The 132,925-nt window shown below is 52.6% G+C and overlaps 3 protein-coding genes across 3 annotated transcripts; 1 reads left to right on the forward strand and 2 right to left on the reverse strand.

Moving 5' to 3' along the window:
- Positions 1-3,843: 3,843 nt before the first annotated feature.
- CCDC197 (coiled-coil domain containing 197) lies at positions 3,844-29,201 on the reverse strand. The gene is given in 11 exon segments (XM_065871634.1): positions 3,844-3,996; positions 4,151-4,365; positions 19,853-20,048; positions 23,206-23,322; positions 23,608-23,673; positions 24,400-24,510; positions 26,116-26,145; positions 26,147-26,298; positions 27,721-27,774; positions 27,777-27,796; positions 29,095-29,201. Coding segments are annotated over 11 exon segments (1,221 nt in total).
- Positions 29,202-50,143: 20,942 nt separating this feature from the next.
- On the forward strand, positions 50,144-93,267 carry ASB2 (ankyrin repeat and SOCS box containing 2). The gene is made up of 10 exons (XM_065872270.1): positions 50,144-50,255; positions 63,815-64,091; positions 71,041-71,139; positions 74,443-74,609; positions 75,462-75,617; positions 77,648-77,893; positions 80,897-81,068; positions 88,167-88,731; positions 89,677-89,830; positions 92,564-93,267. The coding sequence occupies exons 2-10, from the start codon at positions 63,886-63,888 to the stop codon at positions 92,698-92,700; spliced, it is 1,902 nt and encodes a 633-aa protein (XP_065728342.1). The 5' UTR covers positions 50,144-50,255; positions 63,815-63,885; the 3' UTR covers positions 92,701-93,267.
- Positions 93,268-97,553: 4,286 nt separating this feature from the next.
- Positions 97,554-99,776, reverse strand: FAM181A (family with sequence similarity 181 member A). Its single transcript, XM_065872720.1, has 2 exons — positions 99,671-99,776; positions 97,554-98,957 (listed from the first exon to the last, which is right to left on the reverse strand). Exon 2 carries the CDS (start codon positions 98,869-98,871, stop codon positions 97,993-97,995), a length of 879 nt encoding a protein of 292 aa, XP_065728792.1. The 5' UTR covers positions 98,872-98,957; positions 99,671-99,776; the 3' UTR covers positions 97,554-97,992.
- Positions 99,777-132,925: the final 33,149 nt, after the last annotated feature.

Raw genomic sequence — 132,925 nt, forward strand, 5'->3', positions numbered from 1 at the left:
TGCTGCTGTACAAACAGCAACCAGTACAAACTCAGTGATTTAAAACAAGGTTTATTATCTTACATTTCACGGGGAGAAGCCACTCCCTTACCTTTTTCGGTTTCTAGAAGCTGCCTGCATTTCTTCACGACCCCTTCCTCCCACTGTCACGTCTCCTCACTCCCAGCCTCCTGCCTCTTCCTTATAAGGACCCTTGTGATTACATCATTGGGCCCACCTGGGTACCCCAGGGTACTCTGCCCATTTCAGGACCCTTAATTCATCACAACTGCAAAGCCCCTGTTGCCACGTGAGGTACCCTAGTCACAGGTTCTGGGGATGAGGATGTGGGTGTCTTCGGGGCACTGTTGCTCAGCCTACCACCCACATTCCCCCATCTCTGCAGTTCAGGAAACAGAGAAGACCCTGCATCTGGACCCCTACCTGCCTTGGGTCACAGTTATTGGCTGGCCTTGCAGAGACCCCGAATTCAGATGCTGGCCCTCTCTCATTTGACCCTGGACTCATAGCGTCCTCCTAACGGACCCTCAGATCTCCCGCCCTGACTTCTCCCTAGAGCTCCGGCCTCAAACACCACCAGCCACCGGGATGTCTGACCAAGATCCCAGAATTACTGTGCCCCTAACTGCTTTCTCTCTCCACCCCTGCATCCCCTCCAGGTGTCACCAGATCCTCAAAAGCCCCTCCATCCAGACAGAGCTCATGCCAAAGACCGGGGAGGCCTCTTCTACTCCTCCCCCTTCTTCCGTCAGCTCAGCTCCTGTGTCCGGCCAGAGCTGCCACCATCCGCCCCCAGGGAGGCTGCACCACGTGTCTGCCCAACTGACCTCCTGGCTCCCAACCCCAGCCCCCATCCCCACCATCCTCCACAGCAGCCAGCACAGGCTCTACCATGTGAAGCAGATGAGGACATGCCCTTTCCTAGTTCCCTCCAGTGGCTTCCTTCACATGGGAGAAGACTCAACCTCTGGATGACAACCACCCAGGTCCTACCCCATCTGGCCTTGCTCCCCTCCCTCTCGTGAGCTCCAGTCACAGTGACCCTCCTTGTGTTCCCCCAAGACACCTCAGGGCCTTTGCACATGCTGTGCCTCTGCATGGAATGACTCTCTGCCTCTTTACATGACTCAGATGACGCAACCTCCTTCCCTGACCACCCTGTGAAAGTTGCCCCTTCCCCACCCCTACTGCCTTGACTTGTTTTATGTCTTTAGAGCTCTCTGACATGTAGGTTCACTCGTTTACTTGCATGCTGTCTGTCACCCTCCACGAGAATGTCAACTCCATGAGGGCAGGGACTTTGCCTGCCTGTCATGACTAGATTCCCCAGTGCCTGCCACACAATAATGCATAACGAGCAGATGAGTGAACAGATGTACGTGCTGGTCTCCGACTCCAGCCTGGCCACTTCCAACCCTCTGTCCACTCCATTGCCAGAAGGCATCCAAAGCAACCATCTCTTATTTGTCAAAAATATGTTATGGTCCTCGCCCCTCCCCAGACACACCTGCAGAATAAAGTCCAAACCCCACAGTGCAGCATGCAAAGCCCTTCATGGCACATTCTGACCCCACCTGCTTTTCTAAACTCATCTCTCCTCCCTCCCCCAAGCTCCCTGCATCCATACAGACCGCTCACCTTTCCCAGCATATCCCACTCTTAACCATGTTTACAGGCCTGTAAGCACACTGTCCCACCCTGACTGGAATACACTCTTCCCCAAATCCTTCCTGAAAACTCCTATACATCCTTCAATACCCCATTCAAAAGACTCCTTTGTGAAGCCTTCCTCAACACTCCCCACTCCCTCAGAGTGCATGGCTCCCTGCTGTGCTCCCCAAGCCCATGGTCAGGCCTCTTAGGTCATGACCGGTAGCTCAAGAATTGCTTGTGTCCAGCTCTGCCTTGTCCAACAGGCAGTGAGCTCCTAAGAGTGGGCAAGCCCCTTGTCTTTCTCATCAGTGCCCAGCATGGGGCTGGACTAGGGTACCTACTGCGGCTTGTTTGACAAACCAAAGAACAAAGCACAGAAGGGCCCTGTGGTTTTGCTATTCACATCCGACCCTCATTCGTCACTGAATGTTAAATGCCCTTTGAGTGAGCATGAGACCCCTCACTACCTACAACCTCTGCCAGTGGCAGCCCCAGGCTTTGTCCTCACCCTGGCCCCTGCATTCCCAAGGGGTTCTGTGTCTTCTATCTGGGACCCTTCATCAAGCTTAGCCCAGTGACTTTGAAACGAACACAGAAAGAAAACACCGTATTCTCCAAAGACATTCTCCTCTGCCCACCACACACACACTCACCACCATCTACACCACACAGACTCAGAAAACCACCAAAGGGCCCAGCACGGTACCTGCCATACAGTAGGTGCTAATAAGCGCTGGGTGAACAGAAGAGAACACACCCTGCACTGCCTCTGCCGCCCCCACCCTCCCAGGATTCCCCGGCAGACGTCCTATTTTGTGAGTTAACAACTTCATCCCTCTCCAAGGCAGCCACGCCACCCCTCACAGGCTGAGGGCTGATGCTCTGACTCCATCTGCCCTCTGACTTCCGGTCTTGTGAGTCCAGGGCAGACGTGAGGATGGAGTCAGAGGCCTTACTGTGCAGCACGAAGGCCAGAAGTTCAGGTCCCAGCCCTCACCACCCCTGCCATGCTCTCAGCTACCCAGTGGTGGCTGGAAGCCCCGCCAGCCTCGGCTCCAGGGTGGCTAAACCCATTATTACCTCAGCTCCGGCCACTCCCTGGCGGGCGATGCAGAAACACCTGGGTCCCCTTCCAGGAGCAGCAGAGCCAGGTAAACCCTTAGGTACTGGGTAGAAGCAGGAAGCTGGTGCTTCCAGATGCCCCAGAAGCCCTCAGCCACACCCAGCAGCAAGCTGGTTTGTCTAGGACAGGCCAGCGCAGATGACCTGGCTGCCCACACCACAGTCAGAATGTGTCAGACCGTGACCAGTTTCTGACCTGTGCCCCAAGCCAGTGGCAGCCTACAGTGGTGACCCATTCCTCTGCCCAGACATGGGAGGGAGGAGGCCGAGCACGAAAAACCAGGCACCCGTGCATGCGCATTTCCAGGACCCTGTTTTCACAGGGAAAGCCGTGCCCAATTATCTGAGCCAACTGATCCACTCGCATCACCTCACGTGGTGCTCACAGCAGCCCAGTATACAGACGTGAAAAATAGTGCCGGGGATGGGAAGGGACCAACCAAAGCCTCTTGGCCTTCCAAGGGATGGAGGTGAGATTTGAACTCAGGGCTGTGTGACCACAAGCCAGGCCACCAGTCCTTATACTCTACAAGCTCCCTGGAGCAGGGGGGCTCTGAGTTGAAGAGTTTTAGGCACTCATCACACCCAGTCCTCTGCAGAGTGCCTGTCCCCCGCCTCCCCTTGCCCCCAAGATGGACTGATGTAGTAATACAAAGAGCACTGGACTGGGAGTCCAGAGGCTTGGGTTCAGGTCCAAGTCTACCACGATCAGTCCCGGCCCCCTCCCTGTCTGGGCCTCAGTGGCCCCAGCTGACCAAGACCCGGTTGGCCTGGCTCAGGAGGTCTCTAGGGCCCTTTCTGCCTTCTGAATCAGGGGTTCCTCTAGTCTTTGCTTTGCCAGGACCCCTAATTCACGTGTCTCACAACCTGAGACAGCCTCTCCACGTGGGTTCTAACTCCAAAGACCTTCTGTTGACGTGTAGGTCAGAGAGGATGTCCGGACACCCTTGCACTCCCCAGGTCCACTCTTGGGGCTTGGGAGTGGGAGGTCTCTCATGGCTGAGCCCTCGGATGGGTGGGGCCGTGAGCTGCCGACTGGAGGTCTACTTAACAAAACGGAAGCGACCCTTAGCCCTGGAGCCTCCGGGTGCCCACCGTCGAGCGGCACTCGGGGACAGCCGGGACGAACGCGCCGGGGCGGGAGGCCTGGGAGCCGGGCTGGGTCTCCGTCGCTGGCCGTCCACGGGGGCCTTCCAAGGAAGGACTGGGCCCCCCGTATTCCTGGGGTGTCCGAACGCGTCAGGTCTGACAGCGGCGGCCGAGCCTCGCGCCCGACCCCCAGTCCCGCGAGTGCACATGCGCCCGGGCGGCGACCCCGCCTACCGAGCCCCCCTTCCCACTCCTCCTTCCCCGCTTCCCCGTTACGACCACTGACCATAGTGACCGGAGCCGTCGGGCCAGGTCCCGCCCCAGAGAGGAGGGATCGGTGCGGGAGGGCGCCCCTGGAACCACTGGCTGGCTCCGCCGTTGGGTCGGGCGGCGGGGGCCCCGAAGGCGTGGGGGCGAACGGAGAATACACCCGACCGCTCCGCAAACCAGAGGTTAGACCACCACTGTGTCCCAGCAAGACACACGCCCCTCGATTGACGTCTGAGGCGGACAATCAGAAGCCGGGCCACAGGACGTCACAGAAAGCGGGTGGGACTTCACGCGCCTCCAGCCTATCCTTTGGGGCACGCTTGACAGGGTACCGCCTCCTTTTAAAGACACAGAAACCTTTTAACTAGCAAAGGAGTTAGCCCAACCCAGGAAGACAGGTTGTAAAGGCTGAAGGGCTTTTGACCAAAACTGCAAATTGAATTCTGAAAGATTAGCTGGCCCTCATTAATTCATAAACCAGGTCGTATAAGTATAGTTTGCTCAAGACCAGAGGACAGGCGCTAACATGAAGTTACCTGCCTGCGTGTGTAGCTTCAAAATAATATTTTACACCCTTCCAACTCCTGAATCAGCAGGTTGCCACGCACTCAATTAATGTTTGTCGAATGAATGAATTTCCAGGGTCTTTGATTCTGTGCCTGTGGAATTGTACGGCTATATACAAGGCACAGACCGTGAACTACGCTTGGTGACTCACCCTGCATACAAGTTCATTATCGCTGAACATCAAACAGAGGAATATGTATCATTCAGAGATTCATTCATTCACCAGCCCTTGACCGCTGGAAGACGGTGCTCTGGGTGGGGAAAGGGGGCTCCGGTGAATTGTGTGCGGCCCTTTTATAAGTATTAATACTTCCCGGAGCATGTATTAAGTAATTCCACACCACACTTTCACTCCCCTGCCCCAGGCACCAGGCTAGGCTCTTGAATAGACAAACATCTGTATCTTCCAAGTGCATATCATTTACTAGTTGGGGAATTTGGGGTCAATCAAGACTCAAAGAGCCATAATAATAAAAGCTAATTTTTACCGAGTACTTACTGTGTATCCAGCATCATCCAAAACTCTCAAACTGGGCTTCCCTGGTGGCGTAGTGGTTGAGAGTCCGCCTGCCGATGCAGGGGACACGGGTTCGTGCCCCGGTCCGGGAGGATCCCACATGCCGTCCGGAGCCTGTGCTCCGCAACGGGAGAAGCCGCAACAGTGAGAGGCCCGCGTACTGCAAAACAAAACAAAACAAAACTCTCAAACTATATTATCTTAATTTTCTCACAACTAGTTTACGGCGGTAGGTCCTATTATCCTTGTTTTACAGACAAGGAAACTGGGACACAGGGAAATTAAGCTACTTGCCCACATTGACCCAGCACACAGTGGGATTCAATCCCAGGCGGCCTGACTCCAGAGCTGGGTTTGAATTTGCACTGCTGAGGAACAATGCCCGTGTTTGCAGGGGCTGTGTACTCCCGGTGCCTCTTTTTGCACTTGGAGAGTTTCTCCTCTGTGTTTTTACAGCCAAGGAAGCTAGAGAGGTGACAGGCACAGCGAAGTGCTACTCAGCTAGGAAGAGGCTCAGCTGGGGTGGATCCCAGACTTCTGACTCCTCATCCAGTGCTTGGTCCAGACTGTGTTAGGTAGGCTTCACTCGCTGGAGGAATGACTGAGCCAGGTGTGGCCCCTGCAGGTGTGGGCGAGGTGTCTTTGCTGAGGAGAGCCGGGAAGGGCCTGCGAGGGCATTGCCTGGGGCCTGGTCTCAGGCTTAACCCTGGTCAAGCCCACATCTGAGGCATCTGGGGCTTCCAGAAGGAGGGCTTCTAGGAAGCCTCATGCTGGGCCATACTAAGCCCTGGGCCTTTGGCCCATCTCCTTCTCTCCCCAGGCCACAGCAGCTCCAACCCAAGCCAGCACTGGCATGTGCGAGGAGCGCTGAGCTGGAGTTCACAGGCAACCCTGAGTCCCAGGCTGGCGCTAGACTCTGCCGCTCACTGCTGTGTGGCCTCAGGTGACATCCAGGCTCTCTCTAGGCCACTGATTCCTCACTCAATGAAGAGATCGGACAATGTAGGCCATTAAAAGAAGATTTTAAAATATATTTTTACTATTGAAGCTTTTAAACAAAAACACAATCTTACCCAGAATCTCAGTATATGGAAACTTTCCTCAACTGGGGCTCAAATGAGCAGGGAAAATGTAATCTCTTTAGTCTGTAACTAATCAGACATCTTCCTGAGCTCCCTAAAGTCTGGTTAGAAGAGAAAGAAAGCTTCCAAAGAGTTCAGCCAGTTTTCAAGCTGAGATGGAGCTGCAAATGTGAACAGTCTCTGTAGGGGCCGCCCCCTGGCTCGGTGTAAGCGTGTTCTTTCTGGAATGAATCTGCTCTCCTCTACCTGCTCCGCTTCTGCCTGGCCTCCAGGTGTCTGGGTTGGGGGGGTGGGGGGTGGGTCGGGGGATGGCTGTTATGACTTCACAGGTTTGGAGAGGGGTGTCTTGTCCCCCAGGAAAGGACCTGGGCACCTGGGTGCTGGACACCCCCAGACTTTGGGGCTGGGCTCTGTGGCCCCTGTGACTCATGGCCTGGCCTTTCTCAGGCTGGTCAGACCCAGAGAGCTCTCGCAGGTTGACCCCATTTTACTCTCTACAATGTGCCCACCTTTCTCATCCCCTCTCTCCCCCACTTCCCCACTTCCCCAGTACATGAGCATAAGAGGCTGGCTCCAAGAGCCCAGAACCTTCCCCATTTTTCCCACCTCTAAGCCTCTGCTCCTCCTGGAATGTCCTTTTCACGGGCTTCACTTGTCAAAGTCCCCCATCCTTCAAATTCTGGCTCCTCCTCCATGAAGCCACCCAGATTGCCAGGCTGGTCACGAATTCCTCTGAATTTCCACTACATCATCTCTGGCCTTCTGTGGTGCTGACCCTTTGCAGCTGTGATTTGGAGGGGGCAGTAGGACCTGGTAATTACAAGTAGGAGCAATGGCATGAGGTATGTATTTGTGTTGTGCTTGCCATGGCAATGCTCCTTGAGAAAGGCATACCTCTGTTTCCTCATCTGTAAAGTGAAGGTATTCATACCCATCTCAAAGGGCATTCGGGAGGACTCAATGAGATGATCATGAAAAGCACCTGACACTGTACTTGGTATCCAGTAAGTGCCCAATACATGTGGGCTTTGCCTGGTACTTACTGGGGCCTGAGTCTTGTTCAACTTGTGTGGCGAAGCCTAAAGAGGACAGGCAGGGATTTGCATGTGGCAGGAAGGAGCCCCAAGGAGGTTTGTGTCTTTGCCGGAAAGGAGGGTCATCTGCCCTCTCCCAAATCCATGTCCGGAGACTATGGTGGGAGGATCCCAGGCAGCTGTACCCCTGTTGGCAGGAGCCGTTTCAGTGCAGACCCACCTTCTAGTGTTCTTTACGTTGTGCTGTTTCACGCACCTGACCTTCTCTGCTCTGCGAGCTGCAGGGTGGGGTGCTCTGCAGGACCCCCAGCTTGTAAGTTGGTTCACCTGCTCGCAGGGTGTCAATGCCGTCCTCCTGGCTGCCCCCTGCCCCTACCCTTCGCATCAGAGCCTGCAACTTTGAGCTGAAAACTTGGTTGAGATACAACGTGTGTGCTGTTTCACTGCTGGGAAGGATGAGATAGAATCAGATTCCCCCTCCCCCTCCCTCACTCCGGGTCGCAGAGCTGTGGGCCAGCGCTGGAGTCAGTGGTCTACCCTGGCTCCCACTCCTAGGGGCATTGTTGAGAAAGAGGATTTTATTTTTAAGAAAAGTTCTTTCCGGAAAGAACAATGGAACTTGGGGGATTAGGGAATTGGGAGTTGGGGCTGACTGAATAGGGAGAACTTTCTGGAATTAGGGAAGGGGTGGAAGCAGGTGTCCCGGAACAAGAGGAAAGGCCTGTGTTCCCTGGGGGAACGCTGGACGCTGGCCTGGCTGGCCAAGACCCCTTTTGTCCCTCCATCCAAGGTGCGTGTATGTTTGGGCAAAGACTGTGGCCACAGAACAAAAGATCCCTCACTCAACATTCAGCAAAGACTTATTGCACATCTACTGTGTGCTGGGCACCGACTATGCAGATCTGTGCACAAAACTGACAGAAGTCGCTGGCCTCGCTCAGCTCCTGCTCTGGTGGGGTGGTGACCTCCGGCTCTCTGCACTGAATCTGTTGTCCAGACCACACAACCCGTATAGGGTGCGGGCAGGACAGGAGGGAGCCCCTTGGATGACTGAGATTTAATTTTCCACCAGGAGACACAGTGAGAGTTAATTTGTGGGGGGCGGAGGGGGGGTGGGAACAAAAGGAATGTACCTGCCAGGCTGCTGTGGCTTTTCAAATGAGGCAAGAAAATCTGGAAGAGAAATAACCTTACAAGGCTCAGTTATACCACATCACAGCTCACTTTTCAGTTTAAACATAACCCACAGCCCTAGGAGGCTAATAGGTAGGCCAGTTTTCCAGCCAACTGCCCATTTGTGGGTTCCTCCCAGGCCTGGGTTTTGAAAGCTAACGTTTCTCCAGTCTGGGTAGCAAATGCTCATAGCCCACACAGCCTCCTGGGCTGGGCAGGGAATACTCCCAGCTTCCATGGGAGGAGAAAGCGTTGGGTACGGTTGACAGAAAGCCAAGACCACTGGGGGGTCCTGGGCTTGGCAAAAGGCTCCTGTCCCCGCCCCATCCTCACCTCCTTGAGGCGGGACAGAGAGCCTTGCCCCTGAAGGAGGCTGGAACATGTCCTAGCTAAAAGATCTGGGGCAGGTACATGACCTCTGTGATGGGCAGCCTCTAATGGCCCCCAACAACCCCACCTCCTGTGTTCATGCCCTTGTGTGATTCCCTCCCCTGGAGCATGGGCTGGACCTAATGACTTACTTGTGACAAACAGAGTACAAGAGTGATGGAGTGTCATTTCTGAGACTAGGTTACCCAAAGACAGTGGCTTCTGTCTGGCTCACTGTCTCTTCTCTCTTACTTGCCATGCTGTAAACTGCCCTATGGGGAGGTCTGCAGGACAAGGAGCTGAGGGAGGCCTTCGGCCAACAGCCAATGAAAAGTTGAGGGCCTTAGTCCAACAGGCTATGGGAACTTCATCTGCCATCAGCCATATGAGTGAGCTTGGAAACCAATTCTCCTCCGGCTGAGCCTTCAGATGAAACCACAGCCCTGGCTGACAGCTTGATTGAAGCCTTGTGGAGAGATGCTGAGCCAGAGGACCCAGCTAAGCCATGCCCAGATTCCTGACCCACAAGAATAATGAGGTAGTTAATGTTCATTGTTTTAAGCTAAGTTTTGGGGTGATTTGTTATGCAGCATTAGATGACTGATACAGCCTCTCTTGCTCTCAGCCTCAGTCTGCTCCTCTAGGAAGTGGTGTTAATGATACTCACATCTCCGGGTCATGGTGTGGGTGAAGCCAGCTCTGGGATTACTTCCTCAAGCCCCCACTGGATGCAGAGTGGATGCTCCACAGCACCATCCCTTACTACTGCTTTAGTCACAGAAATCGATGTCTAACTGCAAACTCTGCAAGTGCTGGGAAGGAAGAGAACAGGGTGCTGTGGGACCAGTAACCCAGGGCTCTGGCCTTGTTCACGGGGAGAGAGAAGTCTTCTCAGAGGAGGTGAATTTTGACTGAGGTCTGAAGGCTGAGTTGGAGGAGGGTTCATTTGTCCTTCTTTTCCCTGTCTCCAGCCTGTTAGTCTCTTTTTTAGCACTTTGTGATTTCCTGTCCTAGTATTTATCACAGTTCATCACCATTAATGTGTGTCTGCCTTGGGGAAGCTCCAAGCAGGTGGGGACCAGGTCACCACAGCACACCAAGTACGTGAGAGAGTGCCTGGCACGTCGTAGGTGCTCCAGAAAACTGAACTGAATGAATGAGTAGGCACAAGCAAAGACCAAGGGAAAAAGCACTAGAGACAGAGGGAATGGCATAGGTGATGATCCAGGGAGAGGAGCTGGTGAATTCTAGGAACTGGGAGAGGCCCGTCAGGCTGGTGCAAGTCAAGAAGGGGAAAGTGGTTCACATCAGCCTGGAGAGGGGGTCAGGACCAGGTCATGCAGGCCTTGAGGCCTCAGGTAGGGGTTTGTCTTGAGGATAATAGGGAGCCTTGGAAGGGGCAGGAGGGAGGGTGGACACAATCAGATGTGCTTTTTTGAGAGATCCCTGTGGCTGCTATGAGGAGAATGGGTTTCGAGAGGGTGGGGGTGGAAGCAGAAGACCTGAAGGCCAGAGATGAGAGGGCTAGGGCCTAGGGTGGGGCACAGACATGGGGGAAGCGGACAGTACCCAGGGGCAGACGGTAACATGACAGGACCTGCAGTGGCTGGATGTGGGGCAGCAGGAGAGAGAGGGTCTGGGGTGGTGCCACAACAGCACAGCCTCCGTTAGATTCAGCAGATCTCAGAGCTGAGTGAATCCCCAAACTACCATCCCCCAGGACGTGAAAAATGGAGAAGTTCAGGGCTGTGATCCCTGGAAACTCTAGACCCCTGGAGAGCAAAGCTCAGAAAAGCTTCGCCTTGGAGGTGTTGGTAAAAGCTTCTTGAAACTTGAACTTTTGTTTACAGATGATGGAGGTTGTGTGGGGTAAGTGCTGGCTCCCCAGTCCAGGTCCCGGGGGGCCCCCAGCTCTGCCAGGCAGAGCTTGAAGTGCTGCATAAACACTGAGCAGCTTCCTGGATCATCTGTTTTCCTCAAAGATTTTGACAGGGAAGAAAACATGATTTTTCTGTATAAGAACAAAGTATTATGAAATAGAAGGCAAATTGACTAACATGAAATTTTCAGATGAGAATGCAAAAGTGCAAAAATATTTGGTCTCCCTCAGGTCTGAGTACCAGGCCCCTGAAAGTCTGAGTAAACTCTTCTCTGCCACTGGACATATTTGGTGGGAGGGGGGTGGGGGGAGTTCTAGGCTTTGATCAGGACAGGTGCTCTAACTTTGAGGTCAGCCAGACTTGGGCTCTGCCACCTGATTGCTGTGTGACCTTGAGTGAGTTACTGCACCTCTCTGAGCCCAGGTATCAGTTTCAGTTGCCCACGAAAGACCCTGCCACTCCCATACTTCAAGCAGTTGTTCCTCGCAGACTAGCTTTCCAACTCTCACAATTCTCACCTTTTTGCCAGTTGCTGAAGGAGAATTAAAATTTGTTCATCTTCTAAGTGGCAGCATTTTGCCTAGAATAATTTCTTATATGAGATCACAGGAAATAGACAAATGAAATCAATCATTGCAGGAATAAACAACTGTAGGTATTCCCACTCCCCCCACTATATCTTATGCAAGACTTTATAGTAAAATCCAAACTGTATAAAGGTCTTAGATGAACTTTTTGAAATCTTTTAAAATGATGTGCTACACTATTCGGTATGAAAGAAAAAAAAGAGAAAATTTGAAAGTTCCCAACCTTTGGATCAGCCATCTTTATAGATATCATGTGATCTTATTTTTAGTCAGAGCTTCCCAAGTCCATCCTCCAGAGCTAGTGATAATCTATCCAGCCATTGTGTATAAACTAGTAATCGACAGAAATACACACACACACACACACACACACACACACACACATACACACACACAGGGGTCAATCATGTTTTTCTATTCCCTTCCATTTCATCCATCCCAACTCCACATGTTAAAGGCCAGTGAGGACTGAAAAAGCCCTGTGGGCCTGTGTGGCTTCACTCACCCCAGATCAAGTCTCTGCTGGCTCCAAAGAGGTGGACACTGTCTGTCACAGGCTCCAATGTGGGCACTGGCTGTCCTGAGGCCCCTTCCTTCCTCCTTCCTTGGAACAGCCCAGGTGACTGGCTACAGCATTCCTATGATTTATGATGTTATGGAGAGGGGAGAGAGGGAGCTCTTCCCCTAATAATTCCCTTGGAGGACTCAGTAAACCCTTGCCTGGCTTAGCAAGGCTCACCTTACATGACTGCTGGGGAGACAGCTCATCCTGGAAAGTGGCATGGCCCCAGGTATCCATCGGCATCGATTCATGGGACATGGATGACCCTGAGGGCCAAGTGGTAGCCAAGATTCCTCTGTCCCCCCAAATATCCGTCACTTTGGGCTCCTACATGGTCCTTATAATTTTTCACTTAGAGATTCACTCCTTTGCTTAAGACTTTCGTTCGTTCGTTCCTTCCTTCCTTCATTCTTCATTTACTCAGAGGATATAAGGATGCAATCATTCAACACATATTTCTTGAGGGCCTATTCCACAATGGGTACTGGAATATGTGGCTAAGACATAGCTTTTCTTCCTGAGAACTTCTCCTTCCAGTGGGGGAGATACAAATGTAAACAATTAAGTGACACCTATAAGGAGGTAATTACTCTTGAGAGCCTTTTACAAGGGGGTGGCAGCCAGAGGCGGGCTCTACTCGTTCTGCGTGGGGCAGAGGCAGCTGGGGAGGCTTCATGAAGGAGGTGAGGCTGGAAGTGGATAGGGAAGGGACGGGGGCAGGGAAAGAAAGTCAGGGCAGAAGGAACCTCCCTCGAAGCACACATGGACCGTGTGCAGCTCTCAGTGGGAGCCCAGGTGGCTGATTGGCGGGCTAGAGACATCGCCCCTCCCAGTTCACAGACAGACACCCCTCCCAGACCCCAGCAGAACCCTGATGATGAGAGCTGGTGCTGTCCTCGGGAGTTCCACCTTCACCTGAGGGTGATGCCAGGCTTGCCTCAGAGCAAATCAGACCAGTGCTTTACTGTGCACATGGATCCCCAGAGGATCTTGTTAAAATGCAGGTTCTGCCTTTCTCACAAACTCCCAGGTGATGCCCATGACGCAGGTCCCCGGACCACACTTTGAGTAGCAGGGATCTATAGTAGCACACTCTCCCTTGATTCCACCTGAGAACTTGATTCCACCTGGATTTGAACTTAAGCCATTGACTCCTGACTCTAGTTCATGATTCATACCCATGTCCCCTTCAGCCCGCAACATCAGCTCTGAAAGGAGACAGATGTGGGGCCCGCCCCCTGGGCTGTGCGACCTCAGGCAAGCCTTCAACCTCTCTGAGCCGCCATTTCCTCATCTGCAAAATGGGACAGTCATTCTCACAGGGTGGGCATGAAGGCTGCAGGAACAATGACGAGCTTAGCCGAGGACACGGCACACAGCAAGCGTCCAGTGCATGTCAGTGCTTGCCAAACTGTTTCCAGTTATATCGTTCCATCTGGAGCCCGATGGACTTGAGTTAAATGTCCCGGCTCAACCACTGAGCGGCTGTGTGACCCCAAGGTCACAGAACTGCACTGAGCTGCAGCTGCCCCTTCTGTAGAATGGAACTGGGAAACTGCCACTTTCTAGATCATGCGTTGTGGGGAGGACCCAGTGAGGTACAGTGGCCCAAAAGCAGCATCCTAGTACCACATCAGGAAGTTCTCACTATGGGGAGGGTCATCGGGAGCCTAGCTCTCTTGACTCACACATCCCCCCCTTGTCCAACACTGAACACCTGCTCTGTGCCAGGTCCTGACTAGGCATGGAGATTTAGGGGTGAGGGAGATGCAGCTCTGGGCCTCACATCTCCCCTTGCACAGTGCTGGAGAGCAGCCTGGAGGCCCAGGGCTGGACATCCTGGTAGCTGGTAGCCAGGATGAACGAGCTCCAGCATCAAAGGGCAGGGAAACGGTGCAGCACCTTCTGAAGGTGCCTAGTAAGAAACAGGGACATACTGGTGCCAGGTGGGCTCGGATTTGAAGACGTTTGAGATGTTCCCATGGGCTGGCCAGCACTTACAGTCTCGGACACAAGCCTCGAAGTAGCCAGGCCATTCCTGGGCCAAGAAGAGGGATGGGTAGAGCCTGATGCCCCAGGGTGTTGGGCTGGGATGTGAAGGCAGGAACGCCCAGGGCCTTTTCAGGTGGAGCCATGGCAAGGAAGCCTCTTCCCGATGTATCCTGTTATCCCTGGCAACTTCCTTACCTGGAGAATGGAACTCAGATTGGGACACCACATTTTAAGCCTAGAAACCAGTGGGATCCGTTCAGAGAGTGGAGACACATTCAAGAAATCAGAATTGCTGAACTTGGAGAAAAGACAGCGTGCAGGGGCCAAGAACCCTGTCTTCAGAGACTTGAAGAGAGTCCTGTGGGTGAAGGACTTGACAGCTTTGTTCTTGGAGACGCCAAAGGTTAGGATCAGTGAGATGCAAAGAAGAGTTGGTTTCCAACTAATTTTTCCAATTTTTGAATAAAGTTGTTTTTGCCCTCTGGTTATAAAAGTTAACCACGCTTATTGCAGAAACTTTGGAAAATATGCAAAAGTAAGAAGAAGAAAATTAAAAATTAGAATCCTCCAATCCAGAGGATGGGTTGATGAACATGGCAGAACAGACTTCCTAATCCTTTTTCGACAGCTCAGCGTTCCTCAGGAACCCAGTTCCCACCCAGCAGGTGGATTGGCTCCCCACACGCTGGTGATTCTTGGGTTGGAGAGAGCATGGAATCTGAAGAGGTGTGAGGGTGTATCTGACAGCTCTTGCTGTAATACTGTGTAACAAACAACCTCCAACTTCACTGGCTTACAATTATAAGCATTTATTTTGCACTCCGTGGTCCGTGGATTTAGTGAGGATTGAATGGTGTCGGTGGATCCGAGCTGCAGGTTGGTCTGTCAGCTCCCTGTGGCTCTCATCCCCCTGCAACCAGGAGGCTCCCAGAGACACACAAGCCCCACTGCACAATAAGTCTTAAGCCTCTGCTTGTGTCATAATCCACTGACATCCCATTGGCCAAAGCAAGTCACAGGGCCAACCCAAAGCCAAGAAGTGAATACTGAGCCTGTGGCAGGAGCGCAGATGTAGACGCCGCCACAGTGGGTGGAGACTAGGGACCATTTACTCAATCTACTGTACCCAGTGGGTATAATACTTCCCACTCCACCCCAGCGTCAGGATCCTCCCACTTAGAAGAACTGCTTTAGTCTATTTCCTTCTTTTACATATATAATTTTTACTAAATTGAGTTTATATTCAACTTAAAAAAAATGCTTGCTTTTTTCACTTAACTTTACACCCTATAGATAATTTTCCTTACATTATTTTTGAAAACATGGAATTTAATGGCTGCAGAATTATAAAATCATAAAGTTTTGCATCATTGACTGAACTCTTCCTCTGAGATATTGAGTTTGTATCCAGTTTGGCTACTGTAAGTAACGACGTGGTGGACATTTTGGTACAGACACCGTTTCTGTATTGTAATGGGCATTTCTGGCTCGTGCCTGCCCAGCGCCAGGCCTCACCTCCCTGTGATAACAGCTGCCTGATTTCCCTTTGGGGAACCCTTCTTTCAGTTCATATGGTTGGTCTCCAGCCATGAAAGATACTCCATCTCACAAAAACTCAAACAAAAATTTGATCAAGTCCTGGAAATCAGAGCATGGAATCTCCCCTAGTTACAGAGATTCATTCAGGATACACAGGGAGCCTAGGCCTAGCCAATCAGAGATTTGTTTAGAGCGACATCTGACCCGAGGTGATCCAATTAGAGTAAATCCTGGGACTTGCCAGGATTTACTGGGAAGAGACATTCTGTCTTTTCCTCTGACTTCCACTTTAAAGGATGCGGGGCCGAGGTTGTTGCCAGTCGTCTTGTTTATGCTGAGCCTGAAAATGAAGCCAAGCTGTGGCAGAGCAGAGCCCACAGACAGACTGGATTCTGTTGCCACTGAGTTCCTGATCAAGCTGTTCCTGAAGCTCTATAATCCCTGGTCTTCTCGTTTCATAAAGCCAATACATTCTCTTTTGTGGCTTAAGCCAAGTTGAGTTGGGCTTTCTGTCATTTTGAACCAAATAGCTCTGGTTTTATTAACTTAAATTTCGTGACCTAGAATTGCTGAGCCAAAGGACATAAACATTTTATAAGCCTCTTAAGATCTCTTCTCAAATTGCTTTCCAGAGAGTTTATGCAAACAGCCTTGCAGTGTTGGAGAGCCTATCTTATATGCATTAGTGTATTAACTAAGCATTTTTTGATGGGCAGAAGTTATGAGGTGTAATTTTATTTTTAGTGAAGCAAAATACCTTTCATGTTTATAGGCCATTTTTATTTATTTTGTGATTTGCTGAAATGAACAATTGACGTCTTTTTTTTTTTTTTTTAACTGTGTAAGTGTTCTTTAAATATCAAAAACATTGATCCTTTTTCAAATTTCTCACCATTTCCCCCCAGTTTATTGTCTTTGGGTATTTGGCTGTGTTCTGAGGTGGATGCATTTTTCATTTTTACGTGGTCAAATTATTTTCAGGTGTCACTGCTGTTGCTTTCATGCTTCCAAAGTTCTTCCTCACTAAAGACCAGGTAAATGTGGAGCAGATTTTCTTCTTTTTGACATTGAGATACTCAGTGTTTCTCACCCTGTGACTGGAGACCAGTCTGCCCTGGAACCATCTGGGATGCTTGTTCAAAATCCAGATTTTGGGGGCCTCATGCCAGGATCAGAATTTCTGAGAATGAGCCCTGTTTAGCAAGCGTCACAGGTGGGTTTTTTGTTTGTTTGTTTTTTGTTTTTTGCGGTACGCAGGCCTCTCACTGTTGTGGCCTCTCCCGTTGTGGAGCACAGGCTCCGGATGCGCAGGCTCAGCGGCCATGGCTCACGGGCCCAGCCGCTCCGTGGCACGTGGGATCCTCCCGGATTGGGGCCACAAACCTGTGTCCCCAGCATCGGCAGGCGGACTCTCAACCACTGCGCCACCGGGGAAGCCCCACAGGTGGTTTTAATGAACATTAAAGTTGGAAAACCATCATTCAAAGGAACTGGAATATACTACAGTATGTGGTGTGGAAAAAGGACATAATTTGATTTTCCTGCCAACTAGCCAATTTTCTCAGCACCAGCCATTAGCTAATAGTCCAACTCTTCCTGGATGGTCTGTAGAAAGAATGTCCTCACACTTGAAGAAAATTAAAGCTGGAATTCGACGTCAGGTAATGAGCTCTCAGTCTCAGAAAATGTCCAAGCCCTGGGCCTCCTAGTGTCTTGGGGTCTCAGGATCTAGACGGGCAGTCAGATGAAATGACATTTCATAAGGTACCTGAACCACTGTGGTTTTCTCCAAATGCCCTCGAAGGCCTTTCTCCAGCTAATATGGAACCCAGGAGGAAAGTGCTTTAAAGGTACAGGGTCAGGGCTGAGAGAGCTTTCTGTCTGACAAGAAAGCCCAGCAAGGAAAAACCCCAGCGTTCTAGTACATGCCAGCAGCCTAAGAGAGCAGGGCCCCTAAGCGCAGTGCCCAGTTGTCAATTTCATGACCCAAGCTCTGCCCAGAGGAGGCTGGGAGCTCCTAAAAGACTCAGGTGCCCACTGCAAACTTAGACTAATGGCCAGGTCACTGTCACCCCAGGTATCTGTTCTGATGGCCCTCCTCCCCAAGGAGTGTGCCAAACATCTGAACTAGACCTGCAAACATACACACAACATGTGCACAGCAGGCAGATGGCAGAGGACAGAAAGACAACAGCTCTTCACAGGGCCTCTGTGGGCAAAGTGAGAGGACTGTTCCCTGGGCCCCTAACAGGGTGTCATGTTCAGCACCTCCCAGGAGGTCAGACGGGGTGGGGATGGCCCTCCCAGGATGCCAGGTCCCCATGACGCTTGCCCCATTGTGCAGATGGGGACTGCAGGCCAGGCAGGGGGAGTTGGTACTCCAGGTGAAGCAGAGCCCAGCTTAGGCGTTTGGGATTTGCCATTACTCCCAAGCAGCAGTTCTCAAAGTGTGGGCCTGAGACCAGCAGCATCAGCATCACCTGGGAACTTGCCAGAAATGCAGATTCTAAGGCCTGGCCACCCTAGGCCTGCTGGATCAGAAGCTCTGGGGGTAGACCCACACTCTGTTGTGACAAGCCCTCCTGAGGAATGTTCAAATCTAAGAATTGTTGGCCTAACATGTGCCCACATTACAGGGAGACTAATGAGATACTTCAGATCTCTTTGGAAAGTGGATGTTGGGTGGAGAGAAAGTAAGCAGTGAGGTATGGATGCGAGATGCTCCCTGCAATGGACTGCATGTACCTGCTCCCTAAATTCCTATGTTGAAATCCTAACCCCCGTGTGATGGTGTTAGGAGGTGGGGCCTTTGGGAGGCAATTAGGTCATGAGGGTGGGGCCCTCATGAATGGGATTTGTGTCCTTATGAAAGGGACCCCAGGAGCTCCATCACCCCTTCTACCACCTGAACCAGGAAGTGGGCTGTCACCAGACACCAAACCTGCCAATGCCGTCATCTTCAACTTCCAGTCTCCAGAACTGTGAGAAATAAACGTCTGTTGTTTAAGCCACCTGGTGTATGTTATTTTGCTATGGCAGCCAGACTGGTCTAAGACACCCCCAAGTATGGCCTCCAAACCTCGTAGCCTGGGCTTTGGGACCCCACGGTGGCTCCCCAGCCCACCATCTCAGACTGCCCGTCGGGTTCTTTGTGCTCCAGCCAAACTGGAAGCCCTACCCTGCGTTCCCTTCAGTTTCTTCAGCCCTCCCCCAACCTCTCCCTTCTGAAATCTGACTCAAGCCCTACCTGGGATGCTCCCTTTGCCTCAAAGGCCTGAGAGTCAGAAACTCAAAATGATGCTTTCTCTGCAACTCCCCTCGGCCTTTTAAAAAAAACTGCTCTTAAGACCTGACCCTACATAACCTTCTTTCTTATACTTAGCTCCCCTAAATATTTCAGTGCCCAAGTCCTACCCAGCCTCCCACCCCCTCCCTCTGAGCCTCCCGTCCCCTCTCCCAACAGCACCTGGAAAACAGCAGACCCTCGGTGCTTGCTGAAGGAATAGCAGCATCTTTTCTGAAACTCCCCTTTGAAAGGTAATTTGCTGATGCCCCACCATTTGCTGCAAATCAGTTGCTCCGAACTTTCAAAGTTAACCTAAATCAGTTAACATCAGTAGACCTGCAGAAGTGAATCCTTTTCGGGGCTGCAGTGGCTGCCAGGGTGATTTCACCTCCGTGGCTCAATAACACCAAGCCAGTGCCATCCACGCAGAGGCCTTTCCAACCTTGACCTAAGAACGTCAGACTGGAGAGAGGATTCCCTTAGACATCCTCGCACCCAATTTCACATGTGGGAAAACCAGCCCAGAGAGGGGCTGTGCCCTGCCCCCAGTCCCCCTGAGAGTAGCACTCATTCCAGGCAGCTCAGGGACCCTCAGGTGGGCAGAAGGCACCAAACTGGTATCCAGCTTCTGGGAACCAGTGATGAGATGTTCTCCTACAAACTGAGTACCCCCGGTCTGCTGTGGGCCAGGCCAGCTCCCACGCATCCTATGGCTCGGGGTGGCTCTCTGTGAGAGTTCCTATGACTGCAGCGTTCCCAGTAGACGGGCATCCATTCAAGCTCCTTGGCCCCAGACAGACCCACCAATGACAGCGAGAAACGCATCCCCGGCTTCTGGGTGCAGGTCTCCAACCTGGGACTTCCCACTTGGCTGCTGCCTCTGACTCGGGAACCCCCTCTGTCTCGCCCACAGTCCCAGGCAGGCCTCACCTCGATCCCTGCCAATCCCCCAAAGCAGGGAACAATGCCCCCTCAACCCCACCTGGCCCTAGCTGCCCCACCTCTCACTGACCTCCGCCTCCCCTGGCTCCCACCCACTCAGGAGCACTGGTGGTGAAAAAAGGAGGCCAAGCAGGTAAAGAGATGGTCGTGATGCTGGCAGGGCTGGTGGCCCTGGGTTGTGTCAGTACAGGCTGGGGACTCTGAAGTCTGGGTGCTAGGAAAGGGGGTCCTGGGGATCGAATCTTGACTCTTTGAATGTTTCCTGAATGGTCTGGGGTACCTTCTGAGGCCCCGGTCCTTGGGGTTGTCTGCTGTCCAGCATACTCTGGGTCCCCTGAGCAGTGAGATGAAGCTCACAGTCTCCATTGTGTCCAATGTAAATTCCTAGGAGAAAAAAGAAATCTCTCTCACTTGACTGTACTCTGGCCCCTGGACACCACTTCCCAGGGACCAAAGCAACATCAAGGCTGACCTGCGTCTCCTTTAGTCTTCACAAGGGCGCTGCCAAAGATGTGGTATCAATGCCAATTGGCAAATGAGCAAACTGCGGCTCAGAGAGGTTAAGTGACTTGTCTGAAGCGACACAGCCCAGCAGTGGCAGAGCTGGATGGCTCCAAGCCCAGGTCCTTGTGCAGCTTCCTGAATGTGGTTGCCTGCCTCTTCTCACTGCTTCCTCCGAGAATCCCACCCTGACTGCCCCCAGCCTCCCTCTCTGAGCGGCATTCATCTCTTAAGGACCAGGTGACCTTTATCTCCCTCCACCTCTCTTTCCCTAGTACCATGCCGAACGCATGTGGGTGACTCTGAGACTTGACTGAGTGATTGCTGAGGGAGATCTTTGGGACACCCTGACATCACCGGGTAATTTCTTCCTTTTTGCGGGGGAAGAAGATGAAATTAATACACTGTGACTGTAGGGCAAATGTGCCCTTACTTAAATGCTCATTCATATATCATGATGTGAAGGATCTATGCCTCAGGGGATGCCAGTTATGCAGCCTTCACTGTGAATGGTGCCCCAAGAGCTGTGCCATGGAGCAGAGAGGCCCTGATAACTGCCTGTGAAATTCTCCTGAGCTCTTCTCAGCTAAGACGCAGGCTCGCTCACTGTGGACTCTTGCTGCTAGAAAACACTGGCCATGGGACTCGCCCCCAGTGTCCCAGAGGCGCTAAGAATCCCGAGTTCAAACAACTCCGCTGAACTCGCCTCGAAAGAGAAAAGCAAGTTATGACTTAGGATGAAAGCAATGCTGAAGCTGGCAGACAAAGGAGGGTGGAAAGGACAGGTCCTCGTGGTGCCACTGAGCCTTGGGTCACACCAGACCTGAAACCCACCCAGACACGGAACTTCCACGCACGATGCAAGACATGCAGTTACAAGAGTAAAACAACCTCAAAAAGGAAAAGTGAGGCTGGAGGACTCACTTCCCAATTACAAAACTTACTACAAAGCTGCAGTGATCCAGACAGTGCTAAGGACAGACATGAGGACCAATGGAATAGGATTCAGAGTCCAGAAATAAACCTTCACATTTACAGCCATTTGATTTTTGACAAGAATGAGGAGACAATTCAATGAGGAAAGAGCAGTTTTTTCAGCAAATGATATCGGGACAACTGAATATCCTTATGCAAAATAATGAAAGCGAACCCCTATCTCATACCATATACAAAAATTAACTAAAAACGCATCATAAACCTAAATATTGGAGCTAAAACTATAAACTTCTTACAAGAAAACTTAGGTGTAAATCTTCATGACCCTGGATTAGGCAATAGTTACTTAGATATGATGCCTAAAGCACAACTAAAAAGAAAATATATAAATTGGGTTTCATCAAAATTGAAATATTTGCGCTTTAAAGGACACCATCAAAGTGAAAAGACAACCCATAGGACAAGAGAAAATATTTTCAAATCGTATATTTGATAAGGAACTTTTATCCAGAATATACAAAGTATATTTACAACTCAGCAATAAAAAGACAAAGAATTCAGTTAAAAAGTGGTCAAAGGATCTGAATAGATATTTCTCCGAAGAAAATATACAAACGGCCAATAAACACGTGAAAGAATGTTCAACATTATTAACCATCAGGGAAATACAAATCAAAACCACAATGAGATACCACTTCACACCCATTAGGATGGCTAACTTATAAAAGACAGACCACCAAGTGTTAACAAGGATATGGAGAAACTGGAATCCTCATATTTTGATCATAGGATTGTAAAATTACACAGCCGCTTTGGAAAACAATTCAGCAGCTCCTCGCTGAGTTACCGCGTGAGTTACCACAAGACTCAGAAATTCCACTCCTAAGTATATACCCAAGATAACTGAAAAGACATGTCTACGCAAGAACATGGGCATGAATGTTCATAGCAGCGTTATTCATAATAGCTCCCAAATGAAAACAACCCAAATGTCCATCAACTAATGGATAAACAAAGTGTGGTCTATCCATGCAGCAAAATATTATTCAGCCATAAAAAGGAATGATTTGGGCTTCCCTGGTGGCGCAGTGGTTGATAGTCCGCCTGCCGATGCAGGGGACACGGGTTCGTGCCCCGGTCCGGGAAGATCCCACATGCCGCGGAGCGGCTGTGCCCGTGAGCCATGGCCACTGAGCCTGCGCGTCCGGAGCCTGTGCTCTGCAACGGGAGAGGCCACAGTGGTGAGAGGCCCGCGTACCGCAAAAAAAAAAAAAAAAAAAAAGGAATGATTTGTGCTGCCATGTGGATGAAACTTGAAGACATCATGCAAAGTGAAAGAAGCCAGATACAAAATGTATTTTGGGGAGGTGATGACAAGATTCAGGAATTAGATACTAATGATAGTTGCGCAATTCTGCAACTGTACTGAAAACACGGAAGTGTGCGCTTTAGAAGGGTAAATCTTAGGGTACTAGAATTATATCTCAATAAAGCTATTATTAAAAAGAATACAAGATATGTTGCTGTGGGTGGAAGCCAACCTGATCACATGACCTCCATTACTGCAGCATCAGCATCATGACTGGTGGGAGTTTGGTCCTGGTGGGGACCCTCCGACTGAGAAGGGAAATCTCGGTGGACTTGACGAGAGTCTGAAGTTTAAAATGAGGACCTGCACAGAGGCTCCGTCGGTCACTGAAATGTGCCTCCCCGTGTAAACGTGACTACATCTGTGTGCACCTTGGTGTGTTTGTTTGCAGGTGTGTCAGCGTATGTTTTGTGTATATTGCAGGGTGTGTGGAGAGCCCATAGGAGTGTCTGTATGAGTGTGTACCCCGTGTGTGTGTATGTGTGTGATGTGCCGGGGCGGGGTTACACATTAAGACCAGGCAGGGCAGTAGTTCCTTGACAACCCTCTGACCCTGCACCAATGAGCGTTCATTACAAGTTTGTTGAGAGCCTAAAAGAGACCCTGAGACCCTACCGCACCCGTGCAGGAGCCATGCAGCCGTGGAGGAATAGGGCAGCTCACCACCCATGCCCCACGAGCTGAGGCCGAGGACAGGCTCAGGCTGGAGGCCAGCCCGGGCATGAGAGTCCTCACCTGGACGAGGTCGAGCTTGGAGAAGAGACCCGTGCCCTTGGGCATGCCGTGGGCAGAGGCGCAGCACTGCTGGGCCATGCTGTTGATGACCATTTGCATGCAGTTTAGCAGCCGGCTCTTCAGGCTCGGGCCCCTCCCAGAATTCCCTGCCCCCTGCCCCCAGCTCACTCAGGCCAGAGACGTGTCCTGAAGCCAGGAGCCGCCTCCTCCTGCTGGTCTGGGCTCTACAACCAAAGGGGCTTGGACGAGTCCCTCCCCACCTCGGGGCCAGAGCATCCGCCTCTGCAAAGAGGGACACCGGACCGACTAACTTCCAAGAGGGTCCTCCCGGCTGGGCACATCTGTGGTCCACACCCGGGGGAGGGGCCAGGAGGGGACATGGGGGAACCCAGGGCTCCTCACTCTGGGAAGCTCCAGAGGTGTGGACTTCAGGCCTTCAGGGTTGTGATCAGCAACCTCACTTCTCACCTTCAAGAGGCAGACCCATAACAGACTCTATAAACGGTGGCCAATCCAGTTCCCCGTCAAAGCTCCTTGGTTGGAAGTCAGCAGCCCACAGACCCCAACCCTCATGTCTTCCAAACTAGGATCCCACAAGAGCCTGAGAAGGTCCCACATTTGCTGACTGCGCCCTGCCCAGGTGGAGTGTGCCTGGCACAGCCCTGTGCCCCAGCCTTTGCTCCCCCGTGTCCTCCAGGCAGCCCCCAAGGCCAGAAGGGCACAGGCTCTGCCATGGGGAGGACCCAGGGGTCCGGAGAATAACTAGTCCACATTCTCCAGGCCAGGAAGGAGTAGCTCAAGGGATTAAACCCAGAAATCCTGGTGCTGGACTTTAGCCCTGACTTACTCTTTCCAAGCTTCATTCTTTTCATCTGTGAATAGATATAAGTAAGAATCAACCAATATTTAGGAGTGCAGATGCTAGGCCCTGGGACTGCACGGGGGCATCCCAGCTGGTCCTTAACTATCTGTGGCTTCAGTTCTCCCACCTGTCACATGACATCCGGCTCGTCTTAGAGAAGCCCTTTGAAAGCTAACAGTCACCAAGGAGAGGTAAGTGGGCAAGTGGTGTGCGTGTGCGTGCGCATGTGTGTGCGTGTGTGTGTGTGTTGGGGGCCGATCATTATCCAGGAGACAGCAGCCCCCGGCCCCTGCACTGCCCGCCCCCCACCCCAGCCAGTGGACTGGACTCACATCACAGCTGCCTGTGTCTTTCTGGTAGGTGACACCGTGTTCCAGCTGCCGTCACTGCTCCTGCTTGCGGTGACACTTCTTCTGCAGCTGGCACAGCCGGATCTTGAGGCTCTGTGGTAGGGTGGCTGGTCAATTCGGTGCAGCTGACGTCCCAGGGCACCTGCCCTGGGCCTGGTCCCGAGGAGCTCACGGCTCGGGGATCTGAGCGATGATGGGGGTGGAGGAGGGGAAAGTTCTGGGTGGTCAGCGCCCTTTAAGGCCCCAGGAGATGCAGGAAAATGGACGTGTAGGATGACTAGGGTTCGAATCCCAGCTCAGCTCCTGGAGCCCGTTTTTCTCACCCTAAGCAGAACCACCTGTCTGGGCCCTTCCGGCTGCAGGAACGGCTGGGAGGACACCAGGGGGCAAGGCTGTGACAGCCTCTGCGGCCCAGGCCTGCGGGACACAGGATGTGCTGGGTGCACTCCCACGCCAGGCCCCGCGGAGATGTGTTTGGAGGACACAGGATATACATGTGTCCACACTTTTCTAAGGCCTAGTTTTCTTACTTTGAAAATGAGAAGAATGGCATGCCTGGGACTAGGGTGCAACATTTAACTCAGAATTAATATAAATAATATTTGAATGCAATTTTTTGGTTTGGTTTTGGCCGTACTGCACAGCTTTCGGGATCTTAGTTCCCCAACCAGGGATCGAACCTGTGCCCCTGCAGTAGAAGCGCGGAGTCCTAACCACTGGACCACCAGGGAGTTCCCAAATGCAGTGTTTTTTAAAAATCAAAGTTAATGCAAAAACAAAAATCCATGATGAATAAAGTATTAAAATTCTCAATAAAGTTGGGATCCAACCTTCTACTTGCATGCTCACCTCACTCCTCTCCTCTAGTCTCAGCTCTAGGAATAGAAGCACCTGTGTCCGGGTGCTGGGGTGAGGTTTAAATGAGATAAAGCTTGTTAAGTGCTTCTCACAGTGCCCCGCCCACGAAGGAAAAAAACCGTACAAAATGGTGTAGGTTTTCAGTGCTACCACTAGGGGGCAGAGACTGGCTGCAAATGCCATGCCACTGTCCTTTGCAAGAATCAGCCCACTCACCAGCTTCCCTTTCCCTGTTCCCTTCCTCTCCATGTCCCCGTCCTCTGTCTTCTCCGTGTCCCCAGGCCCCAGCTGTAGCACAAAAATTCATCATGCCATGCCTTTGCCAGGGTAGTTTCTTCCGGATGGAATGCCCATCCCTTGGGGTGAAAGTTCAATTTATTAGAAGATGAACCAACTATGAGGGAGATGGCCTCTTAGGGCACTTAACTCTGAGACAGTTTGTGTCCAGTGTCTCACAACACCCTACCAACTAGGTTGAATTGCCCCCACGTCACAGATGAGGAAACTGAGGCTCAGAGAGGGTCTAAACGTGCCCAGGGTCATGCAGCCAGTCAGAGGCTGAGTTGGAATTTGAACCCCAGTCTGTCTGAATCTAGAACTCCTGAGTTTTCTACCACGAAGAACACCTTTTAAGTATGAGCTGAGTCTTCCTCAGGAGAAACCCAGCAGGAAGGGAGGGAAAGGGGTACAGAACAAGGCTCTGGAGTGAGCACCCCACTCAGACCCTCTCAGGAGCCCGCCCCTGCCTCAGGCCTTCTCTGGGGGTGCAGAGGGAAGGGGGTCCCTATATCCCAGTTCTCTGGGCCAAGGGGGATGGGCTGGGCTTCAGGCAGCTATTACCGGGATAAGAGCCCTATGGCCTCCCTCTAGAGGCTCCCTCTAGGCTTTGGTGGACGACCTGGCTCATCTTGAAGAAGGCCTCCAGAAGCTTCTGGATATCCTGGCTGACTGCGAAGAGCTTCCCATAGTGCCCCACCATGGCCTCCACCGGGACCTCCTCTGGCTCCTCCCCTTGGTTGTAGCCTATAGAGACAGTGCATGGCAGGATGGGTGGGCATAGAATGCCCAGCCCTCACCTGCCCCCTGCAGTGATACTAATAATGTAGGTGGGACTTCTGCTGTCCACTGGAGCCCCGAAGTTGAGAGCGCCCCATCACTGACCTCCCACCTCTTCAAGAGAAGAATCTGCATTTGAACCACCGCGGGCTGAGAGCAAGCATCCTGGATCAAGGCTGCCCAGTGAGGCAGGAGAACCCCCCACCGCCACCCGGGAGGAGCTGCTGACTGGGGGAGCCTGCAGGAAGAGGACAGGGATTGTCGCTGTCCCGCGTGATGGGGTCCCCAGCTATGCTCATTCTGGATGGGTTGAACAGGGTTGAACTGCTGAATGAGGAAGGTCCCCAACTGGGAGGCTTCTAGAAGCAGTGCTGGGTGCTGGGTCTGCTTCACACCCCGTGCCTGACCTGGAGGCCTGCGCCCCTCCTTGGCTTGGGGCTCAAGGCTCTTTCGTGCTGCTCAACCTTCCAATCACATCTCCCAGCGACCCCTGGCGGATAATGGCGCTCCAGCACACTGGAACTCAACCCCAAACCCACTGCACAGGGCCTGGCTCCAGCCTGCATCTGTGCTGTTCTTCTGCCTGCAGTGCTGTTCCCCTTTGCTAAACGCATGTGAGCCCCATGAATGGCCCCCTCCTCCACGAAGCCTTCCCTGACCTCCAGGGCAGAGTCCTTGGGGCTCCTGCAGCTCCAGAGCACTTAGCACAGTGACTCTGAAATCAGATAGACCAGAGTCTGAGACCCGGCCCCACCACTTCCTGTCTGGGCAACCTTGGTCAAGTCCCTTAACCTCACTGAGCCTGGGTAACACAGTTCTCAGCAGCTCCTAAAGAGGGGTAAAAAAGATTTACTAAAGAGCTTAGCGCAGAGTAAATATTTCATAAACAGTAATAGTTATTTTTATTATTGGTGATGTAAAGACAATGACGATAATAAAATTATGTATGTTTGTCTCCCCTTCTCTTTCCTATCAAGTTTTCAGCACTGATAACAGTGGATTCTGGTGCAAATCATGGTAAAACAGAACACAAAACTCATTTCAGATGCCTGTGTAATTTTAGTTCCTAAGAGCAAAATCAAAGACAAATGAGGTAATAATAATAGCTGACACTTACTGGGTGCTATAGCTAAACATCGGGCTCCAGGCTACGTGCTCATAAAGGATCCAGCCCACGGAACCGTTGCTGTTCCCACTGAAGAGAGACGTTGAGAACTTGCTGCAGGCCACATGGCTGGTGCCCTGGCTGGCTCGACCACGGTGGCACCAGCCTGTGGATCCCCACTCTGCAGGAGGGCTCAGTGCTCGGCGAGCTCACACGCGCCCAGGTTCCCAGGCTGGGAGGTGCCTGCAGAGAGGACAGGCCTGCTGAGGAAGCTACATACGTACCCTTGGGGACTTTCTCAAGGACCTTGATCAGATAGTCTTCAAAAACCTTATGACCTCTCTCTTCAGCTTCCTCTGTCTGTAGAGACATTTCAGTGCCGGCGAGAGAGCCAGACGTGAGAACACGGTTTGGGGACTTCCAGGTTGTGACCCCTGGCAAGGGCCAGCCTCTGTGGATCTGCACGGATCCGGGCTGGGCTGGTCACTGACCCCATCAATGGGCCGCTGACTTGAGTCTCTCCACCCCCATTTCACTGCTGAGTAAACTGAGCCACAAAGAGGTCAAAGAGATGCCTGTGGTCAGGCCATGAGGAAGGGGCCTGGGGACCAGCGAGGCCGGGCCATTGTGGCATGGGGTCTACGGAGCCCCTCCTGCAGGCTGAGCTGGTGGCAGATGGTCTGAGCCCCCAGTAGCCGGTGATCCGGCCACAGGCTTTGCCTCTCTGTGCCTGGCTGGCCCGTCCGTAACACGGGTAACCAGACCCTCCCTCATAGGCCGGTGGGGACCGGGTCTGGGGCTCCCAGCACATCATAAGCACTCAGTCTGTGGTTGGGGCCCCGGCAGCCCCCAGAGGGGCGCCAGCCACGTGCTGCCGCCCAGCCATCAGGGGGCATCACCGAGCGAGATGAGTCTCCAATAGCTTGCCCACCCTGGTCGCCTTCAAGGTCAGTGGTCAAGGGCAGAGGGCAGAGCAGGAAAGGCTGTGGTGGGTATCTCTGAGTGACTGCTGACTTCCCCAGGGCAAGCCACTCTGCCTCCCAGGCCCCATTTTCTCATCCATACAGTCCTGAAAAATGCAGGAAAAAATTGTCTTCCCCTGGCAAATACCACGTGGGGCCCTGTGAGCTACAGTGTTAAACCTTTCAGTGGGGAGGTTGGGAAGCTCTATGAGGATCCGATGGACCGGTTGGGACTTTTCTCCATAAAATCACCCACAGATATCAATCCATCCTTTTGCATATAACTCAGGCTTTCGTGGGCAGCCTGAAATTGAAGAGTCACCAAGGGGCAAGGATTCAGGGTGTCTGCTTGGAGACACAGCGGCAAACTTGCAGGCTGATTTTAGAGGGGCCGAGCTGACAGATGCATAGGGATGGTCACCCACAGCCCTGCCTTCGTGGAGGGAGACTAAGCTTGCACAGGGCCTGGGACTGGCCCAAGGTCTGAGTTCAAAGGGCGGGAGCCAAGCCCCCCCCCTCCCCACCACTCGCCAATCAGCTGCCCCTGCTGACTTACTCCCGGGCCTCAGTCCCCTCCCCGTTCATTTCCTGGCCTGGCCTCCTCAGGCATTTTTGGTCAGTCCCAGCTGTTTAGCCCACCGCAGGTGGCCCTGGGGCTGAGGCAGGGGGCACGGCGGGGCTTGGGACAGCTCGTACTTTGCCTGGAGTTGGCAGAGTTCCTGGAACGGCACCTGCAGGTCCCTGTCCTTGTCACCGGTATTGCTCAGGCCAGCCTCCTGGCCTGTGTCCACGGTCGCCGACATTGCCCCTCACCACCTCAGGCTACACTGGAGGATGAGGGCCACGTGGGCCAGGCAGGAAGAAGATGGCCACAGCAACAGTCAAGGCAGCAGCTTTCTCTTCTGATTCTCCTGACGGTCCTCAGAAGCCAGTTCACATTCCCACTTCATAGAAAAGGAAACAGAGGTTCAGAGAGGCCCCTGTGACTAGCTTGAGGATGTACAACAGGGCTGGATTTGGACTCGGCTTTCATTAAGTTCAAGGTCTGAGGTCTTTGAGCTGTGCCCCCCAGCTCTGGAGGGACCAAATGTGCCATTCTGCAGTGGCATTATTGCTTTTGTCACCCCATAACTGGGACAGCTCCATCACCGTCAAGTCCCATGGGTACCAAAATGCCTGGGACTTCCAACAGGTGCTAGCTTCCAAGAGCATTCAGGAAAGACTCCGAGGGTCAGAGCTAGGGACGGGTGAGAGAGTAGCCCACATAGGAAGGAGATACCTTTGTCATCTATCTCTACCCACCCGTCCCTCCAGCCATTTATGCATTTAACTAACATCATATACTCTGAGCTTCTATAGAGCTAGACCCTTTGAATGAGCTCACTGTCAAGCTGGGAAGGTGGCCTAGTTGACAGGTGGTTTCATCACAGCCTTGCAAAGAGTTCCTGGGCCGCTCACCTAAGACTGGTTGCTAGTTATGGCCAAAAGAAGACAGTCTCCCTAAGCGTGCTTTTCATTGGCCATCTGCTGGGCCTGCCCCAGCACGTGGGATGAGCAGGGAGAGAAGAGGTGGGGCTACACAGTCAACCTGTCCAGCCCTGAGCATCGGACACAGGTACATGAGCACGGGAAGGAGGAAGGGGCCCAGCTGACTCACTCGACGGCTCCAGGAGCACAAAGCCGCAGCTGAGCTGTGACACCACTGTGCTGGCTTCTGTCCTCATGATGTGTCCATTGTAGGATCCACCTGTGGGTGGAGTGGACGGCCTGATTCCCCGAGGTCCTGTGGCCCTCCCCACCCCTGCTGCCCTGGTTCAGTTCCCAAGGAGAAGGGGTGGAGAGGAGTTGGTGACCTCAGGGGAGACTTGGGTTGTTTTTGCCTTTCTTTCAAGGATGGTCATCTGTGGTGGTCTTTACTGATACCCCAACCTTGCAAGCTTCCCCAATCCTACTGGCTTGTCCTGGGACTCCCCCTTTTGCCTCCTTTTACCTGATTTTGGGTAGCTATAGCTCAGGCACTTCCCCAGCTGGGGCACTCAGCAACCATGGAGGGTTCAGCCCTGTCCATGGCTCAGGACAAAGTCTGGCCCAGGGCAGAGGAGGTGAGGAACAGAAGGAACCTTCAGGACCTAAACTTGGTCCTGCCCCTGCCCCTGCCTAAGGCTCGGCTCTGTCACCTACTGTTGGAGCTGCAGGTCTTGTGCCACTGAGGGGAGTTGGGCGCGGCACCTACCTCTGATATACCTGCTCTATTCACCGCCCGATTAACTGGCCAGTCCTTCCCCACCAAAAGCCCCATTCGATCAGAGGCAGGGCCTCTACAGAGGGCAGCCTGGGTGGGTCTCACTGGGAAGGATGCTGGGGGTCTGCAGTGAGGGCAGAGGTGGGGGGAAGGGCCTATGCAGGGGCAGAGACAGGGCTGGGGCCGAGGGTGGGGTGTGAGGTCAGTTCTGTGGCTTGAGCTGGGGCAGGGGCTGGGGCTATGACAAAGGCTGGCACAGGCTCTGGATCAAAGGCTAGGGCTGGAGCAATGGCCAACCCGGAGGAGTTAGGCTCATTGTTATTCTGGGACGAGTCCCAATCTCGCAGTCCTCAGCAATTCCCCTCATGACCCCTCATCAGCAGGCAATGGATTTGGTCCTAGTTGGCTGAGGAATCCCTGAGCAGGTCCCAGGGGAGCTGCCTGTATGACCCTCCATGGTTCTGGAGCCCAAAAAACATTTGTTGTGGCCAACTGAGAAATGGAGGTGGGTGGGCCTGGATCTGGTCTTGGGTTCAGACGAGGAAATGCTGCTGCTGAGGGAGAGGAGCCCAGGGCCTAGGGCTGCCCAGAGGGTCAGAGCCAGCCTGGAGGCGGGGGTGTGGTATAGAGGAGGATTGGAGGAAGTCCCCCCAGAGTTGACAGTGTCTGAGGTGGTTCTTGGGGTAAGAATGAATGAGGAGAATAAGGTGGGAAAGACATTCCCGGCAGAAGGAACAGCAGGGACAAAGGTTCAGAGGCACAAAGTAGCATGCATGGACTGAGAAATGCAGGCAGATACTTAAAAGCAGAAGGTGAAGGTCAAAGTTGGGATGTGTCTGGAGCCAGAGTGTATCCACCAGGATCTCTGAATGCCTGCAACAGAAACTGACAGGGCTACTCTGGACAAAGAGAGCGTCAATGGAAGGTTGTGAGAGATTGCACAGAATCGGGAGAAAGGCTAAAAACCCAGGCTCAGAGAGGACCGGCGCTCAGGGCAGCCCTGGAGATCCAGGCAGCAGGAACTCAGGGGGATAACCTCCCAAATGAACCCTCCCAACCCCTTTCCATAAGCTTCTCCATCCTTAAGAATCAGAGTCCTGGGACTTCCCTGGTGGTGCAGTGGTTAAGAATCCTCCTGCCAATGCAGGGGACACAAGTTCGAACCCTGGCCCAGGAAAATCCCACATGCCAGGGAGCAAGTAACCCCGTGCACCACAACTACTGAAGCCTGCACACCTAGAGCCCGTGCTCCGAAACAAGAGAAGCCACCGCGATGAGAAGCCCGCGCACCTCAACGAAGACCCAATGCAGCCAAAAATCAATTTATTTAAAAAAAAAATAATAATCAAAGTCCTTACAGAAGGTGCCCAGCTGGCTGAGCCTGGGTCATGTGCCTGGCCCTTGGCTTGACTGACAGTCACATCATAGGCTCTGCCTTGGGGGCCGGAGGTTTCCCTGAGCAAATCCTGAGGCTGTGGACTCTAAAAGGGGAAATGGCCCCTGAACTGGGCCTCACCACATGGAGGCTCAGAGGAGCCGGAACAAGGAGTCTGGTCTTCATCCTGAAGGCAACGAGCGGCTGAGGGAGAGGCGTGGTCAGACTGGCATTTCGGAGCCCGCTGTCGGGCTCAGCGCAGAGTGGAAGCAGGCAGGCCAGCCGTTGCAGCGGCTGACGTTGTCTGCATGCTTGTAAGCACTTTTCATGCGGGCGTTGATTTAATACGACAGGTCCACAAGGTCAAACCTGTTAGTGTTTCGCAGATGGGAAAACTGAGGCCTAGAGAGGTTGAGTAACTTGCTCCAGGTCTCGCCGTTGGGAAATTGCTGAGCTATGAATCCAGGAAGTCGGGACTCTGGAAACATCTGGGAGGTTGAGGTGCTGGGACAACACCTTGGGGGTCCTACAAGCCAAGACATAGAGTGAAGGAGGCGGCCCTTGGGGAGATTCCATCTAGGCAACAGGCCTTCATTTATGAAGGTCACGTGACTGACCCTCTCCCGTCTGAAAGCAGGTGCTGGAGCAGCCTCACCAGACTCTCATCTCTCCCCAGGCTCAAACCCCACAGCACCTGATCTCCCAGGAACGTAGGGCCCTAAACCACTTGACCCAGTACAGCCACAGGCAGGGGTTGCTGTGGGTATGGTGGCACCATTCGCTTCCCAGTGAGGATTTTATTTTATTTTATTTTTTGTTGTTGTTTTTGTGCTTTTTTACGGTACGCAGGCCTCTCACTGTTGTGGCCTCTCCCGTTGCGGAGCACAGGCTCCGGACGCGCAGGCTCAGCGGCCATGGCTCACGGGCCCAGCCCCTCCGTGGCATGTGGGATCTTCCCGGACCGGGGGCTCTCAACCACTGCACCACCAGGGAAGCCCCGGGAATCTTTTGAGCCTGGGCCTTGTACAACTGCATAGGTCCTGCCCTGGGACTTGGACCCAGGTCTAGGGATTCCAGAACCTGTTCTTAAACTCCCACTCCTTTCCAAACTGAGCCTGGGCCTTGTACAACTGCATAGGTCCTGCCCTGGGACTTGGACCCAGGTCTAGGGATTCCAGAACCTGTTCTTAAACTCCCACTCCCTTCCAAACCCACTAAGCTGCCCCCGAGCCCTCCTCTCTGCTCTGGTTCGTCCTCTTCCTCCCCCTCCTCTCTCCAGCAAGCTGCAGTGACTAGGGGTGGGGTCATGGGCTTACCTTGGGGCTGAAGGGAACTTTGAAAAGAGGACATCAAGGCGAGAGAGGCAGGAACAGCCAAGGTTCCACAGCTGGTGAGTGGCCCAGGTCGCAGACCTCCCAGTGCAGCCTCTATCCCCTGGGCTTTGGGAGAGCGAAATCCAAGGCCAAGCTGTCTGTTACAGACAGCTGGGAGTCTGCTTCAAGGGCAGAGCCACAATTAAATGGCAATAGAATCCCCTTTTAAAAAGCATTAACAAGGACTCAGTGGGGCTGGAATTTGACCCCAGGGCTTGAGTCTCACAGCACAGCAGAAGGGAAGGCCGGATCAGGCCTCTGCCCAGAATTCCAGCCCCACCTGCTCTGCAGCCCCAAATGCCCCCCAACAGGAACAAGGCTGGCCTTCTGCACCCATAGGTGATGTCCAAGATGCAGAGAGTGAGGCTGTGGGGCCAGGCAGTTCTACCAGCTGTGTGACCTTAGAAAAAGTACATAACCTCTCTGAGCGTCAGTTTCCTGAAATGCAAAGTAGAGATAATAACAACCTAGGATTAAATGAAATAATTCACATAGAACACGTAACATTATCTCAGTTTTTAAAAAAAATAGCCTGTGTGTGTGTGTACAAAGAAGAAAGTCTAGAAGGATAAGAGTAAACTTTTTAGAGCCTTATTTTAGGGGCTGAGTATGAGGGGAAACCTTTCTGTAATTTTAACTCTTTGAGGAAAGCAAGCAGCTCTGCCTGACACCTGGTAGGTATTTGATTAGTTTTGTTTTCTGTTCCTCCCTTCTCGCTTCTTGCAGAAGGTCACAGCGACAGTGATCCCCCCGTACAGGACCCTTGTCTGAGAGTGAGTTTTGACACAGGGAGGGGCTGGAGCAGATGAGCGCCGTTGCTGGGATTGGTGCCAAAGGCGGCTTTAGGGAAGGGACTGGGAGTGTGTGAAGCCTGTGGGGGGCGAGGGGGCGGGGGGGGGGGGCAGGTGCAGGCAGACAAGCGGGGCCTAGTGATTCTACCGGCATCTCGCTAAGACCTGGCGCTGCTTAGATCCCCCGCTCCCACTGAGCTAGACTCTCAGATATATCCCTATCCCCTCCCTCCCACCCCAGCAAAAACCAGAGCAGCCCCAGCCCCCGGGAAGCTGTGCTGTGGCAGCTCCTCCTCTGAGGTCCTAGACTGGTTCCAGCCCTGGTCCTTGCCCTGCCCCAGGGGAGGTCCCGCATCCCAGAGCTGGGAGTCTCCCAAGCAGGTCGTAGGACCCTCCAAGACCATCTCTGGGGCAGCCCTCCTGGGGCCCTCCTGGGAGGGAGGACAGACGCCACGGCCCCAGTGTCCACCAGTGGGAGCTGGGCCTCCCAGTGTCTATGACGGTGACATCTTGGCTCCTTCCACGCCCCACCCCCAACCGCAGCTCAGAGGACCCACCCTCCTGGGAAGAGGTGTGGGAAAGGGGTGCTCTGACCACAGGCAGCCAGGAACATCATTAATTATTTCCTCTTCATCCTAGACCATAAGCTTCCCAGGAAGAATCTTCATGGCAACTTAGGGAAACACTGAAGTATAGGGAACAGAAAGGGTTTAGGGGCCTGGTAGGCCTGGGCTCAATCATACCTCTTCCATATTCCAGACGTGTAGCGTTGGGCAGGTCACCTCCCTGCTCTGAGCTTCAGTAATGGGGTCATCTCAGCAAGGCCCACTGGTTCTGCCTTCAAAATCACTCAGATCCATCCACTGGCCCATCCTGGTCCAAACGCCCATCTCTCCAACATGGACCAAGGCAATGGCCTTCCCTGCGGGGCATCCCTGCAACGACATTCCCTGCAGGGCATCCCTGCTTCTCTGTCCCCTGCAGGCCATTCTCCCCCCTGCAGCCAGAGGGCGCTCCTTCAGGCACAGATCCACTCTCCCCACTTCCCTGTCTAGAACCAGTGTGAGGCAGATAAATGTTTACCCACCTGCTGCCCATTTCCATGGTGTAAATACTCCCACCATGGCTGATTTCAAGCTACTAATAGTTTAACAACAGCAAAAATCCTGAAGATTTAACAGGTGGTTCTCATGTGTGGGCATGAGTGGGCTGCAGCACACCAGTGCTTAAAAACCCTCTAATAACTACAAATGAAGCTTAAACCCTGGATGACCAGCCCAGTGATCTGGCCCCCAGCTTGGCCATGCTTCCCACATTGTTCTTCTCCTGCCCCACTCAGAGCCTTTGCACCCGTGGTTGCCTCTGCCCAGAGCACCGTTCTCCCAGTTCTTCATAATACTTTTTCTTCTTTCCTTTCCGATCTCAGCTCAGATGCACCACTCAGAGTGGCCTCCCCTGACCATCTTGAACCCCCCTGACTCCTGCTTACCTTTGGTCTCGCCTCATTCTCGTTGAGGTCTATTTTGGTCTCATTACTCTGGGCTGTCTCTCTCGCTACTGGAATCTGATCTCCATCAGGGTAAGGACTGGGACTAAATTGTCCCTGCTGGGTCTTAGCGTCTAGAAGAATAGTACCAGACACACAGTAGGCGTTCGATAGTTGTATGGGTACAAGCACAGCTTTGGAGATACACAGCTTTGGGTTTGAGTCACGGCTCCCCCACCAACCACCTACATAACCATCACTGAGTCACTTAATCTCATTGGGCTTCAGTTTCCTCATCTGTAAATCGGGGACAGCAGCGCCTATGTGATGGAGCAGTGAGAACCTAAAGATGACATGTGTAGGGTGTTCAGTACAGTATCTGTTGTTACCAGGGCGCCAGAAAATGGAAACAGCCTCTTCACTTGCATATATCCAGCAACAGGGACCTCATTCCCTCCCAAAGTAGCCGTGTCCACCTCTGGGCCACTCTGACCGCCAGAACATCTGCCCTTCCTTACACTGAAGCCAAATATGTTTCCTCATCGTGTCCCCCGTTAAGTCCCAGTTCAACTGCTTCCCCGCAGAAAGTCTTGTGCCGTTATAACCACGTTGTGAATATTGAGCACAGATTTATGTCACATTTCGGCATGGCAGTGACAGCAGATGTGACAACCCTCAGCAGCTCTCCTCTAGTCATGAGCTGTCCGGTCTTGGCAAGTCTCCTGACCTTGCTGAGCCTCAGTTTCTTTCTCTGGGAAATGGGGGTTAACATAGTACCTACCTCATACGTAGCCGTGGGGATTAAATTAGCTGATATACACATACACTTAGCAGCTGGAACATAGTAGGTGCCCCCCGACACAAAAAAGCTGATATTATCGCTATCACTCTGCCTGATGTTAGTCCAGCATTTGTGCCATTTTCAGGTCCACAGCCATTTCTGGTTAAGGCCAGACCCTCTCTTGAAGCTCTGTAGCCAAGCTGGAAAAAGAGCCAGTTCTGTCTGGGTCACCCACCCCACATGCACCCCCAGCTGCCAGCGCTGCCCCCCTCACCGTGGACCCCTCACCGTGGAGTCTCAGCACTTCCCAAACTCTCTTGGGGTATTACCCGACCCTGGGACGTCACTCCACCACTGAGCTTGGAGGCAAGGCCCCCAAAACCCAGGCCACGAGCTTCCGCGAGTGGGGGCTGAATCCCCAGCTGGGGTGGCTTCTGCCAGCTCCCTAGATGCTCTGGGCATCCCGGTGTTCCTAAAAATGCTGGTGCTGGTGGGTGAACGGGGCGAAGGAGACCAAGCAGGAGCCGCAGTGAGGAAGGAGGACCAGGGCGGTGTGGAGTTCGGAAGGCCAGGAGGAAGGGGACAGAGGTGAACCAAGTTCTCACCTGGCTCCAGGGTTCCCCAGGCCCCGGGACTGTGAATACGACGAGTCATCACACTCGTGATTACATCACCTGTGCAGGTGTAATTAAGGTTCTGCATCAGTGGACTGAGAAGTGGGAGATCGCCAGGTGGGTCTGATGTAATCACAGGAGCCCTGAAAAGGCAGCGCGTCTTTTCCCCCTGGTGGCAGAGGAGCGAGTCTAAGACTCCAAGTCCATCTGACACCCTGCCCTCTCTCTCCAAACGTCCTTGTCCTGGATGCCACCCCCCTCGGGGTTCTGCTGTGAGCTCAAAGCTGAGGCTGAGAATTCGGCCACGTCTCTGCTGATGGCCAGGACCTGCTTATGGGAACAGGGGCTGGGGCCGTTTCTGCCCGTGGCCCTGGCGGCATTTTAGGGGATGATGCCACGCAACTGCGGAGATGTCTGGGCCAGTCTCCTCATCTTTACACTATGTTCCTGCCCCCAGGGAAGCCTCCCACTGCCCCAGTAGGAGAAAGAAGCAGCCTGTATGTAGCTCCGTCTCAGCAGGGCAGAGTATAAGAGCTTGAAACCCACCTATTCCTCTAGTCAGGGGTGGCTGGAAACGCCCATGACCTGAGGGATGTGTTAGTGTATCAGTCAGGGACGCTGCAGGTGGGATCGCCAGGTTTAGAAAGAAAAATACAGGACACCCAGTCAAATTTGAATTTCAGATAAACAGCAAGGAATTGTTTAGCATGAGTATATCCCACACAATTTTGGGGACGTACTTAGACTGAAGGACGATTTATTATGTGTCTGAAAGTCAAGTTTAACTGGATATCTTATATTTTATCTAATACAAGACACAGCAGGCACATGCAAAAGGTTAAATGAAGAGTTGATGAAGTTGATGAGGGGACAGAGGGGTGGGCAGGGTCAAGGGCATTAAGGCAGACTGAGGCACCCGGAGTCCAGGAGCCATGGGAAGCTGTTACCATCCCAGGGAGGAAATGATGCTCTGGAGCCTGGTGAGAAGCCGCCTGAAGAGCTGCAGCCATGGAGGATGGAGTCCCTGGGAACCTAGGCCCAAAGCAGAGGGGGAGCTGGAGCAATGAACACCCCCGACGTCTCTCTTGTCCCGCCCACCTGGCTTCCCATTGGCTGGACCCAGTCAAAAGCCAGAGGGCAGGGACCTTGGTGATGCTCTGGTCAGCCTGCCGGGCACAGAAGGGCAGAGCAGGGATCTGACAGCAATGGGGCAGCCAGCACCATGTGGAGAAGGAAACCAGGGCTTCTTAATCCCCCTTAGGCTCTGTCCCCTTGACGAGACTTACAGAGGACTTTCCCAGAAGGCTGGGCGGGGATGGCGCAGAGTCACAGATGCTACACATAAGCCCCCAGTCCTCCAGGAAGAGGCTCCGAGTGCAGGCCAAGCAGATGTGGCCAGATGTCCGCAGGGGCCTTTCACCCCTCAAAGCGTGGCTCCAACTGGCTCCAAGCTCATTAGGGTCTCTGGCCCTTTGAGTCCAAAACCTCTCCCAAGACTTCTACCAGTTCCAGGGCTTCTGTTCTCCTGCCCCGCAAGGCCCCTGCTCCACCCAGACTGGACCCCTCTCCCTGTAGGCTCACTGTCTACAGCACCCACCCTTCAGAGGCCTGACTGACCTTCCTGGGAAATTCAGTCAGGTGGGAGGGTGCTACTCCTCCCCCCTCCACCACTGCCCCTGGGTGCAGGGCTGGTCCTCCACATCGCCCTCCCCCGCTGCCTCCTTCCTGGGGCCGCAATCTTCTCTCTCTGTTGTGCGGAGCTTCACCCCTTCCTCTGAAGGCCCAGAATGAGGTGGGAGTCACATCCACCCCAAACTTATATCCGAGTATCTCCCAGAAAAGACCCTCTCTCTCTCTGTCTCTCTCCCTCCCTCCCTCCCTCCATCCCTCCCCCCACCCGTGTACCTTGCACCAGGCTGTAGAAATGAAAGGACCCTCCCCAGGCTGCTCTTTGCCATGTGAGCCAGGGTCTGTCAGCACATTGATCTCGGTCTTCCCAGCCTCCAGAATTCTGGAGCCGGAGGCAACCCTGCCTCAAACATACAGATGATGCCAGGACTTAAGGGATGTCAGTGCAATGTGAGAATTCGGGTCACCAACTGAGAAGCCAGCTACCCACCCACCTGGAACGCTGACCTTGGACTGATCCGCGAGAGGAGTAAAGGGCTGTCTTTGGTAGCCCCAAAGGAAACCAGAGCACCTCTCCATCATCTCCCCCACAGGCCAGGCCCTCAGTATGGCCCGCAGAGCTCTCCTGGTCCAGCGTCTGCCGACTCCTCCAGCCCACAGCTGCCCTTCCCCACACGCTGCACTCTGGCCAGGCCCACCTCCTATGGTTGCCCAGCTGGCCGCGGGCTCCAAGGCCACGGACCCTGGCTTATGCTGTGCTCTCTGCCTGCGATGCCCCGCACCCACCTGTGCACCGAGACAACCTTCACCTGTTGAGACCCAGGGCGGCCTGTCCCTCCTTTGTTGGAAGGTCTCCCGGCCCCACACCCCCTGCCCCACGCACTAACCCCTCCCCCTCCCCCTTTCCTCCCCCTCCCCCTCTTCCCGGCCCCTGCTCCCTGCCCCACAGGCTGTGCCTCCCTGGGGCCGGGATGTAGGGTTTCGACAGCCCAGCAGCCGACACTGCTTCTGGCTCTTAGTAGGGCTCGTGGCATTTCATTTGTGCCTCGAGGATCAAAATAGTGGTACTTACAGTTATTGAGCCTCAAGCAGCCACTGCCCTAGACCTTCTCACTGAAACCCTGTATCGGCCCCGTGAGGGAGGTGCTAGTTATGGCTCCTGACTTACAGGGGAGAACCTGGGGCCCCGAGAAGGCTGAGTAAGCCGTCCAGCAGAGGGAGAGGGGACAGTCAGCAGACCACCCAAGCCGCATCTACTCTAATCCTGCACCAGCCTCTGTGCAGAACCTGCCCAAAGCGTGGAGGGAAAGGGCATTGCCGAGCCAAGAGGGTCCAGTGCAGCCACGTGCAGACGGACGGAGCAAGGTTGGGGGCGCTGAGGGAATGAGGCTGCAGAAGGCGGGGATGATCTCTGGGGGGATGACCGCAGAGGCCTCGGAGATCCCACCAAGACCGCCTGGGCAGCACGTGTCAGACGCAGCCTGTGTTGATTCTCTCAGCATCCACGTGCCCCCTGGGGATGCAGCAGCCCTCACCCCGACGGGCACCAGACTGTGTGGGTCAGAAACCAGGCCACTGGGCACCGCAGCCTGGAGATTATCTTCAGGCCCCAATGGTCCTTATCCCAGGACATGTGGCACAGCAGACACCTGATCCCATTTGGTCAGGCTAAATAGAGACCTAGAGGTCTGGAGAGAAGGATAAGACTGAGGGGCCAGCTGGCCATCTGGGGCCACCCATAGGCCCTGCATCAACAAGAAGAGGAGCCCAGGGGCTGGCAGTCATCCCCCACAGCACAGCCCTGACTGCTGGCAGCACCGGTGTGCACCCAGGTCACACGCTTCTCGGCGGCCAGGCCAGGGGCGATGACAGTGCAGTTTGGAGGCGACGCTGGCTGGCTTCAGTGGCACCAGGAAAATTGGGAAGAGAGGAAGGGAAAGAACAGAGAGAGAGAGAGAGAATTTTAAATCCAGCCCCTGTATTGACCGAGTGAACTTGGAAATGTATCTTAAAGCCTCCATCTCCTTATCTGTGAAATGGTGACTGCCACATCCGCCCCTCAGGACAGCGTGAGGCTGACCACAAGTGCCCATGCTTTTCAAGCTCTCGGCCACCGCATTCCAGTGTCCGCTCACCCCAGGGCCTCCTGGAGGGTCAGCCTCACTGGGGCGTGTACAAGCCCGTGTGTGCTTGGGTGTGGGAGAGAGTGACCTGTGCAAACACATGTATTGACTGAATTCTGCCCAACAGCTAGTTACTTTGCAGTTATGTGTAATGGGAGGTTGAATCCCAGGATTCAGGGACTTGTCCAAAGCCATCGTTGTCCCATTTTTAATTTCTGATTTTGAAATAATTACATAGGCTTCATTTGAATTCAGCTGACTTACAATTAGAATTTTTATTCTCAGAGAGCAAAGAGATGTGGGTACCCCAACTTACAGCTGCTCACTCTGGTTTCAGAGGCGCTCAGAGTCTGGAGGAGCCGATGTTCTTAACAGCTCTCAGGGCCGTGCTTTCCTTCTTTTCTCAGGGCTCCAGAGAGGGGGAAGACTTGCATAGGGTCACACAGAACTTTCCAGAAGGGCCAAGACCAGCACCCTAGAGGCCAGGCCTGAGCTCTTCCCAAGGTGCCAGGTGCCTCTCACCACACACATGCACCAAGAAAGAGAGACAGATCTATATCTATATCTATATCTATATATATTATTTTTGCGGTACGCGGGTCTCTCACTGTTGTGGCCTCTCCCGTTGCGTAGCACAGGCTCCGGATGCACAGACTCAGGGGCCATGGCTCACGGGCCCAGCCGCTCCGTGGCATGTGGGATCTTCCCGGACCGGGGCACGAACCCGTGTCCCCTGCGTCGGCAGGCGGACTCTCATCCACTGCGCCACCAGGGAAGCCCCAGATCTATATTTTTAGGAAACAAGAGACATCAACAGTTACTTAATATATTTATAAGACTAGTTCATTTGCTAACTGCCCTGCCAACTTGTAGATTAAATTCACCTCTTTTCTTCACTGAAAGAAGGTAAGTTGTGTGTGTAGTGTGTGTGTGATCTAAGCATCAACAGCACGTGTGTGTGTGTGTGTGTGTGCGCCTGTGTCTGTTCTGTGTGTCTGTCTGTCTGAATGCACCAGCTACCAGCGGGGACGCCCGGCACTAGCAGGGCTGAGTCCCCCCCTTTCCTGCTTAATGGAGAACCCCAAGCTTTATGGTGATCCCTGAAGCTCTTGGTTCTGCTTTGCTTGAACTATGGCTGCATTTCCCTCTGCTGGTGACCTTCAGGGCTGTTTATGAGCCCCTTTCAGTGAGCCATCCCAATACTAATCACAAGGTATTTGAAATCCAAACACCTGGCCGTCCTGACGGCAGCTCTTCCTGAAATCCAAAGCCATCCTTGGGGAGCCTCTCTCCCTCCTAGAAGACCTCTTCCTCCCTTCGCACGCCCTCTTCTCACTGCACCACCTCACCGTGCACATTTTGACCATTAATTCTATGTTGGGGAAACTGTCCTGTGAACTGTAGGATGTTTAGCAGCGTCCCTGACCTCTACCCACTAGATGCAGTAGCATCTAGTAGGAAACCCACCTCCCTCTATTGTGGCTACCAAAAACGTTTCCAGGAATTGTCAAATGTCCCCTGGGGGGAAACTGTCCCCAGCTAAGAACCACTGTTTTCAACCAACCACCATCCCCTCTGTCTCTATCAGGAAGTTTAAACTAATAACAACACCTAACATTTATTGACGTAAGTTTTTATTCTAAAGAATGTATATACACAGTAGTTCTCCCTTATCCATGGACGATACGTTCCAAGGTCCTCAGTGGATGCCTGAAATGATGGATAGCACCAAACCTTATATATACTGTTTTTTCCTATACATACATACCTATGATAAAGTTTAATTTATAAATTAGGAACAGTAAGAGATTACCAACAATAAATAACAATAAAACTGAACAATTATAAAAGATATGAGTGTGATCCCTCTCTCTTTCTCTCTCAAAATACCTATTGTACAAGTTCAATGCCTTTTCCATCTTAACTGTAACTTTTGCAGTTTAAAGTTCAACAGCAAAACTGGCACAAATTTCTTTCCTTCTTCACAATTTCACAGATAGAAGATTTATTCTCACCCTAGATCTTATCAACCTGAGCATACGATTTTTTCCTTTTCTTATTAATTTGTGAGCTCCCACCTTTTCACTTAAAAGAAGCACTTCACGGCTTCCCTTTGGCACATCCGAATTGTCAGCATCAGTGCTCTTGCGCTTTAGACCCATTATTAAGTGAAATGGTTACTTGAGCACAAACACCGTGGTACCGCAACGGTCGATCTGATAACTGAGAGGGCCACTAAGTGACTAATGCCGGGATACGCTGGACAAATGGATGATTCATGTCCCAGGCAGGATGGAGCAGGATGGTGTGAGATTTTGTCATGCTACTCAGAACCGCTTGCAATTTAAAACGTATGAATTGTTTATTTCTGGAATTTTCCATTTAATATTTTCAGACTGCGGTTGACCGAGGGTAACTGAAACCATGGAAAGTGAAACCGAGGGTAAGGTGGGGGCGACTACTATATATAAAATTTAATCCTTGCAACCTTCCTATGAGGCATAGGTACTATCATTTTTTCCCCACTTTATAGATCAGAAAGCCAAAGCTCAGAGAGGTTAAGTAAGTTGTCCAAGGTCACACAGCTAGCAAGTAGTGGAGCCGGTAGATGACTCGAGTCTTGGTTCTTAGCCACTTGGCTCTGCAAGGGAGATCTGGGGCAGTCAACTTACAAGCAATTCTGTGCTGGGAGTGGCCCCTGCCTGACCCCCTGGAGTGGGAACAAGGAAGCACAATGACATTGACACCCAAATTGCCTGTGCTTAAGCCTCCAGCTGGTCACTGGGGCTTGTGGTCTATTGCAAACCACAACCTCCCTGCCTCGAAGCATCTCTGGGAGTGTCCAGGGGGTAACAGGCATCGTAAATGTGCCCATGAGGATGTCTGGCCTACTTTCTGGGCCCATACCCCTCTGACGTGGTGGGATTCCCGCCAATTTGCCCAGCAACTGGGGTTTTAGGGTCCAGGGCATGATGTGATTATCAACCACTATGATCACACCGTAAGCTTGGGAGGGAGCTGCGGAAAGCAGAATGGATTTCTGGAAACTGTGGCTTCTGCCTTGGTGAGCCCCTCTCACCCTCCAGCCTCAAATTCCCTTTTCTCAGAAAAAGGACAATGGAGCAGGACCCAGGACCTTCTGGTTCTGACATTTCTTCATCTTCTGATCTTTCAGTTCTCTGGGACCGAGGCTATGTGGGCAGAGGTGTCACCATCACCAAGTGCAGGTGAGTCCCAGGAGGGCCTTGGTTCCTCCATCAGGATGATAACACCTCCCTCCCGGGATGGCCATGCAGGTGCCTGGACCCCAGCAGGGGCTGCTAAACGGGGGCATCTGCATCCCTTCCCACCCCCAGGATGTCAGGGCGCCTGGTCCACTGCCTGCCTCTTCCTCAGCCCTGCCTCCCACCCAGAATACAGGCCCTCCTTGTTGCAGCAAGCCCAGGAGTGCCAGATCTGGCTGACGTCTCTGCAGTGTCACGTGGCCACTTTGGATTCCCCGAGGAGTAAGGCCAAGGTGAAGCAGTCAGCCGCCTTTCAGCTGGCTGCCCTGCAGAGATGCCAGACGGGTGAGAGCTGCATTTCTGGAGCTGTCACTTTTCTCCCCGCAAGCTCTGCCTCCAGAGTGGCTGGCCAGGGCTGAAGACGAAAGGCTCCTGCCCTCACTCCTCCACTGCAGTTATGGAGGGATGGCGCTGGGCCAGCAAGGAGCTGCTGGATCCAGCAGGAAATGCAGCGTCTGACACAGCCTGGCTCATCCCCGGGCAGGAGGGAGGGCCTGCTCCATGCTAGTCTTGGTTGGGAGATGAGATGCCTTTCCCTCTTGCCGAAGGGCAATAGAGAGTTCCCAGACCTGCTTGAAACGTTTATGTTCGTGGATAATCTGTTCCCAGCAGCTAACAGAGCTAACTCGAGTTCCCAACGGTGACTTGGGCATGGTGACTCAGGTTGGCCCACAGGGTCAGCAGCCTCCAGGATGGCTCAGTCCAAGGCCCACTCGCTGGTCACCTGAGCCTGCCTGACCCATGGGAGATGCCCTCCCCTCCTGCACACACCTTCCCGCTGCAGGTGGCAGGCGGGAAGGAAGAAGTACCATGGATGAGCGTCTCCTGAGTGCTGGGCCCGGGGTGGGCTGTTTGAGCCCTGGGACCTCATTTAACCCCTTAACAGCCATGGGAGAGAAGACACATCAGTCTCCTATTCTCAGACGATGAAACTGAGATTCAGAGGGGTGCAGGGCTGTAGCCAGGTCCCACAGCAAGCGAGGCTTGGGCTGGGATTGGCCGGCACCAATGCCCGTGCTGGGAACAGGACAGGGCGGTGCTAACTGGGATTGCATGTGGGTGGTGTCTCCGCAAAAGGAAGACGTCGTCTGCGCAGGGCTGACCGCGCGTGTCCCCACCAGGCCCAGGACCACCCCCTACTGGGACCTCCTCCAAGGGCAAGACACTCCTCGGAGAAAGAGCCTACAGACAGCTGGTGCTGGGGCTGCAGTGCTCCCGCTGCAGATGCTCCGCATCCGAGGGCTGAAGCCCAGGAGGCGGGGTAGACGGCCTTACTCTGCGTCTCTGGGCAGGGATATCGCGGCGCTGCCAGCCGAGGATGGCTGGTGATCTGCGTGACGGGGGATGAGGTGTAGAGCAGGGAACCGTGAGGCTGGCTGAGGCCGTGGCTCTGCCATTTCTTTCTGTCCTGCTGCTCTGTCCTGGCCGCTGTCGTCTGAAGGGTCAGTCGTGGATGGTCATGGCTCAGGAAGGCCCCAGCCGGCTGCAAAGAGCTCGTGTCGCACAATGGATCTGTGCCTCAAATCCGCTAACTGTGATGCAAACCCTTACAAGACGCCATCGTTCCTCCCTTGACATGCATGGGGGCTGCTGGAGGGAGCAGGGCCGGGGCCAGGCTGCCCCTTCGCCAGTCTCCAGGGGCTCCCTCATCCTTGGGGTGTCACCTGCACATCTAGGGTGTTGATGGGGTGTGAGGCTGACCTGCCCTTCTCTCCCATCTGAGGGGCGGGGTTACACCCTCCCTCTGCTTTCTATGAATGGGCAGACTGTCTTCTCTCCCAGGAGTTCCCCTTGGCCCCCAGAGCTGGGATGTTGCTGGGGGTCCAGACTGCTCCAGAGGAAATATACCATCAGTTGGCCGCACCCCAGAGGGCACAGCGTTCATTGTAAAGAAAGGAAGAGGGGTGGGGGACTTCTCTCTGCCTTCTCCTCGCCCCCTCCTTCCTTTCCACGATGCACCTCCCTCCCTCCCAGGACTTGGGGCCTTCGTCTGCCCTCCCCACCCCTGCAGGCTGCCCTCTGTGCTCTCCCTCCCAGAACTCTGCCCAGGGTGTGGATCTGACTCTTTCCTGTCCCTCTTCATCTCTTGAAACCAAAATAAACTGATATTAAGAGGCAGCCAGAGCTGGGGGCCAGGACGCCAAGGCTGCAGGGGTGCTTATTTTAGCAGATGATGTTCCATCACTGGGTCAGAACTGTCCCAGGACTCAGCACTGAACCACATCCCAGCTCCCACTCCGTTTTTCTCCTTCTCTGGCTCTTCCTCTCCCCTCTCTCTCTTTCTCTCCTTCCTGAAAGAGGTATCGCTGTCATATGGAAAACATGCTGGGCTTGGCTCCCTCTCTGGTGCCTACTAGGTTTGGGGCTCTATGAACTGCCTCCCTCCCCAAAACTTTACTCATTGAATTCAGATTAAAATAAACATGGAGGGAAGCCTGAAAGGGAGAGGTCTGGTGTGTGTGTGTGTGTGTCTGTCTGTCTGTCTGTCTGTGTGTCTGTGTGTCTATGTGTGTCTATGTGTGAGAATATGTACCGCCAAGAACCAGGAAGAGTCTGGTGGACGTGCCACAGCCCTTCCCAGTTTAGATCCAGGAGCTGTGTGGCTTGCATGTAAGCATATATAGCAACAGCCATTTAATGAGCACCTACTATGTGCCAGGAACTGTTGTAGGTACTGATACTCAGCAGTGAACAGAAAGACTATTCCAGATGGCACAGACAGGCAATAAACAAGTGACAAATAAATATATAATAGTTAAGGGGGGGTGATAAGCGCTATGGAGAAAAATGAAGCAGGGTAAGGAGATAGAGAGGGAGGGAGGGGAGGCTCCATGTAGGATCGGGAGAGTAGAACCCTCCTGGCGCCATGCGTGAGCCCTGGGGGCTTTCTCTTGGCGGCCCAGCCTTCTTTCTGCTGCCCTGCCGGTTGACCAGTTGTTTGGTTTCTGCCTCTGCATCTCTGCCCCATTTAGCCCTTTCTGTCCCCATAAAAACATTCCCTGGAGGACTGTTCCACAGGACCACCTCTGGGGCCTTGCACAAAGGCTCCAAAGATCACTGGGGCCAGGACTTCTCAGACGCTTGTGTGATTTGTTATCAGGGACACATAAATTAAAACTGCAGTGAGCTACCACTATTGCCCGTCAGAATGGATAATGTGAGAAAAGGTGGAAACTGTCAAGTGCTGGTGAGGCTGTGGAGGAACTGGAATTCTCACACACGGCAGATGGGACGGTAAGTTGGTACAACGACTTTGGAAAACCGGTGGTGTTCCTGAAACTGAGCCTATGCTGATTTTCTGATCCAGCGATCCTGTTTTAGGTGTTGACCCGACGGAAAAGGGTATGGATATTCACCAAAAGATAGTCTAGAAAGTTCACAGCTATGCCGTTCATGATAGCCGAAAACTAGGTACCACCCAAAGGTCCATCAGCAGTAGAGTGAATTAACTGTGATACATTCATAGCATGGCAAGCTACCCAGCAACAGGGAAGAACAATCCATAACTACATGAAACAATAGAGACGGACTTCACACTCTACAGTTCAGTGGAGGAAGACACAGGCGTGACTCCATTCATATGAAGTTCAAACAACTTGAACCACTAGCTGTTAGGAGAGTGGTCACCCTTGGCAGGAGGTGGTGGGTGGTGGTACTGAGATGGGTGCAGGGAGCAAAAGGGGTCTTCTGGGGTGCTGGTAATATTCTCTCTTTGACGTAGATGCTGGGGTGTCTGGGAGTTGATTGACCTGTACACTTATGATAGGTGTGTTTTCTGTGGGCATATTATTATTTAATGAAAAGTTTTTAAAGATTGGTGCTGTTCAGGCCTTGCCTCGGATGAATGAAATCAGAATCTCTGGGGTAGAGGCAGGCATGGCTAAGTTTAATAGGATTCTAACGTACAGCTAAGGTGGGGAATCACCAGGTTAGCCCAACCTGTTCATTTTGGAGTTGAGTGACCTGTGATGTCAACAGACAGGCCAACCGGTGTTTATCTCAGGGTCTGTGGGCCTTTATCTGCAGCATCGAGTCTCCCAAGTGGGATGAGTGAAGGACCAGGGGAACAGCAAGTATTCACCAATTTATAGTCGTAGCCTTGCAGGGCTCCTTGTTCTGCCCCAACGTTTGGATTCCCATTACCTGGGGGATAGAGCTGCACTGACTAAAAGCACTGGCTTTTGCATTGGCAGATGTGGTTCAAACTGCTAAACCGTCACTTATAGATTCTGGGATTATGGACAAACTCCCCAGCCTCTCCGAGCCTCAGTTTTCTCATCAGTGAAACGGGGTGACAGTAGCACTTGCTGGAAAGGTTGTGTGAGTACAGCCAAAAGACGTTATCATATACAAGTCAAAGTGTATCTGGCCAGTCCCCTCCCCCTGCTGTCCACCCCCAAGGCGCTTTCTGTTCCCCGTGATGCTTCACCTACCGTTTGGGCTCTTAATTTTCAAAAGATGAGTGCGGGCACAGGCAACAGGATTTGGAGACTGAGTTTCTCCAGGTTTCTTGACTATAAGCGGTTTGTCTGGACTGGCAGGGAGAGGCAAGGCAGAGGGTCACCTGAGAAGGGGCCCTGTGTCTGCCCATGGCCCAGCCCTCCCAGGCCAAATCTGAGGTCTGTGACACATCAACAGGAGAGGAATCTCTGCCCCGTGTCTGGCAGGGATGCCAAGGAAGCAGCAGAACCCTAGGGATGCATTCCATGGAGTCCACTAGAACTCCTTCCTACTGAGAAAAATTCCCAGACATTAAAGAGCCCTAGACAGCCGCCACCTTCTCTTGCACCCCGCCACCATGGCACACAGTCTGGGAGGGGCTGAGTGTGAGCTGTCCTTGTGTGTGACCCGCCAGCCACAGCGGTCTGGGGGGACTGTCCCAGCGGGAGTGATGTAAGTAGATGGGAGACAGCCGGAGACTAATCATGTCCCCCCGTCCTCAGCCCCGGGTCAGCCCTCCAGAACACTGACCCGACTACAGGGCACCCTGAACTCACTGAGATTTATTTCCAGATGAACTACGCAAAGTGAGCCACGCCAGGGGGGTCATAAATCCAATATCCGGAAAGGGGGAAGGGGTCTTTGAAATTGAAATTATTTTCCACTTAGAGGAATAGACCAAGTGACACTTCCAGCCCCCTGACTCTGACACCTGAGATCTGAACACAGATGCAGGCATATGGGTGCCTGGCATCCCGTGTGCCCAGTGCGTCTGCCTCTATGTGTGTTGTTCTTTAACACCCGAGGCTGACATTTTGTGGCACTCCGTCGATTCCAGAAACGGGGTATTCTTCCCTGGCCCTGGAGGAAGGGCTCCCTTCTGCTGTGTGCCTCCGCTCAAGGCTTGCTCACATGCTTATTTGCCCTTTGTAGCTCCAGCCCCACCCCATGGCCTCCAGCAGCTAGATCCTGGTACCTCCAAATATCGGGCTGTGCCACCTGCTATGCACGCAGTGATTTCTGCAAAGGCCCTTCCACTGAACGCTCTCATCTTCCCTTCCCTCTCATTCAGCCCATCCTCCTCCCTGCCTTCCTGCCTGCTCTCCATCTCCCTCCTTCCTCTCCTCTTTCCCAGCCTCCCTGTCTCCTCTCCTTCCTTTCACTTCTCTTCTCTCCATCCTCTGTTCCCACTTTTCTTCTTTTCTCCCCATTCTCTTCCCTTCTCATCGCTCCTACACTTCCTTCCTTGCTCTTGTGTCTTTATCTCCCAGCTCCGTGTCTCTTACCCTCTGCATCTCTCTCCTCTCTCGCTCCCTCCTGGGGAGTTCCAGAAACATATCCATATATGGCCTCCATGTCAGGGATCACAAGTGATGACATCACGGGAGGGCCAAAGCTCCGAGATGCTCTCCGAAGTGAAGTCCGTAATTGATGCGCCCTGGAGGAACCAGGATCGCGGCTTCCCCAGTGCAATCTTTAAACAGGAAATCTGAGATTCATAACAACTTATAGCTTGGCTTGCCATCATTGGTCATGCGGTGGGCCCAAAATAAACTCCCTGCTTCAAAGGAGAGTGTTTCAGAACTGCCTGGCACAGCAGCCAGGAGCCCAGGGCCAGGGCAGAAGGCAAACTCAGGGAGCATGTTCTGAATTAAGGCACTCTCAAGAAAAATCTTTTTTATTACCCCTGAATTGTACCCTTGTTTCAGAGCCTAACAGGTAATGCATGCTTTCAACTTTCTTATACAGCAAGATTGCTTGTCTGGCTGGGGCTTACCGCTGCGGTGCCTATCTGTAACCTCTTAAAGTCCAAGTATGTTCTTGCGTCAACCTCTTTCTCTTATTCTCTTGAGTTATAAAGCAAGCTGGTGATTTTCATTTTGGATTTGGGGGACAAGAATCGGCTGTTTGCACGTACTTGTCCGATCTTCTGGAGGTTTCTGGCTCAGAATATCACTCTGCTGTGTGCTTCTAAAAATGGAAATGCAAAAGGAGTTATCAATGATGCTATTGTTGGTTCCGTAGGCCTTGGTCAAGGTCTATGTCAGACAAATGAATTTCAGAAATGCTTTTAGGTTGAATGAAAGATATTTTCATGCGTGGGGATGTCAGTTTCATGTGCCATTTATGGAGCATCTATGTGTGTGCAGTATTGTGGGGGGGGGCAGGTGATAGCAACATTGGATGCCAAGGGCTGTACCTGCAATGACGTGGGGTTTAGGAGCGGGAATAGGATCTGCAAACAAAAACTATGACACCACGTAAAGAATGAGAAGCGTGTGTGTGTAAACGTGAGGACATATTCAAGGAGGTGATGGCCTTTGAAAGGATGGGTGGATGTCCTCAGGTGGGTGGAGGGTGTGTGGGAGAGGGACCTCCAGGTGGAGGGGCGGCTCACGCAAAGACGGACAAGCCGGGGTGGGTCTGGGCTGATGGTGGGAAGTGCAGTGTGGCTATAGCAAAGGGTCAGGAGGTGAGAAGTGGGGGTGATGCTGGGAGGGGAAGCGGGGGAGTGGGGATGGGGGATGCAGGTCCCACCAGGTGAGGCAGGAAGATGGAACATTTTCTGATCATTTTTGAGCAGAGGAGCCGTGGGTGGAATCTGACTTCAGGCAGCTCCCCAGGAAGCCAGGGGGATGGCCCAGAATGAAGAGGCAGGGAGGCAGTGACCCTTAGGTAAGTGATGAAGACCTGAGTCGGGGCAGAGGCCAAGCCCCCTGCCCAGGATGGAAGAGCTTATGTGTGAGATAGGGACTGAGGGAGTTCACAGGGGCCCAGACAGATCCTGAGGGGCCAGCCCACCAGCCATAGGCCCTGATCTCTGCTGTCGGAGCCTGGAGCAGAGCGCAGTGAGGCAGCCAGGGGCAGATGCTCCAGTCACTTCTGGAACAGTTGGACGGGTCCCGACAGCTGGTGGCAGGTCTGTTTACAACACAACCTCCTCCAGGGGCTGGCAGCCGCCTCCACCTGGCACCCTTCTAGTTTGCATCATCCATTCTTGCACAAACAGGCCAGCCCATGATGCCCTCTTCCTCCTCCTTGGGGTGGGGACCCAGTATGACCCACCCCTGGTGACCTTACAATTAATAAGAGTAATCAGTATCTGTGAGTGTTCACTGAGCATTTACCGTGAGCCAGGCACTGAGTCCAGGGCTTGCGGTGGTTGTTCCCAATGACTCTTCTCATGGGTATAAGTTAAAGGTGATGGTTACTCCCATTTCCCGGATGTGGAACCTGAAGTCCCGAGAGGTTAGGGTCTCGCCTAAAGCCAGACAGCTAGGAGGAGTTGGAGCTGGAACTCAAATCCTGGCCTCTTGGCCGATGGGCCTCCAGTGCCCACAGTCTAAGCCGTGGTCTCTGCAGCCTCCCAGGGGAGTGGCACTGAGGTAAACAGACACGTCCTGGCACCTTCGAAGGATCATAAGGTGCTGTATATTGTGGACAGGCTGGATCCAAGAGAGTCTTCCCAAAGGAGGCACAAAAATACCTCCGGACCCACCCACTGTCCTTCCACTGCTGAGCTGTAGAGGGTCAGGCGGCCCGGAGTGGGCGGCTGTCACAGGACTTGTTTATATCTTTACTTCTCATCCTTAGCACTTTCTTCTGGACTCATTAATGCCTGGGGGTATCAATGAAGTCATTAAGAGCTTTGCGGTTGAGGGAAATGTTTCGGGCAGATGGTGGTAAGGTAAAAGTCAGGTGATTCCTAACCTGCCTGAAGTTTTTAAAGAAAAGCGCACAGAAGAGAGGGGTGGAAAAAGAGAGGAGAAGTAGAGAGAGAGAAGAAAAATATTTAAATCAAGGCAGGAGAGCAAAAAGCAAACAAAACAAACAGAAAGGAGAACAAACCTAGCTGATTTTGGTGTGATCTCGAAGAAAACAATTTCCAGTCAGTCCTGCGTGCGGTTAGGCTGGGTGAGGAGGGGGCTCTGGGAGGACACCCCTGCCCCGCCTGAGACTTCCCCCTCTGAAGCCTGGAGTTAGAGCTTCCAGAACCTTCTGCCACCCAGGGGCCAAGATGAGGGAGAGTCCCTGTGCTCCAGGTACCCAGGATAAGGGCTAGGCAAGGCCATACTTGGGCTGCAGAGGGGCGGAGCAGCAGCTGTCAGAGGCTCAGCCCCACACCGTGTGGGGTGCTGGCACAGATGGCAAAGCAAGGCATTCGCTGAGCCCTGGACAGAGGCTGGGGCAGGGGCCTGGAGTCCTGCGTCCAGACTGTATGTGCCAAGCGAGCCAGGCTGACTGCAACAGGAAAAGACAGGGAGCTGGACAAGGGGGACCTTGGGAAGGCGCCTAGCTGTGCCAGGGTCAGCATAGCTAGGGCTCACCTCCAGCCACTGCAGGGCCAGGGGGTGAGAGACGTGTCCTCCACTTGGGAGGCTGAGCTGAAGGTAACCCACGAGCCCGGGGACTCAACAGCATGGGGCCCAAAGAGATAAAACTTGGCATTCACGGGCTTCCCTGGTGGCGCAGTGGTTGAGAGCCCGCCTGCCGATGCAGGGGACACGGGTTCGTGCCCCGGTCCGGGAAGATCCCACATGCCGCGGAGCGGCTGGGCCCGTGAGCCATGGCCGCTGAGCCTGCGCATCCAGAGCCTGTGCTCCGCAATGGGAGAGGCCACAGCTGTGAGAGGCCCGCGAACCCAAAAAAACAACAACAACAAAAAAAAACACTTGGCATTCACTGATGCTTTTCTTAGCTGGTGCTCATGGCACCACCTCAGATTGTGGGCCTTTGGGCCTGTGTGGAATTTATGCTTCTCCTCGGAAAATGGAATATTTTCCACCAAAAACAGGAAAGAGGTTTTTTCCTCTTGTTCTTTCTTCTTCCCTCTCTCCCTCTCACCCTCTGTTTTGTGGTAGCTTCCTCAATGTACAACAATAAGTAAATAATCTTCTAAAACTTGTCATCAGGGTCCTAGACCACTTGTGAGTGATCCGCCCTGATTCAGGTTAGCAAGGGGCGCTCAGCCCATTTCAGATGGAGTTTTGGTCTCCCAAACATACAGTGGGCACAGAGGGTCTGGCGGTGTGGTGGCGTGGGAGCGGAAGCAGCTTTGGACAGGTTCAAATCCCTGGCCGTCACCCCCTACCTGGGTCATTTGGGCCTGTCATGCCCCGTCCCTGGGGCTCAGCTTTCCCTCCTGGGCTATGGGGTCAGCTGTGATAAGATCCCCTTGGTAACCTCCAGCAACCCTGGCCCAGCTTCAGAAACCTAAAGTCCTAACTCCCGAGAGAAGCCAGGAGTGTGTAACCAGCATCAAAGTTTCTGGGATTAGCAGAGCTGGGAGGGGCTTTTGAGCTTTAGAGTCTGGACAAAAGGCTCCAATCCCATTAGCTGCCAGGCCCTGGATGCCGGCAGCCAAAGGCTTGTCAGCACTGCCTGTTACAAAGGCCCACCCTGGGGCTTTGACCTGGGCCCCTCTGGGGGCCAATGAAGGTGGCCTGGATTCCACTCTCCCTCCCCCGCAAGGCCGGTTCGCCCCTTAGCCAGAGCAGAGACTTCCAGAGTAACTAAAACCCCTGGCCACTGCCCTAAATATTCGGTGTCAGAAGGTCTGATGAAAAGAGGGGCAGGCAGGCTCTCTGCCACTTACAATCTGGGCCTCAGTCTCCTCATCTGGGCAATGGGAAGAATCCTCCCCTGACTCTGGAGGTTTTGAGAAGTCAAATGGTGTAATACATGAAATTGGCCAGGAAACATTGCAGGGACCCACAGCACCAGCCTTTTCATTTTTATTTTCAAAATTTTATTGAAGTATAGTTGATATACCGGAGCCAGCGTTTGGGGCCCCACAAAGGAGGCAAAAGAGGAACTCCTGGAAGCCTCAGGGGTGGCGCCAGTCTCCCCTGTTCCAAGCGGGCCTTGGATCTCGAGCACCGCTCCCTCCACAGACCCCTGGCTTGACTGGTAGGGTACACTACACTCTCGCTTTCCCTGGGAAAGGGCTATTTTTTTCAGGTGTACAGCAAAGTGATTCAGTCATACATATTCTTTTTCAGATTCTTTTCCATTATAGGTTATTACAAGATATTGAATATGGTTCCCTGTTGTTTATCTATTTTATATATAGTAGTGTGAGCACCAGCGTTTTTTACGGTTTAGGTTTTAAAGCCATAGGACCCAGGAAGGGGAGAGAATGCTTTAATGTTTTACACTCACGAGCTCTCCAGCTGGAAGTGTTTCCCCAGATTTCCTAGGACCTCTCTGGATCCTGGAGGAACAGCAGATCAGAAAGATAAGCTTTGACGTAAACATACTGGGCATTGCAAGGAGAGGGGTTTGAGGACCCTGGGGGCCAAGGAACAGCCCAGGTCAATTCCTCACTTCCTCATACGGCCCCAGGCTCGGCCAGCGGCAGGTATTTAGGACTGTCTTGGGCTAAGGTCATGTGATGTGAAGCCCTGGATAGATAGATAGGTAGATAGATAGATAATTAATTTAGTTTAACCCAGGCCTTTACTCAAAACTTAAAAAAGAACTGGAAGCTGTGGGTTACATAGGATGAGGGCGAGGTGTGAAGTCAGAAGATGTGGCCTCTGGTCTCTTCCTCATCAGTTTCTTCTTGCTGTGCCTCAGTTTCCTCATCTGTAGAATGGGAACAGTACCCTCATCACAAATCTATGGGAACCGTACCCTCATCACAAACGTATCACACAGCTCAAGCTAACAACATACGTAAGAGTGTAAATTAACTGCAAACAGAGGCGTTAGGGCTGTGGTTCTCCCAGTGCTTGTTGCAGTGTCTGAACCATAGTGCTTTGTGTAAGAGCTGAATCGCACAGTCCACACTCACACCTAAAACACCCAGGTGGACCCTGCCTGATGTACTTATCCCGCCCTTACTATGTGCGGCCCTGATCCAAGAACTAAGTGCTCACCAGAAACCCACTATTGTCATTTGTAGGTGGTCACCTCATACATGACTTCAAACCCAGGATGAAGAGGAGTGGGTTGGGCTGTGGGTCCTTCTGAAGTTCCTAGGACAGCGGGTCGTGCCGGCAGGAAGGGAGGCGGCAGAGGGAGGGGCCCTGGGGAGCAGTGGATTTGGAAGTGGTGGGGAGAAGCCATCCTGCACCCAGGCTGGGTTTAGGGAAAGCGTGGAGATCTCCCTGCTTCCCAAGCTCTGACCCCGTTACTGACCCCTGGACCCATCCAGCGGGTCTCTGCAGCGTCCCTCGGGGCTACCCGGGACAGCCCGGGGGGCCAAGAGCCACAGCCGACCCTCCTGACCACCGCTGTCAGGGGAAAACAGTTTGCATGGAAACTGCCAACTGGGAACGAGTTCCAGGTGACAGCATCTCAGCAGGAATGGGTCAGAGCAGAGAACCGCAGCATCCTGGGAGCCACGGACTAATGTTAGTGGATTTTCCTGGGCCACTGGCCACATGCCGAGCGTCCTGTCCCCCATTTCTATACGTTACCTCGTTTTGTCTGACAGCACCTCTGTAGGCCGGATGCTATCATTATCTCCATTTTACAGAGGGGCAAAACAAGGCAGAGGGAGTGGAGTAATCTGCTCCCCATCACACGGCCAGCTGGTGGCAGAGCGGGCTTTGAACTCAGGCAGTCAGACACCTGTGGTCACGCCCTCTACCACGCACAGTGTCTTCTCATAATAGCTGTGCTTCCAAGGTTTGACCTAATCATTCATTCGCCTGCCCATCCAACATTTATTAAGTACCTACTGTGTACCTGGCCTTGGGTATGTCCTGGGGTTATGGCACAAATGTGATACAGGCTTGCTCTGTGGAAGTTTCCGGACTCTCTAGGGAGCCAGGCCCACAGTGGGCAGTCAGAGCACTAGAACGTCAGGGGTGCCCTTGGGGGCCGCTCTGGATGCCTCAGCCGTCAGATCAGGGAGGCTTCCTGGTGGAGGAGCTGCATGAACTGCGTCTGGAAGGGTGACTAGCCAGGGAACGAGGCCGGGAGGGGAGGGAAGGGAAGGTAGATGAGCAGAGGACAGGAAGCCTCTTGTCTGGGCTCTCACTGCTGACTCAAGTCCCCGGCTGAGGGGGAACTTGATGCCCTGGAGGATGACTGCCAGTCCCTTTTCTGCCCCCAACCCTTCCAGCCACACCTCGCACCCCCAGTTTCTGATAAAACATCCAGGAAGCCACTCTTCCCGCCGCAGGCCCCCAAACGGCTACAGAGAGCCCACCGCAGCTCCCAGGCAGACCCTGGCTGTCAGAGAGCCTGGACTTGCAGAGAGGGGAAGGAACTGGGGGGAAGAAGGGCCACTTTTCAAACGCTATTATTTAGTCCTCACTCCAGTCCTGCAAGCGTCCATGTTTCTATGCCCATTTCACAGATGTAAAAACTGAGGCCCAACTTAGAAGAGCACTGGCTGTGGATGGACCAGGCACTGTTCTGAGTGCTTTACTGTGTTAACTCAAGGAGCCCCGTCACAGCCACTGTTATCCCCATTTTATAGCTGCCCTGGGAGAGGTGGGGGCTCCCCTGGAGCCAGAATTTGGGGCCCCACAAAGGAGGCAAAGGAGGAGCCCCTGGAAGCTTCAGGGGTGGCTCCAGTCTCTCCTGTTCCAAGCTGGCCTTGGATCAGCTACTCTCGACCACCGCTCCCTCTGCAGGCCCCTGGCTCGACTGGCAGGGCCCACTACACTCTCCCTTTCCCTGGGAAAGGGCTATTTTTTAACCCCAATCAGCCTCCCAGAGGGTCCCTTGAGACCGCTGGCCTCTCTCCAGGACTCAGGCCCAGAAGGTAGCCTAGCCCCCAGGCTGAGGCCTCAGAAATCAAGCTGGACAGCACGAAGGTGATGAGAAACTGAGGGCAAGAGAGGGGCAGGGCATCACCCAGGATCTCACCTCCTCACCCCTGCCCTCACTCTGCCATGACATAGGTACTCTTTTAGGTACATTTTGCAGGTGAAGAAAGTGAGCTTCTAAGAGGTCACAGAGCTACCAACCAGCAAAGCTGTGATTTGAACCCGGCCAAGCTGACCCCATCTGCTGCTTCTTTTCTTTTTTCTTTTTTCATTTTTTGGCCATGCAGCGTGGCCCGCGGGAACTTAGTTCCCCGACCAGGGGTCAAACCTGTGCCCCCTGCAGTAGACACGTGGAGTCTCAACCACTGGACTGCCAGGGAAGTCCCCCATAGGCTGCTTCCTAATTGCCCCCCCATGCTAAGGCTGAGCAGTTCCACCTGCCAGTGTCCCTGGCAGCAGCCCTAGCCTGTAATTGCACAGGCCCAATGATGGGGAAGTAGCCCGGTATCACACACTTCCTTACCAACGGCCAGGCCCAGCGCTAGGCCTGTCCGTGCTTGAACCTCTTAATTCTACCACCACCTCCTTAACAACAGTACTTACCAGGGTCTCCGTTTTAAACAGGAGGATCCTAAAGATGTGGACTTACTCAAAGCCCCTCAAAGACTAAGGATCTCAGTGGGAAAATCAAGAGTGAGGGTAGGGAAGTTCTTCTCCCTCAAGGTCCCTTCAAGGTCAACCCCCATCTGTGGGAACCCACCATGGTCCCCACCGCGCAGGTGCCGGGTTGGGTGAGGATGGCTATATTACCCCTGCCTGCTCAGAACCCTTGTGAGTGCCACTTACTTGGATTGGTGTCCCTGGAATTCCCAGAAGGAGCATTGGATTTGAGGTAGGAAGCTTGGGCTCCAAATCCATACTTTCCAGCTGCCTGTCCTCATGCAAACCTTTCCCTTCCCCTTTCTGAATCTTAATTGCCTCGTCTATCAAATGGGTTCAATCATGTAGGGGCATCAAGTCTTTTTGAAAAGAGAGAGGATGCATAAGAATTAATAAGTTAATTCAACAAAAGACGTTCTTAGTTTCTAGGGCTGTTGTTGGGGCAATGCCATGGAATAAGTGACAAAAGGGAAAGTCTCTGGACGCTGTCTGATCCACGGGGGAGGGCCTGGGAGTCTGGAATTAGCTGCGGGAGATGGCAGTTCCAGGTAACCATCACCTGACTGTCCTCGCCTCCCTAGGAATCTGGTCAAGGAAGGGGTGCTTGCTGGAGCCGGGTGCTGTCCGGGTACCTCTGAGCTACCCATACCAGGCTGCAGGGCCAATGCTGCCTTAGGGTGAGGGGCTGGAGGGGTCCCCTCCCAGCTGCCTGCACTTGACCAGCACGTGTATATGGCCCCTTCAGCATGGTGAAGTGGGTTGTCTCATTCCCATTTTTACTGATAAAGGAACGGAGACCCAGAAGGGGAAGTGACTTGACCAAGGTCACATAGCTAGTAAGTTGCAGAATTGAAACTAGACCTAGGGTTCCTGACACTCAGATCTGAGATCCTTCCATTCCTGCTTGGTTCCCTATTCCCCCATGACTGATGCTAAGCTCTATACATACGGTGGACCTGTTGAAGTGACCATAAGGGACTCCCAGGGACAGAGAGTTTGGTGTTCACTAGCACAGAGCTAACCAAGCATCTCAACGAGTTGTAGAAGCTTTAGAACTGGAAGAACCCTTGGAAACCTTCTAGCCAAAATCCTCTTTTTGCAATGAGAAAACTGAGGCCCAGAGAGGGACAGGGATGTGGCTGAGGTCACACAGCACTTTAGCATCAACTTGGAGACTATAACCCAGGTCCCTGACTCTTAGTCCTGTGCTCTTCCCCCTCGCTCCTGGTCTGGAGCAGATGCCCTCAGGCCAGGGCACCACGACGCTGGGCAGGCACTGGGCATCGGCACTTCCGGTCAGGGTAGCACCACATGAACTGAGCCTCTGCCTTGTGCCAGGTGGGGGTAGAGCCAAACTCCAGCTCTGGAAAAGCCAAGGCAGGGACCTCAGGCACAGGGAAGCGAAGAAGGGGTGGGAAGCAGGGCCTGGGTCAGCTGGGGGTGGGACCACCTGGCTGCATAGTGCCCCCTTCCAGGAGGGAAGGGATGGAAGGCAGGTTCTAGCCCATCCCACCATTTAACAGATGGAAAAACTGAGAGCCTGAGAGAGATAGAGAGATGCTCGTGGCTGAGCTGGGACGTAAACCCCCAAGTCTCTTGATTGCCAGTCTTGGGTTCTTTACACAATAAACAAAACTGAGGTTGTCGGTGCGGCGAAATAATAATAATGGTAATAATAATAGTGTCCCAAACGTTAAGCACAAAGTGATTTTGAGGTCAGAATGCCCCTTTCCCTCCCCTAGGGTGGAGCACAGAGCAGCTACCTGACACTTGATGTGGAGCTGTGGTTCTCAGCACCGGCTACCTACTAAAATTGTCAAGGAAGCCTTGAACATTGCAATGCTTGGCCGCCAGCCCTGGAGGCTTTGAGCTCATGGTCTCGGGTGGGACTAGAGCCTTGGCGTGTTTTCAAGACTCTCGGTCAGGCCTAAGAACCATGTTTTAAGATGATTTTTGACTGCATATAACAAAAAATCCACCTAACGTTGCCTTAAACCATAAGGATCTTCAGTCTTTACCTAATAAGCAGGCCAGGATGGGCAGACCCAGCACTGGTTCAGCGGCCCAACGATATAATGAAGGACTCAGAAGACCTGTCATTCACTCCGTCAAACTCACTGTTGCGACACTGTCCCTCTCAGGGTTACAAGATAGCTGCCACCACTCCAAACAGCAAGTCCTCCAACACAAAGCAGGGGTGTGGGCGAGGAGTCATTTTCTTCACTGCTTTCTCTTTTATTAGGAAAAGGAAAGTCCTTCCTGGGAGACCCCGGCAGAATTTCCTTTATGTCTCTTTGGACAAAACCAGGCTACATGCCTACCCCTAAATTAGTCACTGGCCAAGGGGGTGAGATTGTCCCAATTGTCTTGGAACAGTCATGCTTCATCCATGGAAGAGGGCACACTGCCTGCCTGAACAAAGCCAGGTTCTGCTATCAGAGAAATTGGGGGAAATGGCTGTTGGGTGGGCAATCAAGAGGGTCTGCTGTACCCTACGATAGTGGAGAGATACAGCCACCCACACAGTAAACTTAAACCAGGCATTCTCCCCTCATAAGGCATTGGTCTTGGGAAGACCACCCAGGGTCAAGTCCACACATGAACTACTGACCACAGCCTGGAGGGAGAAGTTCTAGCAGCAGAATGCTCCTTGGAAGAAACTGGGTAGGCTTCCTGGAAGAGGAGGCACTTGCTCTGGACCTTGAGGAATGAGAAGGAGTTCTTAAAATGCAGGAAGGAGGGAGATGTGTCCAGCACAGCTCAAGCAAGGGCACTGGGGTAGGAACCACGGCTGGGTTGGGGGAGAGGTGTGCCCTTGCCTTACCTGGAAAGTCAGGGATGCAGAGGAAGAGGGTGAAGGGAGAATGGGAACTGGATTTTGAAGAGGTGGAAGGCCAAGGCCAGGCGTGCAGGCTTTATTCTGTTAGGCAGAGGAAGGACTTGGTGAGGTCTGGGGTGTGGGGCTGGGAGACCACCATGAAAGCCACTGCTGAGGCCAAGCAGGAGGAAATCAACGACCGAACCAGGCAGAATTGGTGGGGAGAAGCGGGTGGAGGGGAATGACCCCAGGAAGGCTGAGGCAGGGCGTAGGACCGCCGTCCCCAGATGCCCTTGTGTGCTGCCTTCGGAGCTGCAGCCTCGTCTAGCTGTGTTTGGAAAACCCACATTTGTGTGATAATAACAACTCTCATTTGCTAGTGCCTTACAGAGCAGTAGGTGTTACTCTTAGGGCTGTGACAGGAATTAGATGGAAGAATATCTACCAAGGGTTCAGCCCACATCAGATCCCACCCTTCGCCCCGCTCCCACCCCAGATGGGTGACCCGCCCCCCTTGTGCTTTATGGCTGGTCCTCCTGCCAAGTGGTGGTTCCCAGTCACCCGTGGAGCCCTTCGAAGAAGTGGGATGCTCAGGCCACACTCCCAGAGATTCTGACTTAATGGGTCTGAGACGGGGCCCAAACACCAGTCCTTTCTAGAACCAGTTTTATATTCTTTTAAGTAGATGTGTTACTGTGGTATAATGTACAGAAATGTACAGATCATGCCTGAACGGCTCCAGGGATTCTTACAAAGGGAACCAACCAACCGCGTAACCACTTAGATCAAGAAATACAGCGTGACTGGCCCCCCTCATGTTCCCTCCCACTTAGTAACCCCCAAAGGTAACCACTCTCCCGACTTCTATCACCATAAGTTAGTTATGCCTGTCCTTGAACTTTATACAGACCGAACCGTGTATGTATGTTCTTTATTATCTGACTTCTTTTGCTCACTCAGGTTTGTGAGATGCATTCTGTGACTGTGTGTAGCGGCAGTTTGACTATTTCAATGGCGCATACTATCCATCCCAGGGATATACCGCAGTGCGGTAATCCATTCAAATGCTGATAGACACTTGCCGGATGCGCAGGCTCAGCGGCCATGGCTCACGGGCCCAGCCACTCCACAGCACGTGGGATCCTCCCGGACCGGGGCACGAACCCGTGTCCCCTGCATCGGCAGGCGGACTCTCAACCACTGCGCCACCAGGGAAGCCCCATTGGGGTTTATTTTGAATAACGCTGCTATGAATTATTCTCAAACTTGTCTTTTGGTGAACATATGTACACCTGTCTTGGGCATAGAGACTGGAGTGGGATTTGGGGGTCATGTGACATGTATATGCTCAGCATTAGCAAATGCCGTCCCATTTTGACACTTCTGCCACGAGCGGGGAGCATTCCGGTTGCTCCACTTCCTCTCCAACACTTGCCATTTCCCATCTTTTTCACTTGAGCCATTCTGGTGGGTGTATAATGGTATTGCATTGGGGTCTTAATCTGAGTTCTTCCCAAACACTTAGGAAGTTAAGCCCCCTTACGTTTGGTGGTTGGCCTTTTCGATGTCCTCTCTGTGAAGTGCCTGGCCTAGTCTTCTGGGTATTGGTTAGCTAGAGCCACGAGAACTCTATATGACAAAGCACCCTCAACAAGCATTGATTCTCGTGCTCTGGCGCTGAGGGTCCATAGGCTGATCTAGGCCAGGCCAGGCTGGGTTACTCAGCTTGGGCTACTCAGCTTCAGGCTGCAGGCCCACTGGACAGAGCTCCTCTGTGCTGGTTGAGCTGTGGCAGCCCCAGGTGGGTTCACTCTGGGACCCAGCTAAAGGGCAATGGCTCCAAGGGGGAGTCCTGGCGATGGCAGAAGAGCGAGTGCCACCGCACACGCGCATGTCAAGTGGCTGCTTTATCACGTCCACTAACATTCATTGGCCAGAGCAAGTTACACGGCCAAGCCCAATCTCAGTGGGGAAGGAAGGGGCAACATTCTGCCTCCAGGGGAAAGGGGAGGGTGAATATTTGCCGAGCAAACAAACATTTGCCGAATTACAGCACTGGTATTTTTTGAAAAGATCTCATGTGACTCTAATCTTCAGTCAGGGCTCAGAATCACTGACCTACAGCCACACGGCATGTCAGCAGGTCAAAATGAAAATCAGGCTGAGCTGATTTTACTTCATTTCCTAAGAGCAGTTGACTCAACCAAAGTCCATTTCTCCTTAAGGCAATTTTTTTTAAGAAGACAGTCCCTGGAATTACACGGCAAATGATTTTAACCATCGGTTTTAACTAGATCATGTGATTCATCTCTAATAATCTCAACTCTAGCACAAGGCAGAGAAATGCGTGGATAGGGTGTTGTTGGATGATTGGAAGGAAGGAATGTGGGCACGGTTGTGTAATCTCCTTGAGGGCAGGGATTCTGTCTCTTGGGATCGTGTTGTTGTATCACCAGTGCTTAGAAGAGTGTCAGACATAGAAGAGGTGCTCAGTAAATAATCTCTCAGTTAACAATGCATGCACACGTGTATAGATAGGCTGTCTGGAACGGAAAAATGAATGGTGGATGAGTGGATGGTTGGTTGAATATATAGATGTATAGATGGATGGATGGATAAATGGATGGGTGGTGGATAGGCAGATACATCTGAGGGTGAATAATGGAGAGATCGGTGGATGGTTGGATGATTGGCTAGACAGATGAGTGGATGGATAGGAGCATGGATGTTGGATGGATGATTAGATGGTTGGACAGATGGATGGCTAAGTGAACAGATGGGAGGGTGAGTGGATAAATGAGTGGGTGGGTGGACAGCTGGATGTGTGGGACGATGAATAATTGGTTAGATGGGTGGCTGGTTGGACGGATAGTTAGATAGGCTGGTGGAGTGATGAATAGATGAGTGGGTGGATGGATGTGTAGATGAATGGGTGGTTGGGTGGATCATATGACAAAATGAATGGATGAAAAATGATTGTATGATTGCCACAAGAAAGCACAGGCTTCCCTGTGTGTAGACATAGCTACCTTGCATAACTCTTAGTGACCAGGGTGGCTTTGGTCTCCTCACAGACTTTTCTGATTTGATGCTTGCTCCTCCCCACTGAGTGTCTTCTGGAGGCCAAGGTGAGAGGTGGAAGAGGATGGCCACGGAGATCAGTGCTCGGGGCAGACAGCGTGCCATTGGGCAAGAGGAGTACAACCTGTATAGCAGCCTGAGCGAGGATGAGCTGGTCCAGATGGCCATTGAGCAGAGCCTGGCTGACAAGACTCGGGGCCCAGCCACCTCTGAGGCCGCTGTGTCCACACGTGTCAACCGTGAACCTGCGCATTTCTACCCATGGACCAGGTGAGCAAGGGGAGGCCAGATGGCGCGTCCATCAGGCACAGATCCCAAACACTGTTAATCCAAGACCAAGTTATCCTGGTCTCTAAGATGCATTTTCACACTGTAATGACTTACATTTGTTATCTAAACTTACTGAGCTCTGAAGGTGCCAAGTGCCACCTTGGGTGCTGTACACACTTGGCCTCATTTTATCCTCTTAAGGACCTTCTAGGAGGCTCTATGCTATATTCCCATTTTACAGATGAGGAAACTGAAGCTCAGGGCTGAGTAACTAGTGCAAGGTCACACAGCTAGCAGGCAGTGGTGCAGAGATTGGAACTATCTGATTCCAGAGCCCAGGGCTCGGCCTTGTACCACTGGCTTTATGTCTGGATGCAAAGGAACTGATGTTCTGAATCTGGCCAGGGCTTCCAACCCTTTCTATGCCATCTCCCTGGCAAAACATGTCTGAGAAGCAATGACATCTGCCCAGAAAACCATCCTGCCTCCTGTTCTGGCTCCCCATCTCAGCACGACCTCATCCTCCCATTAGCAGGACCATCTACAGCAGTTCCATGTCGCACCAGTAGAAATATGATACGGGCCACAACTGCAGTTCCACAATGCAATTTTGAATTGTGTGACCTTGGGCAAGTCATTTAACCTCTCTGAACCTCAAACAATAATGGTAATAACAGCAGCAACAATAAACAGACTTTTTCCGATGTCCAGAGCCAGTCGACACGGATGAAGGTGGGTGACAGTACATTTTGGCCCTGTGCCCTGATGAAACCTACCAGGGTGTTCCCCAAGTGACTCTGGCCCTTCCAAGGCTGGACACCTCTGCCAGGAAGGCTGGGCAAAGGCCTGGGTTGCCCATCACTCAGGAGCCCCCTCCATAAAGGGGAAGGCAGGCAACCTCCTTGGGCAGCTGGAAGGAATATGAAGGCTCCAGGTTACTGAGCTGACCACAAGGACATCCCATCCTGAGACCCAATCTGAAAAACAGAAGCCCAGGGCCAAGGACTCGTGGTGGCTTATGCTCTAGAGACCCTGGTTCCTGTTTTGGCCAGTTCAGCCTAAGTCAGACCACAGGTTCCTCTTTCTCAGAGGGATCAGATAGAGAGAAGAGCAAGTTCCCTCCAACCCGGCCTGCAGCACAAGCCATACGTCCTGGGGCCTCCGCAGCCTTCTCCCCAGCGTGGGAACCCCCTCCAGGAGTGCTGTAGACACTTGAAAACATTAGAACTGTGCCCTGACCTCCTCCTTCCTCTAGTGGTAAGGAAGTGGAGGCCCCATGTGGGGTGTAAACATTTATCCTGAGAAAGAAAGCTCTCACGCAGCAGGGAAAGGACTTATCCAAGGCCATGCGGCCCTCACCCAAGATCCAGGCACAGTCAGGCAGGGCAGGATTCAGCCTGCATCTCCTCACTCTTGATGTGACCTGAAACCTCCTAGGCTCTGTTCTGCCCTTTCATCTCCGAAAGGAGGCTGGGTTGGGCCCTGCTAGGGAAGCAAATCCTTTTCATGGGATTGTTAATCACATTCTCTTCCTCCACATGCCCAGCCCACAGGCGTTCACCTGATCCCGACAAAAGCCACGCAAGGTGGACGTTTCTGTGCCCATTTTACGTATGACAAAACACGCGCCCGGCAGGGCCAGGAACTGAACCAAGGTCTGTCCCACCCTGAAGTTCAGACATTTGACCAGCTCTGCTGATTCTGCAAAAGCCTCTCTCTATTTCCTGTCCCTCCTTCACTTTGAAGACACTTCTCCCCACAGAGATTCAGGGTCCCCCAAACAAGAGACACGCGGATTTGTGCTCACATTCAGACATGGTGTCACAGTAAGTATGGGGCCCAGTAGGGTCCTTGTCCACTTTTTCCCCCAAATATCATAGTGTTCCTCTAAGTAGACCCACAGCAGGTTTAGAAAGCGGACATCACTTATGTCCCCAGAGGCTCCACTTGGCCAGCTCCGCCTCATTTCTGACCAGCCTCCCAGGTCAGGCACGTTGCTCTCTTACTTTCCTGACTGTTTCTTTCACTGCCCTGACTACAACAGCCTCTATGTATTTCTTTCTGCCATTAACCTGTGAACTCCTTGAAGGCAGGGGCCTCAGCCGTCTTCCTTCCGGTGAGGCCTCGTATCTAGCACACAGGGCCTGACCCGTGGCAACACCGCATAGCTCTTGGTGAACGGATGAATGGGTGAATGAGTGAGGAGGTGGCAGACTAGAGTGGAAACAGGAGTGGGTTGGGAGGTTCGGCTCCTTCTGTCACCTACTGGCTGTGTGTCCTTAGGCAAGTTACTTGACCTTTCTGAGCCCCAGCAGCCTTATAAAATGGCAATAACAAAAACTTGCCCAGGCCTACTGTGCAGTATTCTTATGAAAAGCTAATCAGATGAGGTGGGTGCTCTCCCACATCCTGCAGCCTGAACAACTTCGCTCCGCTTCCTCCCTGAGGACCCTGAGTGCCCATCTCAAGGCTGCCTCTGTATCATGGACAAGCTTTTGTGTCACCCTAGGAAGGCATTGCCCGGCCTCCTGAGCGTGTCCCCAGGGACACTGTGTGACCTCCTTGGGGACAGGGAAGAGATATTACTCACTTTTGTATCCTCAGTACCTGGCAAAGAGCCTGGATCATTGTAGATGCCCAATGAATGTTTTTTGGCAAATCAATGCATTTTTAAAAAATATTTATTTGGCTGTGCCGGCTCTTAGGTGCGGCAGGCGGGATCTAGTTCCCTGACCAGGGATCGAGCCCGGGGCCCCCTGCGTTGGGAGCGCGGAGTCTTAACTGCTGGACCACCAGGGAAGTCCCTGCATTTTGAATCCAATAAAATTCTCTAGAAATATAATTTATTGTCATCAGCTTGTGACCAAAATGGCAAACGTGGACGTAAAGGTCAAGCGGGTCTTTGGGATCCTAGAAATGAAAGTCAGCTCAGCATCCCAGAGAAAATATAATATTCCCTTTTAAAGTCATCTTCCAATTTGTTCCTCTCCCACCACGAGGTAAGGGGTGAAGGTTGAACATGTATGAGGATCATTTTCCAAGGCTTGGCCCGCTGAGGGCCCCCTGAAAGGCAGACCAATGTCCCATCCAGTGGAGAAGTAGGGTTCATGCACTCATGGGACAGGGAGCCCAAGGGTACGAAAATAGCAGTCCGAGTGGCTCCAGGAAGCTGAGTCTTCCAGTCTTTAAACTTCTGCATTTTATTTAAGGTTAAATTTCTAAGAAGAAAAAGGAAGAAAGCATGAAGCAGGAACTTGCTTGGGCTGACGTGTGCACAGCTGCAAACAATTCAAATAAGCCACCTACACTTACCGTACACTTACGATGTGCCAGGTGACTTCCCTGCACCTGGATGTGTATCAGGCCTGGTTCCTGTTCTCCTTAAGCTTTCAGTCTAATGAGGGCAAAGGCCCAGAGGTACATAATCATCCAACAGGATGGATGCAGCAAAGAGGCTTGCTTCGGTGTCAGAGGGACACAGGAAGGGTTGATCTACTTCTTAGTCAAGGAGGTGGGCTTTGCAGGATTAATAGGAGTTTGCCAAACAGGCTAGAGGAAGCAAACCTCTTTGAGCCTCAGTTTCCTCATCTGCAAAAGGGAGCCAATTTCATCTCCTTCACAAAGTGGACTAGAGGATGAAATGAGATGACTTGTGCCATGTGCCTATCATAAGACTTGGTACAAAGCAAGCTCTCAATGAATCTTAGCCATGGATGGGAAGGCAGAAGTTGCTGCAGCTTGGAATCCATGTTCTCTACACGCGAGTCCTCTCTGGCCAGCCCAGAAAGGATGCATTGGCCAGTGGGTGCGGGGGAAACAGAACTCTCATGGGGGGAATGGGCGTGGAGGGGGCAATCCTGTGTGAGCTCTTCCTCTCTCCAGCCAACAGGGCAGGGGGCTGGTTCTCCAGGAATTTGAGGTCTTGGCATACAACCACACAGCACCGAGATTACCATACGGGACACTATCCCTACAAAGGCTTTTGTTTGCTTGTTTTGTTTCATTCATTTAAATTTATCAAGCGCCTGTGGTGCCAGGCCCTGTACTCATGACACCTGTGTTCGTGTGAGGACCAGATGGGAGGACAACAGGTATGGGATGCTGCTCGGTGGCAGGCATGGGAAGACTCTTGTATTTGTCAGCTCCCTCTGCTATTAAGACGCCTGCTTGCCACCCGCATTCAGCCAGGTCCAGGCCAATGTAACACCCTTCCTGGGGCTGGCCTGGGCTTCTCACTAACTCAGACAGGGCCCACTCAGAAGTCAGGGGGCCTTGTCATCACAGCCCTGGTCCCCACCCTCACCGAGCCTGACCTGTGTCTGAAGCCGGGACCAGCTGGACTCCAGGACAGGGCTGTTGGCAGCTGGTGATGGTGACATACTACCGACCCCGACCTGCCCGCCCACACAAAGGACGTGGGGCCCTACCTGGGCCCCTTCCAGGTCATGATCTTTGCCCACATCCTGCCATGTTCCTCTCACTTCTGATGACTCAGCCCTAGTGGTTTTCTCTGCTGGGAATTTCCCTGCTCTGGACTCGAGGTGAAATGGGGCCTGTCGCCTTGATCAGAAAGATCACGGAACCCGGTCGGCGGCCTGGCTCCCCTTCCAGCTCTGAGCACTCATGCGTCCTGCCCCTAAAGCCTAGTTAACACGCTCAGTTTCAAAGCACCCAGAGCGGGTCCTCCTGCCTCTCTCCCAGCCCCTCCCTTGCGGCTCTGTGGTGGTATGTGTCCTCGCCTACCGGCCCCCCGCCCCCCCACCCCACCCGATCCCATGAGCCTCTGAACACCTGAGGATCAACAAAAAGAAATATGCCATCGATCTGCACCCCCAGGCCCTAGCACAGGCTGTGCAAGCATAGAAAGGAGGCGAAGCCACGCCCCATCGTGAGGGAATGTCACCGTCGCCATCTCGCTGCCATCCCCACCAGCCTCACCGTTCCATTGTTGCTGTTATTATTATACCATCAGAGAGATGTCCTAATTTTAGGGTGGTGGGTAGGTTTTCATCAATGAGTTTTACCTGGCTAAAAGCATTCTAATATCAAAAAGTGATGGGAGGCCACACACGGATCAATGATGAGAGTGACCGGCTCCCCAGGGCCATGTAGAGCTAGAAGCCCAGGGCGTTGTCATGACCACAGGGCTGGGGACTGCTCAGGTGGGCCTGGCCTCAGGCTGCTTCCGTCTTGCCCAGCATCCTCCGCTTCTCAGGGCCGGGAGCAAGTGCAGATAATGACACTGAAACAGCAGCTCTCAGGGCTGGGGAAAAGGGGCCCTGGCAGGGCCAGTCTCTGCACCCCTGTCCCCAGGATGTGGTGTGAGATCTGTATGGCATCCTGAGTTTCCACGTGAGTTCATTGCAGTGAAGTCTCCACGGCAACCACAGCAGCGAGGAAACCCCTGGTCTGGTCCTGCCTCCTCATTTTGCAAAGGAGGAAACTGAGGCACAGAGAGGGGTGGAGGCTCGTTCCCAGTTTCAGGGCCTGTCAGCGTGGTGGCCTGAGAGCCAAAGAAGGGACAAAGGGGCGGGAGACACCAAGCCTCTGGAGGAGGGAGCACGTGTCGGGGCTCCGCGGCAGACGGGAGTCGACTCTGCAGTTGCCTGTGACCCTGGGGCCGTTTCCTGCCTCTAGGAGCCTCAGTCTCTGAGTCTAGGAAAGGCAGTGGCATTGGCACCCGCTCTAGCATTCATGGCATCACACTCGGGCTCGCTGCTCAGGAGCAGGTGGGGGAGAAGGAAGGTGGGAGGTGATGACCGTGGTGCAGCAGGTGAAGGGGGCTGGCATCCTTCCCGTCTCTCTCTGCTCCCTCCCTTTCCCTGTGCCCCAGCGTGGCTGAGGGTGTCCACAAAATCTGCAGGGCCTCAGGGTCACAGTTCCAGCACCTCCGTGGCCCACGGGATGCTGGTCACCTGTCGCAGCATCCTTCCCAATCCCTCAGGGGACTCCGCAGAGGGGCGCAGGAGACCAGGCCGGGTCCGCTGGAGTGTCTGTTGCACGAGGATCCCCAACCCGCTGGAAGATGGGCCAGCATGCCCTGTTCCCATTCCAGCTCCAACCAATCCAGATCTGTGCAGTGGCCACCTCCCCTCCTTTCACCCCTCCTGTCCTCACAACAGCCCAGTGGGGTGGGAAAACTGAGACTCAGAGAGACGAAATAATGATGCAATGAATGGTGGACACATGTGGAGCCCTGTGCCTGGCCCTCTGGTAAGCACTCTACACCATTCACACACTCAGGCCTCACCAGACTAAGTCCCAGAGAAGATGCACCTGTTCGAGGTCACACAGCCAGGGAGTGCCAGAGCCTGGATTTGAACCCGTGTCACTCTGACTCCAAGCCCTGACTCCGATGAAATTCTTCATGCGTCTTTTTGCTCTACCCTTTGTACTGCTTGTTCCTGACCCTGGGACAGCAGGACCCTCTAACGAGGAGCCAGTGAGGTGAGGGTGAGAGCACAGACGTGGCTTGGCGCCCCAGCTTTGCTCTCCTAGCCCCCCACCCCGGTGAATCTCTTGTCCATCCCTGTGGGGACCCAGCCTGGCCCGCCCTGGGACTGAGCCCCTTTCATCCTGGGACCTGCTGCTGACTAGTCCTCACATCCTCCTGGGTGAAGAATGTCACCTTGCTTCATATCTGCCTCCTGCGTGGTTGGCTGGGGAGGGGGACCTTCGGGGGTGGGGTGAGGTTAACCTCACTGTTGTCTTATATGGTCATTTAAATCTCCCAGGGCTTCCTCCAAGGGCCAAAAATAATCTGGAGACACAGCAGCTGTGTCCAGCGCACAGGGAGGACCCGGCCATCTGCTTTGGTTCAGAGCCCTGTGTCTGTCTGTCAGTCTCTCCCCCTCGCTCTCCCTCCATCCTCGTTCCTGCCTCCGGCCATGACCCGCTTCTCATATGCAGAGTATTTTTCCCTCTTTCACTCCGGCCCTGCACCCTCCAGGTCCGCTGTGTCTCCTGAGAGCGCCACGACCGCAGCCCCCAAGGGCCTGTTCCAGGAGGTTATGCAGAAATACAACCACAGCAAGTCCTTCCAGCTGGCGTAAGTGCCCCCACCCCGCGGCCCCCAGACCATCCAAGCCCATTCTCCTCTAAACTGGGGTTGGGGTGCAGGGATGGGAAGCAGTCCCACAGCCCCCAGGAAGAGGGGTACTCTGGAGGGACTCCAAGGAACAACCCTCCCAGGTGTGTCCCCCTGAGACCCAGCAGCTCCTGCGGAGCTGGGCTTGGTGGTCGCAGGCTCCATCCTCTAGGAGCTGCCAGCCAGGCCGAGCTTGTGATGAACCCCTCAGTTCCCCCAGAATGGGCCCTGCGTGCTGGAGTAGCCCCGTAGGGCTCTGAACCTGGGGACCCAGCGAGAGGGGGACTGGGGAGACGGCTCTAGTACTCCAGGGGCTCAGAGCTGAGGCCGATGAGCCAGCCCCCCATTCTGCCTCACTTTCCCGCATGTCATCACCGTGGGTCTATCTTAGCACACCCACGACGCCCACACCCACAAGTTTTGGGTTGCTTTGTTGCCTTTATTTATTAAGTGCCAGGTGCTAAAACCAAAAGATAATCCGAGATGCAGGAAAGGCTCTGTTTGCCTGGCACCAGGGTGCTGGGCTAGGTGAGTCCTTAGAAAATAGCTCTGTGCTGTTTCCTTCTCTGCTCGACCCCAGAAGCAGCTAAAAACAAAAAAGCAGTCTCATCGCTGGAGCCCCTATTTCCTTGATCAGTTACATTGTGGGGAGGAGACAATTGGCCTATGTTTTGTTTCTTCTTCCCAGCCCTTTTCAAGCCCTGCCACCCTTCTCTTCCTTGGCGCTGCAGGTAGGATTTTGACAGTCTGGAAAAGCGAAACCAGGTTCTGGTCTCAGAGCTGTTGCCACTTCCTGTGAGACTGCCTGTGAGTCGCTGACCCTCACTTAGTCTCCGTTCTCCGTAGAGAAGGTTGGAGAGGACAGAGTGGCCTGTCCAGCTCCTCGGTCTCTGATGGTCTGATACCCGCAGCAGTTCCCCCCAGCCCTGGGGCGGGCACTTTGGCCGAGCTCATACAGAAGCTGGCGGTGTGTGTGTCTGAGCGCTCCAGGGTCCTTGCACCACAGCTGGACGAGGCCCAAGCTGAGCGGTGCGTCGTCCTAAGAATGTTCTCATGACGCCGCACACCCGCCAAAGCCACAAGAACAGCCAGCCCTCCTCCCTTCCACTTCAGACGGGTCCCACAGGAGACCTTCCGGGAGAGACAGGACACCTACCCCACTGGGGCTTTTCCTGACACCAACCGGGGCTGCTCTGGGCCGCTCGTAAGCGGAACTCATCAAGGTGGCAGTGATGGCGTTGATGGGGACTTCAGGGCTTATCTGGTCAGTTACCCATCGTCCTTGCTGGGTCTGTCCTTAACCGGCATCTGTGCTCTGAAGCTATTAATAACCAGAGAGGCTGAGAGTCAGGAGGAAGTGCCGCTCATGCTGGAGGGGGGAGCAGCTGGGAGGGTAAAGGGGCTGGCCCTGGAGACACTCTGGGCCTATCGTGGCCACTGACAGGGCTGACGGCCCTGGGACAAGACCTGCCTCCGGTCTCACCTCCTCCATCAGGAAAATGGGACCACTTACGCAGCTCTTTCCCCAAGAGTGGACCCACAGCAGTCTGTTGTCCTCACTGACTCTCCAAGGATGGGGGAAGCCAGCTCAGTGCATGACTGAATGAATCAATGAACGAACAAACGACGTGGCTTGGATGAGCCAAGCTAAGAAGTTATCTTTCATATTAGCCCTGAAATCTTTTTGATATTCAGAAGTTTTAAATCGTGAAGGTGTCAAACATATTAATCCTTCAGGTACTTAAATCTTTCAGCAGCTTAAAGTTCTAGAGGTGAGGAGGAGGGTCCGGAGAAAGGAAAGGGGTTGGGAAGACCCCAGAGAGGTGCTCACTGTACGGACTCCCCCTCTGAAGGGTCTGCGCCTTTGTCTCAGTGCAAACAGGCCCCGAAGGTGGAGGTGCTTGGTAAACTCTGGAGTGCTATGCTCAGGGACGGAGTTTAATTATCACTAAAACCTCCAGTGGGGTCAGTTATCCATCCCTTTGGGGGGCCGACACTGGAAGCCCGAATCCTCCTGGTAGAAATGGTCTTGGCATAGCAGATGCAGCCACTGAAAGCTGCAGGGACAGAGGGTTCCCCTGATTCTCTTTTGGCCACCAAGGAGCTCTGTTTAAAAGGGACCCTTGGGGCTTCCCTGGTGGCGCAGTGGTTGAGAGTCCGCCTGCCGATGCAGGGGACACGGGTTCGTGCCCCAGTCCGGGAATATCCCACATGCTGCTGAGCGGCTGGGCCCGTGAGCCATGGCCGCTGAGCCTGCGCGTCCGGAGCCTGTGCTCCGCAACGGGAGAGGCCACAACAGTGAGAGGCCCGCGTACCACAAAAAAAAAAAAAAAAAAGGGACCCTTGGTTTCCATCTGTGGAAGTGAATGAGCCGGCCACGTTTCTAGTGGAGTTTCCCAATGTGGTGCCCAACTTGGAGATAAAGGCATGGGAATACTCCAGGCCCAGGGATGCTCACAGGGGGACGGAACACTGGCAAAGCCCGATCCAGAGCCCTCACCTTTATCTTCTTAGGCCAGTGCGTCCTCCAAACGCTCAGAGGAGGCCATTGCAAAGACTGTGTTGAAAGAGATATAAATACAATCCCCAAAGACACAAGCAAACCTCTAACAGGGAAGAGGCTGTCTTTTTGGAAATAGAAGGGATGAAGGAGTGAAATAATTGTCAGGGTTCTTAAATTCTGAATCCTTCCTCTCTCCCTCCCTTCCTTTCATATTTTCTCTCTCTCTCTTTCTTTCAAGCCGCAAGTATTTATTAAGTACCTATTATGGACCAGCCACTGAGCTGGGCCGTGGGAACCAAATCATAAGGGATAGAAGAAAGACACGGGCCCTGTGGTCTTGGAGCTCAGAGTCCAGTGGGGGAGACAGACAGTGGGCAAACAATCAAAGACATGTAAAAGCCAGTGGTTAGCTGAGGGCTTAGGACTGGAGGCAGGGAGAGGCTGACCCGGTCACAGGCAGGCTGAGGAAGCCGTGACGGGGCTGAGAGTCAGAGAGGCCAAGGTCAGGGCCGAGGTCAGGGCCGAGTTCCCAGGGCACGCCCATGTGGGTTAGGAAAAATTATTCTCCTTATTGAGAGGACACGGCTGCAGGGGCTGAGCACCTGTCCCAGAGCAGCAGGGCCAAGCAGGACTGTGCGATCCCACAGCCAGCCCCACTCCTGGTCACCAGCAGGCCCTGCTTTCCTTCTGGGAGAAAGGCCACCTGGCCCTGCCTCTGCCTGCCCCAGTCCAGAGGAATGACCTGCCCCTTGCTCTCACAGGCCCGTGGACCCTGTGCTAAAGGCCATCAAGGAAGGCGATGAAGAGGCCTTGAAGGCGATGATCAAGGCGGGGAAGAACCTCGCAGAGCCCAACAAGGAGGGCTGGCTGCCGCTGCACGAGGCGGCCTACTACGGCCAGCTGAGCTGCCTGAAGGCGCTGCATCAAGGTGAGGCGCTGGGCTCTGTGCGCAGCCACGGGTAGGGACGGACGCACGGACAAGGGCACTTTCCTTGCGGAGCTTTGCCTCACCACAACCATAGTGAAAGGGGCAAGGCAAAGTTACCACCCCGCGTGCAGAGTTAAAGTCATCAAGCTGGAAGCAAGGAAGTGCTTGGGGAAGCAAGCCATCCCGCCAGCGCTGCCCCGCCCATCCCGCCACCTCTCCAGGCCTCCCAGGACAGGAGGGCCTAATTCCTAGAAAAGGAATGAGGGAAGGCTGACTTGTGGGAGAGCCACTGCCAGTTTGTTCGAGAATGTTCCAGGGGCTGATTTGGTGTGGAAAATACCGCAGCTGTGCCTGTGCCCTGCCAAGGCCGTCTCCAGCAGCTGTGACACTCTGGGCAAATCATGTCTCCTCTCTGAGCCTCGGCTCTCCCCCAGGCCAGATGTGGATGGGTAACACCCACAGGCAGGAGTTACCTCTGCTCTCAAGAAGCACGGACCCCAGGCAGCCCACCACACTCCAGGGCAGGAGCGACTACATGAGACAGACTTCTGGCAGTGGCTGGTGGGAGTGTAAGGGAAAGACAGGGTCATTCGGAGAAGGAGGGGGTTCAACCAGGGGAGGCTTCCCAGAGGAGGTGGCATCTGAGCTGGATTAATATGACCGGGAAGCTGAAACAGCCCTGTGAAAGTGACTGAATCCAAGGCCAGGGCAGTGTGGCAGTGTGGATGGTAAATTCAGGTGGACGCCGCTCCCATCTGTCCCTGGAACTGGGAGGAAATTGGGACCACCCCCGTGTTGGAGGGGGAGGTGGGTATCTTCCTCCTTTTGAATTTCCTGTTCTATCCTCCCCAGCATACCCGGCAATCATTGACCAGCGCACTCTGCAGGAGGAAACGGCCCTTTACCTGGCGACATGCAGGGGACACCTGGACTGCCTCCAATCCCTGCTCCAGGCTGGGGCTGAGCCCGACATCTCCAACAAGGCCCGAGAGACACCACTCTACAAAGGTGAGCCCACTGGGATGGGCTTCCCAGAGGGAGGGTCCAGAAACTAGGTGGGCAATGGGGAGGATTGCTTGCAAATTGTACAACTCCCCAAGGGGGTCTACTTTGATGGTACAGCCTCATTTAGATGTATAACTTACATAGTTGAACCATCCATTCATGTACATATTCAGTCAACATTTCCCAAGTCCTCCCATGGGCCAGGCATGCTGAGAGCCCTGAGATGAAAAGATACGGTCCGTGTCCATGTGCTCTCCCCATCTGGTGGGCGTCGATTCGCAGATGATGTAATAGTTAGCTACTGGCATTGAAGAGCTTGGCACAAGGCACCTGGGAACATTGGGGAGGGGCCCTGATGTGGAAGAGGGCATCCGCAGGAGGGGGTCCCAGAGCTGAGCCTGAATAGGAGGGATTTACCAGCTGGACAAGCAAGGGGAACAGCATAGGCAAAAGCAAAGAGGCGTGAGAGGGAATTTGTACCTCCAGGATGTTCGAGAAAAGGAAACACTCCTGGCTTACCCAATACATCATCCAAGGACATTCACTGGCTGCCCTGGCAGTACCCAGGGTCAAAATCCGAATACTCATGACGGTTGGTATTTACTGAGTGCTTACTAAGTACCAGGCTCTGTTCTTTTTTCTAACCCTCATATCCATCCACGTACGAGGTAGGCGATGCTAGTATCCCATTTTACAGATGAAGCCCTAAGGCACAGAGAACTGACATGAGGCAGCCAGGATCACACAGCCAGCAAGGGCAGATCTGGGATCTAAACTCCGCGAGCTGGATGCCAGCACCGCACTCTGAACTACTCCACGATCAAGTGTTCAGTTCATGCCTATACGCTTAAGCAATCAGCTTTGGGGCTTGCAAAAATGATAGGACCTTTACACGTTGAAAAACTACAGAAATCTCCAACTTTCCCTGTGTCTGGTATCCAGCACCTGGAACATTCCATAGGCAGCAGGAACCAGGTCCACTGCAGACCTGTGATGGAAGTGTCTTCCCTAGAACTCATGTCCCCCCGGCACTGGAGCCATCACCTGGAGCCTCAGCTGACCCAGAGAGAGCGCCCAATATGCTGGGTGACTCACAGCTGAAGCCTGGGCCCTGGTCCCGCGTGAGCTCCACTATGTGCCAAGCTCCACCCTAGAGCCTTTGTGTGCTACCTCACTCCACCCTCCCACGGCATCCTCTCGGGAAGGTTCCATTATCTGTGCTTTACAGGTGAGGAAACAAAGCCTGGGGTCCTGTTTGAAACACTACACAGGCAGCCCCCCTTCCTTCTCACCACCCCCTCTGACTGACTCAGAGAAGCTTCTAGAGATGGTTAATTTGGACAAGTGCCCAGCCTCCCTGGTAATAGCTCTGCCAGTGCTAAGGCTGCATTTAGGGCCTACTGCAAGGTGAGGCTTATACGGGACGTTTGAGCAGACTCAGAAGATAGATTTTAGCCCAAATTAAGTGAGTAGCTTTTGAGGAAGTGTTTTGATCAGGACGATGGCACTGCCCTCCTCCTCCCCTTCTGGCTCGTGGAGGACCGAAGCAGGTAACACTGGAAAGGGAGATGAGGTAGGGGCATTCCGGAACCTTCCAGGGGACAGAGACTCCAGAACGGACTACCTGGATTTGAATCCCAGTTCTGCCACTTACTATCTGTGTGACCTTGGGCAAGTCACTTAACTTCTCTGTGCCTCACTTCTCTCATCTGTGAAAGGGAAAAACACTACATCCTTTAAGGGTGGTTGGGAGAACTAAATTAGTTAATTGTGAGAAGTGCTTAGAATAGAGTGCCTGGCACATAACCAGTGTCAGATACATATCAGCAAATATTAATTCTGATTCGTATTACCATCACTTTTAGTGGTTTATGCAGAGACTGAAACTTAGTGCAGATCCAGTAGATATTTGTTGAGTGAATCCACTTATGGCTGATGAGTGAATGGGTAGATGGACAAACGAATGAATGAAGTCTTGACTGGCCAGCTCCTGCCGGGGCCCTGCTGACCATCTTGCTTCTCCCTGGGCACAGCCTGTGAGCGCAAGAACGTGGAGGCGGTGAGGATTCTGGTGCAGTACAACGCAGACACGAACCACCGCTGTAACCGAGGCTGGACGGCTCTGCACGAGTCTGTTGCTCGCAATGACCTGGAGGTCATGGAGATCCTGGTGAGCAGAGGTGCTAAGGTGGAAGCCAAGAATGCCTATGGCATCACCCCCTTGTTCGTGGCCGCCCAGAGTGGGCAGCTGGAGGCACTGAGGTTCCTGACCAAACACGGTGAGTGCTAGGGTCCCTGGGTCATGGAGTTCCCAAGGGGCACAGCTGGGAAGGACCTCAGAGACAAACTCTAAGGGAAAGGCAAGTTTAGGGGTCCTCTATGGATATACTCTGACTGAGTGATGCTATCTTCCGGGAGTACTGTGTTGAGAAGGATTCTGAGGCTGTGTCTAGGCTCAGACGGAAATGTTGAGCTCCACAAGTGATCCCTGCAATTAGGCACAAACTTGGAGTGGGGTGGCACACGTGCTGTATATTAGCCATCTCTAACCTAGCCCAACAACCTCATTTTACAAATGAAGAATCTGAGGCCCAGAAAGAGGAAGGGACTTATCTATCTATAATCACGTAGCAAATTAGTGATAGAACTAGCCAGAATCTTAGTCTCCCGACACCCTAACCACTTCTCTTCTATCATGGCCAGAAGGAACTTCAGACAACATTTAGGTCACCTCCTCACTTTATAGGTGATGAAACCAAGGACCAGAATAGGAAAATGATTTGTCCAAGGTCTCACGGAAAATTAGAACTGGGATTTGAACCCTGGTCTCTGCACTCCTTGCCTCTGAAAAATCTTTGTTCACTTAATGGGACAAAATAAAATAATATTGCCTGAAATATCACGTCCCAGTAACAGAAGACTCCAAGACTTTGGCAGACATTCTTTTGGTTAAAGAGTATTATATTCTGACCTACCCCAAGAACACTTTTGATTTCCTTTCTCTCTCCATGGGAAGTGACCCTTCCACTTGAGCAACAGAGAACCCAGAGGTAAGCCAGACGCTGGGGCTGAGCTGGAATCATTTGTTGAGGACCCACTGTGTGCCGGGCACTGCACTAAAGCATGAGCACAAGAAGCCAGTGGGGTTCCCTCCACAGCCCTAAGAGGTAGGGAGTGTCCTCACGCCGTTTTGTAGATGAGGAGACCGAGGCTCGCAGAGGTTAAATGATTGGTCACAGTCAGAGCCTGGACTCCGACTGCGTCCATCTGACTCCAAACTGCATGCGCTTCACACCCCGCCACCCCGCCCCAGGCCTCGAGAATTTCCATCCTGGGGCTTGGCCTGGATAAGCAACCACCTACGCAGCACGCACCCGAGCAGTTGGGAAAACAGACCCAGGGCAGTTCCTTGCCGCCGGGGACATATCTGGGCTGACCAGCCTGAGGACAAACGGGCACAGGGAGGGTCCTGGGAGCCAGGAAAGGAGGCTGGGCAAAGGGCAGGGTGCTCAGCGGACAGGCGAGGGGAACTGGCTAACGCTAAACTTCTGCCCAGCTCTCCCGCTGAAGCCCCGAGTCAGGGTCTGTTCCCGTTGTGGGCTGAGTCCATTTGCAAATGCAAATATTTTTCTTGTGTGAGCAGGCAGCTTTGCCGGAGGCCGGCGGGGTCCAGGCTTCCAGGGAGCCTGACTCTGAGAGCTTGGCAGTGTCAGAGCCGCTGGCTAAGTCTCCCTCGGGGTGGAGGCAGAACCAGCCTCAGCGCCCCGGCCCCTCCATCCTGGAGAACTCGCATTTGCTGAGCAGCCCCTCTGTGCCAGCCACCTGGTGGGGAGGTTGTCTTAGTTCACAGAATACCACAGACTGGGTGGCTTACGGACAACCAAGGTTTATTTCTCACAGTTTTGGAGTCTGTGAAGTCCAAGATCAAGGTGGATTCAGTGTCCCATGAGAGCCTGTCCCAACTTCCTAGGCAGCCATCTTCTCTCTGTGTCCTCACATGGTGGAGGGGTGAGGGAGTTCTCTGTGGTCTCTTTTATTACGGCACTAATCCCATTCATGAGGGCTCCACCCTCATAACCTAATCACCCCCCAAAGGCTCTGCCTTCTAATAGCATCACACCGGGGATTACGTTTCGTAAGAGTTTTCAGGGAACATGAGTGTTTCAGTCTATAGCGGATATTTGCTTACGTTGCCTTATTTACTCCTTGCAGTTGAGTAGGTACTATTATTCCTGGTCAACAGATGAGAAAACTGAGGCTCCTAAAGGCTGCCCAAGGCCACAGAGCTTGTAAAGCATGAAACAGAAACTTCAACTGGTTCTTGTCTGGCATGAAAGCCTGTGCTCTTTCCGCTAGACCAGAAATCAGTCATCAAAAATTTTAAATTACAAGAAAGCTTGTGATAAGCTGGATGCCCAGAGAGAGGGGATCTGTGGTTAACAGATGCTCTTGATTTCAGCCCTTACTGACATTTCACTGCCGTCTCAGTTCTATTTCCTTCCGGAATAGGGAGGGACTGGGAACAGGCTGCACCGCTCTTTGCAGAGAAACCCCTGCATTCTCTCCATCACCACCAAGAGACGGAGAAGGCGTAGGGGACTGGGCTCACGGGAGACTGTCACCAGGCTGGACTCCTCCCTCCTGCAGCACGGTGTAGTGTTTCCTTCAGAGGAGACAAGAAGTAATTCCTCTCTTATTCCTTGAAATGGAAGGCAGGGAAGAGCAAACCCCAACGAATAAAATTATTAGGGTTTTCTTTACGAGGAGGCTCTGTGCCCTCCTAGAGCTGTGAGGACCTTCCTCAGGGCAGGATCTGGATCCTTTTAGGTGGAATGAGTGTTGAGAGCATGGTCTCTGCCATCTGACCATCTGTCAAGGCTTCTGCCATCGGATCATCGGGGTTCAAGTTTTGGCTCTTCCCTTATGGGCTGGGGGTTCTGGGGCCAGTTGCAGAGGTTCTCTGTGCTTCATCGTCCTTGTCTGTGACATGGAGATCGAGTTGTTACTGATTGCATGGGGTTACAATATGTTGTGGACTCAAAGAGATAGCATAGGTAAGGCACAGCGTCTGGCACAGAGCAAGCGCTCAGTAAATCCCGGCATCGTTGTTGCAGCTCACGATGGCAGACAGCGGGTCTCAATGTAGCAGAAAGGAGCTGGAGGTCCTCTGGGTGATCCAATGTATCACAGTGGTTAGGGCAGCAGCAGCCAGCCCGAGGTGGGCGTTACATCAAGGACAGTGACCGCCCTGATCACTCACCCATCCGCCTCTCCTTTGCCAGGTGCTGAGATCAACACACAGGCCAGCGACCACGCATCTGCCCTCTACGAGGCCTGCAAGAACGAGCACGAGAAGGTGGTGGAGTTCCTGCTGTCGCAGGGTGCCGACGCCAACAAGGCCAACAAGGATGGCATACTCCCGCTGCACATCGCTTCCAAGAAGGGCAACTACAGGTCAGCCCAGGCCCAGCCCCCGCCCCGAGGCTCCTCCCCCACCCCACCCATTCCTCTGAATGCCCCGCCCACGGGGGTAGGGAGGCCCAGGAGAGGTCAGAGCCCAGGCCACACTTTAGGTGGAAAAGAGGAAGACCCCTCAGCAGTCAGCAAGCTAGAGTGAATGCTTACAAGACCAGGAACAATAATAATAGCCAACACCTACATGGCACTTTCCAGCACTTTACATTAGAAATGTGTTTAATTCTTTTAACAATTGTACTTTTCATAATTCTTTTAACAGATCTACTGAGGTAGATACAATTATCTTCATTTTTTCTCAAATGAGGAAGCTAAGACAGAGAGGTTGAGCGACTTGCCCAAGGTCACTCAGCTTGCAAATGACAGGAACTCACCTGTTCCAAACGTCACGTCTACTGGATTCCACACGGAAAGCCAGATATGAGTCTGGACTAGTGGATATTTCTGTTGGGGATGCAAAGATAACCACTTAGGCAGTTAGCAGGCATACAGGGGATACCTACAATAATACAAATAGTACCACTGATACTAGCTAGTTTTTCTTAAGCACTTGCTATGTGCTAGGTACTTTGAGTGAGATGAGAGAAGATTAAGTTTTCAGGGAGCAATCTGGTGGGATGGAAGGTGCACGCACACACACACACACATTCATGACAAATGAAAGAGCATGAAGAGCTGAGGTCCGTGGTGGTCCTAGAGACTAGCATGGGCTGGAAGCAGAGGAGTGCTAGAGCTGGCTTGTACAGCTCCTGTGAGCTGATTGATCACATTGGTAGTCTGAAAATGGCCATGGTAAGAGTATTTACACCATGGAAATTAATGATTGTTAGAAATCAGAGGCCCCTCCTCCCCCCAGAGAGCAAGTTGTTAAACCTCCACCTGCACCACCACTAGCTGGAGGGTCAGGGAAGACTCGCCTGGGAGGTGGAACTCTAGCTGCCCATGGAGGATGCACAGGGCCCAGTAATTTCCATTCGACCAGTGTTCCCCAAACTTTGAGCATTCACAGACATTCTTCCTGATTTTAGATATCCGTACCCTCACTTCTTAGTATTTTCCTTTCAAGACGTTATTATTTTAAATGAATCTATTTTCGAAAGGGAACATTTATCACACTATTAAATTGTTAAAATTATCAAGTTATAATTAATAAAAAAACCTTCTTACCTAAAATCCCATCTCGTGTACCCCAGATGACACACTTTGGGAAATGCAGCCCTGTCCTCAGCAGGGAGAAGATCCTGCGTGCTGGAGAGTGTGGGTGGTCTCCGCTAAGGCAGAGGGAAATGGGGGTGAGAGTGACATCCTGGAGAATGGAGTGGAGACACAAGGAGACAGAGCTGACCCTCAGGGGCCCCAGGCCCTGCTCTGTAGGTACCCGCACAAATGACCAACCAAGGATGCCCTCCCCGCTCCATGCCCCATACATGCACAGGGTAGACCCCGCCTTCTCTGGACCAAGTAGCCGGCCGTGAGGCAGACATATCTGGGTTTGAATGCCTCCTGAGGCCCTGGGGAGCTTGCTTAACATTTCTGAGCCTCAATTCCCTCTTGTGTAAGATGGGAGGTAGGTGGCACTGCCTTAGGGGCTGTTGCGGGGACTAGGGAAATGGATATACGCGGCTACAGAATGGAAATAAAGCCCTCAGCAGAGCACCTGGCACACAGTAGGTGCTCACTGGGTCTGCATTCTCTCTTACGTAGGGAGGGTACATTCCATAATTTTTCAGTGAAGCCAATGAAGGGATGAAAGCAACTTAAGTCAGGCAGAGGTGGTGGGCAAGATAGCATCTTGCTCTTCAGCTCCAGAAAGATCCAGCATCAGTCCACAAACATGGGTTATCTTAACCTGACTCCAGAGAGATCCCGAGGGAAAGAGACAGAAGGGCTGACCCTTGAAATCTCCTGGTACACTGGCTCCCCATACTTGCCTGTACAGCACAGTCACTCTGGGCTATTTTTTAAATGGCACATCCCAGACACACGGAACCAGAATCTCCAGGAGAGAAGGAGCCCAAGTCTCTATCACTGAAAAGCTCTGAGTCAACCAGATACAGCCCAGCCAGACCTCTGGGGGGGGACCATTGATCTAATCCAAGCCTGATTTTGCAGAGGAGAGACCAGAGGACAGAGATGGGAAGTGGCTTGCCAGAGAGTGGCCGAGCTGGGACTGTCACTTGGCATCCTCCAGTCACGCCCAGTGCCTTCAGGTGGAACTAGAGTTCAGCAGTCTGGCCCCAGCTGGTGGGGAGTTTGAGAGAGCACTGGGCGTGGCTAAGGATGGCCAGGGAGAAAGGCTGGGCCTCTCTGGAACCACCAATGTGAATGGCTTATGCTCTCCTGGAGTCTCCCGCTTTGGACTCGCGCTGACTCCCAAAGCCATTTCCCTGGTTATTCACCCTCCATTCTCAGACCTCAGTTCCCTCTCGACTCCAAGACTGAGGGGGCCAGGCCACCTTTTGACGGCTGCCCTACAAAGGAGTAAAGCCGACTCCCAGCAGCTCCTGCCACCTGGCAGGGCCCGCGGCCAGGCAAGCCCCAAGTGCTGCACTCACTCTCTGGGCACGTGGCATGTGGCCCTCTCACGCTGTCCTCCCTCGGCTGCTTGGGGATCTGATGTGAATTTCCCTAGGCATTCCGCACTCACCACCTGCCAGGACGCCCTGCCTGTCCGTAGCATGGAAAGTGGCTCCAGCATCTGAGTTTGGTGCTCGCCAGATGGTGCCTTCAGCAATTTTAACTGGAGGGCGTGACATTTGGGCGTGGCTGAGAAAGGAGACCCCAAGACCCCAAAGTCTTAGGCACCTCCAAGACACACTTCTTCTTTCTTTCTTTTTTTATAAATTTATTTATCTTTTTCTATTTTTGGCTGCATTGGGTCTTCGTTGCTGCACACGGGCTTTCTCTAGTTGTGGCGAGCAGGGGTCACTCTTTGTTGCGGTGGCTTCTCTTGTTGCGGAGCACGGGCTCCAGGCGCACGTGGTCAGTAGTTGTGGCACACAGGCTCAGTAGTTGTGGCGCATGGGCTTAGTTACTCCGCGGTATGTGGGATCTTCCCAGACCAGGGCTCGAACCTGTGTCCCCTGCATTGGCAGGTGGATTCTTAGCCACTGCGCCACCAGGGAAGCCCCAAGACACACTTTTTCTTATTTTTCATTTCCAGTTTAGCAAAGACACCTTATGAGATTAAAACTCAGCCCCAAAGATAGACTTATTAAGAAGTAGTATTAGACAAGAGCAGATGGCGCAGGATCCCTTTAAACTGAATTTAGAATAGCACTGAAACCACTGGTTCTCAACCTCGGCTACACGCTGGAACCCTGGGGAACTCTTAAAACCCTGAGGCTTGGGCGCCACTCTCAGAGATATCGCTGTAAGCAATCTGGGTTGGGGCTAGGGCTGCAGGATTTCTAAAAGCTCTCAGGTGCTTTTACCAGGCATCCCAGGGGAGAACCAATGTGTAGTTTGTGGCTGACATATAATACTGACTTGTATTTTGGCCCTTCCCTAATTTTTAAATATCCTTTCTCTTTTACTTCTAATTTATATTACCTTTGCAAGCCACTTAAAACTCTTTCTGGGAAAGGCAGAATAGAGAACATTTAATACATTAAATTAAAATGCATTTTTCAACACATTCATAAGCAAGTTAGCATGCCTGTTAATTAAAAGGGAAACTGAGGCTCAGCGCTCAAGTCCTCCCAGAAAATAAGAGGACAGGCCCCTTTCTCTAACCCCATCCCCTCCAGAAACCGGTTTACTGCTTGTACCTTCTGGAGGAAACTGAAGGTTTGCAGCAAAGTTTCTCAAGGCGTGATGCATAGATCACCCACGTCAGATTCCGGGGCCCCTCCCCAGACCTGCTGAATTGGGCCCTGAATGACAGGGCCCAGGAACCTGCACTTTCATCATTCCCTCAGGGATTCTGAGTTGCACAGGGATTGAGAGCACGCAGTTTGCGTCCTCAGCAAGCTCCACTCTCTCTCCGAGGACCCAGAGACCCCAGGCTTGCTTCATCCAGCAGGTGGCACAGAGTGGCAGTGGGCCTGCTTTCCTCCTTCGTGGAGGACCTGCTCCTCTGCTCCAGCTCCCAGGGGAAGAGCTGCAGACTTTCCCCCAGAGGGATCCCCCGTGGGCAGGAGTCCCACTGTGCCCTCGGGAACACCCTCAGGCAGATTCTCCACTGGTGGAGCCATAAGGGCTCAGAAAAGAGGTAATCCTCCCTCAACACACACACACACACACACACACACACACACACACACACACACACTGCCAGGTTGACACAATGCTACCAGTGGTATTGGGAGCAGAGCCATTTGTGGGCAGCTGGTTCTCTCGTGAAAGTCAAGTCCGTGGTCAAATTTATACTGAATGCTGGCAGAGGTCACTCCACCGTGACCCGGTGACCCAGGAGGCTGAGCTGGTGGGTGCAGCCTCCGTGCTGGGGAAAGGAGAAGAGAGGGACAGGGAACTAGGCCTCCCAGACACCAAAGTTTCTGCCAGGCAATGGGTACATTTGTTCTCTTCTTAAGGTGCATTTTGAGTACCTGTGGTCCCAGGACCTGCCCGTGGGGGAAATGGGAACGTCCCAGTCTGTCCTGTGGGGTCTCCCCCTCGTCCTCCTGCCCTCCTCCCACCAGCTGGGCTGTGGGAGAGAAGTGATGACATGCAGTGGGGCGACCAACACTCCCCAGGCCTAGGGGGACTGGGGCATCATGGAAAGGCCTGGCTTTGGGCATTCTGACGCCTGCATTCTGCCCTGGCTTTGCCATCCACCTCCAGTCCAACCTCCACCTCCCACCCCACACCCGGGTCTCAGTTTCACCCTCTGTAAAATGGGAGGCTGGACACACTGATCTCCAGACCCCGCCCGGCATTACCTTTACTCTTAGCTTGGCCAAGTCCTCCAGAAGCGCACGACAATTAGATAATTTCACTGTGTTATTTTCTGGGACTCTAGGCAACGTCCAGTCACGTTCCCACATTTCTGCCATTTCCCCTTGGTTCGGCAAAGGACCAGTGGAGACCAGCTGTGACCTGCCAGAGATACCAGCCCATCTGGCCAGTGGCCCCAGGCAGTCCCTTTCGCTGTTTTTCCCGTGCTTGGGCATGTTACGGCTGTTAGGGAGCATTTGTTGGCGATGGCTGTGGTCCAGGCTGAGGCCCCGGCCCCCGCCTTTGACCAGCACCTCAACAGAGCGAGGTCAGGCCTCCTGAGCCTGCACAAATAGAAATTAGGAGGCAATTAGCCCCCCCGGGTGTGTGAATTTCCTTTTGAGGTTTGAGAGGCAGATTTTAAGCAAACACAGCGTCACTAACCATAATAATACTTTCCACTGAGATCCTAACAGGAGGTCCCTGGCATCACATTTCTAAGAAGGCAGAAGCCCCAGGAGCCCAAGAGCCAGGAGGCAAAGAGGTGCGGGAATGGGCCTGGTGGCACCTGCTTGCCCTGCCATGGCCACTTCCTTGGAGCCCACACAAGGTCACCTGTCAGCCGGGAATGTGTGGGTTAGGGTCTGTAATCACATCAGTGGCAAGAGCTTGGCAGGTGGCAGGGATCTAGGGGAAGACAGCAAGTACAAGGGGTCAGGATTCCTGCGGTCAAGCCCTAGAACTGCTTTATGGCCCTTGATCAGTCACTTCATCCCTCTGAGCCCCGCCTATTACAAAGAAGGCCACAGATCCACTCTGGCTACCTCCACAGCCTGCAGTGAAGATAAAATGGGGCAGGCAAGTAATGTGTTGTGAAGAATGTAAAACCCTGTGACATAGCAGCTGTCTCCTGACTGCCACACAAGAAGCAGAGGAGCGGTTAAGAGTGCGCTCCTCACTCTAGGGGGAATCAGACTAGCTGGGTTCAAATCCTGGCTCCATCACCTACTGGCTGTGTGTCCCTGGGCTTCTCTTTCCTCCTCTGTAAATGAGGTTAATGCTAGTACACATCTCATAGGGCTGTTGGGAGGATGTAACAGATTAGCGTAGGTTAAGGGCTGAGAATAGTCCCTGATTCACCAGAAGAGAGCAGAGTCAGGGCTGGCAGCAATCTCCAGCCTCAGCCGCAGCTGGTCAACCCTCTCCAAGCCACAGGCAGGGCAGAGAGCCTGGGAGAGGCTAGAGTCAGCCTTCAGGGGAAGAGGCTTTGAGACTCCCAGGACCAGGGAGGCGACCTCATGGTCACTGAGGACTAACTGGGGTCTGGGGCAGGAGAGGCTGGGGCCAGACAGACTTGTCCCCTCCTGTCCCCCAGGACCTGGTGGCTCCACCAAGGCCTCAGGGCAGCAAGACAGAGATGCAGGACAGCTCAGCCCTGGAGTCAGAGGAGGGTATAAATCCTGGTTTGTGTCTCCCGATGTATGGCCTGGGCAAGCCCCCTAACCGCTCTGAGCATTGAGTTTTCTCATCTGGATAAAAGGGAATGACAAGACATACTTTATGGGGTGTTGTAAAGATTAAACTGAATAGTGTTTGTAAAGCCTTTGGATGTCTCCTGGCACATAGTGAGCCCTTGGATATGGCTGTCCCTGCCCGCCCACGCCTACCCACACCCCCAGCCTACCTAGGCAGGGCAGGGTCTAGCTCCATGCTTCACGATGTGGCTCTACTGCCTCCTGAAGATAGTAGCCCAGACAGTCATTAGGTTTGGGGGCCTTCTAATGGATTCCTTCAGATAACTGAGCTGGGAATGGGCAACACTCCTTCGCCTGAAATAAGTCGGCAAGAGATTCTTCAAACCACAGGCCAGTCTGGCTGAGGTTTTTAAGGACTCGGGCTTTGGAGGCTAAGGGTTGTGGGTTTGAAGCCCAGCTCCACTCATTACTGGCTCTGTGATTCTGATAAGGTGGTGGAAGCTCTCTGAGCCTCAAGTTTCCTTATCTGTAAAGCAGACCCAGTCTCCCCCAAGTGGTAATTGTGAGAACGGCTGTCTCCGCGGCGCCCCCTGCTGGTGGGTCCGTGCCTCCTCACTCAGTGGTTGCGAGTGGCCGAGCCTGGCCCCTCCGCTCCCCCCGGGCGCGGGTCCGGCCCAGAGGTGCGGGCCGCCCCGTGACCCGCGCGTGCCCGCCCCGCCCGCAGGATCGTGCAGATGTTGCTGCCGGTGACCAGCCGCACGCGCGTGCGCCGTAGCGGCATCAGCCCGCTGCACCTGGCCGCCGAGCGCAACAACGACGAGGTGCTCGAAGCTCTGCTGAGCGCGCGCTTCGACGTGAACGCGCCCCTGGCGCCCGAGCGCGCGCGCCTCTACGAGGACCGGCGGAGCTCAGCGCTGTACTTCGCGGTGGTCAACAACAACGTGTACGCCACCGAGCTGCTGCTGCTCGCCGGCGCCGACCCCAACCGCGACGTCATCAACCCCCTGCTGGTGGCCATCCGCCACGGCTGCCTGCGCACCATGCAGCTGCTGCTGGACCACGGCGCCAACATCGACGCCTACATCGCCACGCATCCCACCGCCTTCCCCGCCACCATCATGTTCTCCATGAAGTGCCTGTCGCTGCTCAAGTTCCTCATGGACCTCGGCTGCAACGGCGAGCCCTGCTTCTCGTGCCTGTACGGCAACGGCCCGCACCCGCCCGCCCCGTCGTCCTCCAACAGGTTCAACAACGCGCCCGGCTCGAACAAGGCGCCAGGCGTGGTCCAGGTAGGAAGGCGCGTGTGGGGGAGTGCGGCCAGGGCCAGTGCGCTCCGGAGGCTGGGGGGACTAGTGGTTCACTCGCTCCCGAGGCTGTGTGCACCGGAGGCGGGGTGCAGTACACTAGGGAGGCAGCAGAAGACGATGGTCAGCAGGATTTGGAGGCAGCGTGAACTCACGGTCGGTGCGCTTTGGAGGGAGTGTAAGCTAGTATTTAGCGCTCTCCGGAGGCAGCAGAACCCGGTGTTAGCATGCTTTAGAGGCAGCAGAACTTAGTGGTTCACGTGAGCGATTAAGGCCTTTCTTTGGTCTGCAGTTGTTGGGGAAGGAACAATGGAGCAGGGGATTGGTGAGGAACACTGCAAAACTGAGGGGTTCATCGCCCCCAGCAAACCTACACCTGGAATATGAGGTTGATTGACCAGGATCCGGGTGGAGGTGAGAGCAGGCTGGTACAAGGTCAGGTGAGGTGCAGAAAGTCAGTGACCCCAGCGGCAAGACCTGTCCATGGTGATGACTTAAATAAGCCAGAATGTAAAATGAAAAGGAAATTAGAAACACCCTCCTCTTGGAGATATTAACAATGGCTAATGGCCATCACTTATGGGCTATCCTCTGTGTGCAGAGAAGTTTATGTTTATATTACCTTAATTCTCATTAAAAAAACCCTTGAAGTTGGTGTCATATACCCATTTTCTAGACAAGGACGTTGAGGCTTAGGGAGGTGACGTGACTTGCCCAAGTTGCCCACCTCCCGCTTTTGGCAGCAGTAGGCCTGTGTTGAGAGAAGGGTGTGGATGTGGAGAACTGGATTCTACCCTGGGCGTGCCCAGTGTCTGTCCTCAGACGTGTCCCCTGCCCTCACTGGCCGCAGTTTCCCACCTGTAGGATGAGCTTGCCGAGGCAGTGCCCTTGGTCCTGGGTGTCCCAGCACTGGTGTGTGCTCCCTTTCAGTTCTGCGAGATCCTGTCTGCCCCGGAGGTGAGCCGCTGGGCAGGGCCCATCATCGACGTCCTCCTGGACTACGTGGGCAACGTGCAGCTCTGCTCCCGGCTGAAGGAGCACATTGACAGCTTCGAGGACTGGGCTGTCATCAAGGAGAAAGCAGGTAGGGGCTGTCACTGCTGCGGCCGGCAGCTCACCCTGCCTGACTGAGGCCGGGACTCGGGGCCTGTGACTGTTACTGACATTTGATGAGCACCTTCTCGTGCCAGCCTCTGTGCTGCGTGTCACATCCAGTGGCTCCGTGATTCCTCGTTTTGTAAGTGAGGAGCCTGACCCCCAGACTGTCACTTGGCGAGCGTCTCACCGCTAGTTAGTGGCAGAGCTGGGCTTCAAACCCAGGTTTGATCGACCCCAACATCCCGCCACTAAATCTCTCTAGGGTGCTTTAAACAAAAACTCCGGCTCCCCGCGGGGTATCAGGACCTTTAGAGTAAGTCGCCCAGGATTATGGGCCACTGGGAAGCAGGGTGGTGGGGTGGAGGAGGGAGTTATGGGCTAGGGCATCTCAAACTGCAAAGTGCACACGAAGCCCCTGAGCATCTTGTTTAAAGATGCAGAGTCTGACTCAGCAGGTCTGGGAAGGGGCCTAAAAGTCTTCATTTCAGCATGCTCCCGGGTGGTGCCAGTGCTGTCAGGTCACCAGTCTAGGGGCCAGGCCCCCGGAGCTCTGGAACCAGGGGCTTGCTGGGTGACCGTGGGCAGGACTTCCCTCTGGACCTCGGTATCCCTGTCTGAACAGAGCAGGTTGGCAGGCTCAATGTCCAGCCCCATCCAGCTCTGCCAGCTTGGGGTGTCTGCAGGGCCGGGTGTGTACCTGGCACGGTGAGGTGGGCTTTGGCCACGGTCCAGCAGCTGTTTGCAGTGTAGATGGAGCAGCCTAGCTGAGTCAGGCCAAGAATTCCTGTCAGAAATTATGGGCAGGTGAGGCGTCAGAGCCAGTTGAACTGGGTGCTGCAGCCGATGCTGAGGAGATGCCTGCCCCGAGGCAATCCAGCTGCCCCAGGGCTTTCTCTGGCGCTAGGGGGCACAGTCCTGTCTCTGACCCAAGTGCTTGTCAATCACGTAGGACAGAGGCTGACCCACAGAAAGTTATTATTATCCCACCATTGCTGCTGCTGTCCCCAGGTGCAGACGCTGCCTCGTTACCTGTCCAGTTGTCCCACAGCCCAGTGCCCCAACTCTGACTTGCCAGGTTCTCCTTGATCCCTGTGCCCCTTTGAACCCACACTTGCCGTAGGATTTTCCATTTGCACAAATGCCTGGGAGCTCTTGAATTGAGGCCCTTAATAAAGTTACTGGGCTGGCGAAAGTGGGGAGGAGGAGGGGGCGGAGGACGGGGGGAGGGTGGGATGGACTTGCCCACTCACTGGGAACTCTAGATGCTCAATAAACAAACGTTCCTTGAATTAATGAATAATTGGTTGCCATCACCGTGACTGGCCACTAGAGGCCACTAGAGAATAGAGCGGTCCTTGCTTAGATGTCGTCCCACCTCTCACTGTCCCCTCCTCAAGCCCTGCCTGGGAAGGGTAATTTCCAACTAAACTGTGTCCATGGGAAAAAAATATGCTGAACCCTTTAGTGTGCTACAAACATTTATTAACAGGAAGAACAAATAGTTCTTAACCAATACTTCTTCCGGTTACTTTAAAGCCCACCCTCCATCTGCGAAACACTTTCCCACGTGCGTTTTCATTTAATGCTGTGACGTTGACATCAGAGACTTCAAAGCCAGCCAGGATACCAGCCCTGGTGGCCCTGTGTCCTTTGCCTACCCAGTGGCCTTTTGCCTCCCCACAAGCTCAGACTTCATTCAGCCGAGAGCAGGGCTGAGCACCCCAGAGGGCAGCCTCTGTCCTGAGATCAGAGGGCAGCGGAAGTGTCAGCAGGGCCGTGATGGGGCAGCTAGTGAGACAGCCCTGCAGCTGGCTGGCCTCCCCCCACTCCCCCCTCATTCCTGCTGCACCCTGATCTTCCCTGAGTGGCGGTGGCCTCTTTGGCTTGGCACTGCTACTTCCCCTGCCTGGAATGCCCTGCCTCCCTCCCTCACCATGCAGATTCCTACCCACCCATCAGGACCCTGCTCAGATGCGCCATCTGGTGCGGAAGCCTTTCCCCAAAGCTCCTGAGTGGGTACCCCTGCATCTCTGGCCCGAGCACGGGGCCAGCCACAGTGAAGGGGTCAGCATGTGTTTGTTGAATGAATGAATGGCATTCTTTGATTCAGCAAATACCTACCCTGTTCCCAGGGCTGAAATGAATTACTAGATGCATCAGGCCCTGCTCTTACCTCTCTCTCCCGCTCCCCCTGCCCCCGAGGTGAGAAAACTCCACTGAATGAGGTATCCCGGGGGCCTCCTGGAGGAGGTAGCACGGTAGGATTCTGGGACCTGCTGGAAGCTGCCCAGTCCCTGCCCCTTGACCCTGACTTCTCTGCACCCCCCAGAGCCCAGAGCTGAATTCCATGCATGGAGGCACTTAAGAGGTCATATTTGCTAAGGCTGTGGGGAGGGGCGGGCTCTGGGCTGGTGTGTAGAGGAGGGGGCACAGGACAAAGGAAATGCCAGTTCTAGTCCCACGTGTGATCCCCGCTAAGCCCTCACCTGTAAAATGGGTTTGGTACCTGCCCTACTACTTCCCTAGGCTGTGCAGACGAATGCGGGGTGACGTCTTTTCAGTTGGCAGGGGCCGGGGTTATGGAGCATGGGGGTAGTCCAGACACCCGCTCTCTTAGCCAGCTACGTGGGTTGGCTACTTCCCACAAACCAGGGGTCACAGATGCAAACCCTCTGCCGGTTGCAAATGGCGAATCAGCATCTCTCTCTCCTTTTTCCAGAACCTCCAAGACCCCTGGCTCACCTTTGCCGGCTGCAAGTTCGAAAAGCCATTGGGAAATACCGTATAAAACTCTTGGACACGTTGCCACTCCCAGGCAGGCTGATTAGATACCTGAAATATGAGAACACCCAGTAACCGGGGCACGTGGAGGAGGAGTGGTTCCTCAGACTGCTTCACTGAGTGTCAGGACAGCAGTGGCCCCAAATCCGAGGGGACCTGGTGACAGACGAGGCTGTGGGCTGCCTCCGTTTCAGCGGGGGTAGTGCCGTGATCTCACCGGTCTCTGGGCCAGAGCTTTGCCCAGGGCAGAGGACAGAATGTGTCAAGTAGGAGAAGAACCATGTTTGTTTTCAAATGGACGAGGAGATCCCCGACCTTCTCTGCCATCAGGGATGGCAGAAGGCTCCATTCCTGGGGCCAGGAGATGGGACCAGGGCAGAACTTGGGGTGGTCTGGGGAAGGCAGGGGCCAGCAGGGAAGCCCTGGCGCCACCTCTGGGCTGTGGCTGGAGAGCTTTCGGGGGTGAGTCTGTCTTTCCCAGACAGCCTTGCTGCAGAGTGTCCCTGTGCCCCTCCCCCTTTGCTCTGGGAAACTCTCCACTTGACTCTGAGCTCTCTCCCCAAAGGTGTGGCCCAGGGGAGTGGGGCGGGGAGACCTCGGTCCCAGAGGGCTTCCTTAGGTACAATAAATGTTGCACAGATGGTGCCCTGCCTGGTGAAGTCCCTTTTGCCAGACCCCTCCGGGGCCTTAGGTCCTTAGCCCAGCTCCTGGCAGGAGTGGGGGAGGAGCAGGTGCTGGGACAGGGCACATGGACCCCTGATAATGTCACTTTGGTTTGGGCTTCTGAAAGGCCCAAGGGAATGTGTCCTTCATTCACCAGAAGAGACCTGACAGCCCCAGGAGAGGGGGCAGCTTCCTGCCCTGTGGTTGGAGTAGCCAAGGTTGGCTTTTCTCTCCCGGTTCAGTTGTCACGGAAACTGGAGCTTCATCACAAACAGGGTCTCAGATCCTACAAGTCTCCTGACACCTGGGCTTGTCCTATACACGTGTCCCCTGGCACTGTCTTCACGTCTTACCCGTTTTGCTACAAAAGCTGAGATACTGGGAAAAACCATTCAAATACCGGCTCCTGTGAGCAAACGCCGGAGGGATGGACATCGTCAGCCCTTGCAAAGGCACCACACTTGAGAGACAGGAAGCCTCGTGCCCCCCATTGCATCCTTCTGTCCTCACGTGGGTGCGGGAGGAGTCCGGCAGGAGCTGCGAGCCCATTTGGGGTGGTGCAGGTGAGAGAGCTGAGGTCTGGCCCGGCTATAGTGCTTTCTCGCCGTCTGTGTCCCGCTCGGCTCGCGGAGATTGCCTTGTTTCCATGGAAGTCCCAGTGACTCATAGGCGCTGCCTTCCCTGACTGGTTAAAGCCACTCAGGTGACACCAGAGCAGGTGACCTTCCTCAGAGTCTGCTCCGGCCCCCGCCCCAGGAGAGGCTTCAGCGAGGTCAGACGGAGTTTCTGGCTTTTGGCAAACAAGCAGCTGGGCAGGTTCTGGGAGCACTGGTCCCAGGCTGGCTCTGCTGTCGGCTCACTCCTCTGGGGCCTCAGGTTGCCATCCTTGTGGCCCCTGGTGGCCTTGCTGGCTCTGACACGCTGGCTTGCCATGGAACCAGTAAGTCCCAGTGTCTTCCTGAAGAGGATGAGTCTGACAAATGACACCTCCCAGCCAGGAGTCAGAGGGGACTAGGCCACATCTTGCCCACTCCCTCCTGGTACAGGAGGGAAAACAGGCCCAGAGAGGGGAAGGGACTTGCCTGGGTACACACAGCAAATCCCCGGGATTCCAGCCCAGCAGTGCTTGGCTAGAGTCCCATGCTGTCTTGCTTCAGAGATCCTGAGGAAATATCGAAGGAAACCTGCGTCCTCCCAGACTGGGGATGTTCAACCCCAGGGTCCCAGGGGAAGGGGCCAAGGCGGGCTCAGTGCATAGCCAGCGGAAAGCCCTGACTGAAGAATGCCTTTGCTGACCTGGGAGCCAGAGGGGGTGGCAGTCAATGATGGGACAGAGAAGAAAGGTGCTGTTTGGGGGCATTTGGGGTGGGGCTGGGTATCAGGCAAAACTCTCAAACCTACAGCACTTCTCAGGTCGCCTTATGTCCTAGAGGGTCCTAACAGGCAGGGGCCACAGGCATTGGGCAGGATGGGGACGCTGGTCTGAGGGAGGTCTCCCCTGGAGGAGGTGAGTCTTGAGGAGGTGGTGGGAGATGTGGGAAGGGAGAGCTCAGCCCCTGGATTCAGCATCAGCACCGTTTATTTGTAGGATGTGGGGCCCGGCTTGGGAGGCACAGGAGTCGCCTTGGGTTCTTAGAATATTGATGTACGTCCATACCAGTCAGTCGCAGCCACTGGTCAGAGCCCCTCCACTCCAGTGCCTTGCCCAGCCCCGCACCTCCGAATCACCCAGCAGCTAAAGCGTAAATGCCCTGCTTCCCCCTGGGGGGTCGGTTCTGAGTGGTCAGTGCTCACACTGAGCCAGTGGTTCCGTTTTTTGACCATCTCTGCTGTCAAGAGGACTGTACAGACACCACTCCTGTGCTTATCCAGCTCCTGGGAAGATGTCAGCCTCAGAGGTGTCTAGCCAGCATCACCAAACAGTAAACGTCCTGACAAGTGTCTTCATTTCGTGAGCAGGGGCACATTTGACCCAGTGCTGGAGATCTGAGCCTGTGAGCAGGAGATGAGTTCCTGGGTTTCATGTTGAGACAACACCATTCACTTCTTGGTTAGGGAAGCAGCTGCTCCTGCTACAGCGGCTGTTTTTTGTTTCTTTGTTTTTAATACTGAAGTTTTCCAAGTTGTGTTTTTCCCCAACTTGCTTCGACGTGGAAAATCATGGTGTCGGGTGCTTCTGTTGAGTGGCACCTTAGTAAAGGTTTCTGCTTCCAGACAAGGCTTTCAGAATTTGAATTAAGGCACTTCCAGGTATCCCCTGGGAAAGGTTGAGCCCCAGAGGAGCTGTGGGGACCCAGGCCCGGTGTACTCGAGCAGCACCCCAAGAAAACATGCCTCCCAGAGCTGAGCTCCTTCTCCGAAGGAGTGCGGGCGGCTGGATGACCCGGGCACCCGTCCCCGTGGGTTGCCCACTCTATAAACAACACTGAAATGTCGGTGTGGAAGGACCTACAGACACCGTCAGATAACTAGGAGAGGTGACTTTGGGTTGGTGCAGCTTTCCATCCTTTGTGAAGTACTAGAGTGCCCGGCACTCACAGCATCCCCACAGCTACCCATGTGGCAGGTCTATTTTCAATCACAGTTTTTGGATGAGGACTTCTGGCACAGAGAGGGTAAGTAACTTGCCCAAGGTCACACAGCTAGCTGGTGGCAGGGCCCAGATTAGAGCTTTTAACACCCTGCTGTACAAGGTGGAGGGGCCGAGCCTCATCACAGTGGGTCCTGCAGGGCCTCTGTAATGATGTGCAGGTGGGGAGAGAAGGGGACATGCCTCCTCCAGGCCCCCTCTCTGTTCTTTAAAACCAGAGCGGCCTGAGGCAAGGGCTCTGGCTGAGGACTCCCCACCGCATGAGCCAGAGAATAACTCAGGACAACCCTGCCGGCATCACGTGGCCTCATGGCTCTGACGTCCTCTGAGACCATCAGGCAGAAACCGCCAGAAACCCACCGGCTTCCCGGTGAAGCTGCCCCTCCATGTGGACGCCCCTCTCCAGGGGAATCCTGGAGTAAAAACAGGCAGGGTAGCAAGGGCCCTTAGCAATCACTAATCCTGGGACCTTGTGTTAGGAAGGATTCTGAGGCCATATCCGGGCCCCAACAGAGAGAGTATGTGACCAGTTGATGATACTTGCCTCGGACTCAGAAGTGGTGGGTGTATCTGTTTTCTATCTTTGATCTAGTCCCTGCTTTACAGAGGAGGAAACTGAGGCACGGAGCGGGCATTAGCTTGTTCAACAGTATGCTGTTGATTTGGGAGCCGTAGTCCCCAACCAGGCTGGTCCCCTGCACCTGTCCCGGTCGTGAGAACTGTGTTTTGATGAAATGAGCCGCTTAGCGCCCATGGCAGCCCCTACGCTCTCAGCCACGGAGCCACGCCACACACAGCAGCACAGATCCTGGGCCAGTGTGAGGTGCGGGCCAGAGCACTGCCCCACCGACTGAGGTCTGCACAGGCATGTGGGTGATCCCTCGGGCTCTGGCTCTGCCGGCCCCCCACCTCCCAAGGCTGCTGGTTTGGGCACTATTGGGGCCAAACCAAGGGCCACTCCCCGCCACCAGTGCCCGCCTCTGTGCATTGTCACAGGCAGAGGCCCTCATCATTCCATTGGCAGGACACCTAGGGTGTGCCAGGGACTGCATCGGGCCCGGGAAGAGAGCCATTGGCAGGTAACCTAGGAATTTGAATGAGCTAGACATCATGATGGTGATGGTTTTGCCCATGCACATAGAACCAAAGACTATGTTGAAAAAAGGAGCAGTTTGGTCAAACAGCCAGTTGTTTTGTCCACAAGGGGCTCTGCTCCTGCTTGGTCTTGGCCCAGTCTCTGCCCTGAGGCTGTGATTGGAGTGGAAGGTACTGCAGAGGGAACCATTCTCATCCCACCCCTCATCCTGCAGGTGGGGCACAGAGGCCCCAAGAGGAAGGCTCCAGCCCCACATCGCACGGCAGAGCCAGGAGCACAGGTCCCCCTGCCCTGGTCCCAGCCTCCCTATTCTCTAGAGCAGTTTGGACCCTCTGGGTAGCCACACCTTCCCCGCTCTGTTCTCTGGCGTGGGGAATCAGAGACTCCTTTCCCGTGAACTGTCTCCACCCTCCTTCCTTGGAATTGAGCGGTTGGGCCCCAGTGCCCATCCCCAGACATCACAGAGGTCTCTAGGCCACTCCAGGCTTCCCCCACAGCCTCTGTAGGTGGCCCTCCATCTGGGCCAGCTAGCATGTCCTAGGCCTGGGGACCATTCAACTTCATGGACCCAAGATGTGAAAACTGCAAAAGAAATGTCTTTATTCTTTTAGCCGTCTTAATATTTACAAAGAACAAGAAGAACAGAACTGAGATTGGCTTCCACAGTGGGTGGTAGATGCACAGGTGCGTAACTCTGGCTTTTGGAACGGCTGGCAGGCCAGAGCGACGCCCCGCCGACTGAGGTCTGCACAGGCCTGCAGGTGATCTGTCGGGCTCTGGCCCGGGTGGAGAGGGGCCGGCCGAGCCCGGCTCCACCGCTCCCAAGGCTGCAAGGGCTGGCTGGGCAACTGCCTGAGAAGCCCCTGCCCCGATCCTGCCCTCCCCCTCCCCCCCACACACAAAGGGAAGGCTCTCAAGAGGCTACACCACTGCCCAGCCCACTGCTCACCAGGAGAGCTCCCGGGGTCTCCAACACCCCTGCAGGCCAGCGGTGGGGACCAAGGCCCTCCCAGCCCGGCTAGAGGTAGCCAAAGACGTTGAAGATGGGCGGGGGCATGGCCGGCTTGGTGGGAATAGGCTTCAGAACCACGGGTCTGTACACTTTCTGCCCGGGGCCTTCCACATCCTTGCAGAAGTGGGCCAGCTCGCCGGGGGCAGCCGAGCTTTTCCGCCAGAGGCCCAGGCTGGGGAGTGGGCTCTGAGGCAAGGCCCCTGGAGGGCCTGGGTAGATGGGCTGTCCATGGTACTGGAAGGGGCAGCAGCTCCAGGCATTGACACGGCCCACCAGGGAGACCCCAGGCATCTTGAGTGGCTCCTTTTCAGCGGGTGCCCTTGGGGATGCGGGCACTGGGGCTGTCTCGGGCCCCAGGGGCTCCAAGCCCTTGCAGTGTTTCTTACCCTCATAGGGAGGTCCCTCCCTGGGGCCCAGTCCCCCCTCCAACCCCACGGGGTAGCTTTGGGTGGGCCGTGGCTCTTCCCAGAAGGAAGCCGGCAGCTGTCTTTTCCTCATGGGCACCTGGCCAGGCCTGGCAGCTTCTGGATCCGGCCCGTGTAAGGTCTGCTCCTTAGAGAGACATTCCTCCCTGTAGGGGTTCCCCAACGCCTTCTCCTTGCAGCACCCACCCCCGCCGGGGCTGGAACTGTGGCCAGAATCGAGGGGCAGCCTCCCAGGCCGGTCCTCGGACCCCCTTTTCAGGTGAGGCTCGGCCCCTCTGCCGGGGAGGCCCCGCGGGAGCCGGGAATACTTCTGGGAGAAGCGTTTGAGCTGCTTCTGCAGGTACTTGCGGTGGTCCACCGAGCGGCGGCAGGGTGCAGACTTGTCCAGGGCTGCCTTGATGTCACTGGATGCCAGGTTCACAAAGTTCAGCAGCATCTTCACGTCGCTGTCGGATGCCATCACCAGGGGACCGCTGCACGGGGCTTTCCATGAAGAGGGCGGCTCTGCAGGCGGCTGGCGGCTCCAGGGAAGGGCACGGAGCTGACCTGGAGGGACACAGCAGCCGTTGGAGTCTCTCTGAGCAACCATACTCAGCCCTCCCCAGAGGCCACATGTTTGCAGACAGTGGTGCTCACCGCAACACCCCTCAGCCCTGGACAGAGTCCTGGGTCGTGGGACGCTCATTCAGGCCTCTAAGCATTCCCAGCGCATCTGCGATGCACAAACACGTTTCGTCTTCTTGGGTCTGTTGCCCTGCACACGCAGCCGAGGCTCAGAGAGGTCGGGCGACTTGCCCAAGGCGACCCAGCCACAAGTGGCATTGCTGGGGCTGGAGCCCACTGTGTCTCCCACATACCACGCCGCCGGCATCCACAACCTGCCAGCAAGGTTTTCATTCTCTGAGCCGAGGCAACCGCTCCACTTTAAGGCGAGGCCAAGCCCCCTGTCTCCCCGGCGGTGCCCTCCTCCTCCCACCCCCGCCCCCAGCCCTGCTAGCATCCACCCCCCTCCTCAGTCCCCACGCTCCACCCACAGTTCTCACGCAGGACAGGCAGGACCCCCGTCTGGCACTCAAGCCGAGGCCTGCCTGGCAGGCTGATCGCAGGCTGTGGGCAGCAGGGACTCCCCCGTAGGAGCATCTGCAGCAATTTCATGCCTCCTCGGCCGCCGCCCGCAGCACCTCGCCCCTCCCCCAGGCCCCAGCCTGCCCCACGTCCCCACGCAGTGGGGCCTGAGACGCCTGCACCTCCACACTGACCGAGGGTGCGGGGCCCCGGGCCCCGCCGAGGCGGCCCGGCAGGTTCCCCGCCGCAGACCTGGGCCAGGCCCGGCGCGGCCGGCGAGCTCCGTGGTCCGGCTGGAGGCAGTTGTGCAGCCCTCGAGCGGGCTGAATGGAGGACGAGTCCCCGGAGCTGGGGGGCCCCTCAGGCCAATCAGGAGCGCCTCTCCAGATACAAAGCATCCCAATCAGGCGGCAGCGCCCCGTTCCCACATTCTTTGCCGTCACAAATTGTCACCATGGGGACCATCACAAAAAAGACAGCTCCCAAATGCAATCATTTCCCGGTAAATTTCTACCCTTCAGCCCACTCTCCTTCTCGGCCTCCACGCCCCTCCTCCCCTTGACCTCGGTTCCCTGTTTTCTCGAGGGGGCGGGGTGTGTGTGTGTGTGTGTGTGTGTGTGTGGTGTGTGCGCGCGCGCGCGCGTGCGCGCAGGAGCGCGGGTGTGTGTGTGTGTGTGTGTGTGTGCGCGCGCGCGCACGTTTAAAAAGTCCAAGATTGAGGAGGGGCTGGGCCCAGAAGAGATGGGCTGGCAAAGCTCCCCCAGACTCCAGGCCTACAGCTGCCATGCTCCAGTGCAGACAGACAATCGGATGGGGTGAGCCGGGGCGGGCTGCTTTCCCCGCTGTCCCTGAGTGTTGAGTGGCTCTCTCTGTTCTCTGTCTCCCTCTTTCCCTCTCTCCTCTGTCGTCTCTGTCTCCCCACCCCCTTCCCAAGGCATCGGGCGCTGGCAGGCCTGCGAGGGCGGGCAGCACGCTGATGTTGGAGAGGTAGCCAGGGCAGGACTCTCTAAGGAGGTGCTGGGATATCCATGGGGAGGGAGCTGGAGCTCTCAGGAATCTTGTCTTTATGTTTGCTTCCTCAATTGAGCTGCAGAAAGCCTGAATTGCCCATTCAGTGCGGCCGGACAAAAGGTTGGCGTTGCACGGTCCCCTAGCATTTGTAGTCAAACAGTTAGGGACTTAAATCGAGTCGTCATGATGGAGAAAGAGGTGGACAAAGCCCATAGAATTGCCATCAGCAAACATTTTCCTGTGTCATATTAGCCAGTCTCCATGGCTCCCCCCGGCCTGGGGACAATGGCACAAGTTTGCACACTTGGCTTCTGTCACCGTGCCAACGCTGGCGGGGCCGCAAGCAGGGCCGCTCTGAGCAGGCAAGGGAGCCTACAGCCAGCCCCTGGCCCTGCCCACTGACGGCCCAGGGGGAAGGTGAGGCCGCAGGCGGAGGGAAGCTGCCTGGGAAATGCCGATGGGCGAGGCCTCCATGCCAGCCAGCTGGGTGGGCCCCCACCATCCCACATGCTGCCTCTTCTCTCCCCTCCTCCTTTCCTTCCTCTTCCTTTCTTTTCCCCCTTTCCTCTGCCACCTTCTCCTCCTGTCCCTAGCCAGCTGACACCAACCCACACCTTGACATACAAACTATAATGCCAAGGACTCCTCTCCAAGGCTCCCACTCCCCCCGACTGGGAGCACTGGCAGGGCAGGAGGACTCACCCGGGAGTGGTGGTCCCACCCCCTCCTGCTGGCCAATAGGCAGCCACCGCCAGCACGAGGCGCCTGCCCACAGCACTGGGCTCCAAGCCGCCTCCTCTCTGGCCTGAGAGTCTCTACAGGCAGAATGACAGGTTCGGAGGAGAATTCAGTTTAGGCATTTACGAGCCAGTGCCCTGTTCTCTATGCCCTCTTCCCCTGCTGCTGAGATGAAGGTGACCTTGGACCGGAGCATCCTGGATTATTGGCCCGTATCTGCAGCAGCGTCTGTGTGGCTGAGGGCTAAACCACTGTCATTGTAAACCCCTGAGATTTAGGGGTTACTTGTTTCTGCAGCATAACCCAGCCCACCCTGACTGGGAGAAGCAAGAAACATCCTTTCTGCTCCAAAATGCCCTGCACACACACGGCTGGAGAAAACACTCTAATGCCTGAGGTCACCAGGTTAGGCTCTGGAACTGCTCTCATCACGGTTCCCCGCTGCCTGCTGCCCGGTGGAGGCTGGGTCAGCCAGTCTGATGTGCGTTCCAGTTCCTCCATGAACCAGCGCCGGCCCAGGAGACACCTTCTCCATTACTCTCTGCTGGGACACTGGCCCCATTCCTGCCTGGCCTCCCGCACACTCCGTGTCTGCTCCCGCCTGACCCTCTCTCTGGAACGCCTTCTCCCTTCTAAGAGCATTGAGATGCTCTCGGGCCACTCTGCTCAGATCTCGGCTTCCTTTTAGACTCCAGGGCACCTGCGGTCACTCCAACCCACCTGATGCTGCCTGCCTGTGACAGCATCCCCTTGCTTTTCAGCCGGTAATGGACCCTCGTCCCCAACAGGTCCCTGAGCTCCGTGGGAGTTGAGTCTGCATCTTTGAAACTCTCCAGAGCTCTCAACACTGGCTGTTCTTCCACCAAATGCTTTTTGAGGAAAGAGGGAAGGGAGGGAGAAAAACATGGGGTGAAGACAATCGATACTTGTAGGGCATCTGGTTCGCACTGAGATGCATGCACGTGCACCGTCTCACGTGGCCCTGAGACGGCTCCGACGGTGTGCGTGTGGCCGTCACAGAGGAGGAGCACGAGGTGCAGTTACTTTCCCAAGGCCCCGCAGCTACTAACCGGCAGAACTTGAACTTGAAGCCAGGACTGTCTGTGTAGAAAGCCCGTGTCAGTCCCACCAGCCCTTGCTGATTCCCTGAGCTGTCAGGAGGCCTCGCAGACCAGATTTTCTACATCAAGTCCTGGGTTCAGCTCTTGCATCCTTTCGTTGGAATGTGACTTTCAACTTCCGACTCAGGAACATGGGAGCCGTGGCTATCGGTGACCAGGCGAGGGGAGCGGGGCCAGCTGTGGCTTGAACTGTGGCCTGAAAACCTGGTCCACGGCCCCACGTGGACGCGGCCGCACCCCAGGCCTCAGGCCAGGCCTCTGGCGCTGCCAGTGACCCCTGCCAGGGAAGGCTTCTCCGTGATTTTCCAACGGGCCGTAAAGACAGGTGGAAAAACATCACTAATGATGATCGTGCTTCCCTCTAGAGAGTCCTTCCACGGTCATTCTCTCATTGGTCCCGGTCCTGTGCAGGGAGTGAATTGTTCTCCCTGTTTACAGCTGGTGACACACCCAAAGACAAGCCTCAGGCTTCTGCTTCTTGGGCCCAACTCAGGCAACCCTGTCCCCTCAGCATTCTTCAAGGCCCAGCTCAAACATCCAGGAAGACTTCCACCTGCCAGCGTTGTATACGACACCGTCTCCCATCCCTCCATTTACAGATTCAAAGATGAAGCCTAACCTCCTTGGCGTAACACAAAAGGCCCTTTGGAATCTGACCCCTACTGGGGCCCAGCACAGAGTAGCTTCTCATTAAGGGTTTCACGAATTAAATACTTTGGCCATCCTGCCGAATAGAATGTATCCTTTGGACTGGAAGCAACTGCTTCCTGTCTAGTGTTATTGTTCATTGCTTGCCCCACCCTCCCAGCCTTGCCTGGGCAAGCTCCACGAGAGCAGGGAGCTTGTCTGCCCGTTCATTTCTGTATCTCTGGTGCCTAGAATGGCCTTGGCACAGAGCAGGCCTTCATGACTGACCCTTGTGGCTGCCATGGTTGCACTCGATGAGAAATTGTGTGCTCCTTCCTTCTCGACTGTGTGTGCCTTGAAAGCAGGAAGCTCTTTTTCACAATTGCATCCCCCCGCGCCACAGCAGGGGCTCTAGAAAGCTCTGTTGAAAGCAAGTGAGCTGTGCTGAATTGAACTTGAGGGTCCCGTCCCAACCATCTGCTGTCATTGCCATGGATCTCCTACATCCCAGTCGTGTTAACCCCGCCTCAAGTTTATCCACGCTATTCATCACGAGGGACTCCATTCGGTACCTACTATGTGCCAGGACCAGAGGGTGCAAGGATGGGCGCATTTCGCTTGCTTCCCTGTTCCCAAGGCAACTTACTGGCGGGGAGAGATCAACTTTGTCTTGATGATTAAGCATCCATCTTCGGGCCCATCCAGCGGTGAAACGAACGACACCCTAACTTTCCTTGGTTTCCCAAACAAACTACTAGGGACCACCCATCCAGAATCTCTGGATGTCATCTGACATGGTCCTCTTCTAGAGTTAGCTGACACCGGTGCAGCCTGAAACTGAAAAGCTAAAGGAGGCAGTGGGCCATGTCTTGTGCCAGCCCATCCAGAGGGAACCTAGGGAGGTGATCTGGGGCAGTGCGCTTTCAAACTGCTTTTATGCAGAGAAGCCCATTAAGAAATAGTGTGTGGGAGTCCAACATGTAAAACAGTGACAGCAGTGTGTGGTGAGTACAGATTGATTTTGCACACACAAATGCATACTTTCTACTTATTTTGCAAACAGTGGATTAGAGCAAGGAGTCTGTTTTGATGACAGGGAATGTGAAAATAAGGGCCTGTAGATTACATTCTGACATCAGCTGTACTGTCCAGCAACCCCCGCTCAGGAAACGTACAGAGGCTACACTGGGGGCAAGGGCACAGTGGTCCAGCCAGCACCTCTGTGGATGTATGACGCGGACATCACAAGATGATTCATGTAACCTCCTTACATAATGGGAGTATTTCTATGAAAGACCAGCCTGAGGCTTGCTGTCAACTGTAATTAGGGCAGACGGGCTTCCTGTTTCCTTGTAACGGGAGGTGTCGGGTTGAAATTTGGCTGCTGGGCCGAGGGCTTCTGGCCTTGGCGACCTTGCCTCACAACTGAGGCTGAACATCAGTATGGCTGTTCCCTCAGAGCAGCTAGAGACCTCACGATGCCCTGGAGAAGTCACAGCCCAGCTCAGACAGTCCCTGTGTCCTGGGCCACAGCTCGACTGCAGTGACAGAGACAAATGTCAATGTGATCAAGTCCCATATTGGAAGTGATTTCACTGCATTATTATGAAGCCAGAAGGGAGACTGGCTTTGGAGATAAGACCTCTGAACTCTGCCCATACCTGGCTGTGTGATCTTGGACCAGTCACTCACCCTCTCTGGGCCTCAGTTTCCTGGCAGGATTACATTAGCAGCTCTCAGCCTCCATGTTGCACACATGGACATTGGTGTGTCACAAGTCAGTGTTATTTACAAACGTTCCAAACTTAGAAAGTCTGCTTTTTCCTAACATAAATTAGAGCAGATTCAGCGTAATAAAATTAGGTGAACTCCTTTGCATTCTCTTGTGCTTTCTGGAAAGTTATATGAATGAGCAGATGAGTCTGAGGACCCAACTCTCCAGAAGAGAGGCTAGAGCCTCAAATTTTCATTCATCACATGGGTTCTCAGGAAGGGCAGGGTTCAGAGAAAGAATTTTATGTTGAATGAGGTGAGAGCAGACATCCGTGCCTTGTTCTTGGTCTTGGGGGAAAGCATTCAGTCTTTTACCATTAAGTGTGATGTTAGCTATAGGATTTTTGTAGATGCCCTTTATCTGGTTGAGAAAGTTCTCCTCTATTCCTAATATGCAGAGAGTATTTTTTAAATCATGAATCAGTGTTGAATATTGTCAAATGATTTTTTTCATCAATTTATATGATCATGTGATTTTTCTTGTTTAGCCTATAGATATGGTGAATTATACTGGTAGATTTTCAGATATTGAACCAGCCTTGCATTCCTGGGAAAAACACTCCACTCAGTTAGGGTGTATAATTCTTTTCATATATTGCCGAATTTAATTTGCTAATATTTCGTTGGGGATTTCTTTTTTCTCTTCTCTATGTTCATTGTGTGTATTAGTCTATAGTTTTGTTTTTTGTACTGGTTTTGTCTGGTTTTGGCTTCATGGTAACAATGGCCTCAGAAAATGAATTTGGCAGTGTTTCCAATTTTTTTTTCCTAGAAGAGTATAAAATTGGTGCTAATCCTTCAAATGTTTGGTAGGATTCTCCCATGAAAACATCTGGGCCTGAGGGTTTCTTTGGGGGAGGTTTTCAACTACAAACTCAATTTCCTTAATAGTAATAAGGAATAGTCCTTATTCAGACTATCTACTTCATATTGGATGAGCTTTAGTAGTTCGTAGTGTTTGAGGAATTGATCCATTTCATCTAAGTTGTTGAATTTATGTGCAAAGAGTCGTTCATAGTATTCCTTTATTATCATCTTGATGTCTGATGTTATCTGTAGTGCTATCTCATTTCATTCCTGATACTGGTGATTTGTGTCTCTTTTTTTGGTCAGTTTTGCTAGAGGTTTATCAATTTTATTGATCTTTTCAAAGAACAAGCATTTTGTTGATTTTCTGTATTGTCTTTCTGTTTTCAATTTCATTGATTTCTACTCTTTATTATTTCTTTTCTTCCCCCTTCTTTGGGTTTGTTTTACTTTTCTTTTTCTACTTTCATGAACTTAGATAATTGAGATTTTCTTTTCTAATGTAAGAAATTAGTGCTATAAAATTTCCTCTCAGTGCTATTTTAGCTGCATCTCACAAATTTTGACATCTTTTATCTTAAATTTCCATCGGTTCAGTACGTCTTTGGTATTTCTCTTGATATATCCTCTTTGACCCTGTGATGGTTAATTTTATGTATCAACTTGACTGGATTATGAGGTGCCCAGATGTCTGGTTAGTCATTAGTTCTGTGTGTGTCTGTGAGGGTGTTTCTGGAAGAGATAAGCATTTGAAATAGTGGACTGAGAAGAAGGCATTGCCCTTCCCAGTGTGGGCGGGCATCATCCAATCTGCTGAGGGTCTGAATAAAACAAAAAACAGAGGAAGGGAAGATTTCTTCTCTTCCTGCCTCCCTGCTTGAGCTGGGACATTGGTCTTCTCCTGCCCTTGAACTGAACTGGGATTTACATATTCAGCTCACTTGGTTCTCAGACCTTTGGACTCAGACTGGAAGTACACCCACCAGCCTTCCTAGGTCTCTAGCTTGCATATGGCAGATCATAGGACTTCTTAACCTCCATAATCACATGAGTCAATTCCTCATAATAAATCTCTCTCTCCCATATGTATATATGTGTGTGTGTGTGTATAGATTAGATAGACAGATAGATATAGTTTCTCTGGAGAACTCTGACTAATTACAGATGATTACAGACCCACTGATTACTGAGAAGCATGAGAGGTACGTTGTTTAATTTCCGGTGCCTAGAGATTTGGGGAGTAATCTTTCTGCTATTGAGTTCTACTTTGATTTCATTATGGTCAGAGAACATACACAGTATAACTTGAATTCTTTTATATTTGTTGAAGTTTGTTTAATCACTCAGGGTGTGGTCTATCCTAGCAAATATTCCACGAGCACTTGAAAAGAATGTATGGTCTGCTGTTGTCAGCTTGAGGGTTCTATAAATGTCAATTAGATCTTGCTGGCTGATGGTGCTGTTCAGTTCTTCTACATCTTTGCTGCTTTTCTGTCTGGTAGTTCCGTCAGTTGCCGAGAGAGGGGTGTCAAAGTATTCAACTATAATTGTGGATTTGTCTACTTCTCCTTTCAGCTTTATCAGGTTTTGCTTCATACACTCTGCAGTTCTATTGTTTGATGTGCAAACATTTAAGATTGCTATGTTTTCCTGGTTGGTTGACGCTTTTAGCATTATGTAATGCTTCTCTTTATCCCTGGTAATTCTCTTTGCTCTAAAATCTACTTTACTTGATATTAATATAGCCACTCCAGCTTTTAAAAATTAATGTTTGCACGATATATCTTTACTCATCTCTTAACTTTCAACCTGCCTATATAGTTATATTTGAAGTGAATCTCTTGTAGACAATATGTGATTGGGTCATTTTTTAATCCACTCTGCCAATCTCTTTTAATTTTTACACCATTTATGTTACATTAACTGTTGATACGTTAGGGCTTAAGTCTGCCATTTGGTCATTTGTTTTCTGTTTCTTTGGATATCTCGCTCTGCATAGTTTTTCTAGTGGTTGCTCTACGTATTTCAGTGTACATACATAACTGTTACAGTCTATTAGTTTCAACATGTTGCCATCATTTTACTGTTGTCCTAAATCAGTGCTTCTCTATCCAATGCCAGGCTTCTCCTGAGACCAGCAAATTCAGGATCTTTTTTACTGGCGCAGTGGGGGGGAAGGTGAGGCAGACCCCGGTATTTTTAAAAGCCCCCCAGGTGATTCTAATGTGCAGCCAGGATGGAAGTTCACTGCCTGGATGCTCTCTGAGACTCCTTCCAGGACAGATAATTTGGGCAGGTGTAGGTCCTCACAGAGCCTGGAAACGTGTCCAGGTCTGAAACTTCACTATAATTCCAAGGCTAGAAGTCACTTAGTACAGCGAAGGAAACCTGTGGATGAAGTTAGTAGGAATGAGACAGACACATGGCCATCTCACCAAGGAGGGCTCTGCTCTTAGCCCAGGCTCAGTTTCTCTAGAAGTCAATGCTCCCAATTGTTCTAGAGGCTGGCCATTCACAAAACGCCTGAGTCACTGAGTGAGCGTCAGGAGATTGGGGAAAGGCTCAGGATCCCTTTGCCACCGTTCCTGGGGCCAGTTCCCAGCCAAAGAACCAGCCTTTTATCATTTCCTTCACAGATGCCGACTGTTCACATCCATCCCTGGGCAGACATCACAGCAGGTCAGCACCCTTTCTTGCTGACCCCTGCAGTGGCTCTGTACCTTTCAGCAGCCTCCACCAAATAAGTTAAAATCCATGGTCAATCCCTACCCAGCTTATGGGCACCTTGAACTCTCTTAATTCACTTTATATCATGTTCATTCTTCACCTTCCACTGCCTCGAATCAAGGTTAGCTCGGAAGACACTTATCACATATCTCAGTTACTTTATAGATCTAGCTTTCGGACTTCATTGGTTAATGAATTCCTTCTGGTCAGAATCACTGTCCACTCACGTCCTCCTATGACACGTGGTTACATTCAGGGGCTCAACAGCAGGTGAGTCTTTGGAACATTTTAAGGAAAAAGCGAAGGGCGAAGCCCCTGAGGGAGGCAGGGGCAAGGGAAGCACTCTGGGCTCACACACAGCTGGAGTGGAAGTTCGCTCCACCATTTCTTAGCTTTGGGACTGTGGGCAGGTCACCTTATCACACCAAGCTTCAGTTTTTCTTTCTGTGAAATGGGGACAAGGAGAGCTATGCGAGACTCTTCTAAGGATAGTCAGAGCTCAATGGCTCAGTTCCAAAGCATTTAATGAGCACCTACTATGTGCAAGGCATTCTGTGAGGTGCTGGAGATAACAAACTAAATAAGACACCCGTGCAAACAGCCTAGCAAATAGACCTCTTACTCTATGCTAGAGGATGTTCCCGAAACGTCATCTATATTAACTCCTTCATAATGAGCTGGCTGTTGCTATTGTCCCCACTCTACAGATGAGGAGACTGAGGCACAGGCTGACTAGGCGACTTGTCTAAGAGCCCACAGCCAGAAGAGGTGAAGCTGGAGTCCAACCCCAGCAGATTATTACGGTTTTATGGTTAATCATCTTGTTCAATAAGCTCTGAGACTCAGGTTCTTCATCTTTAAATGGAGCTAACAGTAGTTCCCAGGCAGGGTGGATGATGGGAAATAGGAAAGATCATCTTTGAAAAAGACTAACATGGTGCCTGGCTCATAGTTAATGCCCTCCCCTCACTTTTTCCTCCCCTCTGAGCTGGGTCCAAAACTGGCAGGTGAAGCCCACCTTGGGCATGTCTCACCCATAAAGGGGCTGATGTGACAGGAATGACACAGAAGTAGTGTCTTAGTACCCCTGTTGGGTGCCCCCAATGGACCGCTGCCCCTACATTCTCGCCACTGCCCCATACTGGTCCCTGCCACCTTCCACATGCCCGTCACCTTGACTGTATCTGGTGCCTTTCTGATGTGTCTCGTCACCTCATCCAGGGCACCAGCCGGGAATGAAAGTCTGTTTAATCTCAACTGCCAACTCGGATTTGATTGGTAATGGCTGGCAGGTGCCCTCTGGAAAGATTCTGAGGGCCCCGCAGGACTCAGCAGTTAGAATGCCCTGATTGGCTAGTGGTGTCTTCTGTGGGCCTGGATAAAGATGGGCTAGGTGTCCCTGAATCCTGTCTGATATCACAGGATGCAAAGCTAGGGGTATGAAGCTTGGCATTCTGGTAACCCAGCCTCTGGGGTTTTCATCAAGGGATCAGGGCCCCAGAGAAGGGAAGCGACTCCCCGAGGACTCAAGTGCTCGCACTTCCCAGGCCAGAGTTCATCAGTTGAGTTCACCAAACTGAAACTGGGGTGTTAGGCGTGCTGGAGAATGAAGACAGTGAGAAGTTTAGTGCAATGGAGAGGAGAGGTTGCCACAGGGAGTGGGGCAGGAAAAGGCTAGAAAGGAAAGTTGTCCTCCATGTATATTTGCATACAGTAGGCACATAATAAAGCATGCTGAGTATATGATTTAATGAACAAACTTGAACATGGAGCAAAATGATTGGTTGGTTTCTGAGTCATCTTGGAAACTCAACAGATAGTCACCTAACAACCTGTAAACAGCAGGTGCCTCTTCAGTGCTCAGCCTTCCCAGCCACAGCTCTCCCTCTCGGCCTCTTTGCACGAACAACACACTCTCATCATCAGAGAGGAGCCCTTGCCCCCTAGGGATGGGATTTCCCAAGAGGAGCATTTGCTCCCTGGGAATGGGATTTCCCAAGAGAAAGATGGTGGGGCAGGGGTCTGACTCCCCTTGAATACTGCAGTGTGCTCAGAGTTTTATATCTGCCATCTTGTTTAATCCTCGATGAATGAATGAGTGAGTGAATGAATGAATGAATGAAACTTTCTGAGGTGGGCATTGTCCTTCCCATTCAACAGATTAGGAAACTGAGGCTTGGGGAGGTAGAAGAACTATTTCTTATAACTGAGCTGAGCAGCAGAAGAGCTGGGTTTGACCTCAGTCTGTGTCTATACCGCAGCACCCCTCAGAGAAGGGGGGGCATTGTCCCCTCTTGTCTGTCTCTGACCTCATGGATTTCCAGCCCTCTGCTCCCCGCCTGGAGCAACTGTCCCACTTTGGCCATATACAGCGGACTCCTTTTCATCATCTAACTGCATTTCCTGACATCTGATCACAACTCTGTGTGTATCCCAAATCCAACCCAAAACAACCCCTTTAAAGAACTCTCTGAACAAAGTTTTACCACAGGAGAGGAACATTGGCATGATCAGCAAATGGGCTGTTCAGGCCGGCTTTGTGCATTCCATTCCCGAGGTCCCCGATGGGTCCTGATCAGGTAAGAGGGGAGTCAGAAGAGTTGCCACGATGAATGCAGTAGCCCCCTCACCTCTGTCCCAGCACCGAGCCTGAGCTATCCTGGCCGTCGTCTCCCCCTTGTATTGCGTTCCTGTGCTTGGTACATGGTATAACCGTTCTCCTTGCTATTCCTCAGTCACCAGGCACTTGGCCTTTGCATGTGCTGTTCCCTCTTCCTGGAACTCCCTTCCCCTAGATCAGTGATTGGTAAGCCACAGCCCGCCACCTGCTTGTGTAAAGCTTTACTGGGACCCAGCCATGCCCATCCATTGACCTGTTGTCTATGCTGCTTTTGGGTGACAGCAGCAGAGCAGAGGGACTGTGACAAACACTAGAGGGCGTGCAAACCCGAAGTATTTACTATCTGGTCCTTCACAGAAAAGTTTGCCAACCCCTGCCCTGGATCTTTGCAGGCCTCACCCCTTCACCTCCTTTATGTCTTGCCCCACTAGCCCCCTGGTGTGTCTTCTCACCCCCCATCCTATCCTCCTCCACTGGCTTATTCTTCTCCATCGCCCTCACCTCCGGAGCACTGAGGATATTTACTCACCTGCTTTACTGTCTGCTGCCACTAGAGGTCAGTCGCACGGAAGGCAGGAACTTGGACTCTTGCTAACATCTCTGTCCCAGTGCCTAGAACAGCACCTCACACAGGGTGCCCAAAAAATAAGTTCTCAATGAATGAATGTTTCCCAGACTCCTGGGCATGGGTCTGGCCCATACCTCTGGGCCTCTGCCTCAGTTTCCTTTGCCAGATCTCTTGCCAGGTCTCTCCCCAGGGAGGCTGAGTCCCATGATGAATGGATGCTGCCCCCAGGAACACCCAGCCTGGGTTCAGGCAAGCCCTGTACCACTTCCATTGCATGAAGGTCTCATCATATTAAAAACATTTCCAAAGACATTCTAAAGTGTCTTTTGAAGGTACAGAAATGGTGGTATTTTAAATGTTTACGTGTGACAGAACAATGCTCTCCTAACACAGAAAAGCACTGAAATATAATGGTGCAATTTGCAGTGTAGTTACAGGGTTTATTTTCAATTTTAATTAATTAAATTCAGTTAAAATATTAATTAACCTCTATTAAAGTAAGCTAAAATAATTAATTTTGAAATAATTAAAATGAATGTTAACTTAGATATTACTGAATAGTGCCCAGGAGGACACAGGTTAATGTTGGAGAATCACTCTTATTTTTTTGTTTTTGATGCTCCCTAAGACCAGAAAGCACCGGCCAGAGCCTTACTTCCACTGTAAGGAGACACACTGGGGCTCAAGTTCACTCACCAAATCCTCCACTTGTGCGGGGCGGAGGACAAGAGCTGCGCCCTGGGGCAGCTGGATCTTCTCCTGGGTAAGCAGTTGGCCCAGAGAACATAGTTTTGATGGCTAGTTGAGTGGTAGTCATAATTTCTTCTGCAAAGACAGTGCATTTTTGCTTTTTTTGTTGTTTGTTTTGTCTAGTTTGCAGTATGCAGGCCTCTCATTGTTGTGGCCTCTCCCGTTGCGGAGCACAGGCTCCGGATGCGCAGGCTCAGTGGCCATGGCTCACGGGCCCAGCCGCTCCGCGGCATGTGGGATCCTCCCGGACCGGGGCACGAACCCACATCCCCTGCATCGGCAGGCGGACTCTCAACCACTGCGCCACCAGGGAAGCCCTGTTTTGTTTTATTTTTTGGCCACACCACGTGGCTTGCTGGGTCTCAGTTCCCCGACCAGTGATTGAACCTGGGCCACGCAGTGGAAGTCTGGAATCCTAACCACTAGGCCACCAGGGAACTCCCATGGACAGTGCATTTTGTATATGAAAGCCCTGTTGACTGGCTCTTTACTTCCTGTCTTAACCGCCTGCCAGGACCCTAAGGGCTCTTGTGAGTCTCTTTCTCTCCATCAGACACCTCGAACCACAGGACAGAGGTGGCAGGGACCTTGGAGGCCATGAGAAACCCCATATGGAGGTGGAGAGAGAGGGCTTTGGAATCACAGCCTCCTTTCTGCCGCTTATCACCTGGGTGACCAAAGGAAAGCCACTCAAGCAATCTGAGCCTCAGTTTCCTCCTCCGTCACCTACTTGTGCCCTTGGAGGACGCCCAGGCAACACAGGCATGTGCTTAGCCCGGGGCTGGCCAGTGGTCAGCATTTCCCTTTGTGAAGGCCATTCATTTTATCCAAGCCCCTTGTTAATCAGATGAGGAAACCAAAGCTGAGAGGCGAAATGGCTTGCCCAAAGCACCCCGGTGTATGAGTGGCATGGCGAGCCTCCCAACTCCAAAACCAGTGCCCCCACCCTCTCTTCCAAGCCCCTTTTCTGCACCATGTGTTGGTTTGGAGAGGAAACTGCAGGATTCTCCTGTGGGCGCTCGGCTTTGGCGTCAAGGGGCCACGAGAGGGCGCCCTCGGAATTGCTCAGGGTCTCCAGCATTCAGGGTGAGGGAGCCTTTAGGTCCATCTGCCCCAAGGTTCACGGCCTCCCAGGCGCGCAGCCCATGCTCCTGCCCCTTCAGGACTCTAAAGGGAGCCCTCCACGTCCCACCGCACCCCAGCACCTTGAAGGGATTCCAGAGCCCCTGCTTATCTCCCTCTCGCCTCCACCCTCCAGCCCCTCCACCCCAGGATTATCTAATCTCTGTTTCCTGAGTAGTCTTAGGACCCTCGGGAACCCCGCATTGATTTTGTCCAGCAGGGGCTTCAGGATCACAGTGACGTTGTTTGCTCGTTGCTTCCACCCACACCCCCATCCCTCTACCCACCAACATGTGCTCAGCACCCGCGGGTGGGCGGGGCCGGGCCTGGGGGATGGAGGCGGGCCCAGGGGCGTCATCCATGGGACACCGCCCCTGCCTCCTAGAGGGAACGTTCCAGGAGGGGAGCAGACTTAGCTACAACCCTGATGAAAGGATGCTCTTCAGTGCCTCACTGCGAAGCAAGCAGAGGGGCCGGGGGTGGGAGCCCCAGGGCGGGCTTCTGGAGTCCCCTTCTCCTGATTTGAATCCTAAAGGAAGCAAAGGAGTTGGCCAAGTAAAGAAGGCCCCCGGTTCAAAATAGCCACGAGGGGAGACCCTTGCCTCTGGGTGAGGACCCCCACTCTGGACACTTCCCCCCATCTGTAAATGGGAATAATAATTAACACCTACTCTGCCTCTTCTTAGAATGAAAGAAGGCGCAGTGACTGAAAATGGAAGCAGGTTGGAAACTCTAAAAAGCCATGCCAACATGGGGATATATATTTCAGCACCAGTGTTTGCATCATTCGCAGGGCTATACCCAGTAAGCCTCCAGTTCATGGTCCCCAGCACACATCCTCCCTCCCCTGACCTGCTGTCAGATGCATTTCCTGGGTCCCTAATGACATTCCCCTCAGGGACCCTGCTGCTGACCGCACCAAGGCTGCCCACCCCTCTTCCCTACCTTGGCTTTTCCCTGAGTCATTTTAAGGTCCTTGCATAAGGCCTATTAGAATAAAAGCAGGGAGAAAGGCAAGCCAGCCTCCCTGGAGGCCATCCTGCAGCTCTTAGAAGACTAAAGAAATGATCCTTAGACTATGGAAATGATCCCAGGCGACTATGGGCACTGTGCCCCCTGCACCCCAAGGGTGCTGGCCAGGAAGACCTGAGTCTGGGGTGAAGAGCACTGTTTGAATGTTGGCACTGCCCCCATTGCCCCCTTTCCATCTTTTTAAACTTCACAAATGACAAGCTATTTCCAAGTTTCATTCTCCAAACACAGTCCTCCTCGTCTGGGGTATGGGTAGAATGGGAGGTGAGCCAGCGGCATGCTGCAGCCGCCCCCTCCATGTGCCCAGTGGACCACTTTAAACATCACAGGAAGCATGCTTACATTCTAAAGCCTGCAGTTCTCTTTGTTTTGGATTCTCTCCTCACCTGGCTGTGCATCACCGAGTGTATTATTCTCCACTTCTCCCAAATACATTCCCCTCCCAAAGAGCAGGATGGAGTCATCTGGGATCTCACCCAGGTGGGCAGGGAGGCATTGCCAGAGACTAAGTAGCCTCTCTGGGGGCTCTGGTTGGTCCAGGAGCCCCCCTGCCCCCGGGTGGGAGGCCTGCTGAGGGTCCTGGGCAATGGATCCAGGATCAAGGGGTCAGCAGGGTTTGGGGAGGGCCTTTCTCCTCCTGGTCAAGGAGGAGTGGGACCACCACCACTGCTTTGAGAGGCTGGAGGTTCAAATACCTACCCTGCACCCTTTCCAAATCTCTTCCTATGGAAGCCACCCTAAATGCCCATTTTAACCAGACTTCAGCTGGATTTGAAGGTTGAGATGATCACATAGGTCAGAATTTTTAGAAAGTCTAATAACACTCAGAGACACACTTAAGCATTACCGGTGTGAGTATAAATTGGCATCAACTCTTTGGAGAATCCTTCGGCAGCATCTATTAAAAGTGAAGTGGGTTTGCCCTTAGACTGAGCAACTCTACTCCCAAGAGTCAGTTTTACAGAAATAAGTGCACATGAATTGTGCGTGAAGATGTTTTTTGGAAATCTTGTTTGCGCTCAAGAAACAAACAAAAAAACAGACAAAGACAAAAACCCCAAACTCTTGGAATTTATACGGTGCAGTAGTGCTGGAGTATGGAATGTTCTACAGCTACTGAAAAGAATGGCATAAACCTACAGGTGCTGACTTAGAAGGATCTCAAGATGGATCATTTCATGAAAAAAAAAAAAGGACAGAATTATGTGTATAGCGTGACCCCGTTTGTGGTAAAAAAAAGAAAAGAAAAGAAAAGAAAAAGGTAAAATAAAGTAGAAGGGAATGCTGAGGAAAAGTTTGGAGGGAATATACCCCAAACTGATAATAGTGGTGATTTATGAAAGATTGTAGGGATGGGAGAGGGTTGCAGAAGATTTCATTTTTCAGTTCATAGACATTCATATTATTTGATTTTTTTCTTAATGAGCACGTTTTTATGCACAATGTTTTTGTCCCATATATACTGGGCTGGCCAAAAATTCGTTCAGGTTTTTCTGTAAGATGTTACGGAAGAAGCAGAACAAACATTTGGCCAACCCAATATAATAAATATCATATATGGTTTTGCGCCGAGACACCTGCCTCAGAATGGTCTTGAGCAGAACTTTTGAAGTAGGTTGACAGTAAAATCCTTCATTCCCCAAACATTTCCTGTGTGAGCCCCTGTCTCCGTGAGCTCTGTGCTGGGTGCGGAGGACAGGAGGGACAAGGCCCCACAGGGAAAGGCACGTCAACAGATAAGGACCTTACAGCCTGTCAGAAGCTGTCATAGGTGTTCTCCCGGGGACAGCAGGGACAGGAAGCAGACGAGGTCAGTTTCCCTGGGTGAAATCAAGGGACGCTTTCTGGAGGAAGTGAGTACAGTCTTAGAGATGACTGGAGTGTATCAGATGGACCAGTGGGAATGCAGGAGCCTTGGGGGGGAAAGCATTCCAAGAAGAGAGATGTATCTTGCATATTAAGGACCACAGGGGGAGGTGGTGGGCAATGGGGCTCGAGAGGGGGCAGGGACAAGGACAGAGGTGGGGCGCACCTCTCTCAACTCCTAGCTGTTTCTCTGACATGTAGGAACTCAGCCAGCAGCCAGCAGAGGGCACTTGAACCTCCTCAAACGCCTGCTGGAACAGTTGGTCCAATGGCCTAGGGTGGAGGACGCTGGGTTCTCAGGGCCCGCACTGGGTGCTCAAGGCAGGCGGGAGGACGTGGGTCGTGGGGTGAGTAAGACCCCGACACGGATGATGAGGGCACAACATGAAGAGTAGGGGTGCACGAGCGGCCACGGGGCCACAAGCCAGGCACTACAGGGGCATTACCAGCCTTGACTCCCGAGGCAGAAGACAGCCCCACGTGCGGTGACCTCACAGATGATGCTTTCCTTTCCAAATGCATGTATCTGACTTTAAAAGGAGAGTGGACTTGGGCGCTAGCGAGTCGGGCTTGTAGCCGGGAAATGAATGGCTGGAGTCGACAGCGCTCCGAGGGCTGGGCCACCACCCCTCCCCATCCTCTCTAAGCTTCTTCTCAGTTCCTCCCATGCACACGCTCCAGGTGCCTGAGCTCCCAGCCCTGAGGACTCCCTCATCATTCTGCCTGACACCCAGCAGATGCACCTGCGATGCTGCTCTGTGCCTGGGCTTCCCTGGATGCTGGGACACAGCAGGAACCGGGGAAGGCCCAGCCTGTTCCATCATGTGCCAGAAACAGACCCTGAACAGAGCTTCTGGCAGTGATGGGCCCCACACAGGGCATTAAACAGGGTACAAGGGGCTTCCCTGGTGGCACAGTGGTTGAGAATCTGCCTGCCAGTGCAGGGGACACGGGTTCGAGCCCTCGTCCGGGAAGATCCCACATGCCGCAGAGCAACGAAGCCCGTGCGCCACAACTACTGAGCCTGCGCTCTAGACCCCGTGAGCCACAACTACTGAGCCCATGTGCCTAGAGCCCGTGCTCCACAACAAGAGAAGCCACCGCAATGAGAAGCCTATGCACTGCAACGAAGAGTAGCCCCTGCTCACCGCAACTAGAGAAAGCTTGCATGCAACAATGAAGACCCAACACAGCCAAGAATAAATAAATAAATTATAACCGTTGAGGGGGTGTCCATCGTGTTAGTGGTCACCACAGCGATTTTCAGCTTCTTTATCAAGGATGTTCGGTCTTCCTGGGCCGTCTCTGATTTGGTGAGAAGCTTGGTCTCTCTGACCCCGGCAGGGAGGATGTCACCATGAACAAAAATGCCGGAGAAAGGAAGGCAGCCCCAGTGGAATGATCCATTTCCAGGTGGATCATTCATGGCAGGTGTGGCCCAAAGTGTGAGCCTCAGATCCCAGACCCAAGCCTGCCCTGCCTCTGGAGCCCCCATCAGCCTCCATGGCCAAGGAGAGTTACACATGCGTTGTCCCCTAAAGATGCAAAAGAATAGAGAGTGAAAAGAGACTCTCACACCCTCCACTGCCCCAGCCTCCCAGGTCCCCTCCCTGGAGGCCGCCACGTTTCCCGTTCTTGGCATATCCTTCCAGAGATGGTCTAGGCAGCTCCAAGCTGCCAGTGTAGACACGCATGTTCTCCTTCCATCTGTGTACGTTTGTCCGCAAAGGGCAGCACACTCTGTCTGACCACGGGCCTGTGCTAACTTTTTCTACTGACTTTGTTTTAGCGATTAGTCCACAGCAGTTTGTAAATGAGCTCCTGCATAAAGGCAGGCTCTTAATTGGTCTCCCCTTCCTGAAGCCAGGATTCTGTTTCCAAAGCAGCTGTTCCAAGCCATGGTCCTCAAATGCCCCTGTAAAATTTGCGACTGGGAGGTCTGTTGCCAATTAATTGTAACAACTAGTACGTAAAGCACCAAAGCTTTGTGAATGATTTAATTGTTTTTCTGAATGAATGTCAGCAGATTTAAAGTTATTGCTCTAATAATACAAAAATGGGTTAGGAATCTTCTGGTTGCCTGTAATAGAAACAGTCCCAAGCTCTCTTAAATAAAAGGGAGAATTTATTTGCTCTTGTAAGCTGAGAAGTCCAAAGTAGTGTCAGCTGCAGGTATGGCTGGCTCCAGGATTCAATGTATGTTATCAGGACCAGGTTGTTCTCTAACTCTTCCACATCCTCCCCTCTGTAGCTTAGGCCCCAGGATTCGCCTGTAGCAGGATGGCCATCAGTTCTGTCCCTACCTCATCTCAGTTTCCAGGTCTAGGAGATAAGAATAAAAATCTCGTTCCCAGAAGTCTAAGTGAGAATCTCACTGTCTCTGTATTGATTAGACAAAGCTAAACTGCAGTAACAAATAGACCCCAGAATTATGTGATAACAGTTCAAACTATTAAATTGTATTTCACTCCCGTGTAATATCCATGGTGGGTATTCCTGGTCCTTCCTCCATATGGTTGTTCAAGAATTCTGACTCTGTATCTTGTGATTCTACCATTGTCAGGGCAAGAATCTACAAAATTTTCCTGTAAAGGGTCAGATGGTACATATTTAGGCTTTGTAGTTCTCTATCACATCCTTTCCTTCTTCTTCGTTTTGAAACCTTTCTTAGCTTGTGGATCAGGCAAAAATAGGCCCACAGGCCAGACCTGGCTCACAGGCCTTAGTTGGCTGCCCCCTTGCCCTAGAGGCTTGTCATCTGTATCTAGACAGTGGAAGGGAAAAGAAAAACAAGTAGGTGACACACCCACTTCTTCCAAGTCTTGGCCCAGCAGTGGCACAAGTCACGGCAGCCCAGACTCCATTAAGTAGCCCCAGCCATGGGGCCACACCAAGCTTGGCAGTCTGCCCAGGAAGAAGAGGAAATGAATTTTTGGTGAGCAGCCAGCAGTCCCTACACAGTCTCATTGGCTCTTATAAGGTCACATGATTATCTTTTAATGAATCTATGGGTGTATCAGCTAGTTTTTGCTGTGTAACAAGCTGTATTGGGTTACTAGGGCCACCATAACAAAGTACCACAAACTAGATGGCTTAAAACAACAGATATTGATTCTCACAGTCCTGGAAGCTAGAAGTCTGAAATCAAGGTGTCAGCAGGCCATGCTCCTTCTGAAAGCTCTAGGGGAGAATCCTTCCTTGCTCTCTTCCAGCTTCCGGCAGTTGCCAACAATCCTTGGTGTTTCTTGGCTTGTGGCTGCATCCCTCCAATCTCTGCCTCCATCTTTGCATGACCTTCTCCTGGGTGCCTCCTCTGTGTGTCTGTATCCAAATCTCCCTCTCCTTTCTCTTACACAGGCCTCAGTCATTGGATTTAGGGCCCACCTCAATCTTGTATGACCTCATCTCAACTTTATTACATCTTCCAAGACCCTACTCCCAAATAAGGTCACATTCACAGATATTGGGGTTAGAACTTCAACATATCTTTTTGAGAGACACAATTCAACTCACTACACAAGCTGTTCTGTCTTCTTAGTCCAGAACCTCAAAATGTGATAAGTGCAATAGTAGAAGTGGACACACACAAAAGAATAACACAAAATCAGAGGTGGAGGAGAGAGGATGCTTGGGGAAGGCTTTCTGGGTGGGAGAATGGCCAGGAAGCTCAGAGGCGGGTCTGGGCTGCGGCAGTCACAGATGGACATGTCAACCACTCCAGGTCGGTAAGAAAGGTCCGGGGAGTGGACAGGCCACGAGGGAAGGAGCAAGAGAGAGAGGAAAGGATGGAAGGAGAGGGAAAGGAGAGGAGGGGGAGGAGAGGGAGGAAGGAGAGAGGAGGGGGAGGGGAGGGAGGGAATTAACTCAAGACAGGTCAATGGGAATAGAGCTCAAGATACATGGAGAGATTAAAGCAAGTTGAGAATGACAAGTACGGAATGATAAAAATAAAACACCAAATGATCTATGCGTTTTCTATGAATTCCTAACTATATGTAAAGGCAGTTTATTTTATTTTATTATTTTTTTAAGTTGAAGTATAGTTGATTTACAATGTTGTGTTAGTTTCAGGTGTACAGCACAGCTATACATAAATATACATATATATATTCTTTTTTCAGATTCTTTTTCCTTACAGGTAACTATAAAATATTGAGTATAGGTCCCTGTGCTATACTGCAAATGCATTTTAAATGGGCTCAAAGGAGACACCACAAAGTGACCACCATGGTTTCATGGTAGGGGTGTCACTGCAATACATGGGGTTGGACCAGGGGAATTCTAATTATATCTATAATGTTCTGATTTTTTTAAGGGATAATATATTTATATACTGTTTTCTTTCGCTTCTTTAATACACACAGAGCAAAAAGGCTGGGAGGAAATATGCCAAAGTATCAGTGATGGCCAATTCCGGGTGGTGGAAGCAGGTGGTGAGCGTTGTTTAACCTTTACTCTTAAATGAGCGTGTATCATTTTGAATAAAAAGGAAGAGAGTGATTTAAGAAAAAAAAATTCTGTGAGTGAAAACGCCCAATTGTCACATAATAACAGCAGTTAGTTCAGAGTAGTGGGGACACGTGATGTCATCATTTTCCTATGAGGATTTTTCTCTGTTAAATTTCCCCAAATTAAAATGAGGACCAGGGTCCAGGTCCGAGCCTGGAGGACCCCAGCATTTGGGAGATGGCAGAGCCCAGAGCAGCCATGCCAGCCTTTGTTTGTCTGGGGCTTGATGAGGTCACAGTTGTGTGTTAGCAGAGGCGGGGGAGGGGGACAGAGAGGAGGGGGTGCCGAGGATAAGGAAGGGGAGAGGAGAGGGAGAGAGGACGAGGGAGAGCGGGAAAGGGGTGCCTCCCCATGTGAGCTGCCTCCGCTTCTCCAGGGCTGGGGCAGGAGGCTGGGCTTGGGGACCCGCGGGCAGAGGATAAACCATCCTTTCTTCCTAGGTTGCAAGCTAGGCAGCTTTTCCTGCTCAAGCTTTTAGAGAGAAGCAGAAAAAGTCCAGCTTCACCCATATGTTCATCTCACTCCAGGGAATTTTCTGGAATGGAGAAAGAACGCAAGTGGCATTTGTTTGCTGTGAAAAGCGGCAGAAGAGAAGCCCCACCAGCTGAGTGTCTGAGCCCCAGTGAGCCGCTCTCTGCTGATTAAGTCAGCAGCCCTGGGCCCTGCCACCTCTTATCCCGGAGTTACAGCCTCGTTTTTCAATTATACTTCAATTTGAACATCTACAGAAAATGCCTGGCGAGCACAGGAGTCCAGGAGGAGAGCCGGGTGTGACTCAGCCCGTGTTTCCCTTCCTCGTGGAGTGGAGAAAGCACGTTTCCCAGCTCTGGGGTCTGCGACCTCTCGCCAAATCCTGAACCTAGACTTGAGAAAGAATTATTTTAGCTCCATCAGAGTGCCATCTTTTGTCCTTAGTCATAACATAGAAAATGTTCAGAGCCAAGAGGACTCCCCAGACGTCGAATCCAGCCTTTTCTCTGACAAGCAGGGAAACTGAGGCCCCAAAGAGCCCTGACTTGCTTGGAGCCCAGCCAGACCCGACTCAAAGACTCTAGATGCCTAAACTAGAATCAAAAGGAGCAAACACCTCAAATGGATGTTGGTGGCGCTGTGGAGGCATCTTGTCACCATAGGAAATGGACGGGCCTCTGCCACCCAAAGGTGCACAGATCGGGGGTCCCGGGGCTGGTGCCAGACAGGCCCCTTATGTCTTCCTGGGTACTTGCCTGCAGTTCCCAGGGCCGTCACCAGGTGGCCCCAGGCATTGCCAACCACAGCTTCAGGGTCCAAAGATCCAGTTTCCACCCCTAGGGACTGTAAGAGGGCAGAGTGCTCAGCGTTGGTCCCCACCCCCTCCCCTCATTTTAAATTCAATCGCCAGAACACTGAAAGTTCAGATCTTAAATTTTCGGGGGGTGCAGAAGCACAGGGGACCTGAGCACATTACCTTCCCTCTCTGAGCCTCCCTCACCCACCTGTGAACAGGTGTGCTAACAGCCACCTGACTCAGAGTTATTATGACAATAATGGATGTGGAGCCCTGTGGGAATGGCAGCCCCAAAGTTCCCAAATTCCAGACCATAGTCAGATCCTCTGGGAGCTTGTTGATAAGCACAGCCTGGGACCCAGAGTCAGATGCAGAGAGTCTGGAGCAGACAAATCCATCCGTGAGGGTCCTGCCTCCTCACAGGCAAGCGGTGGAGGTGAATATGGCTCGACACAGAATACTCACAAGGGAGGTGTCCCGACCCTCAGCCCTGGCCCAGAGCTGGCCCCGTGCACCAGAGCTGTCTTCCCCCAGGGCAGAAGAAGGGTCACCAGGACACCTTGCACAGCCCCACTCTCAGTATGGCAGGAGGCAGACGTGTAAACTGTTATAGCCCTGCCTGGGAAGTGGTGACCTTGCAGTGGGACAGGATACACGCTGGGACGCTGTGATCTGCTATGAGGTGCGAGGCAAGGCAACTCTTACTAACCACTGCCAAAAGCCCAGCGCTTGTCCGTGATGGACTCAACAAATGAAAGCAGATTTCAAGTTATTCCTATACAAACATCACTCTCACGCAAGATACATTTTCCAGAATGTTCTGGGGTAGATTTAGCATGACCCTGCAGAGAGCTGGGTCCAACCCACAGGCATGTGTCCTGCTGAGACTGCCTTGGGGCAGTGGAAAAGATGGAGAGTCTCTGTGCTTTGAGCATTATACATCACTGGGAGGGGAGGGGGTGTTAAGGGATGACATTAGGTAGAGGGGACTCTTGATCTGAGTCTTCAAGGAGGTGAGAGGATGCTCCAGGAAATGAGAGCACATGTGCAAAGGGACAGGGGACTGCCAAAGCCTAATGAGAACCACATGTATTTGGAAAAGGCTGGAGAGAAGGGAGCAGAAGACGGGCAATGGGTGGGAGAGCTCTGGGGGGGGCTGGACCTGGAAGGGCTCCTAATCCATGCTGGGATGCTCAGATTTTACACAGAAACTCACAAGGACCTCTGAAGGCTTCTCATCTCCTTGAGGGCATGGACTGAGGGACAAGGAGGCCAGATAGAAGGAGCAGTGGGGAGCCAGAGCAGCGGAAGTGACAGCAGAGATGGGAGACATTTCGGTTGTGACATCTACGGGATGCTGGTCCACAGCAGGAATGGATGGGCTGAGGACCACAGAGCAACCAGAAGGGCCAGAGGGAAGAAGGAGGGGGCAGGGGGCAGGGCACCCGACAGCTGACAACATCTGGGTGTGAGGGGCCCTGAGAGTTTGTGGCTTGGTGAGCCCAGCTCCAGGATGGCCCCTTAGGAAGATGAATCTGGAGCAGGGAGAGGAGGAAGGATTGACAAGAGGAGCAGGAGAGATGGTAGGAAAATTCCCTCCACAGTGGCTCACAGAGCAGCTGGAAGAGGAGAGGATGCAGAGGTGGGCACGCATCCAGGAGTGCAGGGGACATGGGTGGACTCCAAGTGAGTGAGACCAAGGGCAGGCTCACGGAAATGTCCAGGGCCACAGAGGGGTCTGCAGAGGAGTTGCTAAAGAGTAACTGGGACCAACTCACTGTGTGATCATAGGCAAATTCCTTCTCTCCTCTCAGCCTTAGTTTCCTTATTATTTAGGATAAAAAAAAACAAAAAAAAAAAGGGTGGATGACATGGCCTCAAAGGCCCTTTTGGTGTGGACCTTCCTGAGTTGTCTAATTAGAGTATATCCCTATGCCTTAAGGAAAACACCAGCTAGCAAGAATGATGGAGACACCTACACTACAAATGGGCCACTTCTGGACATACCCTACACACTGTCATGAGAGTGTATTTTGTGCGAGGCCAGCCAGGGCTGCTGTGTACAGCTGCACAGGCTACGCACTGCACAACTCCAGGCACTGCCATCTCTTTAGACTAGAGTAGGAGGGAGCCATGCACAGCAGCCACTCTGCTGAGAGCATCCTGGCTGTTCCATGGACATGCTCCACACAGAACACCTGCAATGCCTACTCCCGGGAGCCTGGAAACTATTCTCTAATGTGATTGGAGAGACTAGGAAAAGCCCTGACTCAGGAAACCGTGGACCTGAGTTCAAGGCTGACCTGCTGTGTTACATGGCAAGACCTTCCCTTTTCTGGGCCTCTGACCCTTTCTCCATAAAGTAACTGGGACAAGCGGGTCTCTGAGGCCTCGTTCAGCTTCTGTGTTCCCGTTGCCAGAATTCACTTTTCTCCGTGGAACTGGCAGCAGCCCTGCCACAGTCGTGACCACCTCAGCACTGACAGGGCCACATGGCCTCTCTTGGCCACTCCCTGCCAGTCCTGGGAGCTGAGTCTTTTCCATGGGCCTACACACTGCAGAGCAGACCCTCTGCTGGGCTCAGTCCAACCCACACATTCCTGGGAACCCCGGGAACTCACTCCCTGCGTCAGCTGCTTCCTCCAGGCTGTGGCCATGACCCAGGGCTTCCTGACTGCCTTGGCTGCCAGACCAGCATTAAATGTCCAGGCTGAGCAGTTGCTACCGCAGCACCTGACAGCTAGGTGGCTCTTGTTCAAACCGTCAGTATCTCCTTTAAATCCCATGAGTGAAACCTCTGGATTTGCCGCTGAGAAGAGCAAACAGGACATTCATTTCGGAGACCTTCAAGCCCACGGGGAGGGTTGGTGAGATTCACTTCTCTGCAGAAACTCGACCTCATTACAGAGCACCAATTAACATAATGAGTAGCATGTCCTTCACACTTTACAGTCTGTAAAACCCTTTCCACGCTCAGTAAGTCACTCAACAAACACTAAGGCCCACTCTGGGCTTGCTCACAGGGGACATGGACATGAACCAGCATTGCCCAAAATTGCTCACAGCCCACCTGGCTCAGAGCTCATGTGAGTCTCACAACCAATGAGCTTGGTATTATTCTCAGCCCCAGAGAAGGAAACTGAGGACAGGATGATTAGGTCACTTATCCAAGATTCCACAGCTAGATCTTGAACGCAGGCAGCAGACTCCAACCCCCAGGTTCTTTGTTCCACCCCACATGCTGTGGCCTGGGGCCAGAATCTTCCCTTTCTGGGCCTCAGTTTCCTGGTCTGTCCAGTGACAGGGAGCCCTGGAATGATGACACAGCTCTGACGCGCACAGATCCTTTGATCCCGTATCTGAGGTGGATTTGGCAAACAGCAGAGTTAGCTTCCAAGATCAAGTTGGCAGGTCCAGAGCGCTAAATCAGAAGAGACTTTGCCTGACAAGTCACTCGGGCAAGCAGGTGTTTGGGCCAAGACTGAAATATCCACAACTCACCTTATAAACTATACACAGCCCGCAATCTGAGTTCCAGCTATCCATCACCCAGCCTGTGAGCTGATGTCTGCCAGCCCTGAGCCGAGTTTCAGCCCCAAAGCTGACATTTCATTTCTCCCCACAGAGTCCCATGTTGTATATCAGGTGCTGGGCCAGGAGAGGGGAGGGAGGAGGCTCCTGAGGCTGGACCTTGGCCACGCTGTGCACAGGGTGGGAGCAGCACAGCCCACAGAGGGTGCAGGAGAGCTAGCGGGCCTTCTCGACAGCGATGGAGCTCAAGGCTCCCGTGCACCTGGTCAAGCGTCTGCCTGTGGGACCTCAGCACGGGGCGCCATGGTGAGAGCAGCAGATGGAATTCAAAGCAGCCCACAGATAAACAATAATGGAAAAGAATATATTTTTAGAAAAGGATGTATATATGTATAACTGAATCACTTTGCTGTACAGCAGTAATTAACATAACGTAAATCAACTATACTTCAATGCGGAAAAAAAAAGTAAGTTTGTGAAAACAAGCTCAACTTTTTCCTTAAAGATTATTTGCAAAAAGTAAAAAAAACAAACAGAACTCAGAAACTTTTAAACTTCATACAATAAAGTAAAAACTAAAAACAAAAACAAACAAAAAAAGAGCAGCCCACTGGAACACTGGCTCACCTTTTGCGGGATGATTTCCATTTGCCCCTCCAGAGCCACGCCCACTCTCCACACACTTCTGTGTCCAGCAGGGGAATCGCTGGGTGCATTTCAATGACTTCTTTTTTTTTTTTTTTTTTTTTTTTTTGCCGTATGTGGCCCTCTCACTGTTGTGGCCTCTCCCGTTGCGGAGCACAGGCTCTGGACGCGCAGGCCCAGCAGCCATGGCTCACGGGCCCAGCCGCTCCGCGGCATCTGGGATCCTCCCGGACCGGGGCACGAACCCATGTCCCCTGCATCGGCAGGCAGATTCTCAACCACTGCGCCACCAGGGAAGCCCTCAATGACTTCTTGCCTCTACTTCTCAGTGGGATCCCACAACGGTAGGCATGAGCACAGGATCGGGGTACCAGAGAGAGAGGCAGGGGTGTTCATTCCCCTCGCTCTTTCCTGCAAAGATGGCAGCACGAGTCAGGCCATCCCATCCTACAGTCTCTCCAGGTTTTGGTAACTGCTCCTTCTTCTTGCCCCTCAGGCTCCCCAGGCGTGGCCAACCCAAGAAGCTGCACCACCCTTGTTGATTTCCCTTAGCCCTGCCCACAACTTTGTAAATATCCCCTCTATTAAACTCATGACCTCTTCCACATATGCTACGCATGCTACGGGATTTCTCCCGGGATGCTGACAGATACAACCCTTTACTGTACATCGTAGAATCTAGGGACATCAACTTTAAGGTGCACTATCATTTCTATTTCCCTCTAAGAAAGAATGAACCTCTGTCATAACGATGACACAAAGGAGACCCATAAATTATGACACTTCCCTGTCACCTTAACATTTCTTATTTCACATTTATTGAAATAACTGCTTTAGACTTGTTTAGACTTAGAGTTTTTTTAAATCATGTATCACCCTTCTGCATACATTAAAAGGAAAATATAAGCAAAATAAATCAATTAAGGCATTCTCAGAACTTCTCCACACCCAGAGCCCACCTTTGCCTTGGAGTCATAACGTCCGTGTTTGTCCACATGGTGTCGGTTCTGGCCCACTGTGGGCACTGGCAATGCTGCCATTGTCCCTAGGATTTTTTTTCCAAGCCACTGCCTGCAATCTGCAGATGTTCATGTGCATGTGTGGGCAATGGAATCTATATTATGACTTTCACCTGCCAGCATCAACTGTACATTTATAAAAAGGTACATTTACGCAACTTGATCTATACATTCAATGAAATCCCAATCAAAATCCCAGCAAGTTATTTTTTAGAAATCACCGAACTGGTTCTAAAGTTTATTTGGAAAGATAAAAGACCCAGAACAGCCAACACAACACTGAAAAAGAACAAAGTCAGAGGACTGACTCAACTACTCAACTTCAAGACTTATTTTAAACCTATAGTAATCAAGACAGTGTAGTATTGATGAAAAAATAGACAAGTAGATCAAAGGAATAGAATAAAGAGCCCAGAAACAGACCCATACATGTATAGTCAAATGATCTTTGACAAAGGAGCAAAGGTGATAAAATGGAGAAAAGATGATCTCTTCAACAAATGATGCTAGAATAACTGGACATCCACTCACCACCACCCCCCCACCAAAAGAAAGCAAAACAAAAAACACAAAAGGATCTAGATAATGACCTTTTGCTTTTTATAAAAATGAACCCACAAGAGATCTTAATGTAAAATATAAGACAATAAAACTTCTAGAAGATAACATAGGTGACCTTGGGTTTGGCAGTGAGTTTATAGGTATGTCACCAAAAGCACAATCCATGAAAGAAAAATTGATAACTTGGACTTAATTAAAATGAAAAAACAGTCAAGAGAATGAAAAGGTTAGCTACAGACTGGGAGAAAATATTTGCAAAACATATATCTGATAAAGGACTCATATACATTATACATAAAGAACCCTTAAAACTTAACGGTAAGAAAACAAAACAACCCAATTTAAAAATGAACAGAAGATCTGAACAGGCATCTCTCCAAAGAAGAGAAACAGATAGCAAAGAAGCATATGAAAATATGTTCAGCATCATATGGCATTAGGGAAATGCAAATTAAAACAACAATGATACAGCCACACCTCTTAGAATGGCCAAAATCTGGAATATGGACATCCAATGCTGACGAGGATGTGGGACAACAGGTGGGAATGCAAAATGACACAGCCACTTTGAAAGACAGCTTGGTGGTTTCTTACAAAACTAAAAGTATTCTTACCATACGATTAAGCATTCTCACTCCTTGGTATTTACCCAAAGGAGTTGAAAATTTATGCTCACACAAAAACCCACACACAAATGTTTATAGCGACTTCATTCCTAATTCACCAAAACTGGAAGCAACCAAGATGTCCTTCAAAAGACGAATGAATATATAAACTGCAGTACATCCCAAAAAAATGACATATTATTCAGTAATAAAAAGAAATAAGCTTTTTTTTCTTTGCTCTCTGACTGCTGTCAGCACCCCTAGGTGACCGTGCCTGGGCTGACCTGCTGGAGGAGAGGCAACGACATGCCAGCAGGGATGAGCCATCCTTCTGGCCAGTTCAGATGTGCCAGTCCCAGTTAAACCTCTGGAAACATCTAAGACTGGCCCAGATCAACAGAACAGCCCAGCCAACCCATGGTCTTGGGAGATGGTTGGTTTAAGCTCCTAAAATTTAGATTTCTATATAGCCATAGCTAACTAATTCCGGTATATTTGCTTTCTCTCATATTTGTCTATGGGTTTTCTTTGCATGGTTACGATTATACACAATTGGATAACTTGCTATTTTTCATTTAACTTTATATTCAAAGTATGTTTCCTTGTAAGTACATGTTTTTACGACCATCATTTTAATAATTCAAGAATAAATGTTTAAAACTAGGGATTGGCAAACCACGGCCCCTGGGGCAAATCCAGCCCATCACCTGCTCCTATAAATAAAGTTTTATTGGAACACAGCATTGCCCACATCTATGGGTGCTTTTATTTAAAAAAATATTTATTTGGCTGCATCAGGTCTTAGTTGCAGCATGCAGGATCTTCGTTGCAGCGTATGGGCTTCTCTCTAGTTGTGGTACAAGGGCTCAGTAGTTGCAGTGCATGGGCTTAGTTGGCCTTCAGCATGTGAGATCTTAGTTCCCCGACCAGGGATCAAACCCGCATCCCTTGCTTTGGAAGGCAGATTCTTAACCACTGGACCACCAGGGAAGTCCCTATGGCTGCTTTGCACTACAATGGCAGATTGAGTAGTTGCACCAGATACCATCTGGTTCAATTAGCTGAAAATATTTATTATCTAGCCGTTTTCAGAAAACATTTGCCAACCCCTGTTTTTTTTGTTTGTTTTTTTGTTTTTTGTTTTTGCCGTACGCGGGCCTCTCACTGCTGTGGCCTCTCCCGTTGCGGAGCACAGGCTCCGGATGCGCAGGTTCAGCGGCCATGGCTCACAGGCCCAGCCGCTCCGCGGCATGTGGGATCTTCCCAGACCGGGGCACGAACCCGTGTCCCCTGCATCGGCAGGCGGACTCTCAACCACTGTGCCACCAGGGAAGCCCGCCAAGCCCTGTTTTAAACATGCTTTTGCCAAATTCTTTTCAAAAGGATTGTCATGGAAGAGCATCAATCTTTCTACATCCGGGACAGCATTCAGTGCTTGTTTGTTTTGCTTTCATATTTACACATTTAAAAAAATGAGAAACATAGTATCTTCCTGTTTCCCTTTGAATTTCTTAAAATACTAGTGAGCCTGTATACTTTTTTCATTTTTTAATTTATTTTTAAAATCACTTCTTTAGAGAATTTTCTATTGCTCATTTATTTACTGGAAGATTTTTTTTATTTGTTTAGTTTGCCAATTTATGTGAGCTCTTTATGTAATTAAAGTATCAATATAAATCAATTTCTTTCTTATTGGTCATAACTTCTAAAAAACCCTTGCAGAGGCATGTCTGTGATTTATTCATCAGGTGACTGTGCAAGTCCCTCAACCTCGCTGAGCTTCAGTTTCCTCATCTACAGGCAGAAACAGTTATTTTTTTCATAGTGTTCTGAAAACTTGATGAAAGCAGAAAACTACTGAAGAACCGATAGTTATTATTGGTATTATTATTATCCATGAGAACAAACTAGCAGAAATTAAAACATCCAATGCATTCTGCCTGACTTGAAGGATGATATAGAGCAGTGGTTCTTAAACCTTGTTCCGTGAACCCTAATGTAACAGTCAGGGTTCCTTCAGTTGTTAAGTGAGAGAAAGCCTTAAGAAAGTAGGAAGAAAGGCTTAAGCAAAGTAGGAAATCTATCAGCTCAGGTAACTGTGAAGTGCAGGGTTGCAGGTACAGCCAGATCCAGGAGTCCAAACAATGTCATTAGTCCTTGCTTACTTTCTCTCCATCTCCCGAGTCTGCTATCCTCTGATTTGGCTTTATCAAGAAGGCTCTCTTCTGTGGATGCCCACAGATTCTGGCTTTCACTCAACCTGCCCAGCAACCCCAGAACAAAGAGCAGACTTCTTACTCGGTGCTTCTAGGAAAAGTTCCAGCGCTGGACTCTGGACCAACACAGGTCACGTGCCTTTGCAGCGCCAATCACTGCAACCAGAGTGTGGCACTGGCTGATTGACCAGGTCTGGTGCACGGAATCGCTGCCTGAGAATGGGTAAAGGTGGGTCCCCGGAGGAGAATCAGGACCTGTTACCAAAGAGGGCATGAGTATGGGCAGGCGGAACCAGATATCTCTGGAGGTGCCTGGTGGGGCACACTGGGAGCAGGGGTACCCTGCTTTCCTCCCTCACTTCAGCCAGATTACCTTCCTGTTTATCTGTTTTATATCATGGGTCTGCCGCTAAGATTTTGTTTGGAGAACAGCTGCTCCTGCCAAGTGAGTTTGGACATCTGTGATACAGACAAAGGGAAACATGTCCAGAGAGGCGGCTGTGGATATGAGGGCCCTGAACCCACTTTTTGCAAGTGACCATTGAGGAACCAGCAGCAAGGAGACTCTGAGGACATGGCACTGCGTTCCTGGAACAAGCATTTATTGGGCATCTCCCGTGTGCTAGACCCGAGATTATAGCGGGAACAAGATAAAGACCCATCCCTGGCGGAAGATGCACATTCTGACTGGGCAGACAGCAAGCAACGTGTGACTAGGTAAACATTGCACTGTGTTATAGTTAAACCGTGGACCTGCTCTGAAGGAAATGACATAGGATAAGATGATAAAGAGTGATGGGGTTAGGGGCCACTTTACCGAGGATGGCCAGGGAGGGCCGCTCTGAGGAAGCGACATTTGAGGAGGGATCCTTGAGAAGGAAACCTGCAAAGAGTGTCCTGGCACAGGGAACCGCATGTGCAAAAGCCCAAGGTGGAACTGTGCTTTGTGTATTTGAGGGATAGACAGCTTCAGAGCCTAGGAAGTAAGGGGGGAAAGCAGGTGAGGGTGAGGAAGAGGCCACAACCAAATGATGGAGGACATGAAAGCCTTGGAAGGAGGTAGGAGCCTGGTCCCATACCTGGAGGGTGGCCAAGGGGGCAAAAGCTGGTTCTGAGAGGCCAGAGCAAGACGTGGCTCAGGGTGCAGAAATGACAGCTACAGGAAGAGAATTTCCATTCCAGCTCACTCTTCCGTCAGTCAGGATGCCCTACTATGGAATGGGTGGCTAGGTCCCCGTCCCCAGAGGTATGCAGCCGGGGTACAAAGACAGAACAGACTAGAGCCGCGGGAGGGGGCGATTTCTGTGAAATCAGCAGAGGAAAACAACCGAACTTGATAATGATGCTTAACAAAGTTTGCGGTGGCAAAGGACACGCTTAAAACATTTTAGCAGCAGGCTGCTGTATCAGAGCAACCTCTGGAAAGGATTTATTTACGTATAAAAATGAGACATTTCCCAACAGCCTCGCGACAGCCCCTGGGGTGAGGCTCTCATTGGACGGTGCCTCCCCCAAGTCTGGAGGCTCGGCCCCTTGTGGGCTCCAGCCTCAGCGGGGGGCTGATTGCCTCACCCAGGGGAGGCGGTGGCGCCAGCCCAGCCAGCAGTCCCAAGAGGTACTTCTCCAAAATAAACCTCGCATAAGCATTTAAATGTGCGGCTGAGCCTGGAGTACAGTCACATTTTTATTCCAAGAATGCAAATGAATCCCTGAGGGGCCTGGAAGAGGGCAAAGATGCCCTGACCCTGAAGCACTCTTTTTAAAGGCTTGGGTTGGACCCAGCTAAATCCACCAGCTCAGGCCGACCTTGGGGAAACTGAGGCTCAGGAGTCAGCTCAAGGTCACAGAGTGAGGAAAGGGGAGACGGGACTGGAACCTGGCTGCCTGATGCTTTCTGTCCCAGCACAAAATTACCCCATCAGGGCTCCGTTCCTTTGCCCTGAGGACGCTCCCCGATGCAGACAAGTAGCCCTGGAAGCCTAGGTAACGTGCATCATTCTACAGGAGGGACTCAGCAAACTTCCGCTGTGTCTGTGCTGGACCCCAGGACCCCAGGACCCCAGGGGGAGAGGGCCCCCTGACAGCAGCGTCTGCTGGGACCTCGTCTGGTTGCTGCCGTCTGGACTGGGTCCCTCCTGCAGGCTCAGGAATTAGCAACTGACCCTGTGGGGGAGGAAGAGGGTCACCTCCATCCTGACTCATGCCCCCAAACACACCCCACCCCTGCTGCATTAGGCTCTCCTCTGGGCTTCAATCACAGCGCAGTCTGGTCCCTTCCCAGGGCCTGGCACACAGCAGGTGCTCAAAACTTGTTGCTGTGATCCAACTGAAGCT

Source organism: Phocoena phocoena, chromosome 2, assembly GCF_963924675.1.
Source record: "Phocoena phocoena chromosome 2, mPhoPho1.1, whole genome shotgun sequence".
Taxonomy (NCBI): Eukaryota; Metazoa; Chordata; class Mammalia; order Artiodactyla; family Phocoenidae; genus Phocoena; species Phocoena phocoena.

Excerpts from the sequence above, each read along its gene's own strand:
- ASB2 (XM_065872270.1), top strand. The coding sequence starts at position 63,886 with ATGGCCACGGAGATCAGTGCTCGGGGCAGACAGCGTGCCATTGGGCAA. Across the intron at positions 71,140-74,442 it reads AGCAAGTCCTTCCAGCTGGC|GCCCGTGGACCCTGTGCTAA; the intron begins GTAAGTGCCCCC and ends TTGCTCTCACAG. Across the intron at positions 81,069-88,166 it reads TCCAAGAAGGGCAACTACAG|GATCGTGCAGATGTTGCTGC; the intron begins GTCAGCCCAGGC and ends CCCCGCCCGCAG.
- FAM181A (XM_065872720.1), bottom strand. The coding sequence starts at position 98,871 with ATGGCATCCGACAGCGACGTGAAGATGCTGCTGAACTTTGTGAACCTG.